The 121,896-nt window shown below is 40.7% G+C and overlaps 3 protein-coding genes across 18 annotated transcripts in view; 2 read left to right on the top strand and 1 right to left on the bottom strand.

Annotated features, from left to right (window-relative positions):
- Positions 1–464: 464 nt before the first annotated feature.
- Positions 465–79,413, top strand: LOC133414529 (septin-9-like). Of its 10 annotated transcripts, none has more exons than XR_009770041.1 (13): positions 465–629; positions 17,257–17,319; positions 44,863–45,603; positions 70,832–71,023; positions 72,063–72,191; positions 72,322–72,403; positions 72,860–72,997; positions 73,916–74,033; positions 74,226–74,321; positions 74,405–74,501; positions 78,179–78,230; positions 78,308–78,505; positions 78,854–79,413. XR_009770041.1 is itself a non-coding variant. In XM_061699946.1 (13 exons), exons 2-13 carry the CDS (start codon positions 608–610, stop codon positions 78,447–78,449), a joined length of 1,872 nt encoding a protein of 623 aa, XP_061555930.1. In that variant the 5' UTR covers positions 480–516; positions 582–607; the 3' UTR covers positions 78,450–79,413. The 10 variants fall into 10 exon arrangements, 9 of the variants coding, with proteins under 9 accessions (XP_061555930.1, XP_061555931.1, XP_061555933.1 ...); XM_061699946.1 differs by having other exon boundaries at positions 480–516; positions 582–629; positions 78,308–79,413; XM_061699947.1 differs by lacking the exon at positions 465–629 and adding an exon at positions 4,467–4,495 and having other exon boundaries at positions 78,308–79,413.
- LOC133414531 (uncharacterized) lies at positions 51,100–55,098 on the bottom strand. The gene is made up of 2 exons (XM_061699955.1): positions 54,976–55,098; positions 51,100–53,415 (listed from the first exon to the last, which is right to left on the bottom strand). The coding sequence occupies exon 2, from the start codon at positions 53,412–53,414 to the stop codon at positions 51,951–51,953; it is 1,464 nt and encodes a 487-aa protein (XP_061555939.1). The 5' UTR covers position 53,415; positions 54,976–55,098; the 3' UTR covers positions 51,100–51,950.
- An 18,507-nt stretch (positions 79,414–97,920) lies between the features above and the next one.
- The window catches only part of tnrc6c1 (trinucleotide repeat containing adaptor 6C1), a 42,776-nt gene continuing 18,800 nt past the window's right edge, over positions 97,921–121,896 (top strand). For 3 of the 7 annotated variants that reach the window (XR_009770003.1, XM_061699648.1, XM_061699644.1), the window contains exons 1-4: positions 97,921–98,022; positions 104,904–105,003; positions 105,362–105,383; positions 113,252–113,584. Coding sequence is in view for 6 of the 7 variants with exons in the window: in XM_061699648.1 (XP_061555632.1) it covers positions 104,941–105,003; positions 105,362–105,383; positions 113,252–113,584 (418 nt within the window). In the remaining variant the exon portion in view is untranslated. Of the gene's footprint in view, positions 98,023–98,042; positions 98,301–103,224; positions 103,529–104,903; positions 105,004–105,361; positions 105,384–113,251; positions 113,585–120,995; positions 121,094–121,896 lie in introns of those variants that run through there. The other 4 variants (XM_061699645.1, XM_061699646.1, XM_061699647.1 and 1 more) reach the window with 4 other exon arrangements.

Raw genomic sequence — 121,896 nt, 5'->3', positions numbered from 1 at the left:
TCTCCCTGACAAGTGGGAAAATGTGTTATGGGCCAATGAAACCAAGGTTGAACTTTTTGCAGATTGCTGTTGCAGTTAAAATAAATAAATCAAAAATACATTAAAAAAAAAAAAAAAAAAAAAACAGATAACACCTTACAGAAATTGCACAAATGCCCTAAACTAAACTTTTGCTTAGGGCTTCATGGTTTGTCTTATATGCATGTTAATCCACTTTTTTTGTTGTTGACATTTTTAGTCAGCGGATTAACTAATAAACTGTTTGTATCCTACAGACCGACGCCAGACAGTCGCCTTGTTGCGCTTCTTATGTGTCGTAGGTAAGGCTCCTAATGTGGAATAGTGCACAGTGTAAGAGCTAAACCACTCACGCACATGCCGCATGGGCGTGCGTCATGACGCAGAAGCGCAGGTGTGATTGTGTCCATTACCTTCTGTTATTTTTTCTCTCTCTCTCTCCAAAGAGGTGCACGGCGCACTGGAATACGCCTCCAAACTGAACACAGTTCAAGTGAAGTAAGAGGACTGTTGAGTAAAGAAGCTTATTAAAAAGAAGAACGATACACTTTTTAATTTCACAGGTTTCAGGAGGAAAACATCTGCCATCATGAAGAAATCCTCTTACACAGGTAAGTGTGTTCCTGACATCCATGCTATCAAACACACCGTCATCATTATGGAGATGATACGGTGTAGTCTTCAAAATTCATATTTTGGGAGAAAGACCCCTTGCGTGATCTTACCGTGGGTGTGGTAACAAAGCTTCACTTGCAGGGTTGGGCTCCAAATGAATGACATCATGACAGAAAAGCTCCTGCAGCTCACGAGACAAAACATTAGGTACAGTTAAATAGAAAACGGATACAAATGACATTAACACCGATAACTTCCAAAATGTTGATACATTTTTTGCAGTTTTTCCTGGAATGTTTCTTTAAACTCTACAGTAAACTTTGCCACCTGCCCCATCTTTTTTGGAACGTGCTGCAGCCATAAAATTCTCAGTTAATGATTATTTGCTAAAAACAATCAAGTTGATCAGTTTGAACATTACATAGCTTGTCTTTGTAGTGTATTCAATTAAATATAGGTTGAACATGATTTGCAAATCATTGTATTCTGTTTTTATTTATGTTTAACACAACGTTCCAACTTCATTGGAATAGGGGTTGTATTTGGGGTAAGGTGTTCATTTTTTTGTGAGGCTCGCCTATTTTGGACTTGTTTTGCCAATGCCTTATTTGTTCCGGGACAGTGTTGAAATATTTAGCAACTTTTGCAACAGTAAATTTATCTTTAAACTTCAGTTTTACAGATGCCATGTCTGCTCTGCACGCTGTCTGCATTGTGGTAAAGATGCTGTGGTATTATTCATAGTCAAAGTGATTACAGCCACTAAATGGAGGGTTTATTTGAGGGAGGCATTTATTTAACCCAACCACAGAAAGTAACAGGCATCTATTAGGGATCATCTGTTTATTTAGTTTCTTTCGTCTTAGCTTTTTCCCAAACCCGAAATCCACCAGTTTCCAAGTGTCAAATCAGTGTTGAAATGTTCAGAATCGATTGTTTCTCTTTCAACTCACTATAAATGTCAGCTTTACAGATGCCTTGTCGCAGACAAAGCTCTACCAAAACACATGGAGCCATCAGTCATAGTTAAGGTAATTACAGCCACTAATTGCAGGGCATTTATTCGAAATGAGGCAGTTTATAACTGAACTGAGAGTTGTATCACCTGTTGTTTTTTTTCCTGAGGGGAAAAAGGAGGCATCTATTTGAGGTAAACCGTTTATTTATTCAAGTGTTTAATTGGGTTTAATTCGGATGTAGCGCCGAACTGTATTGAGTGACATTGGTTTTCTGAAGTGTTCCTGAGCCCATGTGGTGATATCCTTTACACATTGATGTCGGTTTTTGATGCAGTGCCGCCTGAGGGATCGAAAGTCACGGGCATTCAATGTTGGTTTTCGGCCTTGCCGCTAACATGCAGTGATTTCTCCAGATTCTTTGAACCTTTTGATGATATTATGGACCGTAGCTGATGAAATCCCTAAATTCCTTGCAATTGTACGTTGAGGAACATTGTCCTTAAACTGTTTGACTATTTTCTCACGCACTTGTTCACAAAGAGGTGAACCTCGCCCCATCTTTGCTTGTGCAATGCAGGGAAGCTCCTTTTATACCCAATCATGGCACCCACCTCTTCCCAATTAGCCTGTTCACCTGTGGGATGTTCCAAACAGGTGTTTGATGAGCATTCCTCAACTTTCTCAGTCTTTTTTGCCACCTGTCCCAACTTTTTTGGAACGTGTTGCAGCCATAAAATTCTAAGTTAATGATTATTTGCTAAAAACAATAGAGTTTATCAGTTTGAACATGAAATATCGTGTCTTTGTAGTGTATCCAATTCAATATAGGTTGAACATGATTTTCAAATCATTGTATTCAGTTTTTATTTATGTTTAACAAAACGTCCCAACTTCACTGGAATTGGGGTTGTTTTACAAATAATGTATCCTAGTTCATTTATCTTTGTCTGTGACATATAGTGACAGGCGGAACAATTAAATGCTCTTCCACTGGATGACAGAAGGTACAATTAACCTGTATATCCATTCATACAACACAATAATAGTTTTATGTTCAACTCAACAGGCCCAGATTTCACACTGAGTCACTGAACAGTATGTGATGAGATATCATCGTCATTATTTCAGTTTTCAGACATTTTTATGTCATTTTTGTTTGGTAGTGTGCAGTGAGATTTTTCTAATGTAAAATAGGTGTATTTTTCTATAACGTTTGTGGAACACTGGCTTAGAGGGTGGAGAGAAAAGATTAATGGAACATCTGCGGAAGGCAATGAAGGCCATCACGTCGTCCTCTTTGATCAAAGAGGAGTGCAAAGTTTACAGCCTTAAGGTTTCGACCTACGAACAACTCAGACCGCCTTGTCACTCACGAGCCCCCCCCCCCCCCCCCCCGCCTATTGCGCACATCCTGATTGAAACATCCATCTTTCTCCTCACCTTTTCCTCTCTTTCCTATCACCCCCTGACCTCCTCCTCTTTTTCCATTACCGCCTAATCTCGCTTCCATCCGCTGAGCCTCATTGACCTCCTCCTTCTTCAGTTAAGCTCCGACTCACTGCAATGTACACAAGGTCTATCCTGCGGAATGCCGCTCTTCCCGGGTCCTCTTTCCAGAGTCTTTGTGCAATAGAGCCCCTGAGACTTTTCCATTGGAGTCAAGTGCAAGTTGGGTCATGTCACCTCTCCTTCCTCCTCGTCCTCCTCCTCCTGTATGTGTGTGTGTGTGTGTCTGTGTGCGTGTGTGTGTGCAGATGTCACATTCCTTTTTGTGGAATCGTATAATAACAAAGTGTATGCATGTGCATTGCTTCTTTCCAATGTGCGGGGATGTGTGTTTGTAAAGGGGGGGCGCACACACTCACGTGCATACAATATCGCAAGTTTGAATCATGTACACTGAGATACGAGTGACCTGACTTACATTTTTTTGAGACACAAGCCATCGTTCGGCCTATTTTTTGCTTTGACCTGCGAGCAAAAAATGGAATACTCACAGGCATATATTCTCTATCCTCTTTGAAGATGAACTCATATTACTGCACTTTACTGAATTTACCGTCTTCATGTATGTCTGAAAGTTTGTATTATACTGCCCCAAGGTGGCCAAGGCATGCACACCACAAGGAGCGGTATAATGTCCATTGAATTTAAAGCAAAAAATGAGGCAACAACTATTTACATTCTGTGTATTTAATTATGTCATTACATTGTACCCCGAGTATTCATTGGGATCAGAGACTGGGCCGGACCACGAATAGCGAAAATCCGCAGATAATTGACACCCATCATAATTGCATTGGGGAAAGAAAAAAAAGTAAGCAGGGTTAAAAAAAAGAAAAAAGAAAAGAAAGAAAAAAATCTTTAAAAAAATCAGTCAATAGGTGAACCCGTGGGTGCCGAACTGCGAGTTTGCAGGGCTCCACTGTACTCCATCTTTTTAAAAAGTCAAATAATATAGAGTGTTATTTTTCTTATGAAAAACACATTACATAAAAAATGTTTCTTTTGTTTTTTGGGAGGGTGGAACGGATTGTTATTTCAATTTATTTCCATAGGGATTGTTGTATTGGCGGCACGGTGGACGACTGGTTAGAGCGTCTGCCTCACAGTTCTGAGGACCGGGGTTCAATCCCCGGCCCCGCCTGTGTAGAGTTTGCATGTTCTCCCCTTGATTGCGTGGGTTTTCAGTTCAATGTAAAGTATTAACAGTTTCATCACAAATTCAATGTACTGCAACTTCTGGTGTACCCATCTTGGCCACCAGGAGGCAGTACTGTATTATACAAACAAATGAAGAAGAATATAAGTCTTTTTCTTTCTTCTTCTACTGTACTGCTTACCATTAAATTAGTGTAAAGTTTGTCTTTTTTTTTTATTGAGGATGAAGAATATGTATGCCTGTGAGTATTGTTATATTATCTATATACATGTGTTGTTACTATATACATTACCAGATAACTATTAACCCTTTATTGCTCTGTGACTGTTTTTTGTCAATGTCTTTATGTCTCAAAAGTGTTCTCTGTCAATTGACTGACTGTCTGTTGTCGTACTAGAGCGGCTCCAACTACCGGAGACAAATTCCTTGTTTGTTTTTTGGACATACTTGGCAAATAATGATGATTCTGGATTCTGGTTGCTCCATATGCATTAAAATATCCGTTGCTTAAAGGGTAAAAAAAAAAAAAAATCGCGATCAATGCTAATGTTAGCATGTCAAAGGGAATTTCCATTAATGTTAGCATTAAGCTAACAGGGTGTGCTCTTACGACAACAAAATTTGTTTGTTTTAAACACACAAGGTGTGATTCTCTTCATTTGAGGATTAGTTTGACAGCAAACGTCAAATGGGAGTGGCCATAAAGAGCTTGAAAGCTATTTTTTGATGAAATGATCAGCATGTATTCTTCCGCTCCTCTGTGATTGCCGTTTCTGTTTTAAGTCCCTCCTTCTTGCGCAAGCTGGGCTGTATTGTGATTGGCCCTCTCTTGAGTCAGTGTTCATGCAGTCATTGGGCGGTCGACATGGCAGTCACACAGCTTGGTAGTGACGTCCCATCAAGCTGCCAACTGATTTTAAGCTCTTTGTCCACCTTTGGAGCTTGCAAAAACATCCCAAAAGTTCCATTCTTTGTCTAGTGACTGCAAAGTTGAAAAGCAACCGGGATTCCATTGCTTCAGTCAGCATGTATTGTTCCACACCTCTGTTAGACCACTCCCTCCAATGCTGTCGATCAATGAGTAACCTGTATGAATAACACCGTACACACGCACACACACGGAGGGAGTCCCTCTTTTCCAAGTACTCCTCCTGGTATGTGCTTTTATGTTCCACTCCACACAACCGTGCAACTCCAGGTCCAGCAGCAATGTGACAAAAGCCTCCTTGTGTCACATTATGGCTTCTATTTTGTTTATACAAGGCTGTAAGTGGGAGCCCAAAAGCTGTTGTTATATGGTAACATGAAAGTCAAGCTATAAAAGTGTGTTGAGACATATTTACCCTGTAATCTGGCTCGACATGCCGATGGATGGCGTAACCTTCAATTTGGCTTCCTGGAAGTCTGTGGATAATGGAATAATAAGGTATTGGAGTTATGTGGTTGTCCTGATCGCAAATGATGGTGCATAACATTCAGTAGAGCAGCTGGTGGAGTGCTCGTCATGGTTCTACAGCTATCAATTAAAAATAACAGTTAAATACTTCAATTTATGTTTGAATCGATATTCATCATAATTGCAATTAATTTAAGGCAAGGAATAATGATTTAAATTCCTCTACATAAAAAAAGAATGTGTTGTGACTTGAACGCCTGAAGATTTTTTTGTTGCTGACTATATGTGATGAAAGTCAAGTCGATTAATCGAAAATGTCATTGACATCTTTTACGTTATCGACATGTCCCCAACCTTTTTTTTTTTTTTTTTTTTTTTCATCATCGAGCAGTTTTACGTATATTTTCGAGCATTACAGTCTGGCGACGTCAACAGTTGGCTGAGTTGAAATTCCTCTGTAAATTGGCCAACTGAAAGACGAGATGCTAAAAAACAATTGATTAGCGATTAATCCACGTCAAGCTTTAACGTTGCTGTAAAGTCGACTTCTCGATTAGTTGATTAATCGGTTCAACTCCTAGTTGATGTCGACGTTTTCTGATCATTTACCCCAGGGGTGTCAATTGTACAGCCCGTGGGCCAGAAGCGGTCCAATACGGCCGGAGGGGATTTTTCTGCCTGTCAGGCAAGTTTGAGTTCATTTATTCATTTTTTTTTAAAACTCAAACACTTGTATTTTGACACAAGCACCGTAGAACCGCAAATGTTAAGACAATACATTTGCACCCCAAAAAAGGGAAACAAATTGAATTGTCATTCTTTATAGATGTTAGATATATCTTAGTAGTTATCATTTATTTGCTTAGCTTGCATTAGTATTTTGCATTAGTAGCTTGCATTAGTATTATGGACAATATTTAGATAGATAGATGTCTCGCCTTCAAGAAGATGACTCAGCAACATTTGATGGAAGGGCGCCTTGACCAAGGACGTGATCGGATGTGGTCGGGGACGGGACAGGTGTCGTCTGGTCCTATGTTTTGTGTTGTGTCTTAATGCTTAGAATATTATGTCTTGTAGAACCCTCCTATTTTCAAATAAATGTAGGAGCGACGGGGGAGATTGTTTAGAGCGTGTTGAGAGGCTGTAACCTGAACAATCTCCCATGCGCCCTCCTCATGAGTAAAATGACCAACGTCTTCATTCCTTTTGTGTTTATTCATTATAATGTTTGGTGAGATAAATCCAACAATAGATTATTAGGTCACAGATATACTGGTCCGGCTCACTTGAAATCAAATTGAGCAGAATGTGGCCCTTAAACTAAAATGAGTTGGACATCCCTGATTTACCCTGCAGCAGAGATACAAAAGATGCACGTTTTAACAAAAATTAGCGCTGATGTTAGCGATAAATTATTTGTGTCCATCTTTGCCTTCAAAAAACATTCTACCATGATTTTAAAATAATCTTAGATTTCATTACCTTATTAAATTTCCTTTAGTTATTGCTACTCATATCAGTTGGCATGTATTATTTAGCTGACTTGCCTTTATGTTTAAATCCAACTTTACTGCGCTGTCACAGGGAGTATGAGCATCTACAGTATCTAAGCAGTCATTGGGTGGTCTACATGTTAATCATTAGCACCACTGATTGATTGTGATGTCAGTCAGGGCATGTACATATTAATCATTGTGGTCCCAACCTGATCTGCATCCCTACATAAAGTGCAACCGCATTGTTTTTAAAGATGCCTTTGCCTCAGTCAGCATGTAATATTCCAGTTCTCCATGAATCGCGTTTCTATTGAAGTCACACCTTCCTGCACGTTCTTACTGTACCGTCACCGAGTTGGCTTTTCAGGCGCAGTTCATGCAGTCATTGGGCAGTCGACGGCCGTCATTATAGCAACACTACTTATTCATTGTGATGTAAATCAGGATGTGAACATGGTTATCCTTCGTCTCAACCTGATCTGCAGCTCTACCCAATGTGCTACTACATTTTTGAAGACGCTGATTTAGTAAGGGTGGCACGGTGGACGACTGGTTAGAGCGTCTGCCTCACAGTTCTGAGAAGCGGGGTTCAATCCCCGCCCCCGCCTGTGTGGAGTTTGCACGTTCTCCCCGTGATTGCATGGGTTTTTTCCGGGCACTCTGGTTTCCTCCCACATCTCAAAAACATGCATGCTAGGTTAATTGAAGTCTCTAAATTGCCCGTAGGTGTGAATGTGAGTGTGAATGGTTGTTTGTTTATATGTGCCCTGCGATTGGCTGGCAACCAGTTCAGGGTGTACCCCGCCTCCTGCCCGATGATAGCTGGGATAGGCTCCAGCACGCCCGCGACCCTAGTGAGGAGAAGCGGCTCAGATAATGGATGGATGGATGGATGATTTAGTAAGGTAACTAGGCAGGAGTCTTATTTTCCTTCTTTTCAATACCTTATTTCAAAAAAATCCCTTCTTTATCTAAATAATCGCAAATGCAAAATTCCACTTTGGCATCCTTTAGGCCCCAAGTTTTTATGCCCTCTTCTTTCATGGTCTACATGTTGTGTAAACAGTTGGAGATGTGAGAGAGGAAACATGATTTAAGTCTCTATTGACCAGTATGAAGGTGCCGGGATGCTAAAAATGTAATTTTGCGATCATAGCGGGCATGATGTCACTCATGTTGGCTGCAGCTAACGGTTTGAAAATCAACAGCTGCTGTTTTCTAACAGCTGTTGTTTCGTTCTTTGGCGAGTAACCTCACATTCCCCATAATGATCAATGGAAGGAACGGTTCAAATCTCCTGTCCTATTTAGTCCTCTCGCTCCCTTCATTTTACTTCCCTTCATCGCCGGGTCTCGTCCCGCTCCATTCCTTGTGGTTGTAGGTGAAACATCGTAAACAGGAGGGGATATAAGTCTGATAACGTTGATATTTTATGACATTACATCTTGGACTTAGAGAAACAGGAAATGAGGGTGGGTAGGGGAAGGCAATAAAATAGAAAGAAAGAAAGAAATCAAAGAGCTGTAACAAACTGTCGACTCTCAGCGCCCGGAAGTGCAACCAGCAAGTACATTGTCTTTTCACATGTGGCGTCCTCTTTTCCTGGTCATGTCCACTTACTGCAACCTACAAAACAAACAACATTTTGTTATTCATCAAAACAATTTCAAATAAGAAGTCATTTGAAATGCAGTTGAGATTACTTCAGTCAGAATGTATTGTGTTCTACAACACACAATCAGAAACAGCTCTCAGTATGATGCAGTACCGTTATACATGATTACAACCTACAACGACAATAACAACCTATTATATTTACACCCCCACGCCTCTGATATCCTTGGGCCCTCAATCTCTTGGTCGTCCTCGCTCCGCCATATGGAGCCTTCTCTTGGAGGTTCCACCTCCTGTGTTTATTATTAGTAGCAAAGAATGTAGCTCTGCCATGCGGCCACAGCTCGACACTGATAGCAGACGTTGTCGGTAGGCTCTAGGCCCAGAGGGAGCCTGCAAAAAGATAATGAGGGGGTTCAGATGAATGGTAAAACACTTTGCATTGACATTTACATGTCTACAAGATGGATTCACCGATGGCCATTTGGTTTACTATTGCAAAGTGTGAGTATGAATGAGATTGTTCACTTAAAACTAGGGGTTGTGAACCGATAGGTTCTACATTTGATTTCGCTTGTCATGCAACAAACAAATACCTGTGGATTTCCTGGATTATAAACAATCACATGAAGCGACCGGACTGTACCTTTTAGGATTATGGAGCGGGAGAAACGCACCACTACTTAAAAAACAAACACACAAAAAAAAAACAGGTAACATATTTATTTGACCATTGTTTTGGTAGTTAACAGGCTGCTTGCTGGTTCAAGGAGATGCAGGATGACAAAACAGTATGTATTTTTTTTATTCTAGAGTGAGGGGAGAAGTTCCATAATGATTCAAATTACAGCACAATTTTTTACAAAATGTGGCATCTTAAAATAGGTGTTTGTTAGTTTGTTAGTTACCATAGTACTTTCTGGATCAAAGAAAATGATGATAAGACGACCATTGTTTTTATTTTGGAACTGGGGGAATGGTTCTCGTGTGATTTGAACAGCAAAATACGACAGAAGAAAACAAGATTTTAGGGAGAGATATATTTGTGTCTGTTCAGTCAGTTAGCAGGCCACTTCCTGGTTTATGGCGGGTGTCATAAATCCACAGGACAGAGCCATTTTTCATTCTGGATACGGGAAAATGGTTTCATCTAATTCCAATGGAAAAAAAAGAGTTCATCTGAAAAAAAGTTATGAATAATACTGTTTTTGATTGTCCATTCTTAATTAGGCTACTCCTGGTCCATGCTGGTTCATGGAGGATAACAAATTGACAGGATTGTACCATTTTTTTAAATTCTGGGCTGAGGGAACTCTGTTATTTGGATTTGCACCAAAATCCAAAATGCCTTTGCACAGACATTTGAAGAAAAATCCTTGGTGCAGTTTTTGCTTAATCGTGGTAACTAACAAATGGCGATAAAATAAATAAATAAAAAAACTCTCTCTCCTTTGCACTTGGTAGAGATAATTCTGATGCAGGAGAGAACATTGTTGCTGTCCAATGAAAGCAAGGATAACCAAATATTGTGTTAGTTTACTAGTTACTTTTATCCACATATACTGGTACCTTAAAGCTATAGTATGGAACTTTTCGCGTCCCCCGAAGCTCAAATTCTGCATTACAACAAAATAACAGAACCGTCGCGTCAATGTGACGTAGGCTATGCATGTTAGGCTTCTTATATGTGATTCTACATTTGTACAATGTTTTCAAGGACATGTGTCATTTCTGTTCTGTCATTTGCAGTGCGGCACCAAACAGGCCAGTGTGGGAAATGAATAGGGCATTCACTAAATATAAAAAATAAGATACTGAAAAATACAGTGAGATGCTAGAGTAGCTGAAAGGCTTAATCAGCATTGTGTCATCTTCTCTCATGGTGGCTTGGGTGAAAATTACTTTTTTTCAACAAAAAAAAGTTGAGGATTCAAACTTTAAACATCTACAAGAAAGATTTCAACATTGTTTTCTTTATCCATGCTCTGACTGCAAAAAAAACACCCTGAATTCTTAAAAGCATGTTGACCTGACATGTCTTTGTGAACAGGCAACATCCCTGTGTGAATGACATACACTAAGTAAATGCTCCCTGTGGGAGGTTTCGAGTCATAAAGCTCCGCGGGCATCTGAAGTGACTTGAAGAGGAAGTCTCATTCTTATCTGGCTTGCTGATGTTGTTTTATTGGCTGCTTTATTTGTATCCTCAATTCACATACTTTTATACTCATTATGTTTGTACTGTGCAGAAAGGTGTGTGTGCAGCAGTCTATTTCAGGCTGAACTCCTTCCTCTTCTCCTGTTCAGCCTGTATATATGCTACCCTTGGGTCAAATTCTTCAGAACTTTAATTTTGACTATCATAGCTATGCAGCTGACACATAGTTATATCTAGCAGTGTCACCAGATGACTACAGTTCAATTGAGATGTTGTGTCACTTTCTAAAGCAGATAAATAACTGGATGAGCCAAAATATTCTGCAATTAAACCACATCAAAACTGAGATAACAATTATCTCAGTTTTGGCAATAAAGAAAAGAGGATTGCTGTTAGTAAATACCTGGAGTCACGCTCTTTAAAAACCAAAGACCAAATCCGAATCATTGGTGTACTGATAGATTCCGGCCTGACTTCCAACAGTCATATCAAATCAATTACTAAAACTGCCTTCTACCATCTGAAGAACATATCCCGAGTGAAGGCTTGCATGTGTCAAGCAGACCAGGAGAAGCTCATCCATGCTTTTATCTCAAGTACACTTGACTATTGTAATGGTCTTCTGACTGGACTCCCTCAAAAGAGCAATAAACAGCTGCAGCTCATTCAGAATGCTGAATCAGAGCATATTACTCCAATTCTAGAGTCTTTACACTGGCTCCCAGTCAGCTTTAGAATATATTTTAAAGTTCTGCTACTGGTCTATAAATCACTACATGGTTTAGGTCCTGAATACATGAAAGAAATGCTAATGGAATATAAACCCAGTAGGGCTCTGAGATCAACAGACTCAGGTCAAATAGTGGAGCACAGAGTCCAAAGCAAACATGATGAAGCAGCATTTAGCTATTTTGTTGCACACAAATGGAATAAGTTGCCAACAGAAGTGACGTCAGCCCCAAGTGTGAATGTTTTTAAGTCAAGGTTAAAAGGTCTTCTTCTTTCTCATGCTTTTTAGAGCATTTCCACTTTTAAATTACAACCCCAATTCCAATGAAGTTGGGACGAGGTGTTAAACATAATTAAAAACAGAATACAATGATTTGCAAATCATGTTAAACCTATATTTAATTGGATACACTACAAAGACAATATATTTAATGTTCAAACTGATAAACTTGATGGTTTTTATCAAATAATCATGAACTTAGAATTTTATGGCTGCAACACATTCCAAAAAAGCTGGGACAGGGTCATGTTTACACTGTGTTACCGAACCTTTTCTTTTAACAACATTCAATAAACATTTGGGAACTGAGGACAATAATTGTTGAAGCTTTGTAGGTTGAATGCTTTCCCATTCTTGCTTGATGTACAGCTTCAGCTGTTCAACAGTCCGGGGTCTCCGTTGTCGTATTTTACGCTTCATAATGCGCCACACATTTTCAATGGGAGACAGGTCTGGACTGCAGGCAGGCCAGTCTCGTACCCGCACTCTTTTACTACGAAGCCACGCTGTTGTAACATGTGCAGAATGTGGTTTGGGATTGTCTTGCTGAAATAAGCAGGGGCGTCCATGAAAAAGACTGTTGCTTTGATGGCAGCATATGTTTCTCCAAAACCTGTATGTACCTTTCAGCATTAATGGTGCCTTCAGAGATGTGCAAGTTACCCACGCCATTGGCACTAACACAGCCCCATACCATCACAGATGCTGGTTTTTGAACTTTGCATCCATAACAGTCCGGATGGCTCTTTTCCTCTTTGGCCCGGAGGACACGACGTCCACAATTTCCAAAAACAATTTGAAATGTGGACTCGTCGGACCACAGAACACTTTTCCACTTTTCATCAGTCCATCTTAGATGAGCTCGGGCCCAGAGAAGCCGGCGGCGTTTCTGGGTGTTGTTGATAAATGGCTTTTGCTTTGCATAGCAGAGTTTCAAGTTTCGGAACTTGTACTTGCCGAACTGTATTTACTGACATTGGTTTTCTGAAGTGTTCCTGAGCCCATGTGGTGATATCCTTTACACGTTGATGTCGGTTTTTGATGCAGTGCCGCCTGAGGGATCGAAAGTCACGGGCATTCAATGTTGGTTTTCGGCCTCGCCGCTTACATGCAGTGATTTCTTGAGATTCTCTGAACCTTTTGATGATATTATGGACCCTAGATGATGAAATCCCTAAATTCCTTGCAATTGTACATTGAGGAACATCGTCCTTAAACTGTTCGACTATTTTCTCATGCACTTGTTCACAAAGAGGTGAATCTCGCCCCATCTCTGCTTGTGAATGACTGAGCAACTCAGGGAAGCTCCTTTTATACCCAATCATGGCACCCACCTGTTCCCAATTAGCCTGTTCACCTGTGGGATGTTCCAAATCGGTGTTTGATGAGCATTCCTCAAATTTCTTTTTTGCCACCTGTCCCAGCTTATTTGGAATGTGTTGCAGCCATAAAAAGTTAATGATTTTTTGCTAAAAACAATAAAGTTTATCAGTTTGAACATTAAATATCTTGTCTTTGTAGTGTATTCAGTTAAATACAGGTTGAACATGATTTGCAAATCATTGTATTCAGTTTTTATTTATGTTTTACACAATGTCCCAACTTCATTGGAATTGGGGTAGTATATTTCTTGCACTGTACGCTGTTTTCATTCATCCATCCATCCGTTTTCTGTAACGCTTATCCTCACTAGGGTCGCGGGCTGCTGGAGCCTATCCCAGCTATCTTCGGGCGGGAGGCGGGGTACACCCTGAACCGGTATCCAGCCTATCGCAGTGCACATAGAAACAAACAACCATTTGCACTCACATTCACACCTACGGGCAATTTAGAGTCTTCAATCAACCTACCACACATGTTTTTGGGATGTGGGAGGAAACCGGAGTGCCCGGAGAAAACCCACCCAGGCACGGGGAGAACATGCAAACTCCACACAGGCGGGGCTGGGTCTGTGAGGCAGATGTGCTAACCAGTCAACACCGTGTTTTAATTGTACTTTTATTTTTTTCTCTTTGTTTTAAATGTTTAGAAGCTGTTTTTTTCTTTGTTTTTAAATGCTTTTAATCATGTAAAGCACATTGAGTTACCTTGTGTGTGTAATGCGCTATATAAATACATTTGCTTTGCTTTGCTTCTATTTGCCTGTTTGTGTGTGTGTGTGTGTGTGTGTGTGGGTTGTTGCTATGTTTTGGTGTGGTCCTCACTCATTAGGAATGCATCCAGGTGAAGCAACTTACACGGCCTGTAAAAAGCTTTGTTTTATATCTGCACTCGCCAAACAGTTCTCTCTCTCTCTCTTTCTCTCTCTCTCTCTCTCTCTCTCTCCCCCCTCTCTGTCTCTCGCCTCGTTTGCAAGCACTCTTGTGAAAGGTTTGCTGCATACTCTTAACGTGTAATAGGGGCCATAAAAATACACAGCAGACCCACCTGCAGTAGGTAAAAATTCCATGGTATGGAGACATCCATCCATCCATTTTCTGAACCGCTTATCCTCACAAGGGTCACGGGAGTGTTGGAACCTATCCCAGCTATCATCGGGCAGGAGGCGGGGTACACCCTGAACTGGTTGCCAGCCAATCGCAGGGCGCACATAAACAAACAACCATTCGCACTCACATTCACACCTAGGAGCAATTTAGAGACTTCAATTAACCTACCATGTATGTTTTGGGGATGTGGGAGAAAACCCACACAGGCGCAGGGAGAATATGCAAACTCCACACATGCGGGGCCGGGGATTGAACCCCGGCTCTCAGAACTGTGAGGTAGACGCTCTAACCAGTTGTCCACCGTGCCACGGTATGGAGACAAAAACAACTAAATTTAAACGTATTAAAACACATGAAACTTATAAAAACACCTATTGTATACACATTATCAACATATTTGAATTAGTGTATGTGTTATATACATTGCATTTACAGTTTTTCTCTATTACGAAAACATTGCTTGAAACCTCCAATCAGTTTCTCAATACCTTAAACACAAATGCGTGAGCTGTGGCTGACAGCAAGTCCTGTGTGAGTGTGCTTATTGTTTTTTTCTGTTTTACTGTTCTCGCGGTGTTCAATGAACGCCTAAAAAGTGCATCGGCGATTTGGCTCTTCTTTCTCACATGCGAGGGCATTATGTTAAGTATACGGTAAAAAACCCCCAAAAAGCCAATTGTTTTTAAAAAAAAGCGCTTTAGCGGGGGTGTGAACTTGGAACCACGATATTGGGGGGAACACTGTACAGTGAACCCCTCTATTTGCTGGAGATGTGGACTGAGCCTTGCCGCGAATTGTGAAAAACCATGAATAAATTACATCCCCTCTAAAAAGTTTTATACTGTACTGTAATTGCCAATAGATGCCAGCAAAGGGCTACTTTTGTCTAATGAAGCTCCTCAACTGCAGAATACACAGAATTTGCATTTGAGTATTAAAGATATTGTGTATATTTTGTTACTGTCCAGTGAAAAGCTTGTATCTCCAAATTTTGACAGGTTATTTCTTCTTGCAAACTAAAACATTTTATAATGGATAGACAGATAGATCAAATGTACTGGACCAAACCTTCTAATTGTACTGCATAAGCACAAATTGTGTTTCCTACTTTTCCCAATTAAAATACTGTATAAATAAAACCCCTGATGGAAATAAACTCAGCATGTGTGGCAGTATTGTTTGCTTGGCAAACCACTCCTCCCTTCTTTTCTGCTTTTCTTTGTGAGCTTTCATTGTGTGTGCGTGCGAGTGAATGTGTGATTGCTTTTGTGTTTCAAGTGCGACTAAGTGCTGCAACCCGTCCCCTCTGCTTACCTTTGCTAGTCATCTGAGGCCAATCACTTAGCAGTTGACATGTTTGTTCAGGCCATGCACTTGACCGACCATGTTCTACACACACACACACACACGCACGCACACACACACACACACACACACACGCACGCACGCACGCACACAAACACATACACACACACAGAAGCTCTCACACTTTTTTATTAGACAAGGCTATGGCCTGACTACATGAAGCTCCTCCTTTTTTTTAAAAAAAGAGGAGGAGCTTTTTAACTTGGCGAGACCAGCCTTTGCAAAGTTGTAGACACACACACACACACACACACACATGCACACACACACGTGATGACCCGGTTAAGCTAACTACTGTAACTGTAGCTCACTCGCCAGTATGGACAGACGTTCATTCATGTCGTTGAAAATATGGCTTGTTTTTTTCCGTGAGCACGAACACTGCCTCTATTCTTCTCTTGTATCATGTGCTTCCACTGACCTCAGTTGTACATAACATTGTCATTAGGCAAATATAACCAGGAGGTTTGCAAATCCCCTTCAAGGGAAAAGAGTCATAGATCCCCGTGTCGAGAGATTACTTTATAACCCATTGAAGTTGCGCTAAATGTGTGTTTGTGCAGAGAGGTGTGTGTTTTTGTGGCTTCTGACAAGACCGAGCAAGTGAGCATAGTCACACACACACACACACACACAAAGATATCCCAGGATAACTCTGTAGGTGTCGCTCTTTTACCTCGTTTCCATGCATACTTTTGATTGACAGAAAGATATGAGTACTTTGCCCTCGGTTTAAACCAGAGTGCTCCAGGCGGCAGTGTATTACATCACTTCTGTGCCAAACAACACTTTATCAACACAATGTTTGAATTACAGACGCCGACTACAAGGGCAGCGGGTTGCTTTGATGTACAAATAAGTGTAGCCAGGAGCAAGAAGAGTAATAAAGTATTGGCATGGTTGTTTTCTTTTTCTTTTTGTGGCTGCACCTGCATACTTTGTACTCTTGTTTAGTGAATAAAACAACTGAACAACTAAACAAGGGTATATTTATCTATGACATCTTCCACTCTTCTACGAATGCTTTCAATAAGACAAGTGTGGGAATTTTTTTGTCCATTCTTCCAGTTTAGGTCACAGAGGTAGGACGTGAGAGAGGGCCTACTGATCATGATCTCTTTTCTAATTCATTCCAAAGGTCTATGTTGCAGAAAAGATGTTGCAGCATAGATTTCTGCCATACTGTATCAGTGTTGTAGCAACAGTTTGCATCTTATATCGTGCATTGCTATTATTATACAAGCTGCTGGTTTAATAACAACTCGGGCATGCCGTTTAAGAACGTTGACTTTCAATTAGATTCTTCCCTTGTGCAGTCAAATGCAAATGTGACTATTTGTGTATATATTCTACATATACGTTTAGTTTTTTCGATTCACTGTAAATGTTTTGCTTGCATAACTCTGACCCTAATCAGGATAAGCGCTATAGAAAATGGATGGAGATCATTTTACTTCTGTGTTTAATTACAGCGAGGTCAGCCAGCGCACGATCAAGAAGGATGGATAAAGATGGCTCCAGCATCCTCAGCCCCGGTAAGTACAGAAATTGCACAGGACAGGATTGCCTGTCAGGACTTTGAGGTTTTTGTGTTTTTTTTGTTTTTTTGAGTTACTATGGTATCTGCTTCCAGTCTCTGTGCAATCCCTGATTGCTCCTGGAATTTTGATGTAAGTCAGTGTCACTGACCTTTAGCAGCAGGATGTTGAAAGCCTGAAGGCTGAGCTGAGGTACTGTCTCCTGCCTGCACAGAAAACAGATAATAGATTAACTCGTCATCACAGATAATGTATATAGTAAACACAGACAGAGGGGCTGGCAAAGTTCCTATTTGTTTGTATTTTGATTGAGAACTGACTCAGAACTCTCGGCCACCGTGCCGCCCAATTCTTTAAATTCTATTTAATTATGTTATTACTGTATGTTTCTATAAAGTAGAATATTCTTGAGTGCTATTTTCCTTGTTAAAAACAGATTACAATTTTTTGGGTTGGGGTATTTTGAGGGAAGCGTGTCACACACGTTACTGAAACATCTGGAAACTGTTTAAAATTATTTAAGAAATGCATAATATGTCTCCTTTAAGTAATTTTTTACATTTTACAAGTGGAAAAGGAAGTTAACCCCCCGCCCCAAAAAAAAGAACACTCCACCTTAAGTTTGACGGCACTTTAGCTTTAACAATGCATCAATGCTGTGTTTACATGAAGCGTCTGGAACCATATGTTGAAATTCTGACGGATATCAAATCAATTATCACCCTAAGCCCAGCATATAAATGTGTATTGTAGTCCTGATTAGCCATTTCGTCTTGGTAGAGAGAGCGCCTACTTTTTGCAGCATCAGCACAAAAAAGGGAGCGAGGCAAAGGGAGTGAGGCGAGAGAACAGGAAGGAAATGCACGCACACACTTATACACGTGCAGATTGAATACGGCTGTGTGCAGTGCAGGATGTGAACTCATCCCATAAACACTTGATGGCTAATGGGACAACATGCAAACACACAAGTTTATTGTGGTATTGTGTGTGTCACCAATGATGGTTAGATGTGTGTGTGTGGTGTGTGTGTGTGAAAATGACATCACTGTAATAACGCTGTGTCATGTTGTGTTTAAAGGCCTCATACTTTAAGATCACTCTCGGAATGAATTACTCGATCGTTATTATCTTTTGTGCATTTCTGTTAGAGTGCACGTTGCCGGGAAATGTTTAAAGAGGTCTGCGAAGTGAGCGTATTAGGCGATGCCAGGCAGGAAGGCTGGCACACGCACACACACACACACACACACACACACACACACGTATCCGATCATTTTTCTCCCGTGGACCAGCCAAATGTTCACACGATAAATTTGCGAAGACAAGGGTTGTGCTGAACAAGGGTTGTGCTGAACAAAGATAGAAAGACAAGAAGACACACATACACACAAACACACACGCACAGTGTGAAAAACACGTGAACCCAAACACACACATTTATGTGTTAAGATACTAAAAATGATTTATTCCTACTCTTCATTTTATAATCTATTCAATCCCTCAGTCAGTTTTAGGGCTGCCTATTTGCAGGCTAAACGCCTGACCCACTGGCACAGCTTGACCACGAGAGGCCGCCACAGTGCAAAGTATCTTTGGTTTAAAGGCGCCAGACCGTACCGTGCATTTTCCCACAATTTAAGAGTTCCCTGGTGTCTTAATAAAAGGTCTCTTCGCTGCTATTCCTTTGTCAAAATATGTAAAAGATGAATAACTGCATTACACTGGTTGAAGTCACTCCCTTCTTTTCGTGCGTGTGTGGGGGAGGCTATACTGTCTCATGAAAATAATGCATACTCAACTCAACTCAGCTTTATTTATAGTTCACCTTAAAAAACAGCCGCAGTTGAATCAAAGTACTGCACATCAATAAAAAGCTTCTGTTAGCATATCGACAGGGGGCAGAGCTAGGGTGTTGTGACAAGACAAGGGCTACTCAATGTTGCCAACTTTGTGACTTTTCCAATCCCCCTATAGACTATTTTTCCATAAAAGCAACTGGCAAACAATCAAATAAATAAATAAGAAAATCCTGACATTTCTTTGTATTTTTTATTTTTTCTTGTTGTTATTTACAAAATTAAATTAAACAATTTTAAATCATAAAACATGTTTTATTGTACTTCATTTAACAAATGTTTTAATGAGATGAATGAATAAAGAATACATTTAAATAAATATTTTTTTGTAATTAACCATTTTACCCCAGAAATGGGTTAATACAAATGAATGTATTCATTAGATTTATTTTGCCCCTCTCTTCAACATAGATTCTTGGCACCAAGATGTCACAAGATGGCGTCAAAATGTTTCTTTTCACTTTGACAGGGCTATGGCCTGTGTAAATGAAGCTCCTCCCCTTATTTGAACATAGTTCCATGGCACTAAAAGGCCGAAAGATGGCGCAAAAGCACTACTTTTCTATATGACGGGCTTTGGCCTGTGTAACAGAAGCTCCTCCCCTCACTTTAACATAGTTCCTCTGCACCTAGATCCCACAAAATAGTGTCAAAGTAAGACTTTTCTATTAAACAGCACTACTTTCCTAGTATGGCTTATGTAACTGAACCTCCTCCCCTCACTTCAACGTAGTTCCCTGGCACTAGTACGCCACAAAATGGTGCCGAAGCACAACTTTTGTATTGAAGGTTATGAGTTGTGTAAATGAAGCTCCTCCCCTCACTTCAACGTAGTTCCCTAACCCCCGCGAATAACACGAGTCACATTCAGTGGAGGCGCGAGTGCGGTTGATGTCCCAATCGGCGCTTTCCACATCAGAATGAGAATCAGAATCAGAATCAGAATCATCTTTATTTGCCAAGTATGTCCAAAAAACACACAAGGAATTTGTCTCCGGTAGTTGGAGCCGCTCTAGTACGACAAGAGTACGACCACATGACCTATGACCTTCAGCACAGTGTGAGGAATTTGCAAAGGGTTCAAGGGTCACGTGGCGTTTCCTGATCCCAGAGACTGATGTGTTCTCTCTTACTCTCTCTTTTTGTGGAAATCACTTTCGTATTGCTTTACACACAGGCGTAACCGCACGCGATTCATCGCAGGGAAGTGTCATTTAGGGAAGGGCCTTGCAAAAATAGCCCATCACATGCTTCCAGTGGAAACAATGCAGTCTTTAAGACGGCAGCATCTGAAGGGAGCAACATATGACCTGCACATGGGCCATATCGTCACACTGAAGGAATCAAAGCGGGGAGAGGAGGAAGAAGCGGAGGAGAGCGAGGGAAGGAGGGAGGAAGGGAAGTCCAAAAAAAGACAGGGAGGGAGCGAGAGAGAGCGAGAGAGAGCGGAGTCAAAGTGCAGACGCTGCATGTGGCTCTGGAGGGAGTGATCTGGTTATGGAGGGGGACAAATTCTCAGGTAGGACACATGTTTCTTCACTCAGTACACTCAACGGACTCTTCTTTGAGCGCCTTCAAGTGTCTCTTTGTGCCTCTATACTTTCCTCTCTCTATTTTCCATTGTCTCACTCTGTCCTCTTTGCTGACTGCAAGCTTTCTTTTGGGGAGCTGTGCAATATTAAGAGACAGAGGAATATACGTATTATCTCTACAAACTGTTCTTTCTTGGATAATTCTTTCTCTCTCTCTCTGTTTCTTTTTGTCGTCGTTTCAAGTGCAAACAGGAAGGAGCCTTGTTTGAACAGTACTACTCTTGTCCCTCGTGGCTCTGTGGGTCACTCGCTACTCTCTAGCCAACAGGATGTAGAAAGCCTGAGTCGGCCCGCGATGCAAATAAGACACTCGAATAAGACACAGACACACACACACACACACACACACACACACACACACACACACACACAAATCTATTAAATAGAGTTTGTCATCCGCGTTTAGTGGTCATGGAAGCTGTAAAGTCATTGGGAGGGAAGAATGAGTCGGAATGGAAATGGTCGAGAAGTGTCTGCAGCACCATGTGTGTGTGTAGTTATACACTCACAGCCACATCATTAGGTACACCTACACAAATTTGAGAGCTTATGATGAACAGTTATCATCTTTAATACAACTACTTTTACTGCTACTACTACCTATTATTTTTTTTATTTTTCAATTAAATTGTAATAAGTTTAAATGTTGAAGCCAAAGAATAGAAAGTTAAGGTAAGGTAACAAAAAAGATGTAAAAAATACTTTTTTGTATGTTTATATTGACAATAATAATAGTAATAATAAAGAACAAAATTAACACTATCAAAAAGTAGTGATAAAGATTATACATAATAAATTAAGAGGTATCTTACTAAGTGTCAAATAATAATTACCCAAAGAAATTATAAATAATAAAATAATTGAAAATATAATAATAAAAATAATAATAATAATAAGAATAAGAATAATAAATACTTCTATGTTCATGCTTAGTGTTTATAATAATAATAATAATAATCACAGCTCTATCAAAAAGTATAATTTTAATTTCTTGTACAAAGTGTGAGATAAAGTAACCAAAAAGACAAACATTATTATTATTATTATAATATTAAATAAAATAATAATCCTAGAGTTGTATTAAAAATAATAATAATGATGGTAATAATGATGGTAATTTGTTTGACATTATAAAAGAGGTGCAGTATCTTACTAAGAGGTGTGAAGTAAGGTGTGAAACCATAAATAATAAAAACATGAATGAACATATAATGATAACAAATATTAGCAATAATAAGCAGATATTGCGAATGATAGAAAAAATATTACGATAAATGAAGAAATATTGTAATAATAATTAAAATAATAACATATTATATTATATTATACATCAATATTTTTCTTTTGTCACAGCTAAATAATCTACATAATTACAAGCACCACTCTTTTTTTGATACATAGCAGTTCTACAGTGCTACAAATTGCAGCCACAATTATAAATACCTAGGGAAGTTTCCGGTATTTGGATGTGTGCCTGGTTCTGCTTTGTGTGAATATAAATGCATCCGAATCTTAAGGTGTTTACATCACTGTCCTGGTGTCTGGCGTGTGTATTTTATTTAAAGCAGCGATAATTTACACTTGTCACTTATAATGACCCAAAAAAAAAAAAAAACCTAGAGAGCAGCTCTAGCCAATCGAAAAGAGCTTGGGAGCCAGACACTTTCCCCAGGAGTTCACGCAGATTAAAAAAACAGGAGGAAAGAAGATTTATTTCACCACATGGGCAGAAAAGTGACCCCAAATGACTGCTCATGTTGCTCCAAGTTGGACTTAGAACGTGATATGTCAGCCTTGTGTCCACATCTTTCCATTCCCTCAAGCTTGGCAAATCATCATAACATACAGAACTATTATTTCTCCGTATCCTCGGGTGCATATATTGTAGTGTGTAATCAATTCACGTGTCTTCTCGCTAATCTACACCCATCATGAAAGTGACGGTGATGTGCAAAGGCTGCATTGTTTTCACATGAGTCAACAGCCCCAGAGACTGGCTGAATGGAGGCTATAAACCCATCAGCATATGCCCCATTCATTGCAGTCACAGTGAGGTCAGCTGATGACCGCTACAGTGTGACACATTCACTCAGTCAATGCAGGGTGAAATGTCACTCTTCTGACTAAGGTTGCAACATTTAGGAAAGATGGGAAGTGTCCCTGGAAATTCATGCTAATTAACGGGAATAAACTGAACATAATTATGCAGGTTAGCGAAAACAGTGAAATGTAACTATAATTGGAAAATGTTTTACATGTTGGTTAAAATAAGATTTTTTACAAATATTTTTGTTTTGTTTTACTTAATTCAACAGTTTTAATGTTATTTTTATTTGATTTGACATTTTTATTTTTTATAGCTCTTATTTAAGAGTACTTTTTAAAATTGAATAAATAAGGCTGCAGCTCGCCCGCGGACCTTGTGAGGATAAGCGGGTACAGAAAATGGATGGATGGATGCTTTTTTGTTTTATTTGACTACATATTTGTAATTTTAATTCTATTCATCATTTTTAGTCAGTTTTTATTATATTACTTTATTTTTAGTTTTAATTTGGAATGTAATTTTTTTTTGTATTTATTTTAAATTTCTTTGTTTTACATTTTGATTTTTGTTGCTACTTTATTCAAACTTTTTATTTTTTTGGTGTTTTTGATTTTAATCAACTGTAATTTTTTAAAAGTAATTAATTAAAATTGTATTTTTTACTTAGTCATATTTTTCATCTTTCTTTTTATTTCAGTCTACATTTTTGCAGTTTTATTTGTCAAGATTTTTAATTTTATTCAAGCGTACAGACGTGAAAGGCAGACACTAAATCAAAGGCTCACTTTTTCCAGCTTGTACCCACATGTAACATAATAATAGACGATAGCACCCTAGGTGTTGTGCTGAGTTGAATGATGGCATTTATGAAAAAAATATGATGTAACCCATGTTTATAATCATATACTAGGAGCTATTGTGTTTTTTTGTGGCTTTTTATAACAGTTCCTCTGTTGCACGACGTGCCGGATGGAATCTTCTCCTATAAGCATGTGTTTTATTTTATTTTTTATTTGATAGTCGTCTCATTTTTAATGTCCCCCATAAATTAGTTTGGGATGAAGCCACTGAACGCTGCGGCCGTGTTGCTTCCTAGAGCCCATGGATGTGTGTTTTGGCCGTCGCCATGGCAAAACGCTGAGTAGAACAATATGTGAGCGTAGCGAGGCAAACAAAGAACTGTAATGCTGTCTTGTCAACTCTATCTGTTATTACCCAGTGGAGAGGTCGAGGCGGGAAAGAAAGATGACTATTGATAATCATCTCCATGGAGGGTGACTTCCCATGCATATGACAACACACACACATGTCATGTTGCCAACAGGTGCTGCATTTGATTAAGATGCACAAAAGCAAGTGTGGGTGCTGCCGTTCCACATTTTGTAGGACAAAAAGCAGCTGCTGTAAGTACAGCTGTGCAGGCACTCATGCGGTTGAGTAGGGTCGCCCAATGTGGAACAGTTTGCAATCATTGCAATACTTTCCACCGACATTCACCACCAGAGATGGCAAAAGTACTCACACTGTACTTAAATAGGATTACAGATTATTAGATATTAGATACTTAGATTATTAGATACTGTGCATGTACAACTTTTTACAAGTATATGGGTAAAGATTTTTGCCCGTCTTATTCAAGGCAATGTGTTGAGTACTAAGTGTTGGCGCAGTATCCTTGTGCCCTCTATTGGCTAGCTGCCACTGGTGGTAAAGGTAGTAATAGTAGTATTAGTAATGGTGGTGATTCAAGTAGCAGTACTAGTAGTAGTGGTTGTAGTTATAATAGTAGTTGTTGTTGTAGTCATTGTTGAAGTGTAGTATTAGTAGTTGTAGTATTCGTGGTGATTAGTTGTGGTGGTGGTACTAGTAGTAGTAATAGTAGTCACTGTTGTTGTAATTGCTGTGTCGTAGTTATTTTTGTTGTGCAGTATTAGTTGTGTAGTATTAGTAGTAGCAGTGGTGATGATAGTAACGTGGTGATGATAGTAACGGTAGAAGCGGTAGTAGTAGTGGTAGTAGAACTAGTAGTGCTTGTAGTAGTGGTAGCAATTGTTGCGTAGTACTATTGGTACTCGTAGTATTTCTTGTTGTAGTTGTTTAAATAGTAGCAACGGTAGTGGTGGTAGTAGCTGTTATTGTGTAGCCCTAGTTTTAGCAGCAGTTCTACAGATGGTAGTAGCTTGTAGTGTTATTGTAATAGTTCTAATAGCAGTAGTAGTTCAAGTTTCTCGTAGGACTATTTCGAGATGTAGTCATAGTTATAGAAGTAGTTGTAGTCATTTTAATAGTAATAGAGGTAGCAGTATTTGTTGTAGTCTTTTAAATAGTTTTAATGGGAGTAGTGGTACAAGTATGTAATGGTGTGTTAATGTAATGTTTTCCTTGGCGTGTCGCCTCCCAATGGTGTTCACCTTCCTGTCTTCCTCCTCTTCATTGACGCCGTCTCCCCTGTGAAGACAAGCCAGGTACACCCGGACAGCACCTTATTATGAGTGTTGCCATGAAAACAAAGAAAACCAGACAGTCCCATCGTAACACGCGTACGTCCGACACACACAAACCTCTTGCAGATTTCATACTGACTCATATGTGCTGTTGAACAAACAGAACTATGGCCATTTTTGTTTGTTTGATAGTTAACAGACAAACGGAACTATGGCCATTTGTTTGTTTGATAGTTTACAGCATTAAGGAAGGACTTTGCATGCCGGTGTCTATTTGCGTGTGTGCCCATTCTGCCGGTGTCTATTTGCGTGTGTGTGCCCATTCTGCTTTTGCAAGCCGTTGTCGCCCTGGCACGACTCTATTGCGACAGCCGTGCTCAGCCTGGCCTCCATTTCTTCATATTCAGCCTCTTCTCCCCTCTCAGAGTGCCGCTGTTGGGCCGTCCTACATTTGAGTACAGTCGGGCATCTGTCTCTCGTCATCTGGAGTGCCGCAGTGCAACATAACACCAACAGCTGTACATTCAAACATAGTACAGTACAGTACATTACTGACCTGTACTGTACACTCATGCACTGTACTGGACTCTTCATGCCACATCTTTGAGGAATATTTATTTTCATAATGTTCTTACAACATTTATTCATGTGTTTATTTACGTGTAGCTATCTATTACATGTCTATTATCTATCTATTTTCTATCCATCTATCTATCATAATAGTATTAGTAGTCGTTGTTGTGTAATAGTTGTGGCAGTAGTAGAAGAAGTGGTAGTAGTAGTAGTAGTTGTAGTGATAGTAGTTGTAGCAGTACAAATCCCAATTCCGATGAAGTTGGGACATTGTGTAAAACGTACATAAAAACAGAATACAGTGATTTGCAAATTCATTTCAATCTGTATTCGATTGAATACACAACAAAGACAAGATAGTTAATGTTCAAACTGATAAATGTAATTTTTAACATTTTTGTTTTGTTTTGCAAATAGTCACTCACTTTGAATTAGATTTCCCATTCTTGCTTGATGTACAACTTCAGTTGGTCAGCAGTCCGGTTGTCTCCGTTGTTGTATTTCGTACTTCATAATGCGCTACCCATTCTCAATGGGAGACAGGTTTGGACTACTGGCAGGCCAGTCTAGTACTTGCACTCTTTTACTACGAAGCCATGCTGTTGTAACACGTGCAGAATGTGGCATACTTACTTGTCAACAATTACTGTACAGTGGTGCCTTGACCTACGAGTGACTTGAGAATCACACTTTGTGTATTTAAAGCAACCACATAGCTTAGCCTTTCAGTCCGCTACCTTAATCCTAATGCTAAATAGCATCCATGTTGTGGTGCTATAACTTGTTAAGTAACAGATTGAATAGAAACGATGCAGCAAAGAAAGTAGACAGACATTAACAGTACTCAGTCATATATTCTTTGTCCTCTGTGAAGAACGACTAATATCAGTGCTGTACCGATGAGCTTATCAGGGAGTTGCGACATCTCAATGAAGAATATTTCCATCTGTCTGGTGTACCAAGGTGGGCACACCAGAAGGAGGAGCCATTCAATTGATGCTGTGTGACAAAAACTCTTTTTAATACTATTATGTAATTACTGTTTTTATAAAGTACAATATTAATTGTTTGTTGTATGTGTGCTGTTTTTCCTCATTAAAATACACAACAACAACATTTTTTGTTTTGTTTTTTTGGGGGAAGGGTGGAACAAATTAATGGCATTGCCATTGATTTTAATGGGAAAAGATGATTTGAGGGCGAAATGCTATGAGCGGCATTATGGAACGAATTAAACTCGTATCTCAAAGCACCACTGTAGGTGAATTTGGGAATAGTCAACCTTGATGACTGTACTAGTGTTGCATTTTACTTCCCCTCTCATCATGACTATTATGATTCTGAATGACTTCTTTCTCCTGTAGCTTGGAACAGAAAAAGCATTCTATTGGTGCTCCAGTGTGAGAGTTGTTACAGCAGATTGGATTAGCACTGTCTGGGCTTGTAAGGACATGCAGTGGAAGGAAGTGGGCATGTCACTGACATGCGTGTGTGTGCGTGCGTGTGTGCGTGCATGCGTGTGTGTCTTTGAAAACAAGGGTCGGTTGTTGGCCTGATTTCATGCATGTGTTTGTTCCCTAATGTCTTTTCATATTTGTGCGTGCATCTGCTGGGCCACATGCGTCGTCGCTGAGTTTTGGAGTGGGTGTGCGAAGCTTAACGTGTGTGTCTGCATGTGAGGAATTGCACGAGTGTGATGAGGGTGTGTCCCAGAGTGGGATTCTCCACATGTCGCCGTTTTAATACAGTAACACTGGAGATCGCGTTACTGTACAACAAGGTTGCCCATGGAAACAAGTTTTTTTTCGAGGTACAGTGCTGACCCCTGCTGGGGAAATATAGCATCTATTGTGGAGCTCATGTTGCGAAGTATGCGCCTGTGAAAAATGTGTTTTATGTCACAGACAAGTAAGAATTGCTTGTACTAGTGATACAGAAGCTTATTTAGTTATGGCCACTCCCAACTGCTCAGTGACACTTTACCTGTGCCAAAGAATTTACATCTGGCTTACTTCAAGTGTCGATAGTCCAGCCTATGTGCAGCTTTATTTGTAGCCAGAAATCTCAGCGTCTATTAGCTTTTTTACATATTTGCACGGTCCAGTGGCAGACAAATGGGAGGCAAGTTTGCTCCATGTTTGCAGGTTTTGCTAGAGTCAAGACTTTTTTTGTCGTAAATCTGCATGCTGGTGTGTGCGCCTCTGTGTTTATGATCAGTAAAATGCTTAATCACATTTACAGTACTTAAGTAACTTTTTGGATAAATTGTACTTGTCAGAGTAGTTTTAATGCAACATACTTTAATTTTACTTGAGTAGTACTGTTAAGAAGAAACACTTATTTTACTCAGTTACATTGAGCAACATTCCGCTCAATACTTTAATTTGTATCTATTATGATTGTGCAAACAATTTTTTTTGGTTTGTCAGAGAGACTTCTGCCTCAGCGGTGTGACGTGACACTGTTACATCAATCCAACGTGACCACTAGCGCTTGGATCCATATTACCAATCAAACGGAGCAAGGCAGTTATATGACCGTAAAACTCTGCGGCCCCCACAGAGAAGCAAAGTCTTCCAATGGATTGATTTGTTTGAAGCATGGCAGAAACAACAGAGGAAACAACAGAGGAAACAATGGAGGAAACAACACAGGAATCAACAGAGGAAACAGCGTGTGACTTGCAGTCAGAAGCGGCACAACATCCTCGGCCTCACATTCAATCTGTTTACCTTACAGACTACGAAAATGAACAGATATGTCATGCGCTGTCATATGTGGCTGCCTAAAAATGTCCACATTTCAGCCTACAAGAACTCCACTTCGAAGTAAGAGGAAAATGTAATCTGTGCCTCGTGAGCCTATTGTGCCGTTTCACGAATCAAACCAAAGAAAGTCAATTTAAAACCATTTCTTGTGGCTGAATTTGCCTTCGTTTGACTTTTCATTGTTTGAGTTACAGTGATATTGTTGGGTAAGCTTTGAATTTGTGTATTCCTATTTTATATTTTTGTCTATTTGATGTTCGTGTGCTGATTAAAAAAAAAAAAGGAAAGAATCTGAAGTTACCCACTAGTTACTCAGTACTTCAGTTGAAACTTCAGTAGTTTTTTCCCACTGAATACTTACTCTTACTCAAGAAATGACGGACTAATCTTTACTTTTACCTGAGTCACGTTATTCTTAAGTAACAGTACTTTTACCTGAGTACACATTTTGGCTTTACCCACCTGTGCATGCAATGGACTACTCCATGTTTTTACTCCGCATCTGCAGACTTACAACCATCCATCCATGTAACCATGCAACCACCCATCCATGCTACCATCCATCCATCCATGCAACCATCCATCCGACCAACCAACCCAACAAACCCTAACTGAACTTGTTTTCAGTTTTTTTCACTTTAATGTGGAGCAAGCGTACAAATAGATCCCATAGCGTTTGCTTCGTTCAATGCGCAAGAAGAGGCGAAAGTTGTGGCAGGACAACTCAGTTTCAGGTTCCAGGTACCTGTAGGTAGATTTGTTTTGCAGCAGGAGTCTCTACATAAATGTCGAGACACCAACCACAACAGTAGCCAAACATAAAACATTAAAAGTACTCAAGCCCCCCATTAAAACTAAGCCCTAAATCTAGAAAAAAAATACATTAAAATAGATAAACAAATAAATAAACATACCTCACTTCCACCTTTTGTGCCCAATGTTGCTATGTTCGTATGCCTGGAACAAAACAATTTCTATACCACTTGGTTTTGCATTTTTGGACTGTGAACCTTCGCTCAGAAGGCAGCTTCACCATGACAACGCACCTGCTCTCAATGCCATAAGCATCTGACAGTTCCTGGCTGAGGACATCGCCGGGCTGGAACATCCTCCTGAGTCACCCGATTTGGCTCCGTTTTTGTTTTTTTCCTCTTTCCAAAGCACAAGGGGGTGACCAAAAGGACCCATTTTGAAGACGTGGCTGACATCAATAAGGCTGTAACAACCAAGCTGCAGAGGATCCTGGAAGAATTCTTCCAGGAGTAGATGAACATGTGGCAGAGAAGGTTGGAAAAGTGCATACACCAGTCCTGCAACTTTTCTGACACACCTCGTAGGATAAAAAGCAATCTGTTGGGAAATATTGCTTTAGTGGACAGAGCACACCCGATCCCATTGATGGAAAAACTCAGCATCAACAACATCTGCTCCATCAGCTGACAAGAGCAACTTTCAGTCACGTGACTAAGGCCACAGGAAGCAGGCCCGTGAAAAAGCCATGGAAGTGGGAGGGAAGCATGGATGTACGTGAGGAGGGGGAGGGAAGCCAGAGGGAGAGAGAGGGGGAAGCAGAAGGGAGGAAAAGAGGAGGCAAGTGAAGTTGTGAAAAAAGTGAGCAGAGTGAGAGAAGAGAGACTTTAGTTTGGATCTGGTGTTTTCTTTTCTTCCCCTCCCTCCTCCTCCTCTGCTTCTCCTTTGCACTGGATTCCTAATTTGGGATTTGTTTAAAATCTGGACCGCTTCTTTGGACGACGTTTCCTTGCTGGGTGAAAGGGAACCCTCGCATGATAAACACACTCGTCCCCCCCTAAAAAAAAATATGTCTGATTCCACAGTCAACGCTCACTTGGAGGGGATCATATCAGACTTTGAAGGTTAGTTGTGTCCTTCCTTTCTCTCAAGTGATTTTCTTGTGCTTGTCATTGAATATGTAACCCCTGCCATGAGGACAGCAGCCTTAGATGTTTTCCACATGTTTGATTGGGACTGGACAGCATCTGGAAAAACTAAGAGGGCTTTCTTGACATCTGTGGTTGTGGTTTAAGGGAAAATGCGTGCTAAAACTGTCCTAAACTGTGTTTGTTAATGCTGTTGTGAGCTTGTAGCTGCAAAGCCCAAAAAAGGGTGCAATCAGCCTTTCTTCTCAGGAACCTGACTCACAATATGAGTGTGCTACTGACCATAAAGAGGCTGGTACTTTTTGGCGTGGTATCCTCAAAGAAATACTGCTTTTGTCGCATTTATATTTGATTACTAATGCACAGAAATATCTTTTTGACCTCTGGAAAGGGTACAAACTGTTTTATTAGAAAAATGTTTTCATAGTGTAATAGTTCACGTAGTCTTGCAATTGATTGATTGCCAACCAGTCCAGGGTGTAGTTCGGTACAGCTCCTGCTGTGAAAATCAATGGTGCGTGGATGGATCCATGCATGGATGAAACATAATTTACCCTGATGGCTTTGGGGTACACAGTGTACATCAGTGGTATCAATTTTGTGCATACCCACACATGGGGACCAAAGATAGGAAACTAATTATTTGTAAATATACATACTGTCTGAGTACGAGGTGCCTGAACCTGTTGGCATTTCTCTCCCTCATAATTGATGTGAGAAGCAGACATTCACTGCCTAATCGTTATATTCTCCTCAAAAGCTGTGCTGATCTCAAATCCAAAGCGATGCAACACTGCCCTCTCCAGGGATCTGTTAGTCATTACAGTGATTTACAAACCTGAATTTCTCAAACTGGGCGACACCCCCTTCCTCTGGGCTTTCTTGTCATATGGAACACATTCTGAACAACTCATGTCAATTTCTTAGGGGGAATTAAACTCATTAGTTGCTTATTTGAAAAAGTGTTGCGAGGGCCTTGTTCCCCTGTTAAGAATGTTTTTCAAGTTCAATTTGTACCCCAGAATGTTTGAGAGCCCTTGATTAGATTAGATTCAGAATAAGACACAATGAATTAGTCTCCGGTAGTTGGAGTCACTCTTGTACTTTCGCAAAACAGATAAGTGACTCCAACTACCAAAAATTATACCTACTGTGTGTCTTCCATGATTGTAGTTTTTATTGATTTTCATGCTTGTTAGGTTTTTGCACTACCATGCTAATGTACCATTAGCACAATAGCATAGTTGGGTGAGTCATATTTAAATGTTTTCGGAAAACAAGGAATTAACACAATCTTTAGCAAGCACATTGGAATTTTTTTTATTTAGTAACAGTAAGTTAAAAATGACTTGGGCAATTATGTTATTAGGCTAATGATAGAAGTTACATTGGAGTCGAATGACTAGTCTTGTGTGGTATTATGGGGATTTTCATATTTTCATGCCGGTTTATGCACCACCATGCTTTATGCAAGGATTTACCAGGAGGTCCACAAGTTAGTGTTAATGGGAAGTACAGTACACGCAGGCTAGGAAGTACTCAAATTGGATGGCTAGATGGATTGGTGCATTAGTGTAACCATCGCAGATAGTGTACCCCCTGTTCATGGACATACTTATCCATCCATCCATCCAGCCATTCATTTTCTATAGTGCATATCCTCATTAAGGTCACTTGTAAGATGGAGCCTATTCAAGCGGACTTTGAGGCGAGAGGCGAAGTACAGACCCTGGACTAGTCGCCAGCCATTTGCACTAAAAGATTATATAAACTGTAGTTATCTGTATGTATTGGTTATATTAGGTATCTGCATTAGCAATACGCTTATTGCAGTCATGTTTTTTGTTTACTTTCGTCTTGGAGGTCTGATCTTGGAAGTTTTCACAGCTGTCTGGAATGCACCATTTGTGCAGGTGGCGTCCATGGTTGTAGTTTTTTGTTGATGTGCTGCCATGACTCATGACACTGAATTATAGTGCAATGGGACCTCAAATTTCACGCCCCTGCCCTTGGGGGTTGCACAATTTGAAATGACGTAAGACTCAAGCACCTCTGGCAAACTTTAGCAAATGTCATGAGACTTAAGACTCAGTAATCCTTTGAAGGATTATTCCTGCAAGTTTTTTGTTCTTTCTTTGGATTTTTTTGTGTTTTAAAGTACGAGTGATGGCAAAAAGGGAGTGTGATAATAGCATGGAAATTTAACTTATTGCAATGTGGTATAGTGGTACACATGTTTCTGTCCTGGCTGCTTAATACAATATGGCTAATTGGCTACTGCTAATACATACTGCATTTTGATACTGAATTATTTATTTAGAACTATTTAAAAAAATATGAACACATTGAAGGTTAACCAGTGTCCAGAAGCCATTTTCCAGGTTCAACTAGCAACGAGCAAACATACTTGATTACTTTATCAAATAGTTTTGTTAATAGTCATAGATCAGACTAGCAGCCATTATGGGGTTTGATTCTTTTTGTTTTTGGATAGGGACAGTGCACATTGATGAACATTAATCATACATCTCTGTAAACTTTCCAGATTATATCAAAGCTGCCAGTTTGCATCTGTAGTCCTGTATATAAATAGAGAAATAAGAGCGGATAACAGCGGATAAATAGATACAAATACAAGTAAATGAGACATTCACATAATGAATGAGAATGCGCTTAAGTTTTTATATAGTTGGGGAAGGGAGACTCCGAACTTTTCCCCTAACTACGTCATTGGGCAGCCGTTTTAGGAACATCGAAATGGTGAAAAACAGTACTACATAGTTCAGTCTTTTCATGTTTTCAGCAAGGTGTAGGCGGCGTGGTGGTGAGGGTAAGAGTACGACCTACAACCGGAGCGTTGCCGGTCCTTATCCCCGAGCGTGTTGTCATTGTGTCTCTGGGCAAGACACTTAACCCACATTGCCTACGAATGAATGTGGTCGGATGTTTCGTGGTGATGGAAGGGGCTGTAGGTGCAGAATGGCTTTCGTCAGACTGCCCCAGGGCAGCTGTGGCTATACAAGTAGGTTACCACCATTATTATTGTCATAATTATCTTCAAACCTAGAAACTAATTTCTGAATTCACTTTATAGTGTCTTTAAACATATCTAAAGAAGTCTAATTCTCAACTTGGTGTTATCAATCACTCAGAAGTTATTAGTGTGATATAAAAGAAAATTGATATCGTGTCACATTCAGCTCAAATGGTGTGATGCAACATTCTATTTTTATTATTGTTTTAAATAAACTATTGTGTGACAAATTTTCATGAAATTTTTTCAACATTACATAAAAAGTGTGATATTTTCTACTAGTAATGTTCTACTTTTGTGAAATTTTTATTTAAAGTCTTTAAAAATAGTGTCCTATCGTTCAACATTTTAACTTTTTCTTGTAACCCTTTGATGCGGGTTGTGTTAAAATGTATTGTTATAATATATGCAGCAGGCCAATTAGAAAAAACATGTCCTAAATGGTCCCCGGGCCAGACTTTGGTCACCAGTGGTGTAGGGGAACACTTGGCCCAAAGCCACTCCCTTGTCAGGGCTCCTCTTGCTTCTCATCACTCTCCCCTTGCCAACACATTCACCTCCCACTCCTCTTCATCCTCTGGCTGTTCATCCCCTCTTGCTCTCTCAGCAGCTTGTCCATCCTCGGGTCCTTTCTCCGCTCCTGGTGGGGGAAGCAACAAGTCCACTTGTCCCCTACCACCACTGACGCACCCAGCCTGCTGTGTCTATCTGCCTCCTGTCTTTTAATGGCACGCATACAGCCATTGGGAAACGCATCCACACCTGTCCGGGGTGGCTTCTCTGTCAACACCAGTTTGCTCGTGGTATGCAAGCTGAATGTACCGCTGACTCGTTAGGCCTTTAAACGAGCAGAAAGATAAACTGAATTCTGAAGAAAAAACAACCAGAGTGAGTGGGGGGAAGACATGTCCGCCATGTGGTTTAAAATAATGCTTTTTGTCTCGTGTGTGACACATAATGGGCCACCGTTTTTGTCAGTGAAGTGTGTCCTTCCCCTGGTAGGGCTTTTGCGTGTTGATGCATTAATTTCACCACTGTGAGAACACTGCAGCACATCCAGCACAGTTCTATGACAGTGGATGCTTTAAGTTATATGCCTATCAGGTTGTGCAATATGCAATTCACCGGGAGTTTTCATTGCTATGATCATGGGGACGAATTTCAGCAGTCAGCAAAGGCCGTAATGTCAGACTAAAGCCCGGCCCTCACAAACATGTATGACCGAGATTCTCAAACATGGCCATTTATGATGGCATGCGATTATCAAAGTGTGTAGTTGTAATAAATTGTCACAGAGAACGCTGTTATATCCAGTTTAGTCATGGGGTACATGTTACCATCCATGATTGTAGTTTTACTTGATTTGTTTTAATCCCTCATAAGTAAAAACAGATTTTAAGCCTTATTTTTTGTTTACAATTAACAACTACATGATGTACAGTAGTGGCTTTAGGTAAGGGTGACTCGATTTACGAGTTTTTCGAGATACGAGCCGTTGCTCGGATGACTTTTTGCTTTGACTTGCGACCAAAAATTTGAGACACAAGCGCTGTATGGTGGCAGTGAACTCAACTGAACTCACTTCACAACAAACAGCACTTTGGCAGGTCGTAAACAATTCTTCCAAAAAAGACTTCAAGTTGTTCATTACCACTCCCAGTTAAAGTTTACTGTCAAAGTAAACAAAATTATGTACCTTTCAGCATTAATGGTGCCTGAAGTGTTCCTGCGCCCATGTGGTGATATCCTTTACACATTGATGTTGGTTTTTGATGCAGTGCCGCCTGAGGGATCGAAGGTCACGGGCATTCAATGTTGGTTTTCGGCCTTGCCGCTTACATGCAGTGATTTCTCCAGATTCTCTGAACCTTTTGATGATATTATGGACCGTAGATGATGAAATCCCTAAATTCCTTGCAATTGTACGTTGAGCAACAGTGTCCGTAAACTATTTTCTCACGCACTTGTTCACAAAGAGGTGAACCTCGCCCCATCTTTGCTTGTGAATGACTGAGCAATTCACGGAAGTTCCTTTGATACCCACTCATGGCACCCACCTGTTCCCAATTAGCCTGTTCACGTGTGGGATGTTCCAAACAGGTGTCAACTTTCTCATTTTTGCCACCTGTCCCAGCTTTTTTGGAACGTGTTGCAGCCATAAAATTCCGAGTTAATGATTATTTGCTAAAAACAATAAAGTTTATCAGTTTGAACATTAAATATCTTGTCTTTGTAGTGTATTCAATGAAATATAGGTTGAACCTGATTTGCAAATTATTGTATTCTGTTTTTATTTATGTTTAACGTCTCAACTTCATTGGAATTGGGGTTGTATTTTCTTTGCTGAATTTTTTTATAAAATTGTAGGCCAAGCTACCCTGCCACCCCACAAAAAAACAAAACAAAACAAAACCCACAAAGCTGCTGGGCTTTCCGTTTACCTGATGCAGTTAACATAATTTTTTTTCCATGCCTTCTTTTGAAAAACAGGATCTTTGCATGCAGTGTAAAGATATCTGATAACCCAGTAAGAAGACATCTGGCTTCTATTGATTTCTTTTGTCGCTCCAGCTGTCACTTATCTCTTTTCTCTGAGTTGACCTCTTTCCTCCTTGCTTGTTTTCCCCCTCAGACCGCCAGGGAGACTTGCTGGTTCAGGGATAGGAAATTCCATTGGAGCTGTATTTTTGTTGTGGGTGACGAGGCTATAACACAAATGTTCAGTGTCAGAGGAGATCCAATACAAGAGCTGTATTACAAACAACTGCTGAAAATACTGTTTTGATTGACACTGTCAGAGAGGTACACTTCACAATACGTAGTGTAACAGTGGAGGGCAGGGTATTAGGTACTTGGGCTCTCAGTGGGGACTTACTTGACTTATTCCACCTCTTAATACCACCACTGTAACATTGCAGTTATAGAAAACATCAATAGTATGAAAAATGCAACATAAGTGCATCAAACTGAACCACGTACATCATCTGGAGCAGTTAAAAAAAATCAATATTTATCCAATAAAATGACAAAGATTTGTTTACTAAAATACATCATACTCACCAGAGATGCTGATTATTAAATGTACTAATGTGTGCTGATGTTTTGCTAGTCAAACCAATCAGATGATGTAAAAATGCTGACCAGCCAGCTGGTCCTGTGAGGCGAATTTGAAATCTGATTAGTTAAAGAAACATTCCATTGCTACTATTTAACACTAATAGAAGCAGTGCAGCCAAGAGGCAATAATTTCATGTAACAAATATTAAAAGTCAGGTAATAAATGTAGGTTGGTACTTCTGATCATAGTTTAGGCCAGCAGAGAAGGCCTTACAAAGGGTTTCTAAACTGTTCATAAATGTTAGTAATGCCCTTATAAGCTAGTTATAATTCATTAATGCACACTTAGAAAGGCTTGTGATACAACAATATATGCTGGCTCACTATTTATCATCATATCTATTTATAAAGCTACACTTTGTTTTTATTGATTTTGTCAAAGAGGAAGAAGTATGTTTAATCATCTTTTTTTTTATCAATGAAAAACAAGTGTTAACATACTGTTTGAGTTCTACCTGGCAAGTGGGTCAAAATATAAATACTGTATATTTCACCAACTTTACAGAATAATTTCACAAATGTCAAATACCGATAATGTTCGCTTTTCTCATTAATCTCCTCCATGTACTGTCAATACTGTGTATCAAAAACAACAAATGGTTTACAAACACATAACTAACTCATCAAAAACCAACGGGTAACCTATTTTTAAAGTGGTACTAGTCCACTGCATCATGCTGAGAACAGTTCCTAATATATTGGCTACCTTATGGCTCAGAGGGTCAAAAATATCAGAAGCTCCTTTCAGCATTATGCAGTGCAGTTCTACATCACTGCAAAATAATATTTAGCGTCATGGAAGGGGGGAATAATGGTGTTGATGTTATCAAACTGCCATCTGAAAACAGAAGTCTGAACTGAACATGCAGCAAGATTTCTATTGTACAGGTATGAGAGAAGTATTTGTTTATTTTTCATATGCAGGGAATCCTTGATCGTTTTCTTGTTTCGTAAGTATAATATAGCAAGGGTAAAACTATTTAAAAGAGCTATAGTGAGTCAAACATAAAAGTGAGGCAAAGATGGAAACATTTGCAGTAGATCCATCAGAAGTATGTCCTCAACTATTGATCTTTTCATCATTTTCATATGGCGAACCCACAAGGAAGGAGGAGGAGGTATTTTCCCGTAAGTAAAGCCGATGATAGCCTTCATCTGCCGTCTCCGTCCTTATCAGTGTTATCAGGTTGCGTTACACTCAGCAGCAACGATAAGTTTCCTCGTCCGTGACACCAGTTGTACGGCTGCAGCAGGGAGGCAGCAGCGGAGTTCACACATTGGATAAACATACATACATAACATAACATGGAAGCCAAAATACCCAGAGAAAACCCATGCAAGCCTGAGGAAAACATGCAAACTCCACACAGCAAGGCTTGGGCCGAGATTCTAACTCTCGCCCTCATCCGTGCACACGCATGATGCAAAGCAGTGTTTAACCTTGCTCTCCAGCTGTGTTTAAATACACACGTACAAACATACAGACGAACACACACACACTGCGTCTACAAGGCTGTCGGCGTGTTGTTTCAGTCGTCACACAGCGGACTCACCACAGTTAGCACAACAGCAGGCAAACGTGTCATTATATCACATTCATGGTCACACAGTCTGTGGGATAAGCACGGCGCTCGACTCGTGCCTTTTGTTGTTGCTGTTGTTTACAATTACAATACATAAACTGTAAACTATTCTCATATAGAAAAGAGTAATTCAAGAGAAGAGAAACAAGAGAAACTAAAGCATACATTAAATTAAACTAAGTATGTTTGAACGGTTCATGCTATTTTTCATTGAATCGTGTTGTGTGTGTTCATAAGTATATTGCAGTTGAAAAAAATGGTAAATAATGAATCAGAATAATTCCAGGTATTAAGTGGTGGATTACAGTAGTGATTAGCACGTCTGCCTCTCAGTCCTGGGGTTCTGGGTCCGAATCTCGACTCTGGCCTTCCTGTGTGGAGTTTGCATGTTCTTTGCTTGCTCCAGCTTCCTCCCACATTTTGAAAACATGCGTGTTGGGTTGGGCCTCACACATCGGATCAAAAATGTCGTATCACGTTTGCTTTTTCAACAAAAACAAATGTTTTCAGGTATGAAGGGAGAGCCAGCCGGCAGCTGCCAAGCCGTACCAATACAGTATTTAGAGTATAAATAGATTGTGTTTTACAATAAAATGTAACAAAATTTAGAATTTGATCTGTAGCTGTGGCTGAAAAGCAAAGCGTGGTGACTGATGAGTCTGTCGCCGATATATTCGAGTGCAGTCAAAGAAAATGGCTGTCATTGGCAAAAGCTGCTCAAATACCTATGCCCTTCTTTATCCCGGATCCCGAGGCGTTCCCAGGCCAGCCGAGCGACATCGTCTTTCCAGCGTGTCCTGGGTCGTCCCCGGGGTCGTGTCCGGAACACTTCACCAGGGATGCGTCCGGGAGGCATCCGAATCAGATGCCCCAGCCACCTCATCTGGATCCACTCAACGTGGAGGAAGCAGCGGCTCTACTCTGAGCCCCTCCCGGATGACCGAGCTTCTCACCCTATATCCAAGGGAGAGCCCGGACACCCTGCGGAGGAAACTTATTTCGGCCGCTTGTATCCGGGATTATGTTCTTTCAGTCACGACCCACAGCTCGTGACCATAGGTGAGGGTAGGAACGTAGCTCGACCGGTAAATCGAGAGCTTCGCCTTTCGGCTTATCTCCTTCTTTACCACAACAGACCGATACAAAGTCTGCATCACTGCAGATGCTGCAACGATCTGCCTATCGATCTCCCGTTCCATTCTTCCCTCACTCGTGAACAAGACTCCAAGATACTTGAACTCCTCCACTTGGGGCAGGATCTCATCCCCGACCCGGAGAGGGCACGCCACCCTTTTCCGACTGAGGACCATGGTCTCAGATTTGGAGGTTCTGATTCTCACCCCAGCCGCTTCACACTCGGCTGCGAACTGCTCCAGTGAGAATTGGAGATCACGACTTGATGAAGCGAACAGAACCACATCATCTGCAGAAAGCAGAGATGCAATACTGAGGCCATCAAACCCCCACTACACCTCAGCTGCGCCAGTTTGAGCTACCAAAATGAAATTACATCATATGATGAAAAAAATAACTTGTAAGGGATGCATTAAATAAATGATATGCAGCATCCGCGGGAACTTGTTTTTTTCTGGTATTCTAGCTACAAAAGCCACTCAAGGACTGATAGTTACCATATTACCTCAGGCCCTGACTTGCGTGTCGACTGATACTGTGTGGGAATACAGTAAAGCTTTGGATCAGGAAGGAAATATAGTGCATGAACAATAGTGGCTTTATTATAATTATACAGTTGAACCTCCTAAATCCAACGCCCCAACAGTGGTATAATTTCAAACATTTTCTAGAAAAGTATAACTCAGTCTTGCAATATGTCAGACCTCAGCTCTGTTAACACTTAAAGCAATAACTCCATGTGCTTTTATGACATTTATTTGAATGGTACGGTACAAATCTTTGCTGTAAACACACCAGATTTAGTCAAATGCTAATTTTCATATTGTTGTTGTTGGGCGGAATCGTCGCATCTCCAAAATGAAAACTTTTCAGGAAAAAATACATAAATAAATGAATTCCACCATCTTGCTTGAGTTACCAAACACTGCATTGTTCAAGTTGGTATTATACCTTATATTGCTATCATATATTGTTACACACCAACATCAACACAATACCACCCAAAAATCATGTTCAATCGTTAATTTAAGAAGATACAAATTGCTAATTTATTAGGCTGTCATTGATTAAAATGGTACGGACAAGTCGGCGCCGCCAGCTGTGCAGATCAAACTGCGCCTCAAATCAGTCAAAATGCCTTTAATACTTCACAAAATAAAACGACTGTGGTAACATCATCTTCCCAAACTCTATTGTAAATTTGTAAGCCATGAGTGATGAAGTTAATAAAATGCTGCGTTGACTAAGCAGTGTACTTGGCGTAAATTAATCTGGAGGCAATTTACCTTGGGGGTTGACCGCTTCCTTCTTCAACAAAGCATGACAGATATCCATCCATCCATCCATCCATTTTCTGAGCCGATTCTCCTCACGAGGGTCATGGGCGTACTGGAGCCTATCCCAGCTATCAACGGGCAGGAGGCGGGGCACACCCTGGACTGGTTGCCAGCCAATCGCAGGGCACATACAAACAAACAACCATTCGCACTCACATTCACACCTACGGGCAATTTTAGTTGTTAATTAACCTACCATGCATGTTTTTGGGAAGTAGGAGGAAACCGGAGTGCCCGGAGAAAACCCACGCAGGCACGGGGAGAACATGCAAACCGGGGATTGAACCCCGCTCCTCAGAAATGTGAGGCAGACGCTCTAACCAGTCGTTCACCGTGCCGCCGACAGATATCCGTTTTTAACAAAATAGGCTTACTCAGCAAGACTTTCAATCTTGAGGCAACATAATGCCACATGGCACCCCCAGAGTGAGGGAAGAGGCAGAATTTTACGACACTTCTCAGACAGTGCAAGTGTTCAAGAAAGTTAATAGTTGCTCTCAAGCTATTTTTAGCGCTTTAAATTGCTTAATAACGTGTAAAAATAGCAAACGGTGTGGTGACATCCGACAGACCAATAGTAACGATTTTTCAAAAATATTAAATCGACCATATTTGGACATGCGAATATATTTTGGTCCCATACGAAATTAGTACAATGTTGAAGTCAACCATCACAGAACTGTGTTGTGTGAGGTTCAATTATAAATCTGTTTTGGCATCAATGTGACATATTTGGTTGATGGTCAACTTCATCATGTAGGAAATTCTGATTAGTAATTCAAGTGAAACTAAGTACCGAGGGATTATAATGAGCATTGTACAAAGTACATTTGGGTACAGATAACGCCGCTGATTCACACGGCGTATTTCGCATTGCACCGAGTGAATACTGTGAGCCAGCTGCTTCTCTGTTGACTCAGTCGCTTACTACCATCAGCCACAGAAGCGCTGTGAAAACAGCAAGTATTGCCGGAAGAACATCTTCTCCCGTGTTGGTGCCTATCTTATAAGCGAGCCAGATGCCTGCGTAGGCTGAGTATTTATTTGGGACAGAGACTTATTGCTGCATGGCCTGTAGCTGCTGTGGTCTGGGCCGTAGCGGAGGTGAGCCAGGTGTCACCCTCACATCTGTCATGAAGCAAACGGTGGCCACAGAGAGATCGCTCTTTCAACAACTCAGTGGATTTGTTGTTGTGCTTAGCAGAAAATAGCGACGCTGTCAGAGAATTATTAATTTCACAGTAGGTTTGTTATTGTGGCTTTAGCAGTGGTGTGGAAACGTACTGCAGTATGGCAATCTGTTTGAGAATTTATTCGATATCCCACTAGTGCATTGAATTGTCCATATGCTACAGTAATATGCTCTTTGCTTTCACTAGCAAGACAATTCAGCACCCTAGTACAATGACTACAACACACTAGAAGAACAACTGCATGCTACTAGTGAGACAAAACTTTACAATTGTTGACAACTGTGTACTGCTAGTGTTATTAGTAACATTATACAATTCTATTAAATAACATTTAGTGCTTCACTAGCAGTACTAGTGGCATGCAGATGTCAACTAGTGCAGTTTTACCTCACTAGTAACCTGTAGTTGTTCTACACAGAAATATTATATAGTAGTGGAAAAAATAGACATAGTCAGTAGTGCGTCCTAGTTAGGGCTGTACGATATTATGTACCCAGTAGTCACAGCACAGGATCTGCTGCTATGTTAGTGTGCTGTCATATACAGAGAATCCACTGTAATATCAAAGTGACCAGCAGAGGGACTGTTTGAACATGCGCAAAGATTAAAATATTGTACACCTGCTATATTTCCTATTTTGCTCTTCAGGATGAAACTAGGCAGGCACGCGGAAGCTGCATGAGTACGCGAGGTGCGTTCAGGGACACTGCGTACATTGGAGTGAATATGTTCTTGTGTAATACAGTACATAATTGTAAAACGGGATTACTAGGAAAATTATTATTTGTATCAAAAAGCATTAGTTAAAATACTGTACGATCACACTATGATATATGAAATTTATTTTGTTTTGTAATATAATAGATACATTATTTTGTTTATATCGTCAGCCAGAGCTGCAAGGAATGCAAAGTTATCAATGTCCTTTCTCCATCAATCATGCCATACCGTGTTAAGTGTTTTTGTTTGCACATTAAGGACAAAAGTCCTGTTTTCGTTTAATTCCCCATTAAAAAAAACAAAACAAAAAACACAACAAAAAAAAACATTCAAGCAACACGTTATTCCTCACGTTTCTTTTTAGATTGTAGGGTGAAAGCTGCAGCTGGCTACTAGTGTGGACTGAATGGTTGGCAATAATGGGGAAATGAGATGCCAGTATTTTGAGCGTAGTAGCCATCAGCAACATATTGAAAAAAAAAAAGAACTATGAACTTGTTTGTTTTGGGACCGGTGAACTTAGTTCAAAATTTAGAATTATGAACAATGAACTGAACTAGTTCATTTTTAGAACGGTGAACCGAACTTTGAACTATTTTGCGTAAAAAACTAACTTCTTTTTAACAATGATCCTGTCTTATTTCACATCGCCATACATATCGCACGTTTAAAAAAAATCGCAATGTCATTTTTTTCCAATATCATGCAGCCCTAGTCCTAGTTGTTCTACTAGTGTGCTGAATGTTGTTAAATATTGTAACCAATATATTACACACACAACTCTCAGTATGATGCAGTGTATGCCTTCACTGCTGAAAAACTGCTTAACCACAATAATAAATATATTGCTGAATTTATGCCCCTCATTAAAAAAACAAGTACTGGTATTATGTAATTAGATTGAGTAGGTGAATCAAGTGATTATATTTAGACATTAAACAAATAATCTGAACAAACACATACATCATACACATAATAGATACCTCATCTCACATATGTATCGGTAGATGCGACACGCCCATTTAGAGTTCCGTGCCGGCGAAGCGAGAGAAGTGAAAGAAAGAAAACCAAAAGACCAACCATACCAGTACATTGTGCTGCATACGGTTGCGTAAAACGGCGTACAATTACGCCAAAGGAACGGAGTCCCTTTCACATGAAAAAATATATTTGGATATATTCTTTGATTTTTTTCAAATGCTGTTTATTGATAGCATAGGCATTGACAAAACAGTTATCGTCATGAAAATCGATTGAGAAACAAGCAAGTTACGACTTAATTTCAATGTTGCCTTCTATGGAAACGTCGACATTTCCAACATGGCCGCTATATAAGCACGTTGATTAGCCGGGCTGCTTCGTTGCGCTGGCGTATCTACGCAATCTTATATATGGGCCTTATGAGCAGACACTACTGTTTACTATTATTTTGAATAACAAACTTTATTCAAATGAACAATTTGGGTTACAGGAGGCGCACGAGGCGATGTCTGCGCATGCGCCAATTTAACAGGTGTTCTTAACGTCTGCCCCCACCAAGATTTTGATGTCGATGTAAATTCTCCCCGTAAAATACTGCGTCTTTAATTGGTTCTTGAGCTGGAGTTCGAACCGGCAGTTTGACGACTACATTTGTTTGTTTCATTTTTTTTTGACGAATGTGAACGTTATTTTTCAGCGTGTGTTTTTCTTGGATTTTACCAGCGCAATGCTATCGAGCTATGTGAAACGAGTCAAGTCAGGTGAGGTTAGCGTGTGTAAACTCATACAAAAATTAAACGTTTGTTGAAACGGTGGATTGCCGCCGTGACTAATAAAAACAAAACCAAAGCAAAAAAACATGCATAGCTATGTGGAGGTGTTTAGTGCAAATGTTTATTTTTCACGCACACTTCTCTTGTTCTTAGCATCTTTACTCCCGTTTGTGGTTAGATGGTTTGTAGTTGCGTAAGCAACTTTAGTTCCTCTGGATAGAATGAACCTCTGAAGGAGCTTCCAAAAAGGAATGCGTGTTTCTCCCAAAAATGACACCACACACTGAAGGATTATCCCCTCTCTTTGTTGGAAGGCCTTAAATACAAGCGTTTCCGGCCCTGCCTAACTTGTCATTTTTAGATCATGTTTGCTTTGCTTTGTTTAGCTTTTTTTTTTTTGCATACTTCTGCAAGGATGGGTTCAGAGTGAGTAAAGCCAATTTCAGTCTTTTGTTTCATGCCTAACCAGAAATATTTTGTTTTACAGCTCTGAAACGGTCATTTGAAGTGGAGGACACTGATTCATCCACGCACCCCTCACCTCTGTCCCGTCGGACCACCAACCCTCTCCGCTCATCCCTCTCCTCGACGTCCAGCCAGAGGAGTTATGACCTGAGCTCCCGCAACTCCGACTCCTCCAATCCACGTTCCCCAAAAACCGGCATGAGGCGCATTGAGTTATCAGGGGGTCGCAACCCCGACGCGGCTTCTTCTCGCCGCACTGAAATCTCCATTGAGGTCTCCTCCAAGCAGATTGATAACTCACCCAGTGCTGGCATCACCCGCTTTGGTCTTAAGAGACCTGAGGTGAGCATGGGTAGTCGGAGCACCCCACCTGACAGCTCTCCTAATCCCATCTCCAGTTCCACAAGCAGGCGGGCAGAACTTAGCATGGCACGGCTGAATGAGCCACCCGCACCCCCAAGGAGGACGGACGCCCAGCACTCGTCCACGCCCGTCTCTAGAATTCCTGAGCCACCTCAGAGAAGAGCGGAGCCCCCGTCATCCTCTCTCAGTCCGGTCGAGGTGGCCCGGAGGCCTGAAATTCCGAGCTTCAGACAACCAGATGGTTTCGTGCCAGCCGCTGCAGTGGAGAACAACAACAACAACCACCACCACCACCTGCCACCTGCTGCCCCCAGTGCACCTCTGCCATGTCTGGCTGACAGTAGGGTGGAGTGGGTGCCGCCCACTGTCACAGAGACACCCACGGCTCGACCCACAGACCGTAAGTAACTAATAAGCACTTTTTTTTTTTTTTTTTTTTGTCACAGAGACACCCACGGCTCGACCCACAGACCGTAAGTAACTAATAAGCACTTTTATATTCCCCGACACATGAGAACCTACAAAGTCTGACTGAAGTTTCCCATTGATATGAGTTATATTTGGAGTTCTTTGTCTCAGCCTGGAAACTGGCACCATCATTTAACCTTTATTAACTATATAAACAATAACATTTAACGTATCGCTGGCATCGGACGTAATCCTCGCATCTCAGATTGTTTAATAATTTGTAAAAATAACAGTATAATAATAATACAAATATATAGTATAACCATATTAAATTGACCAAATTCTGAAATGGGAAGCTGTTTTAAAACATATACAATAAAAAAAAAAAAAAAAGTAAAATAACTGAAAAATGAGGCCAGCATAAAGTTTATTCCTAATTTTTTTAAAGAATGTCTTCTTGAATTGACCTGCCATGTGACAGGATGTCTGTTGTCCTACCAAGACTGACCTAAGCGAGGCAAAGTAGAAATAGAAGCTAAGTTTACTGTTATCTGGAAACTAGATTGATTAGAGTTTGTGACAAGGCCAAACTCCCTGATTGTGAATATTGATTAGAGTTTGTGACTAGGCCAAACTCCCTGATTGTGACATCAAATTGAACAATCGCAAATATTGATCATGTTGTCAGGCTGACCGTTTTTTGAGCGAATCTGGGTGGAAAAATCAGTCTTAAAATACCACACACCGCAGGATACTCTGCCAGGATAATCTTTTAATCGGGCCTTTGCTGCATTGATTGCTCAAATTTGGTCCGATTGTCAGTACGTGTGTAGCCCTCTTCATGTAGCAGTCTTCATTCCGTGCTCCTCGTCAAACAGCAAACGGGCTTAAATGCACAAATATAGTTGCAGAATATCCAGATCACAGTCCTTGGTACACAAAAAGTTGGTCATGCAGTATTGACTCTGGCTGAGAGGCTTGATAGGAAAATTGTAAGGTTCAAAGCACTGGATGTTAGTGTCCACTTATTCAGTTAAATAAGCAATGTAGTGTCATATGGACATTTTAACATTTTTATTTTGTATGCAGAGTAAGAAAGGAGGGCTGTGAGTGCAAAAGTAGGTCACGGGGGTGATGATGAGAATCACAGGTTCTGGTTCCACAACAGCAGGGAATTAAGAAAATAAATATTTAAGACAAGGACTACTGCAGTTTCAGGATTAATGAATGGGTTATGGATTATTATTATGGATTTTTAGGGTATATTTCGATGATTTTACATTAAATGATCACAGTTCTGACCAATCACCAAGTTTTTCATTGTTACTGCCACTTAGGATAACATTTCCTCTATAATCTATAAATAATGGAGATTGGAAACTACTTAATTCACTTCACTTCAACAGTGATTATCAAAGTGTGTACTACTCGTATCACAAGTGGTACATGGGCTCTCACATGGTACATGGGCTCTCTGGTATACAAAATAATCTCTGAATCAAAATGTGCATAATATAACAGCGGCTTTAACTTTCTTTTTCTTTCTTTTTATCCAGTACAGTCTTACATGCAGCTCAGTTGTATTTAACTTAATTATGATACATTTGCATGTAATCTGCATGTAATGTAATTTAATTAAGTAAAAATTTTTTAACAATTTGTGCAAAATGTTAATTGAATAAAGTAGTTTTTCATTTCCTTTCAGCACAGTGCTCATGTTCAAGTTGTGAGTAATGATATAGTGTCTAACAGTAATCTTGAAAATTAAAGTGTTTGATGAACACTAGGACTACCACACTACAGTACAGTACACACTACAGTACAGTATTCCAGTGTTGGTCATTATGGTGGTACTTGGAGAGCAAAATGTTTTCTGATGTGGTACTTAGTCATTCTCAAACTTCTTGCACTATCTACAATCTAAATCCACAATACTGTAGTTAAAGTGATTGTGGTGACCCTATCAGCTGTCTTTTAGCACCACCATCTGGACAAAATGCACACATTTATGATGTATCTTATGTTGCTGACAGGTAGTCACCACAATTCGTTGTCGTGAGTGTTGCGACTATGTATGTATTGGGGTTTAACAAATACAAGCCTCAAGTTCAACAAATACAAACATAAACCCATTACTTTATTAATACATATTGGTTGTGTTCATTAAGGGTTTGGGATAGAGATTTTGCTCCTATTTGTGCTGTTTCAATTCCATTTCTGTATTTGAATGACTCATCTTTGTGCAGCTATCTGGAGATAGCGGTAACAGACTGGTTGTGTTGTAACCAGGCCCAAGCGGCCAGGAGGTGATACATTCCAAATCTGGAAGCCATAAAACATTCTCAACGCCTCCAGTTTACACTGTTAGGCAGTGTTTCTGACCACCTATTAAGCAAATAGGATGGCAGAGATGCCCTAGCCTATAAATACACCAGGGAAGGAAAATAAAAAGATAGTAGACTCCAGCTCATATTACTCCCTGTTTGGTTGTGCATGTGGAGGGAAATAAAGGAGGTAGTCATAGAAGGGAATAGGAAACTGGGTAAAGCATGTGAGAAAGTGTGTGTGTTATTGTTATGTAAGTAGAAAACAAAATAGGACAGCCCACTCAAACCTCAGTCCAGACCTGCCTTTTTAGTAAAAAAATCAACATAGCATCGACTGCATTTTTTTCAGCAAGTCCACATTACTCACTTATCTTACTACATTGTTATTCTTTATAATTTAATAGTAGTCCACAATGTTCGCTCTATTGAGTTAATCCAAGTTGTAATTGCATCAAAAAGGAGGCGGGTGGGCATCTGCAAAGTTGTGAAGAGTAATAGTGTTGGTTATATTTGGCTTTAATCCCACTTGAAATATGAAGCAAAAAGGGGGTATTTGTGGTGATAGTAATAATTAAACCATACAGACGTTTCATTATTGACACACGTCAAAGACGCGGTGTCATCTTTAGTAGACGTCTCCGTGAAATTATGTTATCGAGGAAGAATCGTCTGAAGTTCCCCAAATATTTCTACCGCCTCGCTCCTTTGTCAATCTCGTCTCCTCGATGGAATTTCTGGTGGGTGGAGCTAGCATGTAAACAGAGAAATGAGGACCCAAGAAGTTGCAAATACCAAAAAACATAGGAAAAGCCTACTAGAACAGCTGGATTTTTATTTGGGGTCAATCAGAGGTAGTTTAAAGAAAACGTTTGAATACGATTGGCTAGTTTTGAATGCAGCCACCAAGAGGGTCCAGACTACATTTTTTCAATTTGTTCTTCCCCTCTTGAAAAGATTTAAATTCCCCCCCCAGTTGTGTTGTGCAGGTTTTAGGTCAAATGGTGAATGAAGTTGTTAAATTATTTATTTTGGTCTAATTTTTTCATATCACAAAAACCTGCCATTTGAACAGGAGTGTGTAGACCTTTTTATATCTCCGGTTCTTGAGGGGTGTGAACTCAGTGACACTTGCACAATGAGTTTCTATTTATACAATGGCAATGTTTGATATGTCTTGACTTGCATACCAAGATAAAAGTGGGCAGCAACCCTTGCACACAAATAGATTCATAAATACACAACAATGACAAACAACCTGTGTGGACTGCTTCCAAAGAGTGACTTTTGACATGTACTCTATCTTGTGTTACTACTTTACATGTGTTCCAGTATCATTCTATGATACAGAATACCTAAACATAGTTATCCAAATCCTTCATTCTAAGATAGTAAGTAACGCACCAGTGCTGCCTGACATACATGTACTTCTGAGTTTCACTTGTTCATTGAATGAATGAACAAAAATAAAGCCCATCCATCCATTTTCCCTAGCGCTTATCCTGACTAAGGTTACGGGCGTGCAAGAGCGTATCCCACCTGACTCTGGGCGAGAGGCAGGGTACACCGAACTGGTCGCCAGCCAATCGCAGGGCACATATAAACAAACAAACCAATCACATTCAGACCTACGGGCAATTTTTAGTCTTCAATTAACCTACCATGCGTGTTTTTGGGATGTGGGAAGAAACCGGAGTACCCGAGAAAACCCACGCAGGTACGGGGAGAACATGCAAACTCCACACAGGCGGGGCTGGATTTGAACCCGGGTCCTCAGAACTGTGAGGCAGATGTGCTAACCAGTTGGCCCACCGTGCCACCCTGTTTACACAATCTCTATTGCAAAAAAAAAAAAAACCTGTTTTTCTAGCCATATGAACAGATACAGCATCTGGCCTTTCATAAACTGTAGGTTCTTCCAGCTAAATTAATGATGACTCATTGTCTCATGACTTGTTGGGTCTTGTGCTAGCTTATCCAGTATTTTTTCTTTTTTTTTTTTCCTTTTTCATTGAAAGGCTCCATCTGTGTTAAAGAAAAATACAAGCCTGTCACAAGGGATGGGAATGGTCTCGCTAATAAATCATTTGTTTGCCATGCAAAATAATATACATGCTGCTTGAGCAAAGCTCCTTGGTTTTTCACACTGATTAGGATCAAACGCACGCAATTACTGCTCTGACTAATCATTTACTTTCACTTATTAATGACCAATACCAGCAATTGAAGAATAAAACACTAAAAATGAAAACCTGGTCTGTAATTTATCAATTTGGTTCGGTGTCATGGGGCTATCAGTAGTGAGTTGATGCAGTTTGATTGTACACGGTCAAAGCATGACATGAAACCTGAGACTTACAGTATGTCCACGTGGCACACAACTATACAGTGCAAACAATGACGGCCACCCGGAATGCTCACTTGTGCTTTCTCACACACGGCGTAAACATCATTTGCGCCGCACGTCACGTATTTGAGGTATACATGTACAGTGGGCCCCCACTATTTGTGGGTGATCGGGGCCGGTCCCTATCTGCCGCAAGTAGCAAAAATTCACCCATTCTAATTGCCATGAAAATACCAACAACAATTTTTTTTTTTAAAAAGCGTGAATACACAGGAAAATCCCGCCGGTATATGCACAACCTACTTCTGCATTCGCCAATACGGGTAAAAGCACTTCCTCCTTGCTTTGGTGAATGGTAAAGGGGACTGTGACAAAGCACCCGCGGGCACCCAGCAATGGCCATAACGCTCATGGAAAGTGGATTAGCGTAAACAGTTACCAAGTAAACAAACGCAGTCTCCGTTTCATCGGATGTCACGTCCATAATTAAGACAAAGGCTCAGGAGGGCAAGAAATCAAGTGGATATTTATATTTTACAATACAATGCCATTTTTCTTGATTATAAATTTTACATTTGACAAAACCAGTGTTTTTGTTTGTTTGTGGGGCTGGAACAAATTACAGTCATGGCATTTCCATTTATTTCGCTGGAGAAAGTTGATTTGAGATAGGAGTGAAATTTGTAATACAATGCACCACTATCTGATTCAGACTTCTGTTGACCAATCATTTAGAATCAGAATCAGAAGGATATTTAGGTTCACATTCAGTGGTGTGGCCAACCTTCGCCTGTATTAAATAAGTTCAAACTCACAATTTATTTAATTTTTTTTTAATGTTCTTTTTAAAATTGTACAATTACATCAATACAAATGCACAAAGTGATTACAAATACATGCCAGAAAAAGAGTGCTATAAGAGCAAGGTAGCTAGTGGCAAGATAGTGGTGTCACATGCCAAAGGCAATTTGGCTACGTTCACACATGATTCCCATTTCGGATTTTTTGTTAAATCCGATCTTTTCTTGTAGTCATTCACATTACAAAAACAAATATGACTTGTACTGTGAATGGAATGTCTCCGTGAAGTGACACGCATGCACACAAAACAGGTGTTGCGCAGTCATGTTGCGCAACTCCTGACTGGTCCCCCCATATACAGTATTTCAGTTCTAAAGTGTCTTCTTTTCGCCTGATTTTTTTCTTCTTCATCTTTGTCAGCAATTGCTTGTCGCATGTGTCTGTTTTGTTGAACAATTGTGATAGTTTATCACCTTTTGATGACATGTCAGATGAAGGAATTTTACTGTTCACATGAACATGAAAAATCAGGTACGTGTCACATTGGGCAAAAAAATCTGAATTGAACTGCAGTGTGAATATAGTCTTTGAGGAGCTTGGTGCCTTGCTCAAGAGCACCTTCACTGCTCAGTAAGAATAGTCCAAGTTTTTTTTTAATTTTAATGTTTTATTTTTTTTTTTTTTATTTCCCCAAACTCCCCCCAGCCAAGGAATCAAACTTTAAATGATGTACAGTAGTTTTTTTTTTTTTTAGCAATTGTCTTAGCAACTTATTGATGCAAATAGATAGTGTTCACATCAACTGATAGAATTGTATTGTGATTTAATGCAGTTTTCTGACTTTCATGAAATATTTGGAATTTGTGATCACCTCCAGCTTGTTGTGTGAGCCAAAACAATGTCATTCTTGAGAATGAATCTTGCTTGGACTCCTGGGGCGACCGCCATGCCTGAGTGGTACTCATAAACATCATGAATGGGGTCAAGAGTGGACGTCGGTTTAAATTTTGTGGCCCACTGCCATTGCCACCATTTATATTCTTGAGTGGGTTTATTTACATTGTTGTAGAACCCGACCCATGATCTCTTAAACTCTGACTTCCAATCTCTAAATGACTTGTTCACAAATAAGCGAGCACAAGCCTTTCCGTCCTTCACAAATAGTTGTAGGCTTGCGTTGTAGCCATGTACTCTAACTTTTTCTGGATTTCTAAACTCAACTCCTCTGCATATCTCCTCAGCCGCTACTGTCCAGAAACAGTACTTTTTCCTCGTCTTATGGAGCCGAGCCTGGAGGCCAACATTCAGGAGTACAGAGGTGTCGACATGGCCATTATCTCTATCAATCACTTTAGAATACAATGCTTTCTCATCATTATTGTCCTTATACAGTACCACCATGACACGTTGCTTTAGGCGGTCTTCAGGAACACACTGCCAAAGAATCCCAGCTCTTCCATTCGTTCCAGTTGTCACTTCAAGTTGAATATGGTCCTGAACAAATAGTTCACGCAAGCTTTGTGGAGCATCATGATGTGTTTCTCTGTAGTCTTGAAGGTTGATGACTGAATGAGGCTGTGTGTTTCTTTTTTCTGCAGGGCGAGGTTTGTTGTGTTGGTAGTATTTTTCCTCCAAGACAATAAACATCAGCAGTCCAATGCAAGCAAGTTCACGCCATGTGATTTTGAGGAACCTTAACTGTGAATCGTTTATGTTGCTTCCAAAGTCTTCTCTGAGCTCCATCAATGAGTTGCTTTGGTTTTCTTCCACTGAAAACTCTCTGATTTGCCTTAGGAGGTTGGTTGTGATCTGGTATGTATAGACAGGATCGTAACGTGTCCCCTCATTTGAGTTTTCATAATGCTGCGTGATGTAGACTTCATCTATTGTCTCGCTAGCTTGCCGTCCTGTGTTGTGCTCCCTCACTCGGAATATGATCCGGTCCCGGTTTCTTCCCCTAGATTCCTCACTTGGTGGATGGAGGACATAATTGGGAAGCTGTGTTTGGCCTTGGTAGACATTACCAACGGTGTAGTAGCGACATCTACTATTTCCTTGAGGCAGCGGGTTCAACAGCCTCTCATAGTTTCCATAGTGATGTGAGCCATATGCTCCAAGGTTTGGGTCAAAAGTCAGTCGTATGACATCGTTGTTGTCAATGTCAATCGTGTTTGCAAACCAGTGGAGCAGCAGTAGGCTGTGTTTGGGCACAGCTCGGCCAAAGTCGACTTTTTTCAAATCGTTGATGGAGTTTAGCTTCTTGATGGCGCAGACGCAGGTGAGAGAGAGAAGCAGAGCAGCATAGCAAAGCACAAGTCCTCCCGACATCATCCTGTATGGGTGTTTTAAACATTATTGCTTGAATATTTCTCACATGCTTTACAATGACAAGTCGTTCAATTCTATTTTCTTTTGATTTTATTTTTTATTTAACATTTATTTATCCAGGTAAGACAATTGAGAACAGATTCTCATTTGCAATTCTGATCTGGCTGCAGACAGCAGAGTAAAGCAAAGCAAAATAAAAACTAATGCAAGTAGCTACAATAAATGAGTAAATGCATACAGCGGCTGAAATAAGTTTAACGTAACCATTTTTCTCACTAAATATATTTCCAAAGGTGCTATTGACATGGAATTTTCATCAGATGTTGGGAACAACCCAAGTCATCCATACATGCAAAGAAAGTAGACCAAATAATTTCAGAAATTAAGTTGTGTGTAATAATGTGAAATGACACAGGGAAAAGGTATTGAACACGAAGAAAGGAAGGTGCAAAAAGGCACGGAAAGCCAAGAAAATGCCTAAAATCTATCAATAATCAAACAGCAATCCAGCCCCTTGTCAGTGCCAATGACTATCAGCTGGTTCAGTCCTAATTGATGGCCTACAAAAAGGTCTCATTGCCAAGGTGTGAGTCAAGACGCATCGTTTGTTGGGTAAGAGCGAAGAGCTGTCTCAAGACCATTGCAAAGTAATTGTTGCAAAACATAACAATGGCATTGGTTACAGGCGCATATCTGAGCTTCTGAACATTCCAGTGAGCATGGTTGGGGCCATAATACGTAACTGGAAAGCCAATCATACCACCATAGATTTGCCTCGATCAGGTGCTCCTCGCAAGATTTGTGAAAGAGTGTAAAGAATAATCAGAAGAGTAGTCCAAGAGCCATGGACCACCTGTGGAGAGCTTCAAAAAGACCTGTTGTCACAAGGAAAACAGTGAGTAATGCACTCCACCTCCATACAGGAGGAGTCTTGAACCTGTCATTGCAAACAAAGGCTTTTGTACAAAGTATTCAACAAATACCAGTTGGTGTGTTCAATACTTTTTTTCCTGTGCCATTTCACATTATTACACACAACTTAATTTCTGAGCTTATTTGTTCTACTTTCTTTGTATGTATGGGTTACTTGGGTTGTTCCCAACATCTTGTGAAATTTTCAGGTCAATAGCGCCTTTGGAAATTATTTAGTGAGGACAATGTTGATGAGTTAAATACTTAGTTCAGCCGCTGTATAACACACTGTGCAAGTGATAGTGACATACTTACATAATACATCATAGCATATGATGAATAAAAGGTTCATAACAGGCTAAGGTTTTATGACACTTGCTAAAAAAAAAAAAAGGGCAAATATAAACTTGAAAGTCTAAACTCAAATTATAATTATTAGCCTTAGCTAGCAAATAACTAAGCTTTTCCAAGTTAGATGCCAAAGAGTACAATCTTGCCTGTAATTGCCACATAAAACAGCTCAGACAATGTAATCTGAACCTCTGTCGTTAAAAAATGAATTGCAACTGAGTGTTCTAAAGGAGAGAATATTGCTGTAGTTGTCAGTAATCTTCATTTAAAAAGAAGGCAAAGACAAATGGCTGGCTCTTACCTTCAGTAGTTGGCTTTCCTCGGTTCTGAGCTGTGTTTGCCTGCGAGGAGCCTTTATACTTCCTGAGTTACTGTTACAGTAGAAATGAAACTGGGCAATGGGCCACGAAACACTTTTACTTTCACTTTTCATTCAAACGAGATGGAACGCTAGCGATATTGCATACTGATGTCCATAGTTGCGACTATGATGTCGGGGTGTTGTGCACTTTGTACTCTGCACTGTGGAATGAGCAAACAAGGCAAGTGGCCGGTTAAATATCAACAGTTATTCTTATGTCGTATCAATAAATCCTCAGTACTTTGCTGTCATGACTGTGAAAAAGGTTTTTAAATGTATTGATGTGAGGTATTTGTTTGTGAATGACCGATCAAGTGACTGAGCGAATGAGAGAGAGAGAGAGAGAGAGAGTGAGAGTGAGAGTGAAAGTGGGTGACCAAAAGAGACTTGTTTTTTTTGGTCTGGTTATTTATGATTGTATTATTGTTATTTTGTTTTGTGTACATCACATTGTACAGTTTGTTGTACATGTCTTTATATGTATTTACTTTTATTTTGCCTCGTTTTACTCTGCTGTCTGATGCCAGGTCAGCATTGCAAAAGAGAATCTCTTATTTGCCTTACCTGAATAAATGTTGAATAAATAAAATACTGGTAACTGAGGGAAAATAGGAGAGTAGGAGTGTGGTTCCTGTTATTGATAGTGATGGGCACCACTGAGACCCCCATCAAATGTTGTTACCTTTTTAAATAATTATCACTGCAATAGAAATCATGATTCCAAATTAGCTTTAAATTGTATTAAATTGTTGTAATCCCTCTAGCAGCCAGCGGGAGATACTGTTGCACAGGTAAGCAACCACCTGGGATATATTAAAACATTGGCGCTTGTGCAGTTTATTGTCAGTGCAGCATTTAAAACCGTTGTAGTTTAGTTAGTAACCTTCTTAAAAAATGTCTTTTTACACCAACATGATACACATGACCTCAGTATGGGAATCTCCTTTTTAGGAGGTGGGAAGCTTCGTTCTAGTCATCTGGTAATGACACTACATTAACTAGTGTCATTACCAGATTTACAGCAAACTTGGCCTGTTTGCTGTAAATTGTCTAAATCTAGGAAGTAGATCTGCTTTTCTCTTAGAACTGGACTTGTGTCATACATATACGAACACACAACTACAATCACACAGAGACTACATACATATCCTAATGTCCTGCACAGTCTCTTTCGGGTCCCCTTTGGGTACAGCACGCACATGAACATTAGTTTTTTTTTTTTTCCCCGTGGTCACCTCCCACATCTTTCACATGGGCAACACAAAAGTATCTCATGATATACTGTATGGTATTCTGCATCTTGTTCTCTTGGTGCTTATTTTAAATTCTTTACCACACTGTGCTCATGTACAATTTAGTGAAACTTAGACATTGGGTACACCAACTCAAGCCTTACCTTAATTAGTGCGCCAAGATATCTTCAAATTTGTGCTCTCACTCGATATGATCCATTCACCTCACTCTTTTCCTATAGGCGACAGACCAGCCATTAGTGTACTGTTCTGTAATACAAAGGAAGCATCAGGCCCACGTGTCATTAATTCATCATGTTTTGTCATATCTTAAAAAGACCTCTGAGGGCTATCGGCAATATAGGCAACAATAACCAGGAGCACTTGGGGTTTGGTGCATTGCTCAAGGGCAAAGGCATTGTGTGCCTCTATATACAGATTTTCAGTTTGCTTTGTCGAGCACAGAAAAAAAAAAAAGACATGGTGTATGCATGTCATTAAGTCTTTCTTTTCAACACACAGCAAGTAAACTCAAATGGTATTGAAAGAATTATAAGTGAGCAACACTCGCCTAATAGTAGTAGCTAATTATTACTAATACTATTACAGTGGAATCTCCTAAGTCCAGCGCCCCCAGAGTGGTACAATTTGGAGTCAACCTACATTTTCTGGGAAAATATGTCTCAAAAGTCAAACAACTTTGACTGACGTGTGAAATCTTGTGAGGTTTCCCTTCAGTAATCATCAGAAAGATCTAATCTCCACCAGTGAGTTTTGCTTTTTCTTTGGCTTTTTTGAGCCCTCTACTTCAGGGTAACATTGATGGCAAAGAAGAAAAGTGGGATGCTAACCAGAAATTAAACTTAGGAAATTTCGACCACCCACTTTTACCACACAGTTGATGATGCAAATACTGATTCAGTCCAGGCACTATGTGACAGCAGCGCTGAAAACACTTTCCTTTTCCCCATTATGTGTAAGGGGTTTTCAAAGGGTGAGTCGTCTTTCTCTTGATACTCTGGTTTCTCCCAGTGTTCCAAAAACATGGATGTTAGGTTAATTCAGTGCTTCTCAATTGTTTATTTGTTACGACCCCCCCCCCCCCCCCCCCCCCAGGAAGAAGAAAAAGAATTGCGGCAGCCCCGAGAGTACACCTCTATATAACATTGTATAACTTATAAACATTGAAAAAAGTACAAAAGAAAGAGATATAGACTGCCATCTACTGCAGTGGATGTGCAATTACGCTTTATTCTAGTACGGCAAATCATGTTCTTCAGCGTCTCACACGCCCCCCCCCCCCGGCACGCCCCCCCCCCCCGGCATAATGGGGCGCGACCCCCACAGGGGGTCGCGCCCCATTATTTGAGAAGCACTGGGTTAATTGAAGATTCTAAATTGTCCATAGGCATGAGGGATGTACCCGGCCTCACATCTGAAATCAGCTGCGATAGCCAGGGATAACCCTTAAAAAAAAAAATAATAATAATATCTGCTGGGATAGGGTCCAGCTCACCTGCAACACTGAGGGCAAGGTAGTATAGAAAATTGATGGATGGAAGTACATTAGTCTAGAATCTACCCATCCACTCATCTAGGTTCTAGGTCAGTAATTCTCAGTGTGATACTGGTACCACTAGGGGTACGCAGGCTTCCTCTAGTAGTACGTGAAGAGTCCCTGAATTAAATGTTAAAATTATGCATAATGTTACAGTGGTTTAAACTTTTTATTTTTTTATTTTTTATTTTAAATCCAGTGCAGGACACACACTTATATACGTAGAATTTGTATTTAAGCAATGTGCAATACATTTGAATTGAATCATTTTTCTATTTCTAAGTACAGTGTTAATGTTCAAACTGCTTAATGTTTCAGTAGTTTACAGTAATATTACATGGCCTTTTGGATTAAAACCGCTGCCTTGTTTTTGATGAACACTTGAACTTACTACGCTACTGTATTTTAACATTGATCATGATGGTGGCATTTGGAGAGCTAAGTATTTTTTTAGATGTAATTTTTGAGACGGTACATAGTGTAAAAAGTTTGAGAACCACTGATCTAGATGGGCGGCTGCCTAGTTTTGTACAGTGGCTAACGTCTTAAGTGTTACATAAAACATCACCTGTACAGTTTTTAGGATGCTCAGTTTTGAGCCTGCAGCAAATGAATTCACTTGAATTAACTCTTAACTTGGAGGTGAACCAGCATCACAGAACGGATTGTGTTCAAATTTGACTATCCAGTTTAGGTATAGGGCTTTTAATTAAATGATGAAGAGGAGGCTCAGAGAGCTGGAAACAGAAGTCAAGGAAGAGTTTTAAAGGCAGAGAGGCCGCAACTTCAGGAGGCAGTGCTAAGTTTCCAACAGTTTATTTAAGACTTTAAAGTCCATCTGTGTTGTTCTTGCGAAAACTTGGAGCACTATCAGGATTCCTCAGTTTTGATGAATGTAATTTTAATGGTAGTCAGCAGCGACTTGCTGGCATGTACACTACAAGCTTATTTGTTTTGGCTGTAAAGTCTGTAATGAATGGAGAAAAAAAAAAAAAAACATGCGTGCAGCATGTTGTTTTTTCAGGAACGGGACTCTTGGTTTTAAAGAATGCAGGACTAGAATATGCATATATATGTATGTGTGCTCGTGTGGCAGGACTGTTGCACTAAAGCCCCTCCCCTGGTGTGTAATTACAACTTCCTGTCAGGCTGCAGACAGCTGTTTCCTCTCCTCTAATCACACACACATACATACTCCATATGAACGGTAATCAGTCAAAGTAATTGGCTTGCTTTAAAACAATTGAATGATGAATCACTTTGCACATTGAGTAAAATTTGGTGTATTTTAGTTTGTTTTTAGATTTACATTTCCCGGCCAGTTAGGACATGGTTGTCCATCAACATGAGTTTCTGTTCACATTTGATGACATATTATTTATGTCAGCCATTTGCTTAATTAAACAGAAAAAAGGAAGCGTCTTTTTTTATTTATTAATTTATTATTATTATTATTATTTTTAGATTCCGTTACTGTTGTCACAGTTTGCTTGCTTTCCAATAAATTCATGATTTTCACACACACACAGCAATGCCATAATGACACTGTGGTTGATGCATTTGACTAGGCGCAAGGTGTCCAAAGGTGTCAATGCCAGTGAAGTGTTAATCTGATGTTTGTTATTGTCTTGGCAACGGCGCGCCAATGTGTGTACTTTGAATCAGGGTGGTTTGATGTGAGAAGAATGAATGGGATCTGACGAATGCTGAGCCTGGGGAGCAGACGACGGGGTCAAGACAGTTAATTAGGTTGTACATTCTCCCTGTTGCGTGGGAGTCCGTCCAAAGGCTGCGATCTGTGTGGATGCATCAACTATTTCTTACCCATTTGTCAATCAGGAAATCCAACTCATTGAAAAGGTAGGCAATCCTATGCAGTTAAATTTTCCCTTTGAAGTTTGGGGGCTTGATAAAGGAAGTGGGTGTCTCCTGTTGCTTTCACGTCCTGGTTCACATGACAAGCAAGGAAGGGAGGGGCAAACGGGGAGCTTTCAGAGCCACAGAAGAGTTCGGCCTCTTACTAGCACGCTGCAATACAGCCAGGGACAACTCTTTCACACACACTGCACATACGGTAAGTGATCTATATGTGTAATGTGTATTTCAGTTAGTTTTTGTGCATGCTTCACATGGGGGTGATTATTTTGTAAGCTGTTATCAGGCTGAATATGTAAGTCGTGTTGATGTTTGTAAGAAAAAGATTCAGCGCATTCAAATTTGATTTGGTTTAGTTTGCACATGCCCATGATTGCCGCTGCTGAAGTTTCGCATACTCCCATCTTCTAAATGTGGGATGTCTGTTCTGTGTCAGTCTCTGCATAAATACAGAGGCTTTCCATTGTGCTTTAGCCCAGCTTGTCTTCTCATTTGACTCGTATTAGCTACATGCTGTTTCTGTTCTCATGGTGATCCATTACCAGATCACTTATAGTTGCTTAGGGGTGTGATATGCGTGTCAGTCAAACCTTTGAATCACTCAATTTTTTATTTTTTTTTAAATAGCATTCAAGCTTCTATTTTTTTGTTGTTGAGATTTTAGAATGCTATTGGAGTCAGTTGTATTTTTCACAAAATGTTTTAAATGTTAAGTCATGCAAGCACTTTTTTGTTATCTATGTGGAAGACTATGTTTAAATAGCTGAACAAATTAGTATTCAGTGCATCAACATATTCAAATGAATGGCTAGGTGGTTAAAGTAGCAACGTGACAATATTTCACAAAAATGAAAGCCTGTCAAAATGCTAAGCAGGGATGTCCCGATTCAACTTTTTCACTTCTGATCCGATACAAATTTTGCAGCCTTGAGTTTTGGCCGATATCGGTCCATTCCGATTCCTGCAATAATCAAACAGAATTGAGTTATTTTCAAGTATGGAATGTTAGAAAAGGCTTGATCAAGTGATATTACTTAAACAGAGAACAATCAGGAACAGTAGATATGAGTGGAAAAACTGACCCATTTTTTTTTTTATTAACCAATAGGCTACTTAACTCTCTGATGAATGAATTATGAAAGCCTTGGTCAAGAGTTTTTCTGAAGTGTTTAATTCTTCTCAGGACATGAAAAAAAAAAAATTCTCCCCCCAAAATATGATATATTTTTTTTTCATATAGTTACAACCATGTCCAATCCAGTGACCTACAGGAACAAAAGACCGCTATGCACCAGAGGGATAAAGTATCTGCTGTGCATGTCTTGACCTCTGCGGGGCAGTGTGGTACATACAATGAGATACACACTTGCAGAAGTCACGATCGAATATTATAATAACTGATTTTTCACAGCGTTTGAAGAATATATTCCAGAGAGTATTATATTGCCTGTTTGTATGTGTTTATACAGCGTTTGTCTACCAATATTATTTTGAGAGAGATAAGTGCCTCACGTTCGATACTAATTTTTGGTAGCTCATCAGTGGTGTTTTTCATTCATTGTATGTTAGCATTGGGCTAGTGATTTTTGTGGGAAAAACGAAGAAAGAAACTAACCAAGTCTGATGTTTTTAAACATTCAATAGGTGTATTGTAATTGTAAGTGATGTAATTCTTTTGTTAAGCGTATTCAGTTTTATAGTGAACTTCACTGGCGTGTCAGCAAGCAACGTTCACTCTTACTCCTTGCTACTTTGTTAGCACCATAGCAACCTGTTATTGTGACTATCTGGGCTCTGCATACCGTCCGAGTGCTGCTGGATAAAAGTGCTGGAGTGGCGCATGGAATGGACTGTTTGTTTAAGAGTAGTAAAATCTGAGATTTTAGACATTGGACCGATTGCGAATCTCAAAGATTGGATCAGGACACACCTAATACTTAGTGTGGTTGGTAAGGCCACTTCAACCTGAGTACAACGCAGCAAGAATTTTGAAAATCAGATGATGGGTTCAGGAGAGAGTGAGTTTTTTGTGTGAGAATTGTCTTTTATTTTGGGGGAACGTTTTTGTGTGCTCATGCCATGTTTTTATTTTTTAAAAGAAAATTCCACAAAGATGCTGGCCACTTCTCCTGTTGTTAGTTAAAGTGGCTCGTTAGCAGCAATGCTTGAACGAACATCTTCTCCCGGGCACCGGTGACCACCACCACCCGCTTTTCCCCATTTTGTTCTTTTTTGACCAACACAATACACCGGGATAAGAACAATGGAAATTGTTGTTGCTGCTGTGGTAACGAGTGTATCCGGTCGCGTTTGATTTGACAAAGCCCAGTGATCGTAAATGACGTCTTTGATTGGATCGGCAAATTATGACATCAAAGCTGATCAGCATAAAATGCTAATTATTGGCTGATGCCGATCAGATCGGTGTAAAGTCTAATTTTAACACAGTGGGGAAATGTATTACTGTTTCCCTAATAAGCGTCATGTTGAGCCAAAAATTTGTGCCCTGAGTTGCCATAGCATTGGTGGAGACTTCCGCATGTTTTTTTAAATTTTATTTTATTTTTTTTAATTTTTTTTTTAAAGACCACAAATTAGTTGAGACTGATTAACTACTATTACTATTAGATAGTAGTGTCGCTCGCCTTTGCTGGTTGCAGTTAAGGAGTGCACTCCATTGCTTCAAGACACAATTAATCAAGAACAAATCCACACAGTCGACCCAATTCTCAGTTAAACAATATGACTATTACATTCTCTCTCGGTTTCTCTCTCTCTCTCTCTCTCTCTCTCTCTCTCTCTCTCCATCTACCTACGTATCTATGTTTGCCCACCCATCACTGTAGTTCTTGGGGTGATGAGTGTAGCAGTTGCACAGCTAAATCAGTGGGAAACTTTTTTGCTCGACACTGGGGAAACAATTACATTTTATATGAAATTCTAAAGACTCATTTTTGTTTTTTGCCATACGCTGTCTCAATTTGGCCCGGCCAGTACTTCACACAGTTGACAATCAACTAATGGAAAACAGCAACCGTCCTTCACTGTTTTAGAATGTCACCCACTGCTGGTTTGCCTCACCAGCATGCATGCATGCAGCACAAATTCTTGTGGACACGCAGAGTCGTTGAAAGGCTCTCTGGTGCACTGGGAGGCGAGAACAGACGCTGGCCTTTCACCAGTGTTTGATGGGACGCTGAAAAGGTCACAGTTACCTTGTGTGTCTTTTTGTGTATGTCTGTGTTTTGTCATCCAGCCTAAGTTAATGTATGGACCCATCATGGAAGTAATCATAACTCCTCACCCAAATTCAGCCCTCGGATTCTGAGACTCATCTTTGTCAATCCAGTCACCTGTTAATGTAGACATAGATTGTAAAATAGACTAGGTGAGGAAGTGAGGTTTGCAAAGGTGTATATATACTTTGGCATGGAAAGTGAAAATATCTGTCGTCATGTGATGCGATGCTTAATTTGTGTTTATTAAGGCGTATGTCATGCATTAATCATATAAACTGTCACTTATAGATTAAATAATGCTGTTTGGATAAATGCAAAAACTATTTCATGTATTTGACATCAGTTAGGTATGTATGAGGACAGAGGTTAGATTCCATGTGGCTCCACTCTTGATGTCAGCCAACCATTCCGCTGATACACTTTGACCTATGCACTCTGACTCACTACAGGTCAGTCTAATCGTATTTAACAGCCCTTCTCAGTAAACAACTTTCATAAATAATAGCTAGCTTACTCATTCAGTGACTTTTCCTCAAGGGTTTAGAAAACAACTTCCTGCGTGATTTTACCCATTAGGTTATTCTGCTTAGGGGTTAATAGCTAGCAGTATGACCAGGAACTTGTTTTGAAAGGTATAATTTATGAGTAGTTGCGGCAGCACGGATGTATGGGAGGAATTTTCCGGTGCATATTGCTTCCGTCACAAGTTGAATCTGCATTGGTGAGTTATCTCAAAGTGATGTTGCTTTTCAAAAAGAATGGCAGTTCCCCTTTTGTTGAGTGACCTTGTTCATCTGAGCATCACAGTGTCAGAGGGAGAGCCTGGAAGACCACGTCTCACACAATGCATTCCTCTGGCGGTCTCAAGTAGACAAACTATGCTGTCGTTATTCCCAGCTCACAAACATTTATCAACATGCTTCTGAGATATGCCAGATAGTGATCCTACTTGCACTGGCATGGATTGAACGTTTGCATTATGGTGTCAAAACTGGCATTACATTGGACATGCTCGACAAAACAAACGCACAGGCCAGGAGTACCGGTACCTTGAAAATTTACAACATTCCATTTGTCTTGCTGGTCAACTTTCAAAACAAAATTTCTAATTGAGGAAAATTATAATTGAAATAATTTGTTTCACTGGCAATGTTTAAAATGTTTTTTTTTTGTCTTGTATACGTAATACTAATATGCAAGAATTTTTTTTTTCAACAACTCTTCCTCAAACTGCTCAATAGCCAGCTCATTTTTTTGTATTACAATAGTGCAACAACATTGGCATCAGCATACACTGGTTCATTAATGATATCCTCACACCACTCTCGAAAATCATTATGGTGATGTAACTACAGGTGGCGTGTAAACCGATTAGACTGTTGATTTACCGGACACATCTTTGGTTTAGCATATTTGCAGTTAAGAGAGGTGTGAGTAAGTCTCATGTGCAAGTCCCGAGTTACCGTGGGGGGGGAGAGAAATTGATTCGCCCCCAAATTTCAAGCAATTTTTAGTATCGCAGCCTGTCGACAGATGCCCGTTTTTGGACAAGTCTCCCGGTTCCCCAAATTTGGCTTTATTTTGTTTTCACTCCCTTGCATGTCGAGGCGCAATTTTCTTACATATTTTGCAAGTCGCAGAATTTAGGTCTTTGCCGGCAAAGTAAAGCCACACTGAGCGCTATGGTTTCTGTATTTTATCAGGCTAATTGATAGACTGCCCCCAGTTTGCAGGGAGGAATCCTTGTAAACGGCACTGAAATGAGTACCATAGCCAAATCTTATGGTAGTATTTGAGTGGGTAGGCATTGGCTGTATCAGATATGTAAGAACTAGTACCATAGTGGTACGGAGTTTCTCTGAACAACTCTAGACATACTAACGCGTTACCTTTTGTGATCACAACTGACAAAAACATTGCAGTCAGTCAGTCGGTGGCTTACTACCTGTTGGCATAGCACAAGAAGCTAACGTAGCAGTAGTAAATCTTCACTCAATGCCTGGTCTTTTCAAACGGCGCAAACCGAAGGGCTCAAACGCACGATACCAGTCATCAGTCCTTTGTTTGCAAAAAAGTCAATACCAACTGCAGCTGAGGGTCCTATGAAGTGAAGGAAATGTAGAGGTTCCACTATTATAGAATAGCATAAACTACCAGCCAAAGGTTTGGACACCGTTTCTCATTTAGTAGCACCAGAAGGTGTGGCCAAACCTCTGACTGGTAGTGTATGTCATCATCTGATGCAAAGAAATGCACACCGTCAGGTGGAACAATGAGTGAGTTAGACCATATAGAGGTCAAAGGGCACATATCTCCAGAGGGCCTTATGATACCGACTCTGGGAACTGTTCCTTTCTGCACTAACACTTGAAAGAAGACCATATTTCAAGTACAACCGGTGCTAATTTTCCTTATTTGGATACTTACACTAAAAATGGGAAACATGTTTATGTGTGGTGCTGTCTTAAATCCATAGACAGTTTAACTAAGTTGTCAGCACCGAGTACTATGTTTTCCCAGTTACATTTGGTGTCTGCCATAAACAAGCAGGTTCCAGACTCACTTGCAAAGCCGCTACCCACATATTTGCTCTGAAACGTCTGGGTCTCAATCAAAACAGATTTAGGCATGTTAAGATGAGACGAGGCCCCCTTTGTCCTGCCTGGGAATATAAATAAAGGACAAAAGGAGACAATGTTTAGAAAGAGAGCCCATAAAAAACATTTTAGAGCAGAGCAAAGATACAAATGACCTATTTAGTGGGTTTGTCCACTGTGTGTTTGACATGGCTCTGGTTTGGCGAGAACAGTACCTCTTCCCTACTTGAAAGATTTGTACAAAGCAGCCATCTTGTGTGTGATCAACTCCTGAGATATCGTGGGATTTGCAGAAATCATGTCAGATTTGAATCCCTGACCGTTGATGCAAGTTGAGCATGTTTTCTTTTGTCTCGAGTCCTCCCTTCAGATATAGTTTGTGGAAGAGGTCAAGCCAACAGTTTGTCATAAGGGGACATAACTCAGCATGATTCACTTTAGCCCAAAAGTAGGAACACGACCTTTGACGCGCTCACCAACGCTGTCAAGATCAATACATCGGCCAGCTGGCTCATGGCTTTAACCACATCTGCACTAAACATAGACCATACAGAGAGACCACTTTCTTATTTCTTTGTATTTTCAGCACTTTGCTATGGAAAATATACTTTTGGAGTCATTCGTCTGTTGTTGCATTTTCTGAGATAGAAGTTTTGACAAAAATTAAATAAATCACCAATGACTTTTCTCCTCTATTCCACACTCATCTTTAACCTTTTTTATGATCTTTTCTGCTTTCCACTGCTCAATGACCCTCTTCCTTTTTGCTTCTCTTATCTCTTGCTTATCCTTTGAACATCCCTCTGCCCCCACACTCCTTCCTACTCTGCACTATTTCCTCCTCCAAAATGCTATTGCAGCACAGCAGAAGGCCAACCCTGTTTGCAAAAAGCTGTGCAACCCAATACCGCTGGAAGCAAGAACAAAATTCTTTGGCGCCTGTAATTGAAAACAGTATCGCCGATGAGTCATTCTGTTTTGCGACTTTTATTATTCTGTTGCTTTTTTACGGAAACAAAGAAAACATGCCATCCCATAACTGAATCTGATACAGGGGAAATCCCTTCAGAAACTAAAGCTGAGTGACAATGAAGCTGCACATCAATTCAATGAAAGCTGCAAAGGGTGTTGAGAAAACCTCCCAATCTTGTTGGGGGAGGTAATGCTATGACTGTGTTTCTTGTTTTTTATTGTGCTGTGATCAGTCTAATCAATCATCCGGAGTGATTATGAAGCCACAAAAAAAAAAGTCAATTCCAACATGTAGTAGTGTTTGAGTCTTCAAGAAGCAGTAGAATAAAAGCAACCACATGTTGGTGCATTCAATTATTTGGTTTTCTTTCAGTCAAATTATTAAGTGTCCAATTGTAGCAAGGTTCTCTGAGGTTAAATATGTAAATGCTGTGGAAAATGTTTATAGGCAAGTCTGGTGTACTGTCTCTAACAATACAATATTTCATGAAATAGAACCTACTTGGTAATGTTCATTCAACAGTCTTATTACATCAATTTATGAGGCTGTTCCTGCTCTGTGTGTTCTGCTCTCATCACTGTTTGACCTGGCATGAACCAGTTGTCGAGATAAGACCACCAGATGGTACGCCACCAGGACCAGACAGTTCTCATGTGTAGCCCAAATGCCTTCCAACATTTATGGGGTCCTGCTCCAACCGGCTGTTTCCAGACACCTGTGTTAACTGGCTCATGACCATGTCTGCACCACCTTGGGTCAGAGAACCTATGAGAATACCAAATGTTGTCCGATACTAGGTTATCTTGAAGATCTTCACCTTTATTAGGTCTCTGCAAAATTCGCCGATGTGAGTGAACCAGGAATTTACAATTCACTCACGTTTCCTACAGCATCTTGCTTCTGGAGAAGAAATATGATTAAGGACAAGACTGGATAGAGGTCTCCCTAATTACATAATTGTTTATTTTTTATTATTTTTTATTTATTTATTTATTTTTAAAAGCAGTGGTTCTCAACTTTTGTCACTCGGGAACAGTGTTTTTCTATTGTCGCTAAGTCCTACTTTTATAGAAGTTAAGAAAAATGAAGAGAACGTATTGTTCAGTATCGTATTTTTTTAAAACCGTGCATGCCTACAAATTCAAAGTGCCTTTCAGAGCAGCTTGTCAAGAGGATGAACATGACAACTGCATGTACAAAAATTAATATAGTAAAGTAAAAGAGGTATACCAAATACAAATACATGTAGTGTTACAAATAGTTTCTCAACTCAACTTTATTTATTGACCACTTTAAAAAACAACCGCAGCTCTGTGTTTCTGACGCTTGTATATAATAAATGTTCATTTTTTTCAAATGAACAGCAAGTCTTACATGGGATACATGTAAAATATTACACTGTACAGGGCTCTGACAGAGCTCGGCTCATGTTGGTGACATAAATAAAATTTTTCAGCAAGTCGGAAAACACCATTGTCTATCAGTAAGTTACGGTATGTGAATGCAGTAGTAAAGTCATAATTATCGTAAATATTTCTATGAAAAATACATTTAGGCCATTTAATGTAAAACACTCCAATGAAAATCCGTTATTGTGGTAACTGAGCGTGCCTTCTTGTGCCACGTGACTGTTTTAGTTCATTGTGCGCTGTTCGTAACGTTGAAATGTCGTATGTCTGGTATGGTTGGGATCCCTGCAATTTTTTACTACATACTCGTTGGCGACCGTCCCACCAGTTGAGAATCATTGATGTAAATAATCTTTAGACCATCAAAATAAAAGCGTAGACTTAAGGCGCGGGCTATTTAATATTTTTAGAATCCCATATAGATTGAGTAATTGCATAAAAAAATATTTTCCAACATTAAATATCAGTATCAATCAATGCAAAATATGCAAGTATTATTTTAGTCCACGTGGGGTCACCATACTCATGTTGTACACTGGTGTCTATAGCCTTTAAAGGTGGGGCCTGGCCTGTTGAGTGACCTGGGAGTCAGCGAATGAGAGTGTAGCGTTGGCTGGCTAGGACTGGCCGTTAGCCAGTCTCCATGTTGAGTTCGTGGGCGTCAGTTGTGGCTTTTGCAGCTAGTGTATATGTGCTTGTCATGTTTATTTTGTTACCGTTTGTTTAATATAGCGATGGAAAGTGCACCAGCGGTTGTGTCTGTCCTTGACCACCTGTGGGGGGATTACAACTCCTGTAGGATAAATTAAATAAGATGATTTACATAACCGTTTACATGCAGTTGTTGTGTAAGCCAGTTCTGCTTTGCGCTAGACACATTGCACTTCTTTTACATATATTTTTTGGGTGTGTTTTTTAACTTTGGACGATGTCTTTTACGCAGTCTTTCCTCCTTGCTCACGCTTATTGCTACCCAGGTCTGCAGTAACAATAGTTCGTGTATAAAAATGATGAATACAAAGCTTTGAGGCAAAGATTTTTCTTTGACCTGTTTTTGTGATCTAATTATTCGAATTCGAAGTGGTACAGTAATATGACTGAGTGATGTTCAGATGTGCGATCATGGATGTCCATCCTTCCATCCATTCTCTGTACTGCTTATTCTCACTATAGAGAAGAAAACAATCTACTATACATCACTATTAACTAATGAAAGGTAAACGTAATTTACTCTATTTTAAACAGACACGGCATGTTTCCAATATAATTTTTATTGTTGTTTCAATATGCACTGTTGTAGACTACTCGTGGATATTCATATAAAAAAAAGTCTTAAAAGTTAAAACATTTTCATGAAGCATAGGTCCTTGGTTTTCACTGACCAGCTGCAGTATCGATATTGGATGCTGTTTCATTTCTACTGTATTGTAAGCGATACATTACGTTGCATTGTTAAATTTATACCATTGGTTGCTAGCTCAGAGAACGTTTTTATTTTGAAGCTGATACTGTATCTGAAATGTCTTTTGATTCTCTTCAACATTGTATACAGCCTCTTTAATATGTGCGGTGTTTGTTCGCTTTCGTCATCACCTCTTTATAACACCACATAGCCATGAAAGCTCAAAAGTGTGGGAGCAGAGTTAAAAGAGGCCTTGCTGAATCGTACCGTTACAAGACAAAAAAGGGTGAGCTTGAAAGACAGGAGCAGAGCTAGAGGAATGCAGGAGGTGTGGTGCAGAGGTGGAGGGCAGTAAGTCACACAAAATTGCTGACTGACTGCTGGAACAGGATGGTGGTGGAAGTGGTGTTAGAAGCCATGAAAAGCAGCTTCCATAGGAGAGACTGACACACGAAGCCGCACATTGAAGACTCTGATCTTGAATTAGTCTCGTCTTTCCACACCGGTGTTATTCTACCCCAAATTTTTTGTAGTCACCAGTGCGCTGCCAGGTTTTAAGTGCACTGACCCTCTTTGTGCAGTTCTGTTGATGTAAACTCTTTGAGTGATACAGAATTGAGTGGTTTAAAACAAACTGGTTGCTCTGTCAGAGGGGAGACAGTCCGCAGATAGTCTGGCAGGAGGATTTGTGCTTGGCTGGAATCCAATAGCTGATAAATCCTTCGCTCATGTTGTCATGTGCTGAGACGTGTAGATGCCTACGGGCCAGCTCTGTGTGATAAGGAGGAAAGGCTGATAGTAAGTGAGAGATGTGTGTGTCTCAGGTTCCTGCCTCAGCAGTTTCCTTTCCATTTTCAGATTGACAGTAACGAGAGGAGTATGAAGCCTTGTGAGGAGAATTAGCCTTATCAAGCACTCTACAGACACTATAAAATCAATATCATTTGTGTGGATGCTGGTCAATCTGATTTGTTTGGTTTTCCAAAATTTCTCACCTAGCAATGGAAATGGAGAAAATCATTTCCTTGTTGGTGCTTGCTGAATAAGGTATCAACCATGCGGTATCATATATTGTATTCCCCCCGCACCCCTTCACAATTTTGGTTTTAAATCTTATTTCACCCCACATAGTAAAATATCTGCCACAAACCTTCAGACACGCTGGTAAATACCAAAACAAACTGCATAGTACATAAGCGTTTTCTAGTTCCAAATACCTGTAGACCCCTTGCTGACCTGTGGGTTTGAAATCAAACTTCTTCCAAATGGTCTCCATAAAACTTGACTGATACTGGTTCCTCCTTCCACTTACTGATCCTTGTTTATTCAATCCACTGATGTCAAATTAAATGTGATTCCATGCATTAATTACTTTTACAGAGAGAGTGCTTGTCTTTTTTTTTTTTTTTTTTTTATAAATATCTGCAACATGCCATATCGCCATTATATATTCCGCCCCACACACAAATGTTAATCCTGAACACCTCCTTATCTCTTTATTGTCTAATCAGGGTCTGAGGTGATTTCAAGCTACACCAGCAGTGCCATGACTGACACCGTGGAGCCCGATGCCATGGAATCGTACGGCGAGAGACCCGCAGGCCCAGTGGTTGACTTCAGTTATGTAGGCATTGATGCCATCCTGGAGCAGATGAGGAGGAAAGCCATGAAGCAAGGTTTTGAGCTCAACATCATGGTTGTGGGTAAGAGAGAAATTATGCTGCTGTTCTTATGAAGTTATATTGGAAGATATTCAGCTTGTCACTGAGCTGCAATGCCAATGTGTAAAATAAATATATAGTGGGGGGAACTTGTGGCATTAATCATAATAGCCGTGTGCTTTCAATCTCCAAGTTTTGATTTTTTTTCTTGAACATTTTGGTTGAATTGTTGGCATTTCTCTCCCTCATAATTGTCGTGACAAGCCAAGCTTTACCGCCTAATCTTTATGTTCATCTTAAAAGTTGTGCTGATCTCAAATCTAAAACAATGCAATGCCCGCCAGATACAGGAATCTGTTATTCATTCCACTCGTTTACAAACCTGAATTTCACAGACAAGCTTACATGGCCTACCCATTGAACAATGTACTTGACAAATGTACACGTCAGTGGCAGTAAATGGTTGGATTCCAGTTGATGAATATTCACATCCACAGCAGTGAATGAGTGAATTAAAATTAATGCACATTTAATTGAGGGCTAAAACCGTATACTTGGCTGATGATTTCCAATCATAACAATCAGTTATCTTTCTGAGCCTTGTAATCCAGTAGGTAGCCCTTTTAATTTGTTGCATCCAACTCTTAAAGTTTCCTGTTATTCAGCCATGATGTAAGTTTTCTCTCTAATCAAGTTCTGACAGAAAATGGTGCTCTCAAAATTAACTGTAATCAGTATCCAGACATTCTAGGGCTTGCGGTAACGTCTCATTCACATCATTACTGTGATCATCTCGTAATCACATGCATGCGCCTTCACTGCAAACACAGCCACTTAGAATTTCCTCCTGTGTGAACCTTCTACGAACATGACATAGCTTTGCTCTCTCCCCACTGTGTTAAATTTTCAACTTTTTAATTGTAAAAGGGAATTACCCACTTTTCCCAAACATTGCCAGACTGTTCGTTTTTTAATATTTTGTGGCATTCGTTGTTGTTGTAAACTTTAGTATGGAGGAAAAATTACATTTATTTCAACGTTTCTCTCTTTTTGCTTCCTTTCTTTTCATATTCCTTCACAGGACAGAGTGGCCTGGGCAAGTCTACTCTGATGAACACGCTGTTCAAGTCGAAAGTCAGTCGCAAGTCTGTCATGGCCACTGCCCAGGAAAAGATCCCCAAGACAATTGAAATCAAATCAATCAGTCATGGTACTCTCCCCTACTGTATTTTTACTTGACACTGACCAAGCCATTCCCCACCCTATTTTTAGCCACAATAAAGCCTTAAAGACTGTATGTATGGCATTGACTGACCTTCTGTGGGTTTTCTTTTTTGCAGACATCGAAGAGAAGGGAGTGAGAATGAAGCTGACAGTTATTGACACACCAGGCTTTGGAGACCAGATAAACAATGAGAACTGGTACATTTCAATTTTTGTTTCACGTTAACTTTATACAGTGGAACCTCTGAGGCTGAAAACAGTCTGTACCTGGAGCTGTTCACTGTCCAATTTTTCACAAGTTAACCACTGTATACTCTATATTGTACTTACAATAAAAGCAATATAAAAATATAATAAAAAATATTAAATATAAATATTTAATGTAGTTATGACTTTTGCATTAGTGATAGAGTAGGGCACATTCAGGGCTTACTACTGTACAAATTTGGGTACGCTACTGTAGGAACAGAACTCTGTTGTAAACCTAGGGCCTCCTGTATACTCAAACTATTATTTGAAAAAAATATTTAAAGGTTCCGTGGTAAATATTAATTAAATTAATTGCAAAACCTAACCAGATGTCTCTTGTCTTTGTTCCTTTCCTGTGACTACATTCTCTTTTTTCCATCTTTCTGTTGCCCCGCCGCTGACCAGCTGGCAGCCCATCATGAAATTTATTAATGACCAGTACGAGGCCTATCTGCAGGAGGAGATAAACATTAACAGGAAGAAGAGGATCCCTGACTCCAGAGTCCACTGCTGCATATACTTCATCCCGCCTACTGGACACTGGTGAGGACGTGCCCAAGCATAAACATGCATGCAGTGAAAAAGGCACACATGCTTTGACTTTGGGTTTTGACTTAAAAAAAAACCCAATAAAACACACACACACACAATGCAGTTAAGACGGCTGGAGAATTGCCTATGTAAATTAGTGTCATCCGCAGGGTTTTTGAGCGCACACACACATTTCCTGAACACAAATCGGCAGAGGGAAGATGGGCTCGTCAGGCCCTGCGACAGCAGCTCAAAATACAACGATTCTCTTGGCTGGATCCCTTGAAGACACATCTGGTTATGATCCAACTGCACACACAAATTTGGTTAAGCCCTGCACTGTGTGGGGCTCAAGGGCTAGCTAGGTGTGCGCACAGAATAAATTAGGGTTATGGTGCGCACTCGCATAATGAAATGTTTCAAAACAGCTGCCTGTTGTCAAACCTCAAAACAGAAGATACTGTTGAACCTCGTCTTGTGGCCTGTCTCTACTCAAGCGTGGGGAGAATGTGAATTGCCCCCTGTGTGCGCATTTGCCCCATCTAGTAATATATCATGCAGTTTGTCACATGGGTAGACCAGCTGCTGCTCAGTCTTGGCCTAATAATAAGAGGCAGGATGAACGAGAAGGACTAAATATCTGCGTGTCTCTGGGATGCGCACAGTCAATTTGGCACTTTAGTCTTTGCGAGAGAGTGTTGTCGCATGAGTGTGCCAGGCTTTTTGTTTTTACACAGTCTGTTAAAGAGTTCTTAGCTAGGCTCCTGCCATTAACTGCTGGAGCTCTTTAAATGGGTCACTATTTCTCCAAACCTGCACAGATCACAACAAAAGAAAAGTAGGTCATGAATCTATCTGACCTCTGGTGGACCATCTGTGTACTGCAGATCAATGTACTTAGTTAGATTTTTGTTTCCCCTTTCTACCTAGTTTGCGGCCTCTTGATGTGGAGTTCATGAGGCGTCTCAGTAAGGTGGTCAACATAGTTCCAGTTATTGCCAAAGCGGATACACTCACCTTAGAGGAGAGGGACTTCTTTAAAAAGAAGGTGACATCTACTCACTAATTGTTGTTCCTCACCATTATGTAAAAAGGCGAACTAGCTTGAATTCCTCCTTGATATATACATTGTGCATATTAAAGCCCTTTTGATATGTTTCAAGGTTACAGATGTTTGCTTAATTAATGCCCTGCCTTGAAAGTGTTCAAAACTGTTGTGTTGTTGTGTGACTTGGAGCAGATTAGGGAAGAGCTGCGAGCCAATGGGATTGACATCTACCCTCAAAAAGAGTTTGACGAGGATGCCGAGGACAGGATGATCAATGAGAAGATCAGAGTGAGGATCCCAAAGTTTCCAAAAACCTCTACAAACTGTGTGCGAACGGCCATCTCTTATCTTGCGGTTCTGCTTGTGTGCAGGAGATGATTCCGTTTGCTGTTGTGGGCAGCGATCAGGAGTACCAGGTCAATGGCAGGAGGTTGCTGGGGAGGAAGACCAAGTGGGGAACCATTGAAGGTACAACTTCCTCTGTAGTCCTTTTCTCCTCTTCCTTATGTCATATCACTGATCTACAACCCCAATTCCAATGAAGTTGGGAAGTGGTGTTAAACATAAATAAAAACAGAATACAATGATTTGCAAATCATGTTCAACCTATATTTAATTGAATACACTACAAAGACAAGATATTTAATGTTCAAACTGGTAAACTTGATTGTTTTTAGCAAATAATCATTAACTTAGAATTTTATGGCTGCAACACGTTCCCAAAAAGCTGGGACAGGTGGAAAGGGAAGGGGGAGAGGGGAAGACTCCAACATTAGATGACTAACGCATATTACGGGGAAAAATAATCCTCACACTACGAGACAAATGTTGAGCCAGTTGAAGAGAATGCTCATCAAACACCTGTTTGGAACATCCCACAGGTGAACTGGCTCATTGGGAACAGGTGGGTGCCATGATTGAGCATTTCAGGGAAGCTCCTTTTGTACCCAGTCATTCACAAGCAAGGATGGGGCGAGGTTCACCTCTTTGTCCTTAAACTGTTCGACTACTTTCTCACGCACTTGTTCACAATGTTCCTCAACGTACAATTGCAAGGAATTTAGGGATTTAATCATATACGGTCCATAATATCAAAAGGTTCAGAGAATCTGGAGAAATCACTGCATGTAAGCGGCAAGGCCGAAAACCAACATTGAATCCCCGTGACCTTCGATCCCTCAGGCGGCACTGCATCAAAAACCGACATCAATGTGTAAAGGATATCACCGCATGGGCTCAGGAACACTTCAGCATACCAATGTCAGTAAATACAGTTCGGCGCTACATCCGTAAGCGCAACTTGAAACTCTACTAAGCAAAGCAAAAGCCACTTATCAACAACACCCAGAAATGCCGCCGGCTTCTCTGGGCCTGAGCTCATCTAAGATGGACTGATGCAAAGTGGAAAAGTGTTCTGTGGTCCGATGAGTCCACATTTCAAATTGTTTTTGGAAATTGTGGACGTCGTGTCCTCCGGGCCAAACAGGAAAAGAACCATCCGGACTGTTATGGACGCAAAGTTCAAAAGCCAGCATCTGTGGTGGTATGGGGCTGTGTTAGTGCCAATGGCATGGGTAACTTACACATCTGTGAAGGCACCATTAATGCTGAAAGGTACATACAGGGTTTGCAGAAACATGTGCTGCCATCCAACCAACGTCTTTTTCACGCCCCTGCTTATTTCAGCAAGACAATGCCAAACCACATTTTGCACGTGTTACAGCAGCGTGGCTTCATAGTAAAAAAGTGGGGGTACTAGACTGGCCTGCCTGCAGTCCAGACCTGTCTCCCATTGAAAATGTGTGGTGTGTTATGAAGCGTAAAATACGACAACGGAGACCCCAGGACTGTTGAACAGCTGTAGCTGTACATCAAGCAAGAATGGGAAAGAATTCCACCTACAAAGCTTCAACAAGGCGGCACGGTGGACGACTGGTTAGAGCGTCAGCCTCACAGTTCTGAGGACCCGGGTTCAATCCCCGGCCCCGCCTGTGTGGCGTTTGCATGTTCTCCCCATGCCTGCGTGGGTTTTCTCCGGGCACTCCGGTTTCCTCCCACATCCCAAAAACATGCATTAATTGGAGACTCTAAATTGCCCGTAGGTGTGAATGTGAGTGCGAATGGTTGTTTGTTTGTGTGTGCCCTGCGATTGGCTGGCAACCAGTTCAGGGTGTACCCCGCCTCCTGCCCGATGACACCTGGGATTGGCTCCAGCACGCCCGCAACCCTAGTGAGGAGAAGCGGCTCAGAAAATGGATGGATGGATGGAAGCTTCAACAATTAGTGTCCTCAGATCCCAGACATTTATTGAATGTTAAAAGGTGAGGTAACACAGTGTAAACATGACCCTGTCCCAGCTTTTTTGGAACGTGTTGCAGCCATAAAATTCTAAGATAAAGATTATCAGTTTGAACATTAAATATCTTGTCTTTTTAGTCTATTCAATTAAAATAGGTAGAACATGATTTGCAAATCATTGTTTTTTACATGCAAATCATGTTCAACCTATATTTAATTGAATACACTACAAAGACAAGACATTTAATGTTCAAACTGATAAACTTTGTTTTTAGCAAATAATCAATAACTTGGAATTTTATGGCTGCAACAGGTTCCAAAAAAAGATGGGACAGGGGGAAAGGGAAGGGGAGGGGAGAAGACTCCAACATTAGATGACTAAAGCATATTACGGGGAAAAATAATCCTCACACTACGAGACAAATGTTGAGCCAGTTGAAGAGACCTTGTTAAGTTATGAGAAAATATCATTAAGATGAAATAATAATTAATAATACTGCATATGTACAAACGGAGACAAAGCAAATATAAAAAAAATATCATTGGAATTAGACAATTTCTATTTTTATTATAAGGGACAAAGGTGTAAAGTTCTGGAAAAAAAGTTGTATTAAGAGAATATATCTCCAAGAATAATACATAATTTATAAGAAAGTTGGCTGAATAAAATTTTAATTTTACAAGGAAAAAACAAAAAGTCATTAGAAGTTATATTGTGATGAGGAAAGTAGTTAAGAATGAATGTATTAAAGTCAAAGTTATGAGAAAGTCGTGAAATTCTAAAAAGTTGTATTAAGAGAATAAAGTTCAGGAAATGAAGCGTAATTTAAAAGGAAATTGAGGGAATAAAATTGTAACATTACAAGTAAACATTTTATATTGTAAAGTATGTGGGGGGGGGGGATTAGTCAAGGTAAAACAAAAAGTTATGAGAATTAAATTTTGATATTGAGGATATTTTTTAATTTTTTTTAATCAGAGTAAAGTTGTAATATGAGAAAAAAATTGAGTTACACGAATAGTCATACTATCACAGAGACAGACGGTCAGTCGATAAGTTTGGAGACTGGTGTCACGCGCTCTGCAGCTGACGCAGGCCTCATGCAGACGCGAGGAGTGCTGCTGTCATGAATAATATAATAGCCGCACTGGTTAACAGTAATTTTCACTTGTATACTTAATTATATTATCACTCCAGACAGGAGGCAGTGTCCAACTCCGAATTGTCTCATAAAGGAAGTTTCATTTCCTGCTGTGTGCGCTGTGTAGACACATGCTGCATGAGCAATTAGCCTTATCTCTACATAGAGATGCCACATAGATTAAGTTGGCAACTGAGACGTAATGAGAACTGTATTTTTTTAAACAAATGGTGTCCTCAATACAATTTAGCCCAAAATGATTCATATCTTGGCCCAAAAATGTTTTGAAGTGCATTTCTGTATGGTGAATGAATACCTTTTAGCCGAAACTGTTAAGGCGATTATTAGTGATTTTCATTAAAAAATGATTTGTACTGGTTTTCAAGTTGTGAATGTTGTAAATCCGTCAATGTTTAAATGTACATTTTTATTGTACATAGATGTTATTATTTCTACAAAATATACTAATACACACACACACACTTTATTTTCAGAAGATTGCTCCTTTAAAAACATTAAAATATGCAATCTAATATTTTTGTATTTTAATGTTGTGCGAATAACTCCTTTTTGTAGTTGTGGGCATATAGCTTAGTGATTGTAAATGGGCTCTCCCTCGTGGACAATTTAGGAAGCATTGTTTTTGTTCTTGTTCCTTTTTGGCCTGTCAGTGTCAACGTTTAACAATTTGTTTTTCTCCATCAGTTGAAAACATAGCGCACTGCGAGTTTGCCTATTTACGGGATCTCCTAATCAGGTGAGTGACCGTTCCGTACCATCATGTTTCCGCGCATCCGTCACAGTGTGATGTCATATGTATGTGTACCTTTCCAGAACGCATATGCAGAACATTAAGGACATCACCAGCAGCATCCACTACGAAATGTACCGCGTGAGGCGCCTCAATGAGAACAACACGGCGGCGTCTCACACCAACGGGGTGCCGGAACATCATCTTACCGCCCACGAAATATAGACGCACACCGATCCTCAACTCCCTTATTCTTAAAAACTTTGACCCTCTTTGTACAGGTGGGTTAGAAACACACAAGCCTGACTAGACTGTCTGTTGTTTCCTTCCAGTGACTTGCTCTCACTTCAGTGGAAAACAGTGAAGAGATGTTGTGATTCTTCCCACAGTCCCTACAACTTTTACTTTAACCAACAGTCGTCCTTATGGATTCACTCCAGGTGCCAAAAAGGAACTGACACTCAAAACTAATCGTCCACGTTTTTATTGTCCACTCTTTACGCTTTCTCATTGTTTGTTTGGATGCTTTTGCGGCGCTTATAAGAGTTCCCATCGTTATGTACCGCCTGCTTATCTGTGTTTGAGAACTGCACCGTGTGTGTGCGTGCATGTGTGTGTTTGTGTTGCAGGATCATCTTTCAGTGCACAAAAACGGTTGAGGCGAAGGGTTCAAAATGGCACGTCTCTTGAGTTACTCTCACTTACTGCCACAAGGTGCGTTTCTGCTTTGGTCACACGTATGTCATGTCAAACATGGACATCAGGACCTTGGTGTATTTTTAATTCAGTAATAACTGCCACTGTTTTTATTCAAAGAAATATCTAATAAGAGTGATTTAATGAGTACTTATTTATGCACCATGTCAAATGTGAATATTGTTGGTCCATTTCTTCACATAATTTCCAAGACAATCCTATTAGGCTGACTCAATCGTGCCTTATTTATTGGAGAATGTTATCGATGCCGCGTTGCCCGCATTTACACGTCTCCATTAGCTCCCATTGTTTAGAAGGATGAAAAACAAATTTTATTTTACTTACCAAGCAACTATGCCAGTTTTAATTCTTGCTTAATTCCACCCAGCTACCATCTTGTGTATTCTTTGTTCTCCTTTTTTTGTACCTGTATTATTGATAATAACAAAATGTCCTTTATCTTATTTTAAGAAATAAAGATTTTTGTTGTAAATATGTCCCTTATTTTTTTAAAACAGTGTCTATCCTTGTCCTTTGAAATCATCTGTACTTCTCATATACATTAGTCCATGTCTTAGCCTGAAGCTAATGCAGACCAGGTGAGTTCATTTGATTGCTGGCCTAATTGTCATAGTGGAGTGGTTTGATTGCCATGCCAATTAAGGCTGCCCGCAAGGTCAGTGCGGGCCTGATTAACACTTATTACATATTTGGGTCTCTTATTCCGCAGTGGGAGATGACAGGAACTCATTCACAGAGGCTGTGCAGACGTCAACACCCTGAGGTAATTAACCACTGGATTAAAACCCGGGAATTGAGTTAGTAAGGAAGTTGGAATATTCTGGGAGTCAAAATTTGTCATAAGATTGCAACAATGAAGTTTCAAGTTTAAAAAAAGTAATATTACCAGGGGGAAAAAATCTGAAGTTAATTGTATTAATACTACAAAAGTCGTGAAAAGGAAAAAGTTGATTAATTAAAAAAAAAAAAAAACATTTCAGTATGGCCATTTTAGTGCAAATCATAAAATTGCGACTGCTGCATGATGTAGTGCCCCTTAGTCTGCGTTTACCTCAAGTCACAGGTTGCTTAATCATCCATAATGGCTTCATTTTATTACTTGGAAACAATACATATTTTCTCTTGCTGTATCCTGTGTGATGCTGCCAATTGATGTAGTGAACTTCACAACAACTCACTTTGTTAGCTATTACACCTTGATTATATGTTCCCATTGTGAGTGTGCCACCAATTATCCAGGATAAATAAAGGAGGAGATAAATGTGCGTTTCTTCATGTTGTGCATAATGCGCTCACGTCGTCTTCATTGCACGAAGGTTTTTGCCCTCATTTGTCTTCTCCTTACAACCATCTGCGCTCCTTTTTTCTCTCCTTTGTAAATATTTCTTCTCTTCCTGCCTCAGTTCTTCCCTCGCTGCCATTTTCCATCTTTGCACTGTGCCAGCCTACTCCGACGTGGAGGGGGATGGGGCTGAGTGCTGTATGCAAATTGTTCAACTTTATGCAAATTACCTTTGCTTTTAATTAAAAGTCAGCTGCAAATTCAATTAGCTGGCTAAACAAAACGGAGCGAGAGAGAGCAAGAGTAATTGGTACCATGTGAATAAATGTGGAACTCTTCATAGGTTACAACAACAGATTCTGTATGTGATGTTCGAACAAAAGAACAAAAAAAAAAAAAGTCAGTCAACTGGTTTCACATTTTAGGAATTACGATGCACAAACACTGCAAGATGGAAGTGGCTTCAGACAGTGGGCCGTGCATGCAGTCTTTGACAAATTACCGTCAGTAAATAAACCACCCTTGCTTAAACATGTACAGTACATTGCACATCTGATTAAATTCTAGTGAATGTGATGTTTGTCTTTATTAGCATTACTTTATCACCAAATCATACTTTATAAAACACACACTCATCTAAAGATTTTAGTTTTCCACATGAATTATTGCTACTTGTCCTCGGGTCTTTTGAACTGTGCTATATGAATCTGAACTATTAGCTATTATTATTCATTTACTTTGCACTCTACTGCTAACAGTTTGTTTGTATTAAGCGGTGTACACACTAGGGGTTGAGCAACTAAATATTTTTTTTCTCTTTAAATATAAGTAGGAAGTCGATAATCGATGTCATTGGTATTTTCTCAGCACAGTGCAGAGGTCCCCAATCGACTTCAACTCGATTTCCATCACATTATAGTCGACGACAAAATAAAAAGCTTAAGTTGTTCAACTCCAAGTCTGCTTACGTTGCAGAACATCTGATGTGTAGGCTGACTCTTCTCTGAACATGATTTCAGACCACAACACATTTCAGACCACCTGAGAGTCTCTGCACTTTAGAGGTTCAACTGTAACTCAAAATATGTTAGCAGTCTTCTAATAACTTGTAATATGTTTTGCACAATTTTTCTAAATTCACATTGACTTCCGAAGGGCACAAAGCATCAGAAAATGAGCAAAGGCTGTCCATATGGGGATTTTCATTTTACAAGGGCCAGACAAGTAATGATTAGTGGGTCCAAGTTAACACAAGAAAAGGCTAAATGCTGTTGTGTGTATTTGTACTTCATTTATTATTATTAATAATCAGTTTATTTGAAAGGGGACAATGCAATTTCATAAAACACATGAAATACACATGGTTAAAAAAGCCAGAATTAGCCAGAAGGCTAGTTTTAATCTGTAGCCCCCTGGCCATGATGTAAAAAAGCAGTAAAATACATCTACAAGACAATATAATACAGGATACATAATCAAAGACTTGCTATACTGTATACTATTTGCATGCAGTATTGGGTACACAGCGAAAAATTCAATCAGCATGTATGTACCCGGGGAAAATTTTATAGAGGACACTTTCCAGATTGCAGTTTGACCTTCTTGCTCTACTCTGCTGACATGCCGTCATATCACAGAGAGCGAGAACGTATACCAGCTAACACCTTGTAATACAGCAGGTGTAGAGTAATGGAGGTGAAGATAGTAAAAAATGTAGTGAGGGAAGGAAGTTATGGGGAGGGGCAGGCGCAGATGGAGGAACAGGTTAGGGAGGAGGGTCACAGAATAAGAATTAATTTTTCCCACGGCTGTGCAATTGGATCCAGTGGCCACTTGCAGTCATACAGTATAGGGCTGCACACGCGAGACAGCCCACCTCCCCACTGGTGCTCGTTAATGGGGGAAAATACTGTAAATCAGCCTCATACTCAACACACCATTTGGGAGTATACACTTCATTAGGAACATCTGCACAATCTGATGAGATCCAATACGAGAAAGTTCTGCTTTTACAAAGTCAGAGTCAGGCCCACAACCCCTATCGGAGGTAGTTTCAATGAGTATGGGGAAAGCCCACAAAATAGTGCTCCGGCTATTAATGTCGGTAATAATTTAACCTTATATTTATTGTCTGGAGTAGTGTAGTAGGTTTTGTATTGTGAAGATTTAATATTGTTTCAATACCATCCTTCATTCATACACCAACAGTCCCCCTTGTGACTGCAGACACATACAGTACAGTATGAAGCAATAAAGGTGGCTTTTAGGAGCTTGCAGTGGTCCCCTTTTATTAAAGAACAAAGGTAGTGAACTCAACTCAGTTCACAATAAGCATCAGTTTGGCAGATAAGTGACCAATTCTTCCAAAAAGAGCCTTCAAGCTGTTTTATGCCACTCCTAGTTGAATTTTACTGTCAAACTAAACCTCAAGCTAGGAGAATTACACGTTTAGTATTTAAAACAACTTTGCCTAAAGAATGCCTCCTCTAGCTTAATGCTAACACACAGTGGAAAATGCCATTGAAGTATAGCATTGAATGTGTTGCTGATGGAAAATTATGCTTGTCTGGCCTTGGCAAAGATCTGCTTTTTCATTTATTGCATGTTCATATTTTCAGCAATTCCTTTTGTTGAAGAATTGAATATTTTGTGTCAGGTTATAGCAGGGTGGATGTGTTTGGAGCAGGTGCTGATGGTCGGTCGGTCTGTCTTGAAGGCGTCTCAGAGAAGTAGATGATTGTGCTCGTTGTAATTACATGTATGAAGGCTGAGCTGGTGCTGCGGATGTGACGGAGAGGGAAATGGAGATGGATGATCCCGCTATGCTGGAAGCAACGAGACAGGAATGTTGAACAGGTCTGATTGGGGACTCGCTGGCAGGGAGTGTGTGTGTGTGTGTGTGTGTGTGTGTGTGTGTGTGTGTGTGAGACCTTTAAAGAGGTCCTCTTGAATGACGTTCAGAAAGTTGGCTTATATTATGAAAACCTGTTTGTGCTTGTAAATCACATGGCTTTGCATTCAAAGGAGCTTGACAAATGCACACCACACACAGAGCACTATTGGGCTGATACCAAAGCGAACACAAAATGCAGTCCATTCTCAGGGCAAGGAGAACACACTCGGTGCAATTGTGTGCGAGGTTAACGCCACAGCAGCTACACGTACACACAAACACAGGTTTTCACATTGTATGGTGACTAACTTCCAGAAAGTCACATGCGGCGACCACCTTTTCTAAAGGTTATAAGGGACCACAACCCTTTTTAAATGTTATACAGTACAATACAACACACAGACACAAAACACTGACCTGGTTAAGCTAACTAGTAGTAGCTAGCTAGCCAGCAAGGTTTTTCAGATCTCAAACGTCATAGCTATGGAGACTAGACAAAGACTTAAACATTCAGTTAAGTACTATAGCTAGTGTTGGATATTCTAGTCTTTGTCACTGCTGTAAACATCGCTTCAGCAATATTCAATCACGCTTTGAGCGACCATCGTCATATTTGTGCCATCGGAGGTTGCAAATGTGTCGGGCATGGTACCCACGCACCGCCTGACTGGAAGTTATGCGCTCGAAAACAGATGGAAATTCCCCACACTCTGTGGGCAGAGAGACATAAACTACATACAAGGGCTGCATGATAATAGGGAAAATGATATGACATGATTATTTCGACTACTATTGTGATCATTAATCGCAATAGAAAAAAAAAATCTGTATTTTTATTGCACTGCTTTTCAACAATATGTAGACAGTTTTCAAAGCAACGTAAAACTTTAAAACAAATGGATTATCATTTTAGAATCAATTAATAATTTAATTGAATTTTAAGATTTTAAAATACGCACATACACAAACTGCTTTTCATGTTGCATAGGGAGCAACTTTCTAACCATCACTTGTGGATCCCCTTTTGAAAGCTAGGTGCACGCACCAAGAAGCATGACTCAATGCGATTACTTTCTGTAACTTCCTCATTCATGTTCATCTTACATGACTGCGACTGTTCGGTGCTTTCCAAAGAGTCCCAACATTAAGTACACCCATGCCAGCTCATGAGATTAGTATCAAATAGTCTGATTGACGCTGTCAGAGAGATATTAAATCTAGGGGTTAATGATATTACCATTTTATTTTTTCCCCCTCATGTAGTTACATAAGGTTAGCTAAATATTCCACAGGTATTACATTATAGGAGACAATTCCTGGAATCTGTTTGGAAGCATCTGTTGAATTGTGGTGCTTCCTTTTTTTCGTTGCGAGTGCGTGTGCCTGCGTGCGTGCTCGTGTTGTTAAATTAACCGAAGGAATAATAGCTTCTGTATTTGCCCTCCTTCGCCTCCAATTTGTAACATGCGTCGATCCCTATTGCAAACGAAATAAAAAAATTGAATGGCAATTGATCTGTACTTTATAAATAACCTCCTTGTTTATCATCCTGACTACTCTCCCTCCCTCTCCCATCTCTTCGCTCTATTACATTAACCCTGAAATCAGTACAGATAAAAGCAATCTATGGAGCCACGTAAGTGACCAATGGATTTTTTAAAATATATATTTTTTTTGGTACAAAGTCAGAGCATATTTTTTGGTCCATTGTAAAACAATTTTAAAAACAAAACAGAAATAAAAACATTTTGCAGCAGTCTTCACTTTCCCACCGAAGTCGCTGATTGCATTGAGAAGCTATATTGATTATATAGGCCATTTCTGGGTTGGTCTGCCTGAGGCCTTGACAGTTGAACTCTCATACATTTGCTTGCATCACAGTTTTTGAAAAAAAATAAAAATGAAAAATGCATCCTGTCGAGCTAAAGTATTATTTATGCACAATACAGTCCCAAGGTCTGAGGCCAACATTAGTTTTTGTTTTGTTTGAGCAATGCTATAATGACCATTATATAAGAACAGTGTCAGTAGGCTATTTTCTGGTTCATAGAGGATGATGAAGAAATGGGTGGTACAATTATGCTTTTGGAGATGATGGGTTACTGACTCAAACATTGCACCTTTATCCAGAGCCTCACCCAAATTTAGTCCATTCCATTCCAAAGGTCTTGGAACATTGAGGCCAATGTATATTTTGTAACTGTAGTTTGAAAATATTTGCGTTTAACATCAAAAGTATATGAGATGAACAGTTCATCTTTTAGGTATATTGGTGCCATGCGATAAGAGTTTAATTCATTACATGACCACACACTTAACTCAAAACATATCTCAAATCATCTTTCTCCATTGAAATGAATGATGTCATTAATCAACACTGCCATCCATCCATTTTCTGAGCCGCTTCTCCTCACTTGGGTCGCGGGCGTGCTGGAGCCTATCCCAGCTGTCATCGGGCAGGAGGCGGGGTACACCCTGAACTGGTTGCCAGCCAATCACAGGGCACATACAAACAGACAACCATTCGCACTCACAGTCATGCCTACGGGCAATTTAGAGTCTCCAATTAATGCATGTTTTTGGGATGTGGGAGGAAACCGGAGTGCCCGGAGAAAACCCACGCAGGCACGGGGAGAACACGCAAACTCCACACAGGCGGGGCCGGGGATTGAACCCCGCACCTCAGAACTGTGAGGCTGACGCTCTAACCAGTCGTCCACCGTGCCAACACTGCCATATAGATGCTAATTATTAGCCCATGTGCCTATGGTTATTCGGATTGTATGTTAGCATTAAGCTAGCAGAGGCAAAGTAGATGTTTAAAATACAATGTGTAATTGTCTTTGGTAGTTTTACAGTAACTTTCAGCTGAGAGTGGCAATAAATGCAAAGAAGTGCACATCCGTGAAAAAAATTCCCTGTTGTGAAGTTTGCCGTTAAGTTCCTTATTTGAGAAGAGCATGTTGTGCACAAAGTACTGAAACTGCTGAACACTTGGACGTGTATTTGAATGTTTAAAGAAGGTCAAATTAAGTTCTCCTGTAAAGGTTATAGCACATTTGTTGGCCCTACCCAGAATTTCAATATGCCTATTTTTTTGTGAGTTGTACTGATCTACATTCATTATGACACGAGCCACGAAGTTCTGAGGAAGTAATGTACCACTATCTGATGTTATTTTTCAGCCTTGGCAGAGGTGTGCAGACAGACTGCTTTTCCTCCTATTTATCCTCAGCACTGTGTTAGGACAGCATCCCAGTGGGGGGGGGTCGTTTGAATCTCTGGCTCGCTGTCAGTTGATGCCCCAGCAACTTAAAGGTCACGTCATGAAAAGATTCTCCCCCCCACTCCTCCTCCGCCTCTCTTTATCGCTTAATGAAGCGCAATCCTCTCGTGAGCCGTCAGTTCTTCGCATTTGGCACGTTGACTTGGGCTTTTGCTCCATCACGCTGCTGTATTTTTTTGGAGGGCCACATCTGATTTTTAAAACAGACACCAGGTCCAAGTCGTTTGTTTATGAGGCAAAAAAAAAAAAAAAAGTAAATTCAATTGGTAAATGTATATATATATAAAATAGTTATTTTTCATAATGAATTCAATTTTCAGATGAATTAGTATTATTTAATTAAATTCAAAAATGTCAAATTTATATGCACAATTGTTTGCTAATATTTTTTTTTGTTTCCAATGAAAGAAATACAGTAAGGATCGGGCCGCATGTGGCCCCCATGCCAATGGTTTGCTCACCCCAACTCCCAGGTCACCTGTGACCCTAAAGAGGGTAAGCACTATAGAAAATGGAAGGGTGAATGAAATTCCAGGTTCCACTAAAGGTCTTACACAGTGACCTTCAGGGAGAAGTGTTCTTCCTAGTCCTCGTGTCTTTATCTGTATCCTTACATGTTGTAGTTGGATGATTGCATAGTACAGTGATAACAACCATAATTTGGTTGTCTGCCCACCTTTGCGCACTAGTGTTGAATGGGCAGGAGGTTCCCGAGGGAGTCTCTCTTTCACACACACGTGCGCACACACACGAGCTGTCCACTTGACTGATGTCTGCGATGTAGACACACACTGAGCTACACAGACTCATTGCCTGTATCGATCATGGCCCTGGCCCGGTGCGCCAATCAATATGTTGGATTACAAGGGCAAGTTAACCAGGAGCACCCCTAGCACCCCTTATGTCTCTACCAGTCACCAATGTATAAGTCATGTCAGTGTAAGAGAGGAACACTGGGGGGGAAAAAACTATGTAGTCTAGTCTGATTCAAAACGAGATTTACAGTGATGTACTCTCGAGCAGTAATTCTCAAAGTGGTATACGTACCACTAGTGATACTCCAAAAATAACTGAATTAAATGTTCAAACTGTGCATAATGCTACAGCGTTTTGTTTTGTTTTTTTTGCAGTACATTTAAGTTCTGTTATATTTAACTTATGAGGTGTTAATATGAAGTAAGGCAATGCATCTTTTAACAGTGGGGGGGCAAGTTTTTACTTTCACGTTTATTTGAAGTAAGCGGTTTATTTCAGGTGTTTTTTGTACAAATGTATGCGTAAGGGTGAAGATAGACGTCCTTTCTTTGGTTGACAATTTTTACTTTGGTCACAGTGGGAGGGAATTGTGTTACTGTTAGTTTATATTGTCCAACTATCAATAATGCACGCCAGTTGTATGTAGAACTGAGTTTTATAGCTTTCTCATCGTCAATTATAATAGACGCGTAAACAAATAATGTACGACTCTTTAGATAAATGTTGTACTATTGCACAAAAGGCTTAATTTTACAAGAATAAAATTGCAATATTATAATCAAAAGGTGTAACAAAACGTTTTGAGAAAAGTCACTAATGCAAGAAAAAAAGTTGTAACATGCTGTGGATGTCTGCTCGGCACCCCCACACAGATCCCCGTCCATGGGGCATCTACATACCGCACGTGATCGACAGTAATTGACATTTCCATTTCTCTTGTCTTTGTGTCAACTTCCTGTTGTCACTATGCCAACCAGCCTCAGTCCTCCTACTCTCAAAGTGCACTGAATACGACGAGCTGGTGCTAACCAACACACACATACGTTCAAAACCTCTTGGATGCATCCGCAATCGAAGCAGAGGCATCTCTTTGACTGTGATTGTGAGAGATGGTTAGAGATCGCACGGATGCCAAGGTCACCAGGGTCATGACCCGCGCAAACGGCTGCTGGACAGACCCTCGCCTCATCTGCTCCACAATGAACATACAGCTGCAGCAGAAGAGAAACTGACCTGCTTGCAATTAAACAGCCTTGGGAGACATAAACAGCGTGGATTATTTTCAGAGAGGTTTGAGAGGCTCCCTGAAGAATCGTCAGAGGATGTTGAAGAACACTGGAAGACCTTCAAGACCATCCTACTTAAGTGCCGACAAAATTGGCTACTAGACCAGGAGACAGACTGATAATGTAACATTAAGAGAAAAAAGTAATTTTAAAGCATAGGGGGGAAAAAAAGTTCTAATGTCACCAGGATAAGGTTCTTTAACACTACAAGAAAAAATCTACAATTTTATGAGACTTAAGAAGTAACAGAAGTCGTACAAGAATAAAATCTTATTACGAGAGAAGTCTTACAACAATTCAATTGAAAAATTAGGAGAAACAACCATCCATCCAGCCATTATCTGAGCCGCTTCTCCTCACTAGGGTCGCGGGCGTGCTGGAGCCTATCCCAGCTATCATCGGGCAGGAGGCGGGGTACACCCTGAACTGGTTGCCAGGCAATCGCAGGGCACATACAAACAAACAACCATCCGCACTCACATTCACACCCACGGGCAATTTAGAGTGGCCAATTCATTCATGTTTTTGGGATGTGGGAGGAAACCGGAGTGCCTGGAGAAAACCCACGCAGGCACGGGGAGAACATGCAAACTCCACACAGGCGGGGCCGGGGATTGAACCCTGGTCCTCAGAACTGTGAGGCTGACACTCTAACCAGTCGTCCAACGTGCTGCCTATGAGAAACATGAGAAATTTTAAATGTTTTTAGCTCTGTTGATTACAGAACACACACAATAAGGCAGCTAAATAGTTGCGAAGTTCTAAAGCATTTCAGAGAAATATCGCCTGAGTTAAGCTGCCAAACTGACTGCATGCTAAGATAGCCACCCTAATTAGATAAGAAAAGAAAAAAAAATAACTGCATCAATCTGGTATTCACTTATTAATCATATTCTTGGGTGCGCAGCTCAGTGTTGAGACACGCTTACTGAATATGCGCTTAAAGCATGAAGAAAAACTATCAATCAAAAGTATAATTCCTTGACTTGGACATTATTCATCAGTTAATATGATGTCAGTCCTGTATTAAATTGTAAAAACGTCTTAGGCGCCTCCTAACTGTAAGCTATCAATTTATAAGATCGCTTTAATTTATTAGTTTAAGACGTGTTACGCCCTCTCTATCATGCGTCCCGTTCTATCTGCGCCTGTCTCCGCTTGGCTCTCTGGAGAGATGGCTGTGGGCATTCCGTGCCGCCATGAATCATTCCTCACCCCCTCCTCCGTGCTGCATGTGCACCGACGAGGAAAGTGTGGCGGGAACGTAGAATTTCGCAGGAGGTGATTGCAAAAGGTGAGCCGGAGCAGGGATTTGAAGGTGTCCGATGAAGCCAGACAAAGTGGGATCATCTTGTAACCCGGTGTTGGTTGTCGTTACAAAAGACTAATCATGTATGTGTACAGTGAGTCCCCACCCCATATTTGCAGTTCACTATTCACACCTTCACTGAGGTGCAACTTATTCTGTATTTGGCTGAAATCCCCTAAAATGCCGCAATTTGCTAAATAGGAATTGGTGTCAAGGTAGTATGAAGTGATACATCTTGACTGAGAGACAAGCTTTGTATGTCAGGGACAAGTTATGTTTAGTCTGGTTTGTTCGTGGAAGTTCAGTCTTTGGTGGATTTTGAATAAAAATAATCTGTTTTCCTCTATTTTTTTAAGCGTAATGTAAGATGAGTTTGAAATGATTGGCTGTTTTCGATCATAATTTGCATTATGTTTATGCTTTAAAAATAATAGGCAATTCTGAGCATTTTTGGGGAGGAGTGCATCAATTACTTTAGATTTTTTATTTTTTTTTTCCCCCCACTATTCACACGGGCTTCCCGTTCATAATTCCAGTCACATCCTTATGGTGAAAAACAGATTGAGAAATTTCAAGATGCAGTTAAACAATACTTAAACTGTCCAATTAGGTTCTTAGGCAAAATTGTGCATAAAGTAATACTGATCTTTCTGCAGAAATGCTGAGAATTGAGGACTCTCACGAATGCTACTGTGCACCAGAAAGGTTCAAGTAATTTCTTTCTTTTTAGTAGAACTGTAAGTCGTACTATTAGAAAATACTGAAATAATGATGACGTGTGGCGGGAGTGGAAAAGGGTTTAATTGTTCTGCCTGTCATTATATGTCAGTCGCATAGATAGACAAAGATACACCATTTGTAGTCCTTACATTCTTCATATTTTCTGGAAAGCATTTCTCTACATTTACACACAAGTTCATCTTGGTTTTTTTTGCATTGTGTTTCAGTACTGTCGTTACCCTCACAGACGCAAAATTATTAATGTATTACTGCTACTCAGTCATGCGCGGTCCTCCAGCTTGCATATTGTTATTCATCATGCTCACCTCGTATGGTCCCATTAATCTAAATAGATCTGCAGTTGTCTTCTCTTTGCACCTTTTATCGTATTCAATTCTGCCACAAGCGCACGCCTCCGGTCCCCTCAAGACTCATTGCGATGCCGAGACCCTTGAAACAACAACATTCTCTTACCTTGTCTCATTTCTCACAACTCTGGGAAAGATTATCTGCGGGGATAATTAAGACCTGCTGAATAATTAAGTGGACAAAAATGGTCATTCATGAATAAAAAATGTGTTTATGATGGGCCGGGCGTAGAATAGAGGTTGCGTCGGTGCTGACAGGAAGATTGATGCGGCGGCCTAGATACGTGGCTGGAGATATTTCTCCAGTGAGCGCAGGCTGCTGACTGCGAACACACTCGTGTTCATCAGCACGCTTGTCGCTGCTTTGTGTGCATATTAGCACGTTTATGTATAATTTACACGTGTCCTGGTGGCATACAAGAAAGAACGCAGTAGAATTTAAGTGGTTACTTTCGTTGCTCATACAATATACTGTACTTGTTTATCGTATAGGCGTACAGCATGGTTTCTCAAACTAACATACGTAGCTATCTACAGTTGAAACCAGAAGTTTACGTACGCTCTATAAAAAGACGCATACACTTTTTTTCCCTCACACTTCTGACGTGAAATCAGACTAAACTTTTCCTGTTTTAGGTCTGTTCGGATGACCAAAATTATTTCTATTCGCTAAATGTCAGAATAATGAGAGGATTTTTTTAAAGACAATCTTTCTTGAAAGTCAAAATTTTACATACATTTCATTAGAATTTGGTACCTTTGCCTATAAAATGAATAACTTGGGTCAAACGTTTTGAATATCCTTCCACAAGCTTCTCACAATAGTTAGCGGGAACTGGCCCATTCCTCTTGACAGAAATGGTATACTGAGCCAAGTTTGTAGGCCACCTTGCTTCCACATGCCTTTTCAGGTCTGCCCATAAATCTTGGGTAGGATTGAGATCAAGGCTTTGCGATGGCCACTCCAAAACATTTGCTTTATGTTTAAACTGCTTTGTAACCAGTTTGGCAGTTTGCACACAGTAGCACATTATGCAGTACATTTAATGTGCATTCTTCGCGAGAGAATCTCCTCCACATTGGCTCATCCAGTGTGATTATATTTGTGATTAGCGCCATGGAGGCCAGTTCTGCCTGAGTACGTTCCTCGCCGTAGCGTAGCCGGCGGACAAATGAGGCATCGAGGCGACGTTATCCACCGAAGCGACTTTGGAGGTCACTAACAGAAAGGAGGTATTCATCACTCTGACACATACAGTAGATGCTGCACGGTGGGGGTGGTAGAATAACAACGTTATTATGGTGTTAATCCGCCAAACATGTTTGTGTTCCATGTAGGATTAATGCACTCGCTTTAATGCTGATGTTTCTGAATGTATGCACCATTTTTTATGTTCAGAAAATGTTTGTTTCCCATGCATATAATCAAGACTGGTGGGCATATATTGAGCAGGGGCCATTGTTGGACTGAGTATCTATTTGCTCTCTAGAAAATATTCAACCCTAACCCTAACCCCCGCAGTCTCGAATGCAAACGAAAAATCAAAGAGGTTGGTGAGATTCTTCTTTTTATGTAAAATTCCAATGAAATTGGGACGTTGTGTTAAACATAAATAAAAACAGAATACAATGACTTGCAAATCATGTTCAACCTATATTTAATTTAATACACTACAAAGATAAAATATTTAATGTTCAAACTGATAAACTTGAGTATTTTTTTTTTAGCAAATAATCATTAACTTTGCTGCAACACGTTCCAAAAAAACTGTGGCAGAAAAGACTGAGACACTTGAGGAATGCTCTTCAAATACCTGTTTGGAACATCCCACAGGTGAACAGGCTAATTGGGAACAGGTGGGTGCCATGATTGGGTATAATAGGAGCTTCCCTGAATTGCTCAGTCATTCACAAGCAAAGATGGGGCGAGGTTCACCTCTTTGTGAACAAGTGTGTGAGAAAATAGTCGAACAGTTTAAGGGCAATGTTAACAACCGTCTCACAATAAAAAGTGAGACGGCTTTGGGAAATCAAAAGATCCAAACAAGAGCTGTATAACAAAAAAACAAAAAAAAGCTCAGTTTATAATGACACTGTAGAACTGGTATTCATTTAACGATTTGTTAATTATCGCTCCTCCTTGAGCCGTCACCTTATCGTGGTGGAGGGGTTTGTGTGTCCCAATGATCCTAGGAATGTGAATGTGAGTGTGAATGGTTGTTTGTTGATGTGTGCCCTGCGATTGGCTGCCAACCAGTTCAATGTGTACCCCGCCTCCTGCCCGATGATAGCTGGGATAGGCTCCAGCACGCCCGCGACGCAAGTGAGGATAAGCGGCTCAGAAAATGGATGGATGGATGTGCCGGCGGTGTCTCCAATAAAGTGGCATATGTTTGTCCAAATGAATATGAATATGTTCAAGAAGGTATGAGCCTAATTGTTTCATTCGCATCATTTGAATCCATAAAGGCAAACAATTATGTTTATGCGTGCTATAAATCTGATTAGCGCTGAGTGGTGCTCAGGCAATCACCGCGCGAGGGGTTAAAGCTCACCCACGCTTCTTACGTCTGATTAACTGCAAAGCGCCATCACTTATCACTCTTTCGATTAGCCTGCAATCATTAAGCGATGCATGCTTGTGTGTCACTAATTGGGAAGTCTCTTTTTTGTTGTTGTTAATGTTGAAAGAGAAATATCAATTATTTGTTGTGCTCTTTGAACATACTGTTGTTATTCATTTGGACTAGTAATTCATGTCATTACCATAACTATTATGCTAAATTCCCTTCAGACACACACACAAAGACAATCGGCCCGTTTTTGTGCCGATGTTGCTCCTTCCCGACCAAGCACATCAAACTGCTAGACAACCTTAAGTCTAAGTAAGATTATGCTATAAAATTGTACATAGGTCTGATGTGTGTTAAGAGTGTATTCGTCCCCATTTTAGGATACGAAACAGGTTGGGGCCAACAAATTTAAATAATGAAACGTGTTCAACATTTCCGACCAAAACTCTTCGTGTGTGTGTGAGGAATGCTGACTTCTCCCGAGTCAGGGCGCCAAGAATGGTGATGTGGAACAGGATGTAGCCAATCGAGAAGCACCCAAGGCTGACGAATACGGAAGCCACCGTAAATGAAAACAAAAATGGCTTACCGGTGTTTTATGTAGAAAAGTGGGTTCCCTAGGTATTTTCCAAAGCATGTTGTTTTTTGAGAACATTGGCATTTTACAAGACTCCCGGCTCTGGCAACCTTCGGGAAACATGGGCGTGTATCCGGAAGTGTTTCTTCTTTTTCGGTTTTGTGATATCACCTGATCACGTGAGACTTCGAGATCAACAGAATCTTTATGTGTATGGTCTGCTGTGTTCAGAAATAGGAAGATGACGAAACACGGTTGTATAATTTCACACTTGATTGGTGCACAGGCACTTCAGAGACCCAACTCTTTGTAGACAAGCAATGACATTTACATTTTCCATAATACAGTACCTTTAAGTATCAATGTAATATTCCTATGGTTTAATTTTTATTGAAATAATCTGTCCTCAAATTGTCTTGGATATAATTCCAGAATCAGAATTGCAAAATTGTCTATTATTTGTATGATTCCCATTAAATTCCTGCAAGAAAACAGTTCTCCAAAAATGGCAAAATTCAGTAACATTTAAAGTTTCACTGTAAATGTCTGCCGTCTCACTTGGTAGGCAATGACACTTCATTGGCCCTGACGCACCACACCGACTCCCATTACACACACTTGAAAAGCTCATAGCGCAGCATGTCGACCTTTGAACTACACCCTCAAACAGAGGGCTCAGCTCGGCGGGCTCTTAATTGAATGTCTCGGCCAAACATTGATCGCGCTAGCTGATCAATGTCGCTCACGTCCATGCTGGAGACAGCAAGGTCAGCTTGGCCTGTTTGAAACATGACACTTAACCACTGTGTGTGCGTGTGCGTGTGTGTGTGTGTGTGTGTGTGTGTGTGTGTGTGTGTGTGTGTGTGTGTGTGTGTGTGTGTGTGTGCGTGTGCGTGTGCGTGTGCGTGCGCGTGTAGGTTATGTATTGTAACAGACCCTGCAGCCTCATTGACATTTGTGATGCTGATAAGCGTAAAGGAAATTGTTTTCATGGATGGGCTGCACAGTACCGAAAAAGCACTGAACAGCTATTCATTTAAATGTGAACAACTATTTCTATTGAGCCATTAACTGTGTTTAACATATACACGAAAATACCAGAAACAGCTGTTAATATAATGCAGCACAAGTGACTAGACACTCATTTTTACTACCAATAAATACTGGGGGTTATTGTCTCCTTCAAGTGTGAAATGTATTGTTTTGTTGTTTTATTTTCTGTCTTCAATGTCTCACTGGAACTATGCCCACTTCCAAACGATGCTAATGTTAGAGTCCTGTCCATCTATTCGTGACGTCATTCACCATGAACCAGAAAGTAGCTGGCTAACTCACAAAAGTATGATGCTCCAAGACTTTTTTTCATAGAGGAATTTATTTTCTCTCTTTACATTTGTTGGCACAATTGCAGCCATTTCTCATCACAGAATCAAAATGGTACGATTGGTACGGATGGTTTCTATATGCTTCTGTTAATAACCATGAACGGAATATTTGTCAGGGTCAGATTATTGTGGTGTAGCTAAATGGTAATAACGGTTTGCCAGCTGCCGAAGAGGCTCCCCCATATGGAGTCTGTGTAATACTGCAAAGTTTCACGGAGCAGGTTATTAGTAACCGTCTCGCTCGAGATACATGGCCTCGGCGCCTGATTAGTGTCTCCACTCCTCTCCTCTCACTTCCCTGCTCACACTCTATCATCTTGTAGGCAGAATAATTGTGTTTAGCCACCATCCTGAGATCTCAGTGATTATCCAGATGTCGGCGACACCATCTTCCGTATGGCTGAGGAACATACTGCATGTACAGATGGCCTGATAATTGCCGGAACACGGCAAGGATCGCCCTGCTTTTTAATCACATTTGCTCTTTTTTTTTTTTTTTTCCTTCTTCTACTGGTGGATTCTCACCACTTGAGGCTCTACCAGATATATCCCCCCTATTGGAGGCCACCAGTCTCACTTTTAGCAGGCTTTCATGTCATCTAATAACATGCAGATATTATTCTTTTTACGTAGCATCACATCACACAGCGCCAGCATATCAAATATTACATCCAAAATGTGTTTCTGTTTGGCTTAATGGTCAAAACGTTTGAAACGTTGACGAGTAGAAACGACTGCCATCAAAATGAATTGAGTTCTTTGTGTGTTTATGGTTTTGAGTGTCAGCCACTGCTTTAAATGTAGAGTAGACCCTATTAAACTGCAGAAAGTACCTGACATTGATTTGAAGTATGGCATCTTTTTAAATGACTGGAAATGCCATTAATCACTGGAAATGCCATATCATTCTTCGCAGATGATAAAGGATATATGACTCTGAGTACTGTTATGTCTGTCTACATCTGATGCTGCACCGTTTGTGTTCAATCTGTTGCTTCAAGGGTACAGTCCTGCAACATCGATGCTATTTAGCGTTAGCATTATGGTAGCAGATGGAAAGGGTACGCTATGTGGTTGTTTTAAATTGACAAGGTGTAATTCTCTTTTGTTTTACTTTTTATTTAACTGTAAACATCAACGGGGAGTGGCAATAAACAACTTGAAGCCTCTTTTTTGAAGAATTATTCACTAATTACAAAAGGGCAGTCTATTAGGAAATGAGTGACACACTGCCACCATACAATGCTCGTGCTGTTTCTCGAGTCTGCACTTCTAAGTCAAAGCAGACAAAAAATGTCCAAAAGTCTGATCGTATCTCGAAAAACCTGAGTTGAGTTCACTATCTCAAAGCACCACTGCACTGATGTTGCAGCATGGGATATTGCGTTACTGTACATCAGTGTTAAACTGATGGTTGAGTGTTGTTACCATTGGTGCATTTCTATCATCATTTCTATACAGTTTGCATTCTGATTCCTTAGCATGCCCTCCACAGTATCTGAAAGATAAATCTAGAGTGTCGTGTGATTAATGGGGCATGAAGGGTGAAACGTTCTTGCATACATTTACATTCATCTGTGAAAAATGTCTCTTGTTAACTTTTCCGTTAAGATCATTGTATATCCTTAATAAGTTGGAAAATCTGTCTCTGAGAGAGACAAGAGCCCTTAAGCCACAAAATTCTCCCATTATTCTATTTTTGTGTATATGCATTTTAATTTTATTTTTTACAATTTGAATATATGAATTACCATCTTATAATTGTATTTCTTTAATCCCTTGAAACAAAATTAAGGCCGCTAAACCACAAAGTATTACATTACAGTTGTTATAAAAAGTCTACACACCCTTGTTTAAATGCCAGATTTTTGTGATGTAAAAAAAATTGACACCAAGATAATTTCAAAACGTTTTCCACCATTGTTGTGATCTTTAACCTATTTAATCTTTTTGAGAGGGGAAATAAAAATAAACTGAGGTAAAGTGGTTGCATCAGTGTGAATTAATCAGAATTAACCAATTACATTCATGACTCAAAAGTGCAGTATAATAAAACTGAATTATAATTTTCTCAATGACCTTTGGCTTCTATTAACAGAAAAGTAATAGAAGTCCGCGAAATTAAACGAACTAAACCATGATACTATAGTTGTCCCTCGCCCAAAATAAACTCCGTATAAATAGCGCCCTCTATTGGTAAAACCCCCCATTGCAGGTCCCGTGTTGCGCGGTGACACGCTCAACTGATTATCAAGTTTCACGTGCACGTCTCACGCGCATGCGCACTCACTCTCTCAGTCGTGTTAAAAAAACGGAAAAAAAAAAAAAAAAGGGGGGTTGGCTCGACAAGTACGCGCCGGCTACGAGCGCATCCACCGGAGAGGAGAGTGATGAAGGGGGCTGCAGTTGTCATGGCAACGCCTGGTGGTGGGGGGGCGGGAGCAGGGAGTTTGTTTTGTTATTGAAGGTCACGTGCGAGGCGAAGCACCGCCCATTTCCCCGCCCGCTTCCCCCCCGCCCCCCAGCTTCAAGTGTGGAGCTGCTCGCGTCGGTCACTTACTACAAAATGGCTGCACGGGCTCCGCCACAGCCGACGCCGACGTCGACGACGCCAAGAGCGAGAAAGGACGACTGAACGCTTCGACGGTAGGACTTTTTCCCCTCCCCTCCGACTCGAGTCGCGAGCCGCTTCTCTCCGCACAGCGCTTTTCGCTCGTCCAAAATGCGGACTTCTCCGAGGGCGAATGATGGAAGAATGTTTCGAGTGCAAGCCCACTTTTGACATCGGGTCCGAATGAGCTGGGGATTATTTGGAGATACTTGTCGCCGTGTTAGCTCCTCGGACGGACAACCTTGTTGTTGTTAGCGGCTGGCTAACCGGGACGAAGCTGTGCAGCTCCGATGAGTCCTAGGACACCGTGCGTGTACGTGCATACATTTCATTTGTATTGTAAGATGTGCATTGTAATAAACATGGGTCGACATTCGCGTGCAGCACCGTGTGCTAGTGGTTAGCACGTCTGCCTCACATTTCTGAGGTTGCTGGTTCAAGTCCTGTCTCTACCGACTGAAGTTGGCAATGTTCTGCCAACAGTTTCACGCTCCATAAATTGGAATATTTGGAACACAGGCAGCACAATTTCTTTTCCTCCATACTTGAATGTTCCTTGAAGCACTGTGTGTTATTTATTTTATTCTTTACAGTTTACTGCATTCCCTAAAAATTAGTTGTACTCCCAGATATTTTCAGTGTTTTTGATTTGTATTACTCTTTTATTGATTTTATCGTGTGGTCTGTATAAAATGTGTTTTATAAATAAATGGAGAAAAGATCACAGGAATTGCCATTAATTGTATCTAATTTTAAGGAAAAACATTTTATTAGGAAAAAAATTGTTGTCAGGGTATACAAAGAACTGTACTGGGATATCAACTTTTGTCCACATCGCACTACTCTATTCTCCAGGTACTTCTTACATTCCTAAAACACTTAAATCAATCACTCAAATGGATAGCTATACTGTACTTTATTAAGCCTACAGTATGTCAGAACTAAAGGAGGCACTGCTGGGATTCGAACCTTTGTTCTCCTAGTTACTAGACAGACACCCTGACCAATTAACCATCAGTGCCGGGTCCTTGTAATTTGTTTCACTTATTTTCTGTGTGAGAGTCCAGTTAAGTAGAAAAAAAATGACAGTGTGTCAAAATGAGAAGTTAGGTTAGATTGGGCACTTCAACCTGAAGGCCATACACCCAAAACTTTGAAAATCGGATGCAAATGTTTTTGAGTGATATCGCCAATACAAAAAATGTTCAAAGAACATCTTTTAAATTAAGAATAAAACTGCGTAACCCAATTCTCCAATTGGCTGACAAATTTAAGCAAAAATATCCACCAATAAACTCGTACAGGCTGAAATTCCGAAGGTTTCTCCAAGTCAACGCATCAAAATTACCATTGTGTTTCAAATGGCATCACTTGCCCGAGAACTCAACTTGAATACGGTACAAGCGTGGAGTTACACACGTTAAGATAAAAAGAGTAGACAAAGAACGTTGCGATATAACTTTATTAGTGTAACTCATTTTTCACAGATTAGCAAGAATATGCCTGTGGGTATTGTTATATTACGCATCTGTATGTGTTGATATTCGTTCTTTGAAGGTCAATTCTTCCTGTGATCTAATGCTAATTTCTGCTAGCCAGTCAATAGGGTTTTCCATTGAGTGATAGCATTAAGCTCGCTTTGTTTCTAAAACAAACTGTCTTGTATTTAAATATAAAATGCGTGTAATTATTTTTATGTGTTTTAGTTTTCTAATAAACTCAACCTGGGGTGTGAATGAGCAGCTTAAAGCACACTCGGGGAGGGCAGAAGAACATACGTCTCACATTTGGTGCAAGCAACGCAGGTGCGTTCAGGGTGCTTTTACGATGCAGTAACTTGCTTACGCACACTGCGCCATTTGGCACAATAATTCTTTTTAGTATGTTTTTATGATCGCGAGAAGCCAAAATCGAAGTCACGATTCAATTTATATTAATAAAAAGATTAAATTTCCCAGCGCTACGTACATGTTTTTGGAATGTGGGAGGAAGCCGGGGGAGGGGGGGCACTGAAGCACTGGAGAGAACATGGAATTTCCACACCGGAAGGCCAGAACTGAGATTCGAGCGCAGAAACTCAGAACTGTGAGGCAGATGTGCTAAAGACGGCGACTGATTGCGACGTTTTAGTCCCAAAATGTAGGATATTTAATCAAGCTTTTTTTGCGAGGGGATGCTTCTTACGTTGCGCTCACTGTGGCAGTCATCGTCCTGCAGCACACGCACTCCTCCCGACAGTGTCTGCGCACACTGGCTTCTCCAGCAGCACCCGAATGGATGCTTGCAGAGGCCAGACTGACGTAAGCCTCCAACCCGCTGCTTTGCTAATGTTCCGCAGTTCCTAATTTGCAGATGATGAGGTGGCAGCAGAAGGGAAAGGGAGCGTTTAGAGCGGGTCGGTGCGGGGAGGCCAGGACACGGGGCCCCGGTCAGCCCCCCGAGCCTGTGAAAGAGCTAGTGTGTATACACAGAGAGGCGCCGAGGGGGGCTCGATAGCAAAAACAGACCTCTCAATACTCTGATTACTATAGAGCTTAGGTCAGGCCTGGAGCACAGGGCTAAGGGGCACGCTGCCAGTCTTCCTTGGTTTTGGTCTCAGTGGTCAAATGGGTCATTGAGTCCTCAGTGGTTAGGATGACCTGACATGCTGTCAAAGGCAGGCCAGTGGTGTCTTGAAACTTAAAAATCAAAGCTACTTTCCTTTTATTTTAGTAGACCCATACAAAATGAGCTGGACGAAAAATTAACTGGACTAAATTAGCTTGACCGCTGCTAGCTTACTCCAATTACTGAGAGCCAATGCAAGATCACAAATTCAGGTTTTTTTTGCTCCCTTTTCCCGTAGCTAAATAAGGCTTCTCTCACACTAGCACACTGTGCTCTGCTCAGGTAATCAAACTCTGGTGCGGTTTGGTTGTGGTGGGGATAAAAATACAATACAAGTTGTACATGAAATATCATAATGTTGACGCAACTGCGTTGTTGCTTACTGAACACATCTTTATCTGACTTGTTTTTTTGGAAGTTATATTCTCCTCTGTTATTTTTAGTGGTTTAGTAGCGTTGCAAGTATTGATTGTGTGATATGCAGTGCTGTCTCGACTTAAGAGCGACTCTAATTACAAGTTTCTTGAGATGCAAGCTGTCGCCTGACGTTTTTTTTTTTTGCTTTGATTTACGAGCAAATATTGAAATGTAAGTGCGCTAGATGGTGGCAGTGAACTTCACAACTAGCAGCAGTTTGGCAGATAGTGAAAAATTATTCAAAACAGGCCAAACCCAATGAAAAACACCATAGATGGGCTAATAAATGGCATCGATGTTGCGGTGTAATCGTTCAAGCGACGGATATTTGAACATGAATGGTGCAGCAATATATTTAGACAAACAGTATAATACTTACAGACATATTGTTATCGTCTGTGAAAAAATGACTAATAGGCACCACACTTATGGAAGAAAATCTTCTATAAGAAATGCATCACAATATCATGTAACTGAAGAAGGAAAACTTAAAAAAAAAAAACTAATTTGTAAATTGTTCATCCGACCAACTGGGCAATTAAACAAATTTTCATTGGTCATTTATGCACAGTGATGGCAGTACATGCAGGAGGTGATTACTGATATTATTCATATTTGCTTGGACATTGTACAGCTATAATATTGATATTTTACATGTGTGTATCAATACTGTACCATAAACAAAATTGACACAATATATCATGATAAGTGGTATTCTGTCCCACCCATAGGTTAAATTCTTGAACTGAACTATTGGTGTGAAAGCCCTTGAGGATGATCAGCCCGCTCAGTATGATGCAGTCCAGGTCAATCACAATAGTAAAATTATTGTTACATGAATATATCGGGGTGCTCATGCGGTGCTCTATCCAAGTTAGTCTTGAGCCTTCAGTTTGGAGCGGACCATTGCTTTCTCCTTTTTCTCGTTGTCACAAAGCATTAACATGGTCCGCCCTGAAAATAGCTTCAAGTACTTTAGCCCAATCCGCTTTGCAGAGAACGCACGGCCTGCTTGCCTAGCGGTTTGGTTTTAGTGGCCACTGGTGCTTTTTTCTTCTGCGTCATATTGCATTCAAGATGTTGCATCTGTGAAGTTTAAACAAGGTGACTCTTAGCTAGGACTGGCCGATTATGGGGTGGGGGGAAAAAATAATCATGATTATTTTTTATTATTGAAATCACGATAGCGGCATGGTGTACGACTGGTTAGAGCGTCAGCCTCACAGTTCTGAGGACCCGGGTTCAATCCCCGGCCCCGCCTGTGTGGAGTTTGCATGTTCTCCCCGTGCCTGCGTTGGTTTTCTCCGAGCACTCCGGTTTCCTCCCACATCCCAAAAACATGCATTAATTGGTGACTCTAAATTGCCCGTAGGTTTGACTGTGAGTGCGAATGGTTGTTTGTTTGTATGTGCCGTGCGATTGGCTGGCATCCAGTTCAGGGTGTACCCCGCCTCCTGCCTGATGACGGCTGAGATAAGCTCCAGCTCTAGTGAGGAGAAGCGGCTCAGAAAATGGATGGAAATCACGATAACATAAACACAATTATTGATTGATTTCAAAACTTAGTAATTATTCAACTACCAAACTCATTTTTAAATATAACTGAAAAGAACATCCAGGAAATTGATAAGATAAAATAGTGAAAAATAAATTCCTGCTGCGTGCTATTCAAGGCAGTGTGGTGCATGCATGGAGATACACACTTGCATTAAGATAAAAAGAGTAGAAGAAGAAAGTCATAATTGAACAGTAATAATTGGGGTGTAACGATTCTTTTTAACGATTTGTGTTTACCGATTTGAGTCAAGGACGATATTGATTACCTCTTTATGTCGTGCGGCAGGCCGACTTGCCGAGGACAGATCAATGCAGTTGGATCGTAGGGCTATAAATTGATACAGCAATGTAGTGAATGACTTGTTACTGCCCACTATTTATTAATATAACACTTATCCCAGTATCGTACCCCAGAGCCGCTCGGGGTTCGGTGTGGTTGCACAGGGGCACCTTGGGAGTGCTCCGGAAGCAGCAAGGCCTCTCTCTAGCCAATTTTTCCAAGTCCTTGGTGGGGCCTTCAGATACCCACATAATCATCTTAGCAATGGCGCATATAAATGCAAAACAAAAACAAAAAAAAACTGTATTTGGTTCCAGACTGCTTGGTTTCAATGTGTATTTCTGTGTTGAGCAGAATTGCACTTTTGCTTTTGCAGCTGCTGCATGCAGTCGCTGGTGAACATTTTCCCAGAGGTTCGCCGCGCTCATGTTTGGTCTGCAACGTTGGCATTCCTGGCGCCGTGCCGCCGTCTCGCACCCCTCCTTTCTCCCCTCCGCACGTGTAACGGAAGCAACCCTATCAAATGCAGAGAAGACAGAAGCCCTCCCATCTTCCCAGGAATGAAACCTGTCAACAGACGCACATTTCACCTTGTGCATGTCGACCCTCCCTCCCGCTCGCCCTCACCTCCCCGTTTGCTGCCGATCTTCCACCTGCTGTCATGAGGCCACCCTTGGCGTGTGCGTTCCCCGCTGCATCTTTCTGTTTTCATTTTGCCTGCCTTTAGCGGCACAGCGAGTGTCTGGTTTTAAGAGGGACGCCCGGCTGTAATCCTGTTGTTCTGACGGGAGGGTGTAATTCCACTACAGCGCTGAGCTCTTTGTAGCCATGCCTCCCCTCTACTAATGGCTGCTCACGCACACATCTAAGAGCAAATTCAATTATCGGGTTGTCCTCTGCAAGAATAGACCATGTTTTGTGTCGATAAAAAGGACAGATTATAATTAAAATATACAGTGGAACCTCTGGGGTCAAACACTTTCTGTTCTTCATTGTTGATTGAGCACCAATTTCTCCACATTTGGAACAAATTTAACATAAAATAATTCCAGGGTCAAAATATTTCCATGGTAAAACCTTTAACTGTAAGTAACAGCTTAGCGGTTATACAAGTGTAAAACGACCGGACAAGAGTCTTTCATGAGCCTGGTAAACGGTGTCCATTCTTTTTTCTCTTCTTCTAGCACCTAGGACAGATGTGTGTACCACGTTCGTACATATCATCCAGGCTGGATTTTTTTTCAAACAATTCAGTCAAGAGTCCTGGTAACGTAAAGGTAAAAAAAATAATGAATCAAATATGTAATCAGGCCTCATCCAAATGTGGTTAGAAATCTGACATGTATTGTAGGATATCTGCCAATGTGACTACAGCATAAAAGGACTGATGGGATATTACCCCATCAATGTGAGCCTGGTGTCATCTAAACACACCAACCGATTTAAATCAATGGGCGAAGAGTAAACCCAGGCTAACTAAATATTTGATAATGATATTAAATATTTAGTTGGCTACTATTCGTATTTATTTATTTATTTTTGTTTACTTCCACATTGACGCTGGGGGATTTTATGAGTTTATGTGCTGTTTGGATCTCTGCGCATGGTTATTACTTTCAGTGTAATTATAACAATCTCTAGTATGTGTCTCTTTAAATGTACATTAAAGAGACTGTCAAAAAATTCTAAATTGGGCACTTATACCTGGAGTGGAAATTTCCGTTGATGGCTGAATGGTTATCATTGAGACTTTGTCTTTGCCATCACCTATACCATTCTGTAGTGGCATGCAAAAGGAAAACAAGCTCTTACAAGATATGCTAATAGCTCATGTGATGTCATGCATGATGGCGCTTTGACCCACTGAACAATTTTGGCCCAATTCCAAATTGACCAACAATTGACAACTTAAGAGACATTTGACTTTAGAGGTTCCACTGTGTCATGTATGATACAAATCCTACATCTGCTTATTTAATAATCTTATCTTATTAAAGGCGTACAAAAGGTATGGTGATCGTGTTCAAATGATTCCAACATCTTCTTTTTTTTCAGCTGAGAGAAGCAACAAATAAGAGTTGAGAACTGTTTGATGGAAGATAATAAAAAGAAAAGGCAAGAAGAGAAGAAAAAGAGAGAAGCTGCTCTGAAGAAGGTGAGCAGACAGCTGTCAATCAACAGATATTGATGCACTGGGAAATTTCCCAGATGACCCGTTTGTTGTTTTTAAGAAAAAAGTAAATTTTACAGGTCTTTGTTTTTGTGTCTATGCATCACACCAGGTACAACCCCATGAACTCATTTCCCATCAGATAAAGGGTCATGTGGTTGACCTAATAGCATAATTGATTGAATAATAATCATTTTTAACTTGTTGTCACTATCAATAAAACATACCAATGTGCGTACTAAAAATGTTTTTTTTTTTTTTTTGTCTGTGTAGATCCAGAAGCTGCTCATATGCTGCTGCTGATTTTCTTGTCTTCTGATATATTTTTTTCTTTGCTTTTCAGGATACAGAACAGATAACCAAAGGTGAGTTATTATTATTTTTCTTACTGTCTAGATACATTTAAGAAGACTTGCGCTGATATATTAGTAGTTGCGCTGCTTCTCTGACCACCTGGTGGATTCCTCAGATGCTCCAAATGAGGGAGGCGATGATGAGGGTAAACGGAGCCACAGGAATACAAATGAAAACAAAATCCACTAAACAAAAGTGAATGATGCTGAGGTAAAGGACGGAAGCTAGCTAGTAAGTTAGTTTGCCTTAAATGTGGAAGATTTTTTCGTCGTCCACTATAATATGATAAAAGTTGAATCAAGCATGTCATTGATATTTTTTCAGCACATGGAGAACGGTCCCTGGCCTTTTTTGCATTATGGCCCAGTTTTAACAAAGGACATATTTTCACGAACTGGCACGGAACCAAAGACTCACCATTACGCTGAATTAAATTGTTGTAATTAGTGGGAACCCCGCGCATGGTTTTCAATTCATTTGTTCCATAGCAAAGTGTGCCGTAACGGACTGCAAGAAATTAAGCATTTCTCTGTTTTACTGTTTCTATGACACATGTGCTTTTATTGTATTCCAGGATAGACTTGCATATTTTGCGAGTGACTATGCTACTGGTCTCATTTTTGGTCAAATATTTCCAAACGCTGGTAGCAAACAGTAGTACGCCACGCTGCAACACGAGTGTCGTAAAGCGACACGAGTGATATGTTGGTGCATGTTGTGATTTGAGTAAAGTTCTTGATATCACACGGTTGTTGCTCGCGCATTATTGGACATAGTGTAACATTTTCCCCACAAAGATAAAGCTTCACTTTACGCCGCTGCCTTTGTTCCTTGTCGCCACTCCCGTGGTCCCGCTGGTATTAATCTTTTAACATTAGTGGCAATCTTAATAGCCCCAGCTAGCGAGGCTAACTGCAGTTCTCATCCACCACCAGTTTTTTTTTTTTCTTTTTCTTACTCTCGGACGCCCATGGACGTGACAGGAGCGGATAGGCGAGTTGAAAGTCCTCTTTAAATTGGCCAATTGGAAGAGAAGATGCCGCAAACACATGATTAGCGATTCGTCGACTTCAAGCTTTAAACGTAAATGCGGAGTAAGAAAGGTTGCGCCTCAATTTAATCTGTTAAACCCATAGACTGCTACTTTTCTGCTGCATTTCATTTTTTGTGCTGCCCCAAATCTCTGGAATAAAATGTGTCCTTACTTTAGCCAACAGCCACGTGCCGAGAAGGTAATAAGAGATGCTTGTTCTTCGCTACTGTTGTTTATTTGTTCTGATTGATGCGTTCAATGCAGCATGGTTTTTGTAAGTGGAAAATTGACTACCCCATAAAAAGCAGAGCCAATACCGATCCTTCCTGGTGTGATCTAGAGTGGGTTTGTTAGTATCATTATCAGCTTTCTTTTGTTTCATTTGCAAATTGACCTATATTCTTTCCCCCAGTTAATAACATTCTCCCATGGGAATCTGTCATGTGACTTTTGTGCTCAAGGTTCGCTTTCTTTTGTCCTTTAATCTGTTTCCTTAGTGTAGAATTAAATGGCAGTCGATGTGTGGGTCAACATCAGCTAATGCACCCCATACAATTATAGTGAAAACTTCAAGACACAAGTGACAAACCTGCAGCTGAGTGAGGAGTTGTTGTGATTGAAAAGCCGTTTGTAGGATTCGCTGGAGATCAATTGAGTTTGAGAAGTAGTGCTGCGATCAATATCGGGAGCTCATACCCATTTACTAATGTGATGTGGTCATTTCAAAGCAACGGAAGATCACAATGTAAGGACTACAAAAAATAACACACACAAAAATCCATCTGTGACCTAATGAGGCTGCGTGTCTACGATGTTGGTGCACAGCAATACAGGGAGCTAATTAGGAGACGAGAGGTGTTGTGGAGTCTGAATAAACAACTCTTCATACGCAGGAGATCTCCAGGAATACCCTGAGCGCCATAGTAACAGAACACCAGCTCGCGCCTGGTTCAGCCAGTGAGGCCCACCCTGGGACCGAGCAGGAAGGAGCTGAGGGGAAAAAGGAGCTTAGCTATAGGGAGCAAGATGGAATGAATTGTTGTGGTTCGGGTTGTGCGAAGTGGAGTAGAAGGGGCTGCCAAAAAACGATGCCTCTGTTTGAATACCGAGCGAGCAGAAAAAAGAGCATGCGAGAGGAAAAGAAACAGACGCAGAACACACACTCTGGTTTCCTGTTTGCCAGGGCGGCTGAGGGGGCCCGCTGTGGGATCAACTGGCCTGTGTCTGTGACACCCAGTCAGTCTGCTTGCCCCCATGTGACAGGCCAACACTGCTAACGGTCACAAACATACTAGTTTTAGTATCTTATGACTGCTTTGCCTCAAGACCTTTGTGAAAACGCTATCTCGAGTTGACGCGTGTGTTAGCTACAAAGTAAATAATACCATAATGCTCATTTACTCTAAATTTGGTTAGTTAAAACTAGAGCGACGAGCCTTGCAGTTTTTAACCAACGTGGAGCTTCATTGTTGGGGTTTCTCCAAGATGTACAATTCTTCACACATTCAGTGCCACTGACTGCTTTAGAAGTCAAATATCCATGTGAACTGGGAGGGCTGGCACTGAATGAGTTAACATCGCATTGACGCTTCCTTGGAATGCTGAAGCCACGTGGCACTTATGCATCATTCCTGTGTGGTTTGTGTACATTTCTGGGTGATACCAGGACCTGCACATGTGCTTTTCGTGGCTTTCATGCTAGCAATTACCGCTTTGGAAGGAAGCTCACCACCTGCTTGTTCTGCGGTCTCTTAACCGAATTTGAATACGCTTTTTAGGTGTATGTAGAGCTATAGGATTTTATGTATGCAAGTAATGTGCCTCAGTTGGACAATCTAGCGGTGTTGTAAATGAATGGCACAACAACATTGAGGGGGTGGTGCACCGTTATTTAGGTTTGTAAGGTGTGAATGTTCTTTTCTCCATCTTAAAATCCGTGTTGAGAGACTGTTTATTCAGATATGTTTTTCAGGCACCAAATCTCAGTTGTGTAAACAGCCACTAATTATACCCACGTCGAAGTAGGCTGTACAAGCTTAGCCTAAAAAAATAATGAACAGCAGTTAAGTTGCTAGTTATTCCTGTTCCGAAAGTGTCTTGATGAGAAAGCCCTTTTGACGGTTTAGTTTCCTACTTGTGACAAATCGTCTCACTTTGGAGATGCCATTTTTCTGTGTCTACCGATGAATTGTGAAGAAGACTGGCTGGCTCATAACACCTGTGAATCAGTATGTTCCTTTATTGCCATGTACTGACCACCCCTCAACGTAAAGGATTAAAGGGCCAATGGGGCTCAAGAGATGACCGTAATCATCATCAAGCCCCAGGAAAGCCGAGGCTGTCTGCCAACAATAAGCGTGCGGGTCAACGAGTCATTGTTTCTCCATTGCCGCAAGCATTTTCATCCAAAGTGGTGCGTGAAGTGCATACACGTCACGGCTCGCGTTTATAGTGCAATAAACGATGATATTATTACAAAGTTGTGTCGCTGCGGTAATTGTGCAACAAATTAATTTTCCGTTCAACATTGGCTTAATTACACCCAGTGCTTTGTGTTTGAGAGTCATAAATTCCCGTGTGATCGGAGGGGGCTTGCCTGTTGTCGTCGTCATCATCACCTCTTTCACGTAACATGTCATCTTCTAAGTAGCCCTGTTTTCAATTACTGCAATCTAAATCCACCTTCAGTTTCGTAATATTTGTATTTATTGTGACTTAAAAGGATGAGATTGCACTTTCTACTTCTAGATCGTTCAGTCGTTTTCCTATTGAATTGTGGTTTGTTGGAACTTATTCAGCAGTCACTATTTGTAATTTTATATTTAATGATGTTACATTCATAGCTATTTAATGAAAAGCTCGGCCTTGGTTGCCACAATGTGCTGTCAGACTGTATGTTCTTTTAAATAGCGTTTTGTCTATGAAATGTCTTGCACAGAGGGAGGGCCTTCGCTCTTAACTACAATGTAATATTCATTCATTTCTAATTAAACATTTTAATAGTCTCTCGTGAGACACGATGCTCTCATTTTGAAGCCCACGGGTGCAAAGCGATGCTCCACCCCCAAGACATTTTGATCGTCTAATCGCACCACTATATGGACTGAACCTTTATTCACTTCTGTTGCACCTTCACTGGGGTTTGTTTGTTTTTACTTTTTTAGTTGCAGGGTTCCCCCTGTAGGTGTGCTATTTTAAAATTCAAATGCACAGCAGTAAAAACATTTGTTAACCAGAAAAGCCCTAAAAGCCAAGCCAATTCATCGGCGCTATTATTGTCAGATCATTTTAATGTTCGACAGTCTGTACAAGCAATTACAACATTGAAGGAGTAACATTAACCCCATTTCGCCACTGAACTCCAGTTGAACCTACTTGCCAGACCCCTGTAATACAAAGGGATATCAACAAAATGTTCTTCAGGCCTTCACTTTGCAGATTAAAGGCTCAGCTTTGGAAAGCTCCTAATCACTTCGCTAACCAAAGTTTGGAGCGTTTAAGTGTCCGCGCACGCTCCCCTCGATAGCAAGGCTTCACGCATCGTCGAATGGAAGCGTGGACAGTTCCTAAAGCTTCAGGCAGAAGTCTGCATGCCGTCGGACACATAATCAATCCATCCAGTTTAGTGTAATGAAAGGGAATTCAAGGTAGGCTGTGAAAGGCTGCCTGCTGATCAAAGAAAAGCTTTTACAGTAGTTGTACAAGCAGTTGCAACTCAGCATCACAGCAGTTCTGAGTGGCTTCAGTATTACAAAGACATAATTGTTGTCATGTTGCTTCTCCTGGGAGTCATGATGAGATGCTGTTTTTGCACCTCCATCTGCTAAAACACACAGATGGCTCTTATCTTCAAGGTCATGTTTTTGTGCTTCCACCCAAGAGATCACTGAGAACCCTCTCCCGTTCTTCCACCCGCCTCGGTCGCTGTGTTTCTCCCCAGAACACTCCCTCAACATTGAGCTCATAAAACACCCAGCCAAGCATGCTATAATCTTTCCTATCACAAATATTCAGATCCCTTTTAAAGTGGGAAATGAGGTAGCCTTCTCCGTGTGAGGCGCACATTGCCTGCAGGCCGCGGTTTGATGTGCATTTTTGACGAAGCGGGAATTCTCCTGTGCGCCCACACAGCTGAGGACGGTATTTTGCAAATAGGCTGTCGGAGAAGGTGACTGATCTCATTTCACTCTCTTTCTACAAAGCAATGGGTCGTACTTGGGGGTCCTTTTATTCTGTATTTACTTGGTTTCTGCAGTTATACCTGTATTGAAATGTAATTTGGCACACTCATTTGGTTCTTTTGAATCAAGACTCTACAGTAACATAGCGTTCTGTAGGTTCTGTAGGCAAGTAGTGTTCTAATTGTAAGCGGATTTTCGACCTAAGCTGGTTTCCGGCAGTGAGACTGAAGCTCACAGTGGCGCTCGCGAGGGGGTGGAGTCTTGAACACACACCAGTCTCTTCATCGCTTGCTGTACCTCGTTCCCTCCATTCCTGTGGATCTGCTTTCTCTTTCTCGCTCCCTCCCGCCCTCTCGCTCTCACTCGTTTTATCTCTCCTCTCTGATTGGCTGAAAGAGCAGCTGGCCCCACTTTCCCCTTCCCCCATAGCTTCCAGAAGCATCGACGTCACACATCAGTCCACACGGTTTAAAAATTGCCTCAGTAACTGTTATTAAACAGCTTTTACGAGGAATGGCCTCTTTAATATCAGCCGCGTGTCTCTCCTTCTGTACTACTCCAATAATACTGAATGAAGAAGAGGGGTGCAGGCGGTCAGGTGGGATGAGACACAAAGAGGAAGGGGAGCAGATGCAATGACATCTGATGAAGCTCCTCCTCTGATCACTGAGCAGACAGGATTGCAGGGAAACTGCATCATTCCCAGGATGCAGCCCACTGGGAGGCACCAATTGACACGACGGAAATGCACATGCGCCGAAAAAAGTTGCAAGACTTGATGGCGTGTGAGCAAACGTGTCCGAATGTATTAACAAGCAACTGGCTGTAGGCTCCACGACGGCATCCTGTCCTCCCCTCAATGTGGGCCTCAGCGTTGCATAACGCTTTGTTTTCGTGTGTGTTTGGGCTGGCCTCGTGTGTGTGTGTGTGTGTGTGTGTGTGTTATTCATTCCCTTCAATGCGCAGACTTAAGAGGCTGAGTCAATGTCAGAGCGTCGCTGTTCCTCAGTCATTTTGAAAAGTGTTTAATTTCCTCCCGTTGTTTATCACTACGAAGAAAGAGGGAGGAAAACATCACGTTGGCTCAGTTTACATCCAATAATCTGTTGTGCCATACGTGAATGCTATAAGCTTGTTTATTACTTCCTGTTTACATTCTACTTTACCAGCTTCCATATTATGTAATGATATATGCCCAGAGGCGATTATCCACTGTGCTCGATGCCCATAATGCATCTGACCCAGCAGCTACTCTGTGACCCTTGAGAAGATAATCCTGTTTGACCTCGGGGGATGGAGATGACCTCCTCACCTTGTACCTCCACTCAGAAGGACTTCACACACACACACACAACTATTTGTTACAATGATAAGATAGGAGCCCCCAGGAGCACAGTCCATTAAAATCTCACACAGACACACACACACTTGGTTCTTTTGTAGAGTTTATTATTTACTGTATATAAAGTGCTATGCAAAAGTATCTTTATTGTATATTTAACCTATTTGACAGCAGTTAAACAATAAATAATATACTTGGACAAATAACGGGGAAAACACCTTTTCTTTGAAACTTTGCAGAGAGTTAGTTTATGGACCAAGTAAGACACAAATACATTGTTTAGACAAAGGGGTGGATGCAGAAATGTATTTTCAATGTTTCAGTCCCTTTGGCATCAAGGAACCTTTCACCTGCAGAATTGTAATTGCACTCCCGGTCTTTCATCCTCCATGAACCAGGAAGTAGCCTGTTAATTGAAAAACAGACAGCCTGGGCAGAGGTCTTCTCTGGGTGACATTCTAGTTACATAATGTGGTCATTGTAGAACTGCTAAAACAAAAAAGTCAACTTCTTTTGTGATAATGTACATGTGCTCTGTTACTTCGTTATCTAAAGCTAGTTGGACTTCTGAGATCTTTTGAAGCTTGGGACCACCTCATCACTTCTGATCTCTGACTAAGCAAAATGGCAATTCGCCGAGAGTTGTGAGTCTTGATGATTCCTCAAGTCGGAATGATTATGACAGACATTATTACAGTCCTCTGGCCTATCCAAAAAGCCAACATGTGTTTAGAGGGATCGCTTCCTGCATCCTGCGGTCACTCCGATTCTTCTGCAATTGTAGCCATCTTCGAAATTGCCAGTCATTTGACATCATGCCTTTCACATCTTAAAAGTGACCATGACTTTTATAAAAAGCTGCTGTACGCTAGACAGTGGTGCTCGTATAGTTGTGGAGATGGGTTGGTTATCCTGTCTGCCTCACAATCAAGAGGTTTTGTGTTTGAATCTTTGCTCAGGTGGTCCTTTGTGGAGTTTGCATGTTCTTGCTTGTTATTCAGGCTTCCTCCCACATTCCAAAAACATGCATGTTAGGTTAATGGGAGACTCGAGATTATCCAAGGTGTGAATATAAGTGTGAATGGTTGTTTGTCAACGTGCCCTGCACTTGACTACCACTGCACGGTGTATTCCGCTTCTCGTATTCAGCAAGTTAGTTGAACAGGTTCCACCCCACCCACAACCACGAGGACAAGCACTAGAGAGGTCGGTCGAATGAATGGATGGATGGAAAGATAGATGGGTGGATGGACGGTGGTCACCAACAATGCCTACAGCTTGCATTTCTGCTTTTTGTCTCCTCCCGCCCTCCGACTTCCACAGTGCCAGAATCTGCCAAGCTCGACCCCGCCCCTCCTCTCCTCCCTGCCAACCCCAACATCAACCCGCCAGTACCCCCGAGCAGTGGCGATGGCAAGCGCGCCCCCTGGGGAGGCCAGCCTCAAACCACTCCACAGACTCCACTCCAGCACCGCCACCCGGCCAGAGAGGTGCCTCCGCGCTTCCGCCAGCAGGAGCACAAGCAGCTGCTGAAGCGGGGCCAGCCGCTCCCCCCTGGGACCCTGACGCTCATCGCCACGGGACGTCCCACCACCACTGAGCCTGCAGCAGCAGTGGCCAGCCACCCAGATTCCTCCACAACGAACCAGTCCGCAGGTCAGTAGAGACGCTTATTTGGCAGGTTCTTATTGCATGTGTTTTTTTAAGGCAAGGTGTAAGTTATTGTGCATCAATACTCTAGATGCTAGACTAGATGTTCTATTTGCAAAGTGCGGGCGGCATCTTGTTTCAATACGTTTGTGAATATCAGAATCAGAATCAATCATCTTTATTTGCCAAGTATGTCCAAAACACACAAGGAATTTGTCTCCGGTAGTTGGAGCCGCTCTAGTACAACAGACAGTCAATTTACAGAACACTTTGGAGACATAAAGACATTGACAAAAAAACAATTGTGCAAAAAGATGCAGAGTCCTCTAGCACTTAGAGCAGTTCGAATGTATTTGCAATGGGACATGCCATATCTCTACTACAAAAATGTCCATGCACTATAGTATTACAGTGGAACGCTATCCGTTTCGTGATGCTGGTTGACTTCAAAGTTCTTTATATATAAAAAATAAATAAATAAATAATGTTTTTTTTTAATTAAAAAGCTGAAGGAAGTAGAATAAAGTAGATACGCCATCATCGGCAGCATCATAAAACCTTTTTTTAAACTATTTTAATTAACGTCTTTACTTTCTTAATTCTTAAATTTGCAAGAAGTCACCGTTGGGTGTTTTATTAATGTATTTTGTGTTGGTATAGTATGTAGTGTATCATACAGGTGCATGTATTTTATGTTAGCATCTGTTTTTTAAAATTAAGTTCAAATTTATTTGTTTAGTAACTAATATGCACTGAGCACCCACAGACAGACTCTTTCCTTTGTTGCTTTAAGTTTCATTTATGGTTCTGTACTTATTCCTCTTTTCCATCACAGTTAGCACATCGGTGGAGTTAATTTTTTTCGATTACTGGGTCTTCAGGAATAGTTTAAAAATTTGGGGGCTGAGTACCAAATTTGACTACTTTTGGGGTGTTCAACTTTGGAGTTTCCAATGTATTATACTCTAATATATGAGTTGTCTCTATGAGCAGTGAGTGTAGCTGTAGAACAGCGTGAAGTCACCTGTGTGTTGACTGCTGTTTATTTTCACTCTGTCTGGCTGGGAATTAGAATTGGGAATCAAGTAATCCAGAGGAAGAAAATGCAGAGTAAACACAGCTGGCATAACCGTATGTGTTTGTATGTTTTCCTTCCGGAGTGTCTGCATATCCCAATGAATTCGCAGGCATTCTCTTTCAACGCTTTAAAGAGGATGATGTGAATGCAGCTCCATCTCCATGGCAATGAGACGGTTATCCCACATCTTTCGATTCCTTCCTCCTTGTCCTCCTCCTACACTTTGCTGAGCTTTGCTGACTATTTCCTGTTTTTGGGGGGAGAAGCTGTACGGAGCTAGCTAGTTGGCCGGAGACCTCGGTGGGCCTGGCTTGGCATCACTACAAAGCCAAAGGGAGAGAAAGATTGGTGGAGAGAGCGAGCGTGGCAGAGGTCCTGTGCTGTGGGCTGGAGTGACTCATGGCTTACGGTAAAAGCTACTGCTTCTCTCCTCCCCTCTTCGATAGGCCTCCCCGGTTCTCCTTTCACTCTTCATGTGTCAGTGGAGTGGCTGATTACATGAGGACGTGCAGACAGAGGGGTGGCTCCCCTCACTGAAGGTGGAGCCAGTAATTCAAGTATATATTGTGTTGTGTAATGAGTTGGTAAACTTGGAGTCCCAATTTTTTGAGAATTGACTGGAATGATTCAAAGTTAGGTGCGTCCCGACGTCCTTTTTCAACGAAATGGGGGGGGGAATGCAATTGAAGTGAAATGTGTTGCTACAAACCATCTGTTTATTCTGCTAACTGGTCAGATGACCATTGCGTAGAAGGAAGAACATCAACGCAGAATCTGGTCCCTTTGTTCTTTCTTGGCGCATACCTGCTCATCTTTCATCCACATTGTTCTGTTTACTTTCTCTAATGCATCCCAGAATGCACATGCATAGCCTCGCTGCTTAAAATTGACTTGTAGCTTGTCCAGTAAGACAAATTCTCTTCTTATCAGCGGTCATCAGATTGTTTTTTTTCACAGTCCTGTCAGGTCAGTGTTGAAATCATAATTTTGCTTGGTAATGCTCCACACTGCATAGAGCAGCTCTTTCTCTTTAATCTCCAGCTTTACATATGTCATGTCTTTTCTACAGGCTGTCTAGTTTGGGTGTGGCATCCAGCGATTAAATTGAGCATTCTGTGTATTAGTGCAAAGGCTACTGTTTGAGGTAATATTTGCTGATTTGAAAACATGATCTATCAAATATGTACACACAGTGTATGGCAGTCAAGTATTATAGCCATATAACATTGCACATTTTTATTAACATTGTTCATCAAAGGTACACATCTGAGCTGTTCTTATGGTCTTCTGGTTTTTTTTCTCAGTCTTCCACCCTGAAAATGAATTTTTCCAGACAGTACTTCAATACTACTATTGCCCTTTATATTTCATATTGGGGGCATGCAGTATCTCATGTCTGTGTAAAACCACAGTTTAACTTCTGTTTTGTGTAGAATGATTGAACGAAAGATTTCATTCATGTCACTGGCAATATCCTTTTGCCTTGTCTTTTCTTAGAACTCACGCTAACCTAGCAGCAGCAGTATTGTCGCTGCTTTTAGTTCTTCACATTTCATCTACACTCAAGGCTCATTCGCTCTCATTTGGCCTCTTTTCCCCTCAGCCAACCTCACCTCACCCCCTTTTACTTCACCCAGTCACATGCTGGCTCTTTCGAAAAAGCAAGGCTGATTATCTTGACTGGTATGTCCACGTGTCCATGTATGTCAGCTACAATCGTGAATAAATGTGCCACGCACAAACCAATATGCGGTATTTGTCTATTTCTGTGTATTTCTGACCACGCTTGTTAAAAGTAAATAACAGGCTTTGCTTTTGCTGTGCACAATAGAGGCTGACATAAACAAAAATAGCCTTCTCTCGTGGAGAAGAGAGCGTGCATGCAGGATTGAATTGATGTGCTCTACTGATGACGCTATAAAAGAGTGTTGGGGATTCCCTTTTAAAGGTTTCTGATGTGATTAAACAGCGAGTCTCCATTAAGGACAAATCTCTGGTGCTTTGTTTTCTATCAATTTTCTCAGCCACAATTTCTTACAGAGCAGCGCATGTGCATATTGCAATATTAGTCATTCCAACTGCTCAAAGTGCTAGAGGACTCTGCATCTTTTTGCACAATTGTCCAAAAAACATTTAAAAATTTACCGGCATTACCAAATAACTAGCAACCCTTTATTGCTCAGTGACTGTTTTTCTCAATGTCTTTATGTTCCAAAAGTGTTCTCTGTCAATTGACTGTCTGTTGTCTTACTAGAGCGGCTCCAATTACCGGAGACAAATTCCTTGTGTGTTTTTGGACATACTTGGCAAATAAAGATGATTCTGATTCTGATGTGTTCTGGCACCTCCGCCTCAACAACATCACAGCACGTAGCATGTAGCTGGCCCGAGGCAGCCGGGATTAGTCCACACTCTACATGTACGTCTGTCAGCTTTCCCATTATTGTAACGGTCTCGCTGTGTTGCCATTCGCTTGCCTTCCACTCTGTATCCCAAGGCTCTTTAATGGAGAAGAGGCGTGTGAGAGCGAGCTATTTTAAGACTGGCATGTTGGAGAAAGCCCTTGACCTGGTTTATCCTTTCAGGGGAGGAGGGGAAAAGTGGAAAACATGACAACATGCATGTGAACTTTGGAAAAGGCGTGCCTCCCTTGTCCCTCCCCCACTAATTTGTCATTGAGCTATTAATGGTTTGCATAAATTAAATTTCAGAAAATTAAATGACTTTGCCTCTGTAGTAACAAAAGGCTAAGCAAGTGTGATGTGTTGCTATAATATTTTTACATAGTAGCTAAATAGCCTGCTTGGATCGTAACGCCACACGGTAAATTCAGATTATAATGCTGTAACACAATATGCTTTGCTTCTGCCTTAGATTAGTCCTTTCATGAAATGTTATTTAATTATTCAATTAAAGTTTGTTTTCAGCATACATAAAACAATAGTAATAATGTGAAGAATACATAGAGTATACATTCAGCAGACACTTCTTAAATACCTCAAGGCCGCCGGACACTGAGTGACGTGGCCGAAACTGACTGACGCTTCGCGGAGTTCGCAGGGTTCGGCCACTAGTTTTCATGAGTGGCCAACCGCCCACTGGTTTTGCCGCCATTGAAAATATGAATGGCCGGTGAAACAGTGTCGCAATGTCGCAGATGTAACAGCCAATGAAAAAAACATGCACGTTCACCCCAAAAAAATAAGTCTCCGGGTTTTAAGTGAGCGGGACAGAGCCGGCTGGTCCCCACCCTGTCGCCACCAAGCCATAACAATGCCTTATTTGCGTGTATCGTTTTACAATAATACTTAACTGTATTTCTAATTTTATATGTATCTATGGCTAGAAAGCAAAACGTGGAGAGCCGCTGTCGCCGAAATGCACTGGAGCAGTTAGCAAATTTGGCAAACGAGCATTGCATACAGCCTCTCAAAAGATCCACACTTTATTCTTATCCTCACCCATTTCCTCTTCTTTGTAGCCATCCGCTTCTTCCTTGATACTCACACCATGTTTTTGTGGTTCAATAAACAATAATACGGTAGAGTATATTAAACGTGGAGCCTCAAACCCCAATATATGGCCGCAACATTTCCGTTGCAGAACATCGGTTGATGTGCAGTGCTCAGTTGCTTTGTGTGCGGTGAAGAGTCTGCGACTAATTTGTTTGTGATGGTCCATTTCTGTCGTTTTCGGCCGTGTGGCTCGGCGTGCGGGGGCCCTAATTCAAGAGCTGTAGAAAATGTTCAAAAAATAATGCTCAATTTAAATTGAAAGGCATCAAATTAATGTTTTATATTGTGGTAGTAGTCTGCTGTGAGTCAGAACTGCACAGCTTCATCCGAGAGCTGTTTTTAATAAGTTGACCATTGGATAGCCATTTGACAAAATTGCCTTGCTCAATTATGGGGGAAAATTAACAATCAATTCATCATAAGCCTGATTATTTCTAATGGTATGAGGTCTTGCACTCATTCTGAATGTTCTGAACTCTGATTTTCACAGCAGTGTTGTATTGAGCAGAATTATACTGGCGAGAAGAGTGGAGGTCTGTGTGACTTTCCATACGTCCCTACTACTACAAACTTAACCACGCGGTGTGCTTGGTCATGGTGACTTGTTGACATACAGTACTCATCATAGGCGAGTCGCTTTAATGAGCCGTGAGGAATTAGTGTGCTTCCTAGTTCCAAATCTGTCGCCAAAGGCAAACGGCTTGACCAAAAAACTGTTTCTGTACCAAAAATCGCATGTTCCACACTCCAAAGAATTGTGTTTTGTACACCTCAGAGTTAACGTCGCAGCCATGCCACTCTCTTCTGCTCTATGTACAATAGACAATAGATGTAACCATCGTCACATGGCCGCCACGTCAATGCCCCACATTCAACATAGCCGACACAGGAGGCACGTCTTTTGGAATTGGATCTAGTAATATTTTATAGCTGTGACCCGTCAGTCTCATTCTCTGCCTCCATTGCACCACAGCGGCAGTAAACAACAGCGGCCAATTCTAGAACTCGCAGACTTTGTCAACAGCTTTTTAAGTGACAAATTGAAACTAATTTCTGGACACATTGTTCATTCCCAACTGTCCGTTTTATCCGATATCCGTTATATCAGGGTCTGTTTTGTCGAGGTTACTCTCCCTTTGATGACACCTGTCAGACGGATAGATGATAGAGAACTGGAAGGCGTTTGCAGGGTGATAATGTATTGTTGGAATTAGTTTAGTGTGTAATAAGTGTATTTATGTGAGCATCTGGACACATGATGATGGTTTGGACTGTGTTTTGACTTTTCCCAAAACATTTTGGTTGAACAGAGTTCCACTTTGGAGGTTCCACTGTATTTAGAAGTAATCCAATGACAATTAGCCAACCAGACTCTTGCATTCTGGGGGATTTCATTCTACAAGTCATAAAAACTGATGAGGGTGAAGCCACTTTTTGCATAGGTGTGTTTGTATTTGTCAGAGGGCTTGTTCTACCGGCTGGCAGCGTGCATTGTCAGCGCCAAACCAACCAGTCAGTGTGTCCCTGGGGGACTTCATTAAGCCAGGATCAGTCCAGCTGAGGCCCACACATCCCCGCTAGATTACTTCCTCCTTCAATCACTCAACAAGCATCTCCCAGACTTCATTTTCTCTCATCTGTCTTTTCTATTGATCTGATCTCACCATACACTACAGATCATGTATTAAATAAGATTAAAGATTAGTGGCACATATTTAAAGGTAAATGATCTTTCTGCTGATCTAAGCTGCAGTGTTTGTATACATGCATGCAGTAGACTCACAGCACTTGCACTGTTTATTGAATTCCAGTCGCAGCACGGACTCTCCCATGTGTTACATCCTCACGATCATGAGGTTCAGTGGGCAGAAACTCCAGCATAAAAGCACTGTTTTCCACCAAACATTGACGTGTTGTGGTGCGTGGGCACTTGTATCACTAGTGCACAATGCCAGCCTTGATCTGGGGAGTTGCTGCTATGTTTTTTCTATTGCCAAGCTCTCAGCCCCTGCTTCTCCTATTTCCTCCAGGCCTATTCTATTAATTGACAAGCATGTCATCCTGTGTTGTCTCATTCTGCTCTTACCCCTTGCCACTTTTCAAGGGGCCGTATTTGAGTCCAGATCCGTATGAACTTACTTATTTCATGTCTTTCTATCAAAACATTTGCTTATTATACTGTAGCTGCAACATTGGCTGGTGTTCATTAATTCAGAATAAACCGACATTTCTCATCATGATGTAATGCCTTGCCTGGGGTGCAGCAAGCTTTTTGCTTATTCCGCTTTGCTCTCTCTTGACTCCCTGTGCTACTCGGAGGCTTTCAATTGTGCGTGGCAGTGCTAATTGCACATTGAGTGGTCTTAGCTAAATATTTAGTGCCATTTAGTGAAAGGTGAAAAGATCCAAGGCTGTGTTTAGAAGAGCCCTGCTTTGTTTTGTTTTTCCTCATGCCATTTGAGTGCATAAGTGCCTCGCTCTTAGCAGTCCATCCGCCACCTACCAACAATACTGCTCCACATTACTTCAGCTGTGCTGTCCCCCTCCCCCAGCTTGCCTTCTCTTAGGGTTTACATTTCTAGCGAGTGAGCGTATCTGTCATCGGGATAGGAATAGAGCATGATATAAATAAAGCCAGGGAGGGGGGCAATAGATGGAGGCGGTGAGACCCAGCCAAAGCAATGTTGGTGGGAGGGACAGAGCATGTGGGGTGAGGAAGGAAGGGAGGGAGACAGTAGGTAGGGAGGGAGAGGGGGGGGGGGTTGTCTCCTGCCGCACAAGAGCTGTGCAACTTCTTGGCAGCATTTCAGAGAGGATCCTCAGAGGCTTGGTGAGCCAAGCAGACATATTGAGGCAAGGATGGTCGCTGTGTCGCACAAAACCTAGTTCCTTGCAGGATGGTCGGGAGGCACCTCTCCACAGGTATTTCGGCGCGGCGTGGCAGATCTCCTGCTCTAACGTTTCCTTCCTCGGTGCTTCTTCTGTGTAGATATTTTTGTGGCTCGTGTATCCGCACTTGAAACCTGCAGCGGCAGTGCATTGTGGGCACGCACGAGAGAGTTGTGCTTTGCATATGTCATAGTGATTGAGGCATGCATGCTTTTAGACGGTGTAGCTCCAAGCCTTTTTGGCTCGAATTCAGGACTGAGAAAATGGCGGTCCTGCTCCTCTCAGTCGAGTGACGCTATAGAAATACTGTGTTGTGTGTCAGAAACACAGTGCCCTCTTTTCCCCTCACTCTAACGCTGCTTTCTCTCCTCCTACTTTAGTTTGCAAGCGTTAAAAAGTAAGCTGGAATTAAAGACAAATGCTAAGTGAAATGTGATTGCTTACTCTGTATTGCTGTGAAAGCTATTCTTTGCATGCAAGCTTAACTTGCAAGAGGGCGCATGTAAACAGCCACAGTAAAAATGAGTGTTTATGTGGTGTCAGGGTGATCAATACACAGACCAGGCTTATTTTTGTATCGTGTATTGGAAGTGCTCCAAGAGAAAGTAATGCACAGTTTATTACTTTGAGTTGTCAGAGCAGTTGTACAGACAGATGGAGGCTGTTGTGTGCATGTGAGCATACAGACAAGTCATGCATCATGCCAATCTGAGGTCATGACTGTGACTGCCTTGCTGGTGAAAAGAGCTAAAGGATGTCACAGGTTTCTGGCTCGTGCCGCTGATCATTTGAATGATAATGCAGAAACTAATCACCATCTATGCATCTGCACATAC

Source organism: Phycodurus eques, chromosome 16 (genome assembly GCF_024500275.1).
Source record: "Phycodurus eques isolate BA_2022a chromosome 16, UOR_Pequ_1.1, whole genome shotgun sequence".
Classification (NCBI taxonomy): domain Eukaryota; kingdom Metazoa; phylum Chordata; class Actinopteri; order Syngnathiformes; family Syngnathidae; genus Phycodurus; species Phycodurus eques.
The sequence above is the reverse complement of the archived record's forward strand: the minus strand, read 5'-3'. Positions and strand labels throughout refer to the sequence as shown.

Coding starts and splice junctions, on each gene's coding strand:
- LOC133414529 (XM_061699946.1), top strand. CDS start 608: ATGAAGAAATCCTCTTACACAG. Junction 72,192..72,321: donor AATCAAATCAATCAGTCATG/GTACTCTCCCCT, acceptor TCTTTTTTGCAG/ACATCGAAGAGAAGGGAGTG. Junction 74,502..78,178: donor CAAGTGGGGAACCATTGAAG/GTACAACTTCCT, acceptor TTTCTCCATCAG/TTGAAAACATAGCGCACTGC.
- LOC133414531 (XM_061699955.1), bottom strand. CDS start 53,414: ATGATGTCGGGAGGACTTGTGCTTTGCTATGCTGCTCTGCTTCTCTCT.